At 37.3% G+C, this 144,179-nt stretch overlaps 10 protein-coding genes and 3 long non-coding RNA genes across 22 annotated transcripts in view; 5 read left to right on the forward strand and 8 right to left on the reverse strand.

The window, feature by feature from the left end:
* Positions 1-729: 729 nt before the first annotated feature.
* LOC124298041 (guided entry of tail-anchored proteins factor 1-like) lies at positions 730-3,551 on the forward strand. The gene is made up of 5 exons (XM_046749598.1): positions 730-867; positions 942-1,014; positions 1,677-1,842; positions 3,053-3,120; positions 3,196-3,551. Exons 2-5 carry the CDS (start codon positions 943-945, stop codon positions 3,370-3,372), a joined length of 483 nt encoding a protein of 160 aa, XP_046605554.1. The 5' UTR covers positions 730-867; position 942; the 3' UTR covers positions 3,373-3,551.
* Positions 3,552-4,694: 1,143 nt separating this feature from the next.
* On the reverse strand, positions 4,695-19,984 carry LOC124298029 (coiled-coil domain-containing protein 6). 2 transcript variants are annotated; one of them, XM_046749584.1, is made up of 6 exons: positions 19,315-19,982; positions 16,359-16,899; positions 13,582-13,717; positions 12,137-12,264; positions 9,477-9,586; positions 4,695-8,960 (listed from the first exon to the last, which is right to left on the reverse strand). In XM_046749584.1, exons 1-6 carry the CDS (start codon positions 19,534-19,536, stop codon positions 8,808-8,810), a joined length of 1,290 nt encoding a protein of 429 aa, XP_046605540.1. In that variant the 5' UTR covers positions 19,537-19,982; the 3' UTR covers positions 4,695-8,807. The 2 variants fall into 2 exon arrangements, with proteins under 2 accessions (XP_046605540.1, XP_046605541.1); XM_046749585.1 differs by lacking the exon at positions 4,695-8,960 and adding an exon at positions 9,128-9,311 and having other exon boundaries at positions 19,315-19,984.
* Positions 19,985-22,789: 2,805 nt separating this feature from the next.
* LOC124298048 (uncharacterized) lies at positions 22,790-25,056 on the reverse strand. Its single transcript, XR_006906716.1, has 3 exons — positions 25,045-25,056; positions 24,997-24,998; positions 22,790-23,281 (listed from the first exon to the last, which is right to left on the reverse strand). It is a non-coding gene; the product is annotated as an uncharacterized LOC124298048 (long non-coding RNA).
* Positions 25,057-27,030: 1,974 nt separating this feature from the next.
* Positions 27,031-76,678, reverse strand: LOC124298021 (alpha-aminoadipic semialdehyde synthase, mitochondrial). Of its 4 annotated transcripts, none has more exons than XM_046749562.1 (11): positions 75,164-76,678; positions 60,708-60,868; positions 58,883-59,365; positions 56,871-57,096; positions 45,884-46,211; positions 40,551-40,914; positions 40,147-40,469; positions 35,853-36,102; positions 29,481-29,744; positions 29,006-29,387; positions 27,031-28,417 (listed from the first exon to the last, which is right to left on the reverse strand). In XM_046749562.1, exons 2-11 carry the CDS (start codon positions 60,801-60,803, stop codon positions 28,302-28,304), a joined length of 2,832 nt encoding a protein of 943 aa, XP_046605518.1. In that variant the 5' UTR covers positions 60,804-60,868; positions 75,164-76,678; the 3' UTR covers positions 27,031-28,301. The 4 variants fall into 4 exon arrangements, with proteins under 4 accessions (XP_046605518.1, XP_046605517.1, XP_046605519.1 ...); XM_046749561.1 differs by lacking the exon at positions 75,164-76,678 and adding an exon at positions 64,140-64,445; XM_046749563.1 differs by lacking the exon at positions 75,164-76,678 and adding an exon at positions 60,951-61,700 and having other exon boundaries at positions 60,708-60,867.
* On the reverse strand, positions 70,912-72,014 carry LOC124297789 (uncharacterized). The gene is made up of 2 exons (XM_046749102.1): positions 71,636-72,014; positions 70,912-71,570 (listed from the first exon to the last, which is right to left on the reverse strand). Exons 1-2 carry the CDS (start codon positions 72,012-72,014, stop codon positions 70,912-70,914), a joined length of 1,038 nt encoding a protein of 345 aa, XP_046605058.1.
* Positions 76,679-77,924: 1,246 nt separating the features above from the next.
* Positions 77,925-86,535, reverse strand: LOC124298027 (general transcription factor IIF subunit 1). Of its 4 annotated transcripts, XM_046749578.1 has the most exons (8): positions 86,443-86,529; positions 85,992-86,049; positions 84,997-85,043; positions 84,371-84,742; positions 83,276-83,604; positions 82,515-82,807; positions 78,449-78,792; positions 77,925-78,197 (listed from the first exon to the last, which is right to left on the reverse strand). In XM_046749578.1, the coding sequence occupies exons 2-8, from the start codon at positions 86,013-86,015 to the stop codon at positions 77,984-77,986; spliced, it is 1,623 nt and encodes a 540-aa protein (XP_046605534.1). In that variant the 5' UTR covers positions 86,016-86,049; positions 86,443-86,529; the 3' UTR covers positions 77,925-77,983. The 4 variants fall into 4 exon arrangements, with proteins under 4 accessions (XP_046605534.1, XP_046605535.1, XP_046605536.1 ...); XM_046749579.1 differs by lacking the exons at positions 85,992-86,049; positions 86,443-86,529 and adding an exon at positions 85,874-85,977; XM_046749580.1 differs by lacking the exons at positions 85,992-86,049; positions 86,443-86,529 and adding an exon at positions 85,710-85,826.
* Positions 86,536-94,237: 7,702 nt separating this feature from the next.
* On the forward strand, positions 94,238-106,597 carry LOC124298019 (protein suppressor of sable). Its single transcript, XM_046749558.1, has 8 exons — positions 94,238-95,262; positions 98,318-98,705; positions 99,059-99,278; positions 99,434-99,786; positions 100,450-100,672; positions 101,453-101,781; positions 101,869-102,100; positions 102,571-106,597. Exons 1-8 carry the CDS (start codon positions 95,219-95,221, stop codon positions 104,586-104,588), a joined length of 3,807 nt encoding a protein of 1,268 aa, XP_046605514.1. The 5' UTR covers positions 94,238-95,218; the 3' UTR covers positions 104,589-106,597.
* A 195-nt stretch (positions 106,598-106,792) lies between these two features.
* On the reverse strand, positions 106,793-108,257 carry LOC124298043 (U6 snRNA-associated Sm-like protein LSm8). The gene is made up of 4 exons (XM_046749601.1): positions 107,995-108,257; positions 107,880-107,920; positions 106,985-107,112; positions 106,793-106,906 (listed from the first exon to the last, which is right to left on the reverse strand). The coding sequence occupies exons 1-4, from the start codon at positions 108,023-108,025 to the stop codon at positions 106,816-106,818; spliced, it is 291 nt and encodes a 96-aa protein (XP_046605557.1). The 5' UTR covers positions 108,026-108,257; the 3' UTR covers positions 106,793-106,815.
* Positions 108,258-110,618: 2,361 nt separating this feature from the next.
* LOC124298034 (F-actin-capping protein subunit beta) lies at positions 110,619-114,178 on the reverse strand. Its single transcript, XM_046749592.1, has 4 exons — positions 113,914-114,178; positions 112,977-113,188; positions 112,513-112,885; positions 110,619-111,755 (listed from the first exon to the last, which is right to left on the reverse strand). The coding sequence occupies exons 1-4, from the start codon at positions 113,914-113,916 to the stop codon at positions 111,522-111,524; spliced, it is 822 nt and encodes a 273-aa protein (XP_046605548.1). The 5' UTR covers positions 113,917-114,178; the 3' UTR covers positions 110,619-111,521.
* Positions 114,179-115,737: 1,559 nt separating this feature from the next.
* LOC124298044 (uncharacterized) lies at positions 115,738-117,106 on the forward strand. Its single transcript, XR_006906712.1, has 3 exons — positions 115,738-115,779; positions 115,889-116,063; positions 116,147-117,106. It is a non-coding gene; the product is annotated as an uncharacterized LOC124298044 (long non-coding RNA).
* A 748-nt stretch (positions 117,107-117,854) lies between these two features.
* Positions 117,855-121,040, forward strand: LOC124298038 (uncharacterized). Its single transcript, XM_046749596.1, has 3 exons — positions 117,855-118,516; positions 119,910-120,277; positions 120,689-121,040. The coding sequence occupies exons 1-3, from the start codon at positions 118,411-118,413 to the stop codon at positions 120,920-120,922; spliced, it is 708 nt and encodes a 235-aa protein (XP_046605552.1). The 5' UTR covers positions 117,855-118,410; the 3' UTR covers positions 120,923-121,040.
* A 147-nt stretch (positions 121,041-121,187) lies between these two features.
* The window catches only part of LOC124298036 (transcription factor A, mitochondrial), a 35,710-nt gene continuing 12,718 nt past the window's right edge, over positions 121,188-144,179 (reverse strand). The window contains exons 5-6 of one of the 3 annotated variants that reach the window (XR_006906709.1): positions 123,996-124,136; positions 121,188-121,410 (exon numbers count right to left, since the gene is read on the reverse strand). The gene's annotated coding sequence lies outside the window, so the exon portion shown is untranslated. Of the gene's footprint in view, positions 121,411-121,753; positions 124,137-144,179 lie in introns of those variants that run through there. The other 2 variants (XR_006906710.1, XR_006906708.1) reach the window with 2 other exon arrangements.
* Positions 124,132-125,949, forward strand: LOC124298045 (uncharacterized). Its single transcript, XR_006906713.1, has 2 exons — positions 124,132-125,362; positions 125,615-125,949. It is a non-coding gene; the product is annotated as an uncharacterized LOC124298045 (long non-coding RNA).

Here is a 144,179-nt window from a genome sequence, read left to right on the forward strand (position 1 = left end):
CATCCAGCCGCTGGGTTGGCACAATCGGCACCAGGGGGAGTTCACTCAATGCTTTTAGATGGGACCGAATTTTGGCAGGCTGCAGGAGTACACTGTACCAACACAATATTGGAAAATTCGCAGTTACTTTATTTCTATAGTTATTTCTTGCTAGAGTATAGTAACATGTCAGCATTACTTAGGATGTTAAGAGCGCCCTCTACCGAGTAATGTGATTGGAGAAAATTTAAGCGCAGAAGTTTAAATGAAAGAGAATATGATTTTAAAAATTGCAGTTGTAAATAGTTAAATAGCAAGAAAAGTCAGCTCCAAAAATAAATAATTTTAAATAAAAATAACAAATCAATAATAAATAGTAAATGACAAATAATGCTCGAAATCACAAAAAAATTCAAGATAACCAATGTTTACACATGTAATCGCAGTAACATAGGATACAAGAATGGCGGAATATTATTTTCCGGCTGCACATGTGCACATTATTATTATTAGCAGTTCTACCACTGTAAAATATTCACTTCTAGTAGAATTTTGTTTTCGTAACTTGTCGCGCCTTACTCCTACAGCCTGCCAAAATTGCTTGGAGTGGGGGTAAAGAGTGAACTCCCCCTGATCGGCACAATCCTCTGAGGGAGTAAGGGTGGGGGTATTTAGGGGATTTTTAGGGGGAAATAGAAATCGCCTAGGGGGAAGCTACGTGAACCATCTGGCAACACTGGTTTCAAAACACCTCTTTGCTGGCTGTCTTTAGTGGCCTTTGGCTACCGTCAGTCACCGATACAATCAATGATAACCTCAATGCACGTATTAATCCGTGGGAATGAAATCTCACGACACGATAACTGATGAGTACTAATAGAATCTAAAGTTAGCGAAATTCAACAATTAATAACTGAAATTCAGATTGTATTTCGATAAATTGATATTAATTATATTTCAAGGATGAATTATCTTTTTATTATTTCTACGGCTAGTTGCGTTTTGGAACTCGTTATTCCAGCAATAGCTAAATTTGTGAGTTCACTTTTAATACCTTAGGTAATTGTTAATTGCAAATGGCTTTCCAAATTTTTTTTACACATGTAACATATAATGAATCAGTATTGAGTCAGGATTCACATATTCCTAATTTGTCAGTTAGGTTTTGCCACCAATGGTATTTACTTCGAGTATAGTTTTTTGTTTGCTTTTGCTAGTATAGATTTATTTACACATAGCGTAATGAAAGAATACTTTACATCTATTCAAATATTGAAAGAATAATAAGCATTTTTCTTCTCCCAACATCCGTGATAACCCATTTATAAATGAGGAATCTATCTCTCCTTTCACATTCATAATAGATGTACTTCAAAATTATTGTAAATTCAATATAAATGGGAAATTTACCACTAAAGAAGAAACTTATGCTCACACAAATAAGACCTTGAACATAAACATGCATTCTTAGTGTTGCGAGTACATCAAACTGCATTTTGTACATTGAGTACATCAAACGCAGTAATATAAGGCTGTTGATTTTCTCATTAACTCACCAAGCCAGTTTTAATACAGTATTGCGTGGAATTGTGTATCTATTTTCATTGTGTGTGGTGAATATAATTAGTCACTTCATACTTCCAACTTTGATGAGGATCCTTTCGGCGACAATATTCAAACAATAATTTTACTCTCAGCTCACAGATTGTATAACTAAAGAAGCTGAATCAGATCGACCGCTACACAGAGATTTAATTGAGCTCAATCGTCAAATGGAACAAATTTCAATGGTTGATGAATTTGCCAAGTATGCAAGGCTTCAGCGTCAGTGTAATAAGTTGGAAGCCAAATTATCCACCAGAGGTATGACTGAATCCACATCATGAATTTCGCACATCAAATATCTTGTTGAAGTTATGTTTGTCAGTTTTTGCGCACTATTCCCATTGGTAAACACAACTTATTCAGATTACAATATAGACATAGGCAAATGCAATGCTGGATAAAATATCTATTTCAAATTTATTTTGATTAAAAGAAATATCACGACACTGAACCTAGTTGAGTTACATTACAACTATTGCTTATAGCATATGAAACCACAGGATTATTCAAGGAACAAGGAATCAATGCTGGCGATGCTCTGTAGTTCTCGCTTTCATTATCGTCATTATGATAATATCTTGAAGTAGTTATTTCTTAGGGGTGTGCGAGTACTGAAATTCTTCGGGTTGGGTCGGGTAAAATGGATTACTTTTGGGTACTCGGAAATGTCAGATTACCTGAAAATTTCGGGTACCGGGAATCTCGAGTTACCCAAAAATCTCAGGTTATCCAAAAATCCCAAATTCGTCGAAAATCTGAAGGACAATTTCATAGCCGTCTGGAATTATGAGTTCTGGAGGATCTATTCTCATAAAATCAAACTATAGGCTCACCGAAAAATGTACTCTCCAATTCTTACACATCTGCTTCATTAGCACATCATTGTGAAATAATTTTATTATCGGCCAGCAGGGGTGTACGGGTACTGAAATTCTCTGTAAAATCGGATCTGGTAAAATGGATTAATTTCGGGTCAGGTACCCAAAAATTTTGGGATTGCTAGAAAACCCAACCTAATGTAAACCTGACCCGAACCTGAGTTCTAGTACCTGATTTTTTGGATACCCGCACACCCCTATTATTTATTATACTAGGTGACTCAGGACCATATCACCCTATGGGCTACCTATGTTTTCCAGATGAAAATCTCATGCTAAAACGTTTCTTACTTTCGTAGGGAAACTTGTTTGTTAATTACAGCTGTTTGAAATTGTCAAATCTAGTAGCATCTTATGACCCAGTACAGCTGCTAAGCGCATGACAATCTTTCAGCCCTGTTCTCAGCCCTCATCAGATGCTAGTGGATTGATTGACTGATTCCAACTGGCTGTAATTAAAAAACGATGAATTTCCTATCAGAAATAAAATCGTTTCAGTTACACATTTTCACCAAGAATACATGGATAGTCTATAGGGTCATAGTTTTGGGTCATCTTGTATACGATTACATTATATGTATATTTTTCAGTCCAGGCATTGACGATGTCGAGAATGAAGCTGAGACTATTTATTACATACACCATAAGAATATTGAATGCAAGTACTTAATGAAATTTGTAAATGAAGCAATCTCTATTAATACCTGCAATACTGATTGGTCAATATTTTCAGGGTATCATTGTTGCAATTTTGTTGTACCTTTACCGCTTGGAACCTATTGCTGTTCTACCAAAAGATGCATTATGGCCCCTACAAAATATCCTCAGTTGGCCGTGCCCCCTTGAAAATTCTGTTTCATTAACAATGTGGTTAGTGATATCAAGACTGGCAATTTCAAGCTTAAAATAGTTCCAGATTACACAAATTGTACCGGAGTTGGATCATAAAATGTAATCTTTGTTACCAATATTACCACCGACTACGTTACCTTATCCAATATTACATAGCATAATACTGTGACTACTGTGGTCATTTCTATGCATTTTTCATATACATCTATCTTTTTGAAATAAAGAAGTTATTCTGTACTACTTTGAATGCATGCATTGTAAAGCAATATACTTTTCCCAATTCTAAAAAGTTTTTCTGACTTTGCAAAAATGTTTGCTGAAATACATGAAATAATTCTAAAAAAAAAAAAAAACTAACGAAAGTTATGATATAAAAACAATTTGATATGAAGAAATTCACTGTTATTAAACAAAATCTCGTATGGTTTTTACAGAAAATAGTGACAATTTTTTAGTTTGTATCATTTACTTTGCGCTAGTTGTAGATCTTTCAGAAGCAATTTAATTCAACAATTTAATCAAGTTTGTAACATAATATTGTTATCTCACTTTTTGAAAAACATTCAAACGGGCCAGTGGTTGATTCAAGTTGCTGATCTTTGTAAATTTCATACATTATTTAGCTAGGATTATCTCTTACAATTAGTGATATTTAAGAATCTCAGTAATCGGAAAGCGTAACGTGCAGGACTCTGGGTTTTGGTAACAGAATTCTATTTATCGATCTCAGTATTTTGCAGTGCAGACAAATCTGTTAAGAACGCATCAATAGCAAAAAGATTGTGTATTTCATGGAAACATGAGGCAGAATACATAAATTTCACTGGCAATGAAACTACATTTTCATTAAATAATAATAATAATAATAATAATAATAATAATAATAATAATAATAATAATAAGTAATGTTTCTCGTATCATGATGGAAAGAAGATCCCTGTAAATATTGTATCGTTTAATTGTGAAAATGCAATAATAATGCACCATATAATACTGTATTGCATCAAATTGATAATGCACGTGAACACATGAATGTGCTATACGCCTATGCAATAACAGTACAACTAAAATTGTATTAAGACGATTGTAAGTGAAAATTTTGATAAAATAAAATGTTTTTTTCTTTTCTTTTTTGATTCATAAGTTTTTGGATTTTTTAGAACAATGGTTCGGTCCATTGATCAGAGTCATAGTTATGTATAGGTCTAATACCATATAACAATCCTTAACGTGTGCAAATAATGTTAGTTAGTATAAAAAAATCTATCAACTAATTTTATGTTTCAGATATACATTACAGGACCTGTGGTTATTATAATAATAGTAATAGTAATAATAAGTGGGCAACACCCCTCATGGACAAATTTTTTTCAAATAGGAACGAAATAAATAAGAGATTGTGTCTCGCCATACATTCAAGAACACAAACTTAGCTTATTTCACTAATGTAAATCGAATAGAAAGTTATTATATTATCCAACAATCTTGTTCATTGTTCAGACGACACACCAAGTTTAGCAGCAAAAAAAATTATTTTTTTACAGATCTAAATTCCAAAATTCAGTTATTTTTTCTCTCGATTATCTTTCCTCTACTTTAAAAAGTGCGAATGAACTCTGTTACTTTTACAATATTAGATATCAATGATCATCAAAGCGACATCTCAAATAGCGTATTACTATTAATATTATTATTATTATTATTATTGTTATTATCATCATCATCAAAATTGACCAAGATAGTGGTGAAGCTAATTCTAACGCTTGTACTGGGACAGCCAAAATCGATTTGAATACGAGCAAAGATAATTTTGGCGGATTCTCTAATGCATGATTTACCTAATAAAGTTGACACTTTTGACTTGCAAGATAACCCTAAAGCAGAATTTCAGGTGAATGACAATTGAGATAACGTTTTTCATTGACCTTATTTCTTAAATAATGATACATATTAGTAAATTATCTTCAAGTGCAAGTTCATCCAGTTGATCGAGACCTATTACATAGTAGTTATATTAAATAACGAGTCATTACCAAGGTATTAATATATTATACGTATGTTTAGCGAGTGTTGCATATGTCGACCGTGAACTGCTGATATCTTCTATTTAGGCAGTGAGTTGAATTTATTTCAACACTTTGGAAAAAATAAAAAATTACGAATCTAAGACTTGGAGGCAATTTGCAAATTAGTTTCAGGACTATAGAAATAGCGCCGACAATTACGATGACGACGATGATATAATATTAATCTGAAAACGATAAAGGTATGAAAAGATTATCTATTTCGTCAAAATATGATTAATCCACCTAACATTATAAAGAAATAGTGTTATTCGTAGCTGCTAAGTAACATTCAATAATCACAGTTCAACAAATAAGAGATACTGGCAGTTCGAAGGCCGTATCTATTAGTATATATCTATCAGAGATTCATCCTGAACCCTTGATTCAGGTGAATTGCTGGTTTACTGCCAAAGTACCTGCTCCCAGGCTAAGCATTAATAGTTATTGTATGCACAAGAATAAACATTCTGTTAATTAAAGGTTCTTGCATAGAGGCATTACTAAATATTGAAGAAAGTTAAAAATAGACAGATGTACTAGTTCGAAGCAAATTTTTAATTATTGAAAGCAAAAATTGACAGTAAACCAACCAGATAACAATCCTTATATTCATACAACATCAATTATTTAACCCCTATCGATTACATTTAGGCATGTTGAATACACGAAAGAAAAAAATATATGTATGATCTGATGTTAAAAACTTCAAAACATTTATTGTTATATCTGAAATACGTGGCAGGTATGATTATAGTATATTATGAAGAGTGCGGTGCAAAATGTTTTTGTTTTAGGTGTGAGTGAAGAAAAAAATTGAATAATAATTAGTTGAGCCTTGGGTAAATAATGGAAATCTCACACTCTTCATTAATTCCAATATCCCTAGGCGTTATATATCATGTCATGTAAGGGTCAGTATTTTTTGTCAATATCCGATATTGGGTGTTCTAGTTATAAACGAAGTAATAGACCTTTCCAACCAACAATATTTCACACAGTGTATAGGTTATTTATGAAGATTACAAGACTTTGTCTCCTACTCTCCATTTAAAACAAATGTTCATTCAATTGTAAATTATGTATAAGTAGTTTATGGAAGGCGCAAGCATTGCATGGGTTTTTCATTTTTATGACTTACAGTTTTTTCATGCAGTTCTTCTTGAAATAAAATAAAGTTGACAAATGCAGCTAAATTTGAAATAATTGAAATTGATTATTAAAAAACTATATTATTGTTCATTTTTAGCAGCAAGTGTTATTTGAATTCATTGGAATTTCGTTATGCACTGTTTTGAAATCAAATGCATCGCATGTTTCTGATTTCTGATTCGTGAATTAGTTTTTTTTCTATTACATAGACTGCAGGCTCGTTTGGAAGTTGTATTAATCACATCAAGATATGACATAGATTGCAAAGAAAAAGAGCCACTTTTATAACAATAATAGATGTCTCTATTCAATAGCACTAGTAATAATAATAGTTAATTAACTATCACTGAGCAAAAAACGATCGAGAAATAGACGTTAATTTAAAAAATATAAATACTGATTCGTATCATGTTGTAAAATAATCTAAGCAGTTGAATGAGGCCATAATTGTACAAGATACTCTAGTCCCATTTTGTATCGCAGAAGTCCAGTAGATGAAAGTAAAGATGATTGAAGGACAACATACACATTCCACAAATTCGTTTGTAAGAGCAGACACTGATAAAAACCAGATCTATCTGCTTAAACAGAATGATGGAGAACTCTTGTGATGATGCTCTTCTAGAGGTAGTGCTAAACTTTACAGAGGCAGCGCAAATGATAGAACCTGACTCTATCTCTGAGCCAGAAGCCATTCTTCCTCAACTAAATAACAAGGACTTCATCGGGATATTCTGAAGAGAGCCATCAATCCTATTAAGATTACTAAACATCCTTGTGAAAAAAAAAAATTACTTGGAATCAAAAAGTTGGATGTCAGATGATTATAAAGGAGGATCCTATTGTGATAAACTACGAGAAAATTAGCCAAGCGAACATTTGATCAAAATATTATCATTTCTGGTGTCAGATCTAAAGACATCATGACAAGACCTGAGAAAATGTACACCACTCCAATAAGAAAGAATTGATTACGCACATGTGTTATGCTTCCGGTAACTTTTAAGAAACAGATCGGAGGGATGATTTCTAATGAGGAAACACAAGTCGAAGAAAAGAAACACGTAGTAGATTTTGAGCTTAATATAGATCAGTATCTATCAATCTTTGAAAGAGATTTCACTTATGTTTCATCAGTTCTCAAGACAAACAAAGATGTCATAAGGTTTAAAGGAGATAGTTGAAGAACTATTAGCTGAAACTGAGAACGTACATATTGTAATTGCTAATATGTGAGATAGTGTAAGCATTTCATTACACTACGGATAAAAGAAGATCCTTCCTTACATAAGATTCACGCTCAGCTCAATAAAGCATCGGAAGTCATAATAGAAAACATCATCCAAAGTGAGCAACCATAACTGTAACAGTTCAATAAGATGCCTTCCTAGGCCATGTTTCGAAGTATCCGTCAGTCAGTGATCGACAATTAGTTTACAGACCATTTAGTTTATGAGCCCATACACACGTCACATAGCTCGTATAGAAAGATTTTGAGACTACTATTAAGGTCAGTTTCATATGAAGAGTAGTAAAAAAAAACATTTGGTGATACAACTCCTGAGAAGCTTATGTAGCAACCGTAAAGTCAACATTTGACAAAATATGAGAAAGAAGTTGAATTGCAAGAGTTTTGTTAATATTAGCTAATTAGAAAGACAAAATATGTTCTTAGAGTTTGAGAGTATTATAAAATAATTCGTACATTCTTATGAAAAGGAAAATACGCAACAGATTTAAAAACTATAAACGAAATTGTCGAATGTGAATTCTTCCCGTATTCAATAATGATGTGTGTGACTTAGTAAAAACATGATCGAAGTAAAACTTTTCAATCCGAAATACGAGACTTTTGCGACATGATCTTTCAAAAAAATTTCAATATATCAATAAAAACTCATGTTACTGATCACCTACATTTGGTGATATTTTGAGCTTGAGATACACATACTTGCTAATTTGTGCTGTGATTTAGCTATTGAAAAAAAATTGTAATGATATCAATAACTTGAAGATTCTACCTTTCCTTTTACGATTTTAAAAACATTTTCGTACCTCTTCCAATGATTTACACTAATTCAACTGAAAGACATGACGTTCACATGAGTTTTTGTAAAGAATTGTAATACCTTGTTTTTAAGATCTGTTGTTCATCCGCTTATTTCCCATGTACCGTACAACATTCAAAAATTGAAAAAAAAAAATACAATGCTGAGCTGTGCACGTTCCCTAACATATAAAAATGAATAACCGGTTTGGTATATTAGGATTGTTCAAATTATGCTTTAGAGATATCCATCGGCGAGCCAGCAGATGTGTTTGTTGCTGGACACGGAATTGGAGTGCCACCAGTGTTTATAATTGTTGGCGGTATTGCTGGTTTTACGAAACGATCTGATGTGCGTCTACCAGTTGGTGCAACAATATGACCCTAGAATTCATTATCCACTTATTTATATGTCATTCACTTCTAATGACTTATTTTAAAAATTCATCTGGAAACATAAGCCCGACTATGCTGAACAGTACATTATTGAAATGGAGGAACGATCTTCGCTATTTGTTCAAAGTTTTTCAGAGGTTTATTTACAGTTCAGAAACAACACAATATTCAAACGAGGTATTAAAAAATAAATATAAATTAAAATACTGAATATGAAAAAGAAATATACTCAAATGTCATTAATATTATGAAAATATTGCAACCATATCGGTTTAACCTGGAAGCTGCAAATTGAGTCATTTTTGTCCATGCAATGAAACATATTCTTTGCATTTCCCTCTGGAAATTGTGAAAGACAAATATATGATTTTATCCCTCAGTAAATAATTCAAATTATAAGTTAAAAATTTTTCAGATTTATTTGAGTAACGACCCAGTGTGCAGTTTGTTTTATGAAAAACATATTGTGTAATTTAGGGTCAATTCCGATAAAATTTCACTTACCCCAGATGGTGGAGATGAACTGGCAAATGGCAATACAGTGGGCTGGCCACAAGCGTAACATCGATTTGCATTGAAACTGTCACGTGAGGTTGATCCCACTATATTGATACCTACAAAGTTTGTATTGTGAGAAAAAACAAATTGAAATTAAATGATCACCAGGACTTGACAAAAAGTCTGATGTCATGGGATAATGCAAGATTAATCATGAAATGCAACTACAGTGCACTCTCTCGATAGTACTGCTACGGTACAAGAGGGGAAGTGATTTTCTGCGAATCTGAGCCCCCCTATCAGTCACCCACGACCGTGCAAGACGTTGCGTTGCTGCGTGGCACTATTGAGAATTGTGCTTAACAGAAAAGCTTGGGCTAGGTAGTGGGGGACAGCAACCGAGCCTGAAAGCGAGGAAGCAGCACCATAAAGAATCTGCACTGTGATGAGACAAAAATTGGCTTGATTTTCAATTTAATAGAATAATGAAGGGGTGTTTCAAGGAATCAATGTGGCAACAACATTCGAAATGATTTAGTAATATCTGAAATCACACTGAAGTCAGTAGTAATCATTGGTAGTTATGAGAAAACTGAAATTGATAATGAAAAAAAAATATAGGACCCTTGTTCAAGACAACCTATTGCAAAACATTAACACCTGAATCAAGCTGCGTGATGAAGTAACCAAAGGTTAGTAAAACTTTTGAGTTTTCCTCCACATTTATTGGTAACATAGTTTGCTCGCAGCGCACTCTCGAAATAGAAAAGCAAAGAATTTTCTATTGCTTGTTATTATTATAATTAATGGTACCATTCTTACTAGCACTGAAGTATAATAATACTGGAACACTTCCCGTAACGCAGCATTGCCCGGGAGAGTGCCGCCGCAAAGAATAGAAAATTGGGAGGATTCTATCTTTTACAGATACTTGTTTTTGATTGGCATAGAAATAGATAGAGTAGGGGGGGGGGGGGGATTCCATCTCTCTTTCACTAATGGGGAGCATATTACTGTCTTTGTTCAACCTTTACGGCATATACGTGATAGTGGGGATACACTGGGGACACGTTTTTTGTACACGGTGCACGTTTCAGTACTATTATACTTCAGTGCTTACTAGTCAATTTTATCTTGAACATTTATTTTTGTTACTGTGGTAAAAGAATGTCATAAGTTCTCAAATAAGAAAGTGAAAGGGGAAACTTGTGTCAGCCGACTGTTAGAAATCATGAGAAATCATTTAATCGAAGTAAAATTTATTCGTCAAGCAATCTCGGATCATCACTCCATAAAATGTAAGTAATCATGAAATATGAAATCATAGTGTTACTTTTTTCGCAGTGAATCACCCCTAGGGAATAATGATGCCGAAAGAAGATTTAACCGGCTTAAAGATAAATGGGCCTCACCATCTGAATAAAAAGTTGAGAGGGAACAAAAAAAAACCGTTTGAAACATCTTTAGGAATGTTATTTACGCCAATGATAGTGAACACAATGAAACAATATCCTTACGATGTAAAGAAATGAATCTGAGAAAATTTGAATAACGCAAGCTAAGTTATGAACAATTTGGCAAAAAGTTTTATTATTAGAATGTTCGAAATGCTTGAACTCCATAGACTTGATCCGATTCTAATGTTTTAGGTTCATTTTGCTCACTGACTGGATTTCCTTAAATTGTCTAAAAAACATTCAAGAGATCTTACATTACACTATATTTATACCGCGCAACGGTAACTGGTGACATATATCTATCCTGCCATACTTGTACAAATTTATTTTTTACACCTGCTGGGAAAGTTTGGTATTCAAAGACCGTGGAGTGTGAGTAGAGTCCCAGTTTCGAACAGTGCGGTGTGACGATACTCATGCATCCATGAAATGCTTAATTTTGAATGCTAGTATTTTCTTTGGCAAATGCGCACTTTTAATAATTCAATTTTATATACTTTATTGTTGATCATAGGTTACCTAACCACAATTTTCTCTGTTGTCAGTGTCTCCTTCGATACTTCACTAATTAAGCTTTCCTTTAGAGATGTCGCAAAAAATAGTGTGTGTCATACATGCCAATAGGCGATACCTGACTTATGTGATTATAGCAATTGTTGTGGCTTGTACTGAAAACTTCGTATGACGGAAATTGCTCGCTTTTCACACTCGTAACAGAATATACTATTTATCCACTCTGGAAATGACTGGTGTAAATTTTTTTCAGGAAATCTTTGGAGATCTTTACAGTGACGAAAGTAAGCCCAGACATGAGAATCAGATTAAAAATACCTGTTCTATTTTCACGTGGATTAAGGATTCTATTACGTAGTAGGAATGTTGTTTTATTTGTATTCACTATCATTAACACAATAATATTGCTGAAGCTTTTTAAACTTATTTTTCGTTTTTTGGCTAAATTTGACACAGGAGGTAGGGTTTATTGATCCAGAACTGTTAGTGGTTAACAATGATGTACTCTGAATTTCTGTGGTTGATTAAAGTGTTCCAATAGCAAACAAAATTATAGATCAATGCTATATTCAACCATAAATTCGCTATTTTCTACACTTGAATAGATAATTAGGTTCCATTCCAGGAATCAAACTTGACCGATCGGAATTTCAGGTACATTTACGGGGAATTAGATTTTTTTTTTTTAACTTTTACCTGGGCTCAGAGGTCGAGAAGAGCTTGGTGAAGGATTGTAGGGAATTGGACTAGAAACTGTGCGATTCCTGATGTTTCCTCCAGACATCACTATCTCATTATAATGTCGTTCTTCTTCCATCTCAAGACTGTAATAAATAAAACATGTAATTTCTTTTTACGGGATTTCGATTTTTTCTCTTGGCCTCAGAAATGATTTTTCAGCTCATAATTATATTTTTTAGTGCGAAAGTGGTATTTAAAGGAACAGAATGAATTAAAAAAGGTAATTTTGAATAAATAGATAGATAACAGTCTTTTTATCTTGAGTTTTTGAAAAATCTTCTTTATACTTATGAGCAATTAATGACTCGTCACTTGAGCACAATGTTGAACTTGTTGCCAAGTGGTATACAGACAATGAACTACGTATACCAGTATAAACATTAGTGTATCGAAAAAAAAATAATATACTCAGATTTGATGTTTCATGAAGGTGCAACAATTCGGAGAGTACTGCAGTATTTGTTTTTTGTAAGCTTTACCAAAGAATCGAATAAGTCAAATTTGGAGAAGGTAGGAAACTATACAATACCGAAGCAAAATGACAGCAGTGTGAATGGTTGCATTTCAGAGCTAATGACATTGACCTTCAAGATATGTATATAAATTTCACTTTCCTCACGATAATGCGAGATTTTTCATCTGTAAAAATATTTAAATGGATTTTGCACCATAATCTACATGACCTGGAGTTCTGAAAATATACAAATGTGTTCCTCATTTAATATCCAATAAAAACCTGAAATTTTGATTGTGGAGAAACAATGGGTACATGTAAAACATAAGGAAATCTTATTTATTAAGGAAATCTTGTTTATTTATTAACTTTAAAATGAACTCTATGTGGACCCTCTATGATAAATAGGTCCAGCAATGTAAGTGTTTACTGATCACCATGCACGGCCATTCTGCAGATTTCTTTAAGTGTTCGTTAGCCACCTATATTTTCACTCAAGCCATTGGCCAGTTAGGAACAATTTTTCTTAGGCTGTTTTTTACCCACTTAGGAGTGAGTAAATTCTAAAAAAAATTGAAGTAAGGAGTTTGAGGTTTATTTTTGATATTCCGATAGTCAGAATAATAAAATATTTTAGGGGCCTGAGGCCACGTTCATGCACCACTCTCAAGATACGGAGGAAGGAAAAAGCACGAGTCGAAGAATTTGTCCTAGGTGACCAACGGAGGGTTTAATTCACGACTGCATGTAATTACGAAAATAGGGCAATTCTCTCTGTTTAAAGACACGAACTTTCATAGAATTAGGAAACAGAACCGTTTCGAGGGTGTGAGGTTTGACGTAGAATTACACATATGTAGCTCTATGAGTGTTTGCTTTGAATTTCATAAGCACATGAATCTATAAAATATTCAATGGCATCGACTACAATAAATCAAATATTTACCTTGACTCTGACTCAGAAAGATGTCTGCACAGCGCTTCACGTCTTTCAACTTCCAACTGCAGTTTCCTCTGAAGCCTTAAATTCTCTTCGCGAACTTGTTTTTCTTCATTCACATAACGCTTCATCTTTTCAGTATCTGTTGGTTAAGAATGTGGACATGAGTATCACGAATTCTATTGACACGTAAGAGTGTATAATAATTTCTTTTTGAAAAGTGAAAGTAGTGATGGCGAATTTTAAAAAGTCACTAACTGTGGGTGTGCTATTGCACGTGAGAAAAAAGAGAACATTATGTAACATTGTTTTACAATCATTTTTACAGAGTGCAAACTATACCTTGAAATTAACCCTTATAACTACACCCCTCCTGCGTATAATCTTTTGTCGTATAGCGTCTCAGATATGAGACACCTTTTTTGAATCAGTTAATCAAGATTTATATTCAATTTTTGACTTCTAAAATGATGTTAATGTTGTATAAGGGATTAAAATGATTTTGCAAATATAGTCAGTGCTATAAATAAAGTGTTGTAAATGCCTGATTTTACAGATTAAATGGAATTGTGGAAAGGTCATGGGGATTAGAAAAGTGGAACTCTTGATCTTGGGTGTTCAGGATCGCTAAAAATGAATCCGACGTCAAAATGTAAAAATTCAAGATGGCAGATCTAATATGGCGGACTGAATACATAAAAATTGATTCTCTTAGCTTATATTAGATCTGCCATTTTGAAATTTGAAAATTTCTCAGATTCGACCCTATTTTTGAAATGAGTGACCTTAAGAATTTTTATACAGGGTGAGTTTTTTACCTTGAGACATCGAAATATCTCAAGAAATACGCATTGTACCAAGAAATGTTCATAACAAAAACTGTTCGATATTGAGAAGGAAAACTAACCCCGTAAAATTCAACCCCCCACTCCAGCCCCTAAGGGCGTGAGGGGCAGTAATTTCGAAATCTTAAATGGAAACCCCTAATTTTTATTTCAGATTCATATTTTTCATGTGGAACTCACAAGTTTTATTGAAAATTTTTTTTCGATCCAATACAGATGGCGCTGTAATTGCAAAAAATCAAATTTTTCATTATTCCAAGACATGCGCTTTAAATTGAAGATGAGGAAGTATGTGTTGAACGTTTTCAGGGATACAATTCGAAAACTATTGGTTTGCTTGTTTTAAGTGATCTTTTACATCAAGTACTCAAAATGGTGACCTTCCACTTCAATGCATTTGTTGATCCGCGCTTTGAATATTTGTACACAACTGAGAAGTGTCTCCGGTGTTATTTGCGCAAAAGCATTTCTGATGCGCTGAATCATGTTCTCACGAGTCTTTGGCACTTCTTGATAAACTTCACTCTTCTTCAATTCTTCGTACTTCTGCATCTTTGATTTAATGCGCATGTCTTGGAATAATGAAAAATTTGATTTTTTGCAATTACAGCGACGTCTGTATTGGATCGAAACAAAAATTTCCAATAAAACTTGTATATTTTCGTATGAAAAATTTGAATCTGCAATAAAAAATAGGGATTTTCATTTAAGATGTCGAAGTTACTGTCCCTCAGACTGTGAGGAAAAATGTATTCTTCAAAGGGATAACACTGGTGTCACTCCGGGGTTGCTGGAGACCCCACATCAAAAATTATAGTGCAGATACGGATTTAAGGATTTAAATAACTTGAAATATTGTTGGGATACTGTTTAACTATTATATTTCATGGTCAATTAGTTGATATTAAAAAAAAAAATCCGAAAACAAAGAAAAATACTGGAAAAAGGATCATTCTACTCAAAAAATCATTACTAAATGAATTTTCAATATTTTCAGCTGAAAATTGACTGAGTAACTCAAGAGACAGGCACTTACATCAAAAAATATGGAGATACTGCACCACGAGAAAAAGGTGCTTATTTGAGTAAGTGAAGTTGAATTTTTGGAAAAAGAATGAATTAACGATATTTATTATATTTCATGACTTATCCCAGATCAAATTAGATTATGACCTGTGATATAGAACAGTGAACATGCCGGGGGATCATTTAGACGTTGGTGTGCAGTATAAGGTTTAACAGGCTGGCAATAAGCTACTTCAAATTCGACGTCTGGAACTTGTTTTTGACCTATTGCAGTAAAATATTCAGTTTTTACTAATTTTTTTCTATAAGGTCCAAATAATATCAAGGAGCTTCACATAAGTAAATTCAAAAACTGTGCTCCTTTAATTCTCAGCAAAATTTGAAATTATATTTTGAAAATTTAATATTGTGAAAAACGATTATATATTGAATTTGAACAATGACTGACTGAGAGCAAATCCACATTTTGGGAAATTATGTAGTACTCTTTTTAGGAAACTTTTTTTTATCGATTGCGTTATCTGTGTACGGGATCTAAAAATGACTGATTAAGGAATTTTAATAAGAGTGAAAAATTGATGCAATATGAGCAATTGTATCAAATTTTTGGTAATATGGTTTATTTTACTTCATCTTGTACCACAGCAAAGGCACACTGAAAAAAATGGTGAAGCTCTCTATTATTTTTCAAGATTTAAAAAACGTTCAACAAGATAAAAATACTTTCATTGATCCCACCTGTTCGATTTTGAAATTTAATATTAAATGCTTTCAGAATTCTCAAAAAATACGAAAAAAATAAGGAAAGTGACTCGCTATCAGCTGTAATATTAAAGCTTTAAAGTTAACTGTGAATACCTTATTAATGTAAGCAAGAGAGCTTTCATGCAAAAGCAAAAATGAGCCACTTACGTTCTTGCTGTGATATTAGAAGCGTGTGTCTTAGTCTAGCAACTTCACTTCTCAAAGTTTGAATATGTGTACTCAAGTTGGTAGCAGTGTCACCGTTGTTGATATCCCTAGGTGAAGTTGGGTCCGATACAGGCTGATCTAATTTAATTTGTAGCATTCTCTTTTCGGCTTCAAGCTTGTCCATTCGTTTCCATAATTTGTTAACTAAGGCTTCTTGTTCCTGTTCCAATGTATTTTCCAATTCAACTTTTTCCCTACGCAGTTGTTCCAAATTACTCTGCTTGGCCAGAGTTTCAGCTTCAAGTTTTTCTATTTTACGCATTAGTTTGTTCACCAGGCATTCTTGCTCTTGTTCCAATGTTTGCTCAAGACGGCACTTTTCTTGGCGCAGCTGATTCAACTTCCGAGACAGATCGTTTGTCAGACATTCTTCTTCCTGCTCATAGTGATGGGCCAATGTTTCTTTCTCCTTCTTCAAGGCCTGTATCTTCTTCAATAATGTATTGCTAATAAATTCTTCCTCTTGTTCAGCTTTGGCTTGCTAAAATCACAAAGACCCATTATGGTCAGAATTAATCGTATTTCAAGAACTTGTGATGGTGGGTAGCGACAGTTTTGCTCAAATAAAATTCCCTAACTGACTTTTCTTATAAGAAAATTCAGAATTCCCTGATCTTTTTCCATAAAACTTTGGTAATGTTGGGTGGCTTTGATGACTAAAGGCTCTAGAAATTTTCACCTTCAGTATACAAATTTTAATTCGAAAACACATAGTATTGCTTTGTTCCACAGAAATGATTAAAATTAAACAATGCCATTTCCAAAAGTTAGCTTAGCTGAATTTAGGGAGCATAGTTGAAGTTTGAAAATATTAAAAAAAAAAAAAAAATTACGTCGTTCTACTTAAATATAACAATCCAAGCGGAGACAGACAGAATCTGTTGTCGCAGCAATCCCAGACACAGGTAGGCCATGGTTATCAAAATCAAACAACATCAATGTGCACTGACAATGATGACTTATAGGTTTCCTAAGTACGGAAAATAATAAACATGCTGAAAATATCCATTCTATAAACTTGATAAGCCTGAGAGGCTCACAATTAGGCTCAAATTCCGACTATGACGAAAAAAGAAAAAGAAAAAAGATGGATAACGATAGGCCAGTACAACTCATTACCAGTCAGCTGAGACTTAAATTTTTAGAAAAAAAACAACAATAAATACAAACTTCAGAAAAACTGATAAACAAGGAAAATGAATCATCCTATTAATTCTGAAAAAACTGCTCAACATGGAATATTTTGTTAAGTTTGAACATGGAATCGTGATGCGAAAAACCTAGATCACCTATCTAGACCTTTACTACCCAAACGATGACTTACTTTAGCCAAACGTTTTATAATTCGGAGAACGAATAGAAAAAAAAAAAAAAAGAATCTATTAGTCAAATAAAGCAAGGCACGTTTTGGATAAGGGAGCGTTTGAGAAATAAAGGCGCAGATAAGAAAGTTTCTACTGTATTTTCCTAACTTTTGTCACTCTCTGTCTTCGCTGTCGACTGAAGATTTATAGGGACAGCTAGTCATGGGTATTTTTTGGCCTATAAGAATAGTTGTATATATAGTACAAATTTCACTGGCTCTCTTATGAGGCTTAAAATGTTAACAGAGTCAGTAAGGGTAGGAAATTTCTGTACCGAAGCTTCCCTCACCGTTCCTCACCCACATGTGCCAAGCTTCAAAATAACCCATTTAGCTCGCTGTCTTTAGCAATCTTCAGTCAGCGTCTCCATTGAATAACATCCTAGCAAAAGGGTGAGATTTATAAAATTCGCAATTTATCTTTAGGCTTGATAAAACACAATATGTTCAATTATATTACTACTATTGCTAAATTGTTCGTGGCATTGGTGAAGCATGATATTGAAAATGGAAATGTATCGAATTTGTAAAATATAATTGCTTTAGAAACTTTACCATAATGTTAACAATTCTTCAACATATTGTATTAGTCCACAGATGTAGAATTTGAAAAAATTCCATGTTACACGATAATAATAAAAATTATCTTGCACTGTCAACTTTACAGCCAACAGTTATGGGTCTTCTTCTAGAAATTACAGCACTGTATATTATTTAATGAAAGAGTAATCCTTCAGCTGAGAGATTATAGTTTTCTTGGACAACCTCAATTTCTACACTTTCATTTTTTACACATTAATACTGATACCTATAATATTACCTAGTACCTATTTTACTGGGTGACAATGATTTTACAAACAATAGTCAGCGATATTCCAAGAGAAAAAAATGAAAGTTTTGTATTAAGTAATATACATAGAATGTATGAAGCGGTGCCACGAAACAAAATTTTTAATGCAATATTTTTTAATGAGATTGATAGTATATTGTATAAGAATGAGTTTATTTCTTGTATACTCAAAATTCCAGTCTTATATTTGAAATTCCAAGGTTCATATGCTTTTTGGAATCTAAAAGATTGGTGTAAGAAATTCCCCGAGTATTCCCGGTTTTCCAGGATTTCCCTGTACGTACGAACCCTGAATACCCTGACTTTTCCCTGCTGTAAGAAATTCCGCGTTTTCCCAGTTTTTCCTATACATACAAACCTGGCCAACATAGGATAGAAGAGTATCAAAGTGAACGGAATTGGTAAGAGAAGACAGGTAAGTATTAAGTATCTATGTATGTATAAGCATATAAGAATAATGGAATCACGGTCACTTCGTAGTGTACTTAGAAAGATCCAGATGACAAGACAAGTAGTTTCAGAATAAGAAAAATACAAATTGATATGGCTTGCGGAAATTTTCACTGGAGGTACATCGAAGGGACCAAATTTGAGAATAAGTGTGCGAATTACGACTTAGTATAAATGCGATGAATTTGTGTCCGATAACTGCAATCGGTGTCATTGAGAGCAAAGAAACTCACAATGATGACAGACGCTTGCCGGAGTCCACGATTCTCCTCCTGCAGCGCCTTTACTCTCAGCTTGTAAGTTTCAAGCTCAACTTTCAGGACGCGATTATGTTGTTGAAGGGACTCTATCCTTTTTTGAAGTTGTTCCCGCGTTACTGGTGATGGGGGCATCATTATCGGCCCACCATCAATCGAGCTGCTGTCGCTCTCGGATGCGCTGTCGCGGTCAGCCATTTTTCCCAGACAATGGTAAGACCGTGTATATTATAGCAGGTAGCAGGTATCTAACATGTCCCGGGTAGGCAAAACTGGTTATATATTAACCGAAATAACGTTTTACGCGTCGCACTATCCTAACACTTCATTATTTTTCAAATAAAACAACGATATTCAAGAGTCTTTCTGACGCGTAAGCATGTGCTACTGTGAAGGACAGATCAGCTGTTGCCTTCTTTTTCTCCTTCCTTCGTATTGGCTATGCGGAACTGAGACCGGTACCCATGTGCCAATGTCGAAACTTTCTGGGTCAAACCAAACCTTCTCTAGTTAACAAAGGATTAGTTCAATCCCACAGTCAACGTTTTTCGCTAGGCACTAACACTACAATGAAAAAAAGTTAAACACACAACCGGCGTAAATGGCGTTCCGGAATATTTCAAGTGATTGATCTACTTATGGAGGAATGAGACGTTGACTAAAGATTGCTAAAGACAGCCAACTAAATGGGACATTTTGAAACTTACGGGAACTCGGTGAGGCAAAGTGAGGAGAGCTTCGGTACAGAAATTTCCTACCGTTACCGACTCAATTAAGACGATACTATGTTCAAACCTTACCGATGGCGTATTGATATTATTGTCAAAATCCACTGATGTGAAAATACTGTAGTCAGCACAATTTCCTATACAATGCCGAACAAAAATAATCAGGAAAGGTTTTGTCCACGGGTTTTGTCGCACGCAACGTTGGTGCTAAAACTTATTCCTCGTGCTTGATTATAACATCCGATCGGAACGATCGTATGTTTACTGATTATTATGATTATATGCCACTCCTATCAACTAACCCAACTTAAGGTTGAGGTCCCATGCAAGGTCCCTAGATTATGCCTGGTGTAAACATACACTTTAAGTGGGGGGTCTTAAAGTCAGTATGTCCATGTCTGTTTGGGATAAATTGTGTACTCAGCTACACACAGTACTTTGATGACAAAAATTTATTTTGAGTTGGTAAGCCTGCAGCTGTATTGGGTTTAAAATGAGAACTGGTGGCACTTGAAAGTTAGAAAGCCTTGTAGCGATCAAACGGGGTAACGAGAAGAACTTAAGAACTGTCACTTAGTGTTTATAACCTCAGTAATACAATATATGAAGCAATATAATGCAATGTTCTCCGTAATTTTATTCATTATTAATAATCACCGATCTATATTTCATTTTCCATTTTTTGAATAGCTTATAATCAATACATCTCTCATCTGTAATTCGAAACGCATTTTGTTTGTTGCAAACCCTGGTGATACTTCAACATGGATTATATTTTCATATCAATTATTATTATTATAAATGTAATAATGTAATAAATGTAATAAATATGTACCAAACTTGGTTACGGCAAAATGCCGACCGAATAAAAGAACAAAGAACGCGTTTAAACCATAGACTTACAAAGACAGACTGAGCTGGACTGAGCGCTCTTATGAGCCACTTGAAGCAAAAATTTAAAGGACAGAAATATGCCAGGAGCACTGCTTTCTCTCTCTGACGATATTTGTGGCGGGGATCGAGGCGGTAGAGGAGAATGAGGCGAAATTATGCGCCTATATCTATAGCTGTTCCACTTCCACTGCTCCGTTGTCTCCCACCATGACGCCGATTGAAAAGAGAGAGCAGTACTCCCGGTATATCTCTGTCCTTTATATGTAATTGTCAGTGTCTCTTATAGGAGCGCTTAGTCTATAAGTCTATGGTTCAAACCACGCGAGATTTCAATATATCTGTCATGTCGGTAGGGTTGGCACCAGCCCCTCGACATACGCTGCTAAAAGTGGATCACAAAATGTCCCTTGATTCTGCCGCCAATTTCCACCACTAGTGGCGCTAGTAGTTACCTGACGAGCTTGCGCGCAGTCAGCGAGGGCAGCGAGCGTGTCAGAAGTCTACTAATAGCGCAACGTAGAAGAACTAAAAAACGGGGATAAGACGCGTACAATTTTTTAGTATACGAGCAGTGGTGAGTGTCAGGGGGCTGGTTGGCACTACTTCTCGCTGAAAATTGAGCTTAAAGTGAGATTTAGAAAATCTTTAAAGACGTGTTGACACGGTGCTAGAAATCGGTCCGAGTTCTCGGATACAGGTTTACTAACTTAAATTTCACCATCATTTTGCGCTCGGAGGAATCTAGACTGCGCTGCGCTGCGGTCGAAACCGTGAAGTTGAACGGTAATTATTTACATGCTACCAACAGTGCAGAATCTTAAATAGATAAGCGATTGAATACTGTATCATATGAGATAACGAATGAGAAAAAAAAATTGAAAAAAGTGCTCGCTATTGCTTTAATAGTTGATATATTTTCATTTTGTATTTGATATTTACCTTTGAAATTCACACATGCGTGATGCAAACTCTGCAATCATCTGCAATTGGCTGCCTGAATTCGAACAGGAGTGAATGCAGCAACTAGTACGGAATAATGTGACGCGATCCATTTTTTCATTCGCGTTTTCGATCCACGATTTACGTCCGAGTTTGCTGTATACACGATACGAGTTCTGGTAACATTTTCTCGGTCAGAGAAATCGGTCCGATTTCTAGCACCGTGTAAACACGTCTTAAGTGGGAGGCGCACTTTAAGATCCCCACTTAAAGCGTATGTGTAGACCAGGCATAAGGGAGGTCAAAACACGCGTGGGCAACAAATTTCGTGAGAATTTGCCAAAGGTTTCGCATGGCAATGGATGCTTTCCATTTAGAGCACAATATGACACGGTGTAAACATTTCTGGTCTATTCCTTTGCCCGGATTGACCGCTTACAATGGAAATTTGTACACTGTGACACTGTGTTCTAAATGGAAAGCATCCGGTGTGGTTCTGATTCCTGACCACGGTCTTACATACAGGTCTGGAAACGAAGCCAATTTTCTACAGAGCGGCGTGGTTCTCTTGTTGTTCGTAGTTTTTAGTGTTTGAAATAGCCATATCGCGGCGCTGCTATCTAGGGATATACGTAGGGTAGGGATGAAAATGTGCCACCGAAATTATATTTGAAATGAAGCATATAACCTAAAATCAGCGCATGCGTCATACTCACGGTCTTACATACGCGTGAAACGCTATTGAGTTTTAAAAAAAAAGGTGGTTAAACCATGTGCGGTACCACGGTGTGAAAAATTATCGAAATTGGTTAACTAATAAAAACAACACCGTTTCTTCAAACAACATACGTTTATTTCATTTATTACCTTCGTAGATTTGATATTCGTACATACACATGAAATTTATATTTTCTTTTCCTTCAAATCAACGAGATTGATATAGATAATTTGTTTACATTTTTTTCTAATATTTAAGTTATAGCCCCGCTTGGGGTTTAATCAAACTTGGTGGTTTATTCGGTTAGGTCACCGCCTGAATTAATTCAAACGCAAGCAATGCAAGTATTCCATAATTTGATAAGTAAACCATAAATTTTAATCATGACGGCTGAAAATAGGAAACGGAGATGATACTCTTTGCCTCCAGTCTCCATACATATATCATCCATAATAATTATATCATACTAATATTTATATTAACTACTTTCATTCATAACGATTCATTACTTGCAATAACAATAATAATATTATTATTAGGTTGGCGCTGCATTGCGCACGCGTCGATTATCCATCCCTCGATCACAACGCCGGCCTGGCGGCCACAAAGTGAGATAAATAACCGGCCGTGAAATGAACCACCCCCACTACCTTCGTTGCCAGACCTGTATGTAAGACCGTGTTCCTGACCTGTCACAATGATTAACCTCAAAATATATACGTGCTTCTATTTATTTCGTGAACGTCAGGACACTAAGGGCGCAACTCGTTAATGGTTAACCTCAAAAAATTCAGCAAGATTGGTCAAAACTGGTTAATGCGGTAATGTAAGTTTGATATTAAAATTTTTTATAAAATGTTTTGGGCGAACGCGCATAGAACATTTTTGCCCACGTTATAGTGAGAAAAACTGGAACGCGCGTGTCTTGACCTGTCTAATCTAGGGACCTTAGTCCCATGTGCACACCGAAAACGGGTCACGTAAAGGTGGAACGGTGAATTTCCCTTGAGTTGCGCTCCGTGTGTTCTGTTTTATTCTTACACCATGCGTATGGATGTTCCACATTCCGTGAAATTTTTCCGATCTGGGCAGATTATGCTCTAATGTATACGTGGTCGCAGTTTTCACCGAGAACAATAAATAAAAAGAATAAGGAAAATACAAATACATATTTTTAAAAGAACATTTTTTTGCTTGCAACAAATTTCTTAAAATACAATAGCAAGCTTTAATACACGTTTCAACAGAGGTTACGTATTCTATGTATTTGGTTCAGAAGCTAGTACTGTAAAAGACAGGAGTAAAAGTCGTTCCGTTCCAATGCTTATTTTTCCGATGTCCTATCATTTGCTTTTCTCAAAAATTCTACAATGGATTTTGGTTTGATTTGTATTTATTTCAATTCATCGTGCCTTTGTACTTGAAATATGATGCAAATAAAATTACATTTTCGAAAATAAAAGAAAATTAAAAGTACATTTACACGGTCCGTTCCTTACATGGGACAGGTGAGGAAAAGAGCATCGGAGCGAAATTGACAATCAGAAGACAAAAGTGCGGATACCGCGGACAATTTATCGTTTTCGAGGAAAATTTATCGTTCAGTCTTTCCATAATCTGTGTTTCGTGTAAACATAGGTCGTCACCCTGAGGCTGAGATTTCATAGGTAACAAAAAGTAGCAGCAGCAGCAGCAATGCACTGAAAGTGACTAGCACTTCCGGCGCAAGTTTTTTCTGCTTGAAGCTCATTCATCCGAACAGCAGAGCAGCAAACGCAAGACATTTTATGAGCAGCGCTGCTGCTGCGTGACATCACTAGACAGATATTAGTAACATCTATTGAATTATTAAGTTGTTGCTGCATTTTATTGCCCATGAAATCCCAGCTTAAGATCGAGAACCTTGTAAGCAGAAGGTATCAAACAACCGTCTATGTATTCGAAATATCGCTATATGAAATATAAGAATAAAAGTTATTAATGAGAATCTAAACCCATATTACGAAATCCTGGAACTACAGAAAGCTATAATATTATCACATTAGCATTATAATTAACTTACACCATTATATTAGCACCATAATTGACTGACACCCACTATATACAAACGTTATACATATAATACTTAACAATACCATCTTGCGACATGGAATTTAGAGCCGCATTATAGGCAACCTCTGCTACACCATATAGCCTTGGAGATAAAATAAGACTGTAATACAATTGACATGTAACCGATATAATATAGAATTATATGCATTATTGCAATAATCTATAAAATCAGTGACTGCGGAGCCTCTAAAACCATGAATACAAACCATCCAGTATAAATTATAAAATCCTTTCCGAAACACCGTATTGTATGCAACATGTACAAACATCTAGAGGCAATGTAGATCTCTGATGTGGAACAATATGGAATGCTACCGGAAGAGCATATCAAGACTATGATAGTTGAAACCACTGAAGGTAAGCGAACTCACCGGATGATTCCGTAGGGTGAAGCAATTGAATATCAATCCAAAAGTATAATGATGAATACATTATCGTAATAGCATTGAAACTTCGGTTACCTTTGGGTTCGATCTCGTCGCTACTCTCAAGTCGAGGAATGGAGGAAGGAATAAGCATTGATGTGATGAAGGTTTATGATTAAATCTATAAATGCTTTATTGGAATAGTGACAACTTTAAATATATAGTTGAATGAAGTGGATTGTTTAAATGTTGCAATTGGAATGGATTTGATGGAGAGTGGAACAGAAGTGTATTTATCGAACGTTGCAGCAGAAGGATCTTTGGTAGAGGGTGGAATAGAAGTTGATTGGTCGAACGTTGAAATACAAATCGTACAAGTGGACGAAAGGTGTGGGAATCCAGAATAGTGGGAATAGATCTAGCATAGTAAGAGCGATAGCAAGTAATGTGAGAATGGATAGAAATAGGGCAGGATGGAGAATATAGTGGTATTATGAGGAATGTGGAAGAGTTAACCGGTAGAGGTGGTCGAAGAAGATGAGGACGTGTGGCGGAAGGCCGGACGTAACAATACGTTGCAAAGTTTCGCCATGACTCAAGGGACGAGCTTAAGCTTGATGACTCGTTGGTCAACAATGGAAGTCTCGTCCGCCTCGGTCCCCTTCGCGGCAAAGCTCGACATTGGCGCTCCCTTCGTAGCCTCGTGGATTTTCTCAGTTCGCGATGATAGCTCCACACTCGCCCTCCGTCCTCCAGGGTTCCCGCATTGGTGTCGCCAGATGAAGGGGATGAATTCGCTGCCGAGCCTCCACTTGTTTCGCATTGATTCGAAACAAAATTAAATAAAAATTCTGAAATATTTTATTCACTAGACTGTAAAGTGTTCCCTCTGGGAGTTTCGGCAGCGTGACCCTCGTCCTAGTTATCTTTTTCTACTCTATCTGCAGATTTCCCTTATTGTGTATCCCGCCTGGGGTTCAGGGAGCCGTTTGTAGCGTTCATCGAAATGGCCACATTACAGGGTAATTGATAAATGGCATGGATAAGCTCGCGAATTAGGGAATAGGTGTATGAAGCACAAGGTGCTAAGATGGGCACTCAGAGTGAAACGGGAGACGGAAGAGGAGAAACTCACAAGTGCAGCGCACTACGATACCGAGCAGCTTTTACGCCCCCGTGTACCTGTTTAAAAATTTCATTTGATTTAGAATAATTTCTCAAGTCGCATGTTATCAAGCAAATATTTTTATTCTTATAACAACCAGTTTCACCCCTATAAGTAAAAGTCACGTAGAAATAGGTAGTAGTCTCCAATATTATATGACATTAATGGTCACATAGCGAGTACCAAGAACTGAGGTAAGAAACGCTGAGCTAAGTACCAGTAGCTCAACCTGAAAATCTCTCTTTTGTTCAGACGTATTTTTCATCAATAATTATGACAAACCACTTACACCAGAGTGCCAAATTAAAATAGAGTAATTAGTATACTGGATGAATGTACGTGTGAAAGTTACATTAAGATATCTTTTATCAATATTTCAATTATATAAATGATAAGACTGACAACGGTTGGATTAACCAGGTCTCGTTTCAGCAGAAAGAGTTGACTCAGAGGTTCAGTTTCAGGTCAATCTTACACCTCATTGGCTAATTAATGCGTGCATTAATACGCAAAGTTGCAACCGTGGGCTCTTAGAGCCTCAGGCTCAAAAAGCCGTGTCTTTCATCTGTGAAGATGCGAGATGCGTGGACGTCAACCCGAATTTGTCCTTCCGAGCAGAGTAGTGTTGAAAAATGTTAATTGTGACCTGCTTAAGTCTCTTTAATAATATTATAATAACGATTTGATCTACAAGAATTATGGGAAATCGTTACTATGCTATGGGCTAAACTAAAAACAAGAGAGTTGCTCTCAGGGCAGAACTTGATTTGATTTTGGAAATTGGAATAATCACAAGGCGTTTATTCTCAAAATGAGCAGAATTAGTACAGAACAGAAAAGTTGAAACGAAGGTGATTAGTCCCCCTACTAATGTCTGTCCATGTACATACGACAATGTTGTGTTCCATGGACACAGGTCTTTAGAGCATTTGCTGAATAAATTTTATGAAAGTTACATGTAATGCTAACATTCAATGAAATATCATTCATATAATATAATGTTGTACTTAGGTAAAGGGATTTAGGTAGAAATAAGAATTACACAGGTTAGGTGTTTCGTATATTGAAGCCACGTGTGGATCCGTACTCTACTCGGCCAAGATGATGGACTGAGCTGTGTATGCCGTACTTCCGAAGATCATCGCTTGGGCGGGATTTCATTGCCGTAAGGTGCGTTCACGTAATGTATAGATAGAATATTAAATTTTGAGTGAATGCCGTTTGAACACCACCGGATATGATATCAGCGTTATTGAACACCAAATAAACCGAAAGCTGTATTGAACACTAGATTAATTGAACACAGACCGATTAGATACAGAGATTCATCGGACACAGCCCGATTGGACCCCAGAATTTTTGGACACAGTCCGATCGGATATAAAGAATTAAAATAATTTCAGATAGTCTGGTTGGACACACACTGATTAATCAAACATTGCATAAACGCACTGAGAAATTAAATATATGTTCAAGCCCTCGGTTGAAATTAAAATCTGTTGGATGTGGAAACATAACGCTGAAGTCCTATTTTCAGACCTATTGCGAAAGACGTGAGCTCCGTCTTCGGTGTTCACTTATTGTTAGTATATCCAGTTAGCAACGCTATGAAGATTTCTCACGCCATGAAATGGGGTAGTAAGTAACTGATGCTGCAGTGGTGAAAAAAAAATTCTGTGTACATCCCTCAATCTTAAATCACGAATCCCATCAATTTTAATCTAAATATGTACTGCTATATATGTATACTCTAGCGATTTCGATTTTCGGAATCGATGTAAAAATCGGACCTTGGGGTTACTTTTACGCATCTGACAAATTTTTGTTCCGATCGAGTGCTCAAATATTTATTTAATTCCTTTCTTAATTTTAAAATCGAAATCGCTGGTGTCCGATCAAACTATATCAAATAATTTTTGGCGTCTATTCAAGCTGCTTCCGATCAGTCTGTATCCAACAATGTTGTTACCCTATCACATGGTATCCAAACGAGCCTTTCTCCTCAATTATAAATTGACTGATGAACACTCTATCATAAAACTTTACAGCCATTTCGATGTTTCAAAAGACTCCAAACCCTCAGCTCTCAGCCTGTTGAGCATAGGGCGATAGATGTCTGGTGTGAACGGAAGAATGACTCCTCTCTGCTGTATTTCACCTGTAATGTCAAATATATAGGGATCAGAAGTAAACACATGCACTCTCTTTTATACCCACAGGGGGCATACAAATCGGATGAAAAAATAAAAGGGGGCCAAAGGTAAGTCGTTGCTGGAAGTTCGTTACTTTTTCAATAGCATTCAAGCATTGCATTTCCAGACAATGCTGGCATCCGAAAATGAAGTACTGAAAGTTTCACTATTTCTTGCACGCGGTGTTTCAAATCTTTATACGAAACAATGACATTACCAAAATGTGAAAATTCAAACTGTAATCCCAGTGATAATTGACAAAAAATCATTAAAATTTTCAGGGCATAATAAAGGAATTCTTTTTTTTTTGCATGAATCCAAACCAAATTATACCTATACAATATTAGATTTCGTATTAAAGTGATTGAAAATATTTATAATGAATATTCGTGAAACAAAAGTTATAAAGCATTAATTACTAGTTGGCGAGATGTTTTCTATAAATAACTTGATAACTACACCTATGCCAATATTGGTTTATCACTTATTATTAGCACTTGGTCAGCCAGTGGAGGGTTGACGAATTATAATACATTTTCAACCAATTGCATTACCATCGATGATCATTTTCGTCGCTATCCCAGCTAGATACCCAACAGCAGAAGCCATTGCAGAATGTCCTTGCGGATTTCCATAAGCCACTAGATTTATTCCTTTCTCCTCTCTCTTATTGTCTGGCCATATGATACCTACGTCGTGTCGAAGGATAATCAAATCCCGCTCATTCTCTTCTAGGCGAAGTTTTTTCGATAAATAATTACAGAGTGTATCAAGTGGAGTATTCAATTTAAGAACTAAATCTTCCTTCAAAAGTCCCAAATCCTCTATTGCCTGCATGCGATCCTCCGAACCAACTCTATCAGCGAGTTTTGTCTTCAAATTTTCATAGAAAATGTTATCGTTTGACAAGCCCAGTAGATTGCAAATCAGTGTACGCTGGTACAATCAAAACAGGTAATAAGATATATAAGATTGTCAATTTTCGCAGATGATATGTTCACCGTAAGATGTGATTGCAGCATAACTTACCCAAGTGATATCTGGTCCATTAGGGTGTAAAATCGGATGCGGATTTGGATCTATTAGACCCAGCAGCTGCATTCCTTGTATGGTATCTGAATATCCTTTGAAACGTAGCGTACCCCGTAAAATTGTTGTCGCATGATTAATTCCATAAAGTTCCTTGTATATAGTACTATCGCGATTTGGGAAACCCTCTAGAGAAAAACCAGGAAGGAAATTCAGACCTTGCACGGACGACATGAGGTCTCCACCTCCGGAGATCTCCACTACCTGTTGATCATTTATTCATGCCTTACTTTGCAAAGGTTAAGCTACGGGGAGGAACGCTCTACAATGGTCCCAAATCCCAAATCTTCGGACAAAAATAGAAGGTACTGTGTAATCGCTACAAAATTTGGTGCCCGGGGGTTTTCAAGGGCGCTGAACCCAAATCTGAAGTCAAATTTTCACAAAACAAGATGGCGGGCCAAAAATGGCGGAAAATTGTCTTCAAAATTCAATTAATCTTCACGAAATCTGGTACTCAGGGGCTTTCGAGGTCGCTGAACACGAATATATTTTGAAAGAACAGAAGAACATGCTAATATATGTATGTAGGATATAGTAGATAGGCCAATTATCGAAATAAACAAGATAACTTCGAGTATATTCACTCATTTAATGAAAAATTACATTAAACACAAACTGTTAATAAACAAACCTATTTTTTAAGTTGGGAAAATTAGTCGCTATCTGTAGTCGCAGCAAAACTATCGTCATCACTATCGCTATAGTCGCTACTTAAAACGTCTTCATTATTGTGAACACTATTGTGACTTTAACAATGCAACTGCTTCGCGGGATAAGGATTTGGTTGCCTTACGTAAACTGGAAATGACAGGGTCCGATGAAACCAAAAGCCGCGAGAAAACATCTTCCATATTGTCCTTCCTACTACATTTTCTGGAAAAATCTTGTCGGAATGATTTTATGTATTTATTGCAAGCTTCCTGGGCTTCTTCTGACATCTGTCCTATTGGCAGCATCGAAAATTGTAGCATTTTGGCCCCGTGAATTAACAGTTTGTGTACAGTAGTGGGCATGTGGTACCAACGATATAATAGCACGAATCTACGGGCTGTAGCAAGAGCGTATTCTTCAAACTTCTGTACATTTATCTCAAAACCGCACGATATCACTTGTAAGATTATGTGAAATCTTTTTATTAGGTCCTCATCTAGTCCCGTAATAGATGCAGAAACGCTTGAATTTTGAGAAAAACGACGAGCGGTATTCCCGTCGTTTGTGCTACCGAAACCTTGTTTTGTCTGATCAATTAACAGGCCCAATTTTTCCCGGAAACCTTCTTGTATATTTTTTTTTACGATCTTCGATGCTTTTCTTATTCGAGGACCACGTTTCAGTTTCTAATTTGTGCGAAATATGTAAAAGGCACTCAAAAAACCGAATCCAGGCGTGCAGGGAAGATATTCCGTACTGTAAATGATCTTCGTTTATCTTTTTCTTCAACATTTTGTCGATGTCGTTAAACTCTTTTGATGTACTGCCGCAGAGATAGCATCGTTGAGAAGATGTAGTAGATGTGATTGAGTTACAAACTTTTCCATCGGCCATTGTTAACGCTAATTTGTAGATCACATTAATTTCTTTTCCATTAACAATCATACGAAAAGTTAGGAGCTGATTTATTTGTTCTTTGATACCGTTTACTTCAGTCTGCGTTCCTTCCACAGTCTCTTTTAAGAACTTGAATTTTATCGGTTTACAAAATCGAGGGGATGAGGGTTGCGAATTTTGCCAAATAATTATGTCTTTGTTGTTTACCTCATCAACAAACATGAGCTGCAGTGGCACAAGCGAAATAAAAAAAATGGTCGCATCCGATTCACCTCTATCGTCATTGATAAATTTTTGTTTAAAAGTGCTTTGCCCGGATGTCCCGTCCCATCCCCAATTACAAATTAAATTCATTTCAGAAATTTTGTCGGATGAGAGGCAAGTCAAAACGTCTTCTTGCACTGACAATATGCGGCTCGCTGTGTGATCCAACAGTGCTTGAAGCTTCACTTCTGCCCTACTTCCAGTTATGGTTATATCATCTTTAGGCGGATAACATTTTTTTTTGGCCTGCAGCACACATTTGTAAGATGGATATATTTTCGAGTTAAGTTCTAGCGTCCCGGAACGTATTCCCTGATACATATGTTTTGACATATGATACTCAATCATTAGAGACAGAGCAGTATCATCGGAATAACAATCTGCTGAAACAGTACGTAAAGATTGCCTGCATTTCGAAGCTCTAGTAGGACTACCCACGGTGACCTCTTGGATTACCTTTGCGGCATCCAATTTTCCTTCAGCTCGAAGATTCATCTGAGTGGCAAGGGCAAGCTCTTAGGTACTGGACTGGTTACGTATATTTCCGATTTTTCTTCGTTTCGTCCGTTCGCCCGAGTTCTCAAAGCTTTTCGTAGGGCGATCACGAACGCGAACTGCAGGTGATTCTTCTTTTTCTATAGAGTTCCCGACCTCATAATTCCCGAAGACGACGAATGTGCTCAACCAATCCGTATTTTTTTGAAGAAACACAGCCTCGGTCCTCCTAGCTTGTTACCACTTTGTTCGCATGGAATACAATAATTGACGAATCGTTTATTTCTCAGTCTTTGATAACGTGTACAAGCAGCATAGTTTTTGAGACAAATGATTCTCGATGACTTCATGAGCTTCCTTTGCATTTTCGATCAAATGCTTCTTAACTAAGCGAAATATTTCCTCGCGAGTATGGCGAACTTCACTGTGTGTCTGCGAGCCTAGAAAAAAAGAATTCAATGATGCGATAACGATATATAATTTTAGAGAGTTAATAATAATACTACAACGCTGTAAAAAATAGAATAATAATATTGTAAACAACAATTTTCAGCAACAAATTTGGCGGAAATAATCTCTTGACTTCGTGCCAGTCGTGCGCCGCGCGCTGTGCCGCGCCGCCGCCGAGCCTGAGGTCAATTCCCACGTCCATTTATAAAAAAAATCACCAAAACGGAAAAGGCAGTCGCAGGCAGCTAATCTTTGGTTACGTAATACTCAAGAGTCTAAAGAATGATATAAAACCCATCCAGTTACTTAATTATGTTTAATTATTAACTTTTACTCTACGTAAACATAATTTTTTTTCGTCGCGGGCCCGTGAATACACAGTAGATGTTTACATTTTTTGTTGCTTGGTGTGGGGTTCATATGAAAACCTGTACCGATATAGAAAATATACTCACTTCCAGGAGATTCCATTTTGTAGAATTGAAATAGCTGAATTCTACTCGAAGTTAATAAACTTTTAACATAGCCGAAGTTTTAGAGCGTAGCGCACAACCGACGCTACCTACTCGCGCGCTCCGTTACGAATGAGATCCCAACGGCTAAACGCAACATTTGCTATTTCCCGACCTTTGAAAGGGACGCTAGTAATACTCCTCTACCTGACCCAATACTTAGAATTCCTTAAATAGAAACTTCATTTTTCGATTTTTGTCTAGCGATTTGGGATTTAGGACCACTGTGCGCTCTGTACGTACACAATTGAGTGCAAGTTCACTATCTATTACACAATGAGATTATAGCAAGTGTCGAATGCACGTTTTATGACAATTCTTCACAGTATACATAACGTGAATCTCTTTTGAAGCGTACCGTTCCAAATGACGCGGTCCACTTGTATCACCACATACTCAATTTTTACGTGAGCTGAACGGGGCGGGCGAATGCTGCCAACTCGATAATATCGATGGCGTGTGTTGATACACGGAAAGGTTAGAATTAATTCCGGGACGCAATCAATACAAAAGAGATCGTGGAGATCTCACGATCCGTGATTAACGATCGGTATAACCGAACTAACAACATTTATTATAATAACTGACAACTGTTATTGCGGAATGCATGGATTTTGTGGAGAGTGTACTCTAGCAGAATAGAAAATCAGGCAAATGAACAGCATGTGAGTAAAACGATGTCTAATGAAATAAATTTTTTGCCCTCCGTAAGCGTAAAATGGGATTTTACAGTCCGTTTTACACACCGGTATGTTTAAAATGAAAAAGGGCTTAAATTTCCTGAATTGTTGTCACTCGTACTCATAGTTGAGGTTAGGTTGATTCTGAGAATTATTGGTTTAGTTTATCACCAAGAGCTGGCGCGGCAATCGTGTTTTGAAGTTACTTATTTGCTCAAAACACAATGCCGATTAAATTCGGGATAAAATAAAAGCTGAGCTTTGGGACGCATAATTAACAATTATAATTTTCAGTTTAAAAATTCAAAAATCAACAATTAATTGGTAAAGGTTGATTGAATTCAATTATACATTTGTGAATCACATAACCGAATTCAGTTCATTTTTTGTTTAGTTAAGAACCTTTCTGTAGTAAAACAGAAAATTCATATTCCCATTACTTTTAATGAAATTATATAAGTAAATATATTTATATAATGCGAGCATGTTTTACGCGTTTTCCATGCATTTTTTCCATGGACAAAGTACTTGTTTATATGTCCGACATTTGAGTGAGTCTGCGAATGCGTATACCCGGAGTACTGTAAAGACTACTTTTAAGTCGTAGGCGAGAAGGCTACATACCCAGGAGACCGAACTTGACTGTTCTGACTGGGGGTAGACCTGTATATGGCAGCCGACTGGCAGCGCTGCTAAGCAAGATGTACCAGCGCCGACCGATAATGCGCAGTCGAATAATTCATTACCCATCACATCCTTGACTGAGAATATGTATATAAAGACTGATAGCCCTGGGTTATTTTTCGTAACAGTTTGCCGGGTCAGCCGGGTATAGAGGTATTAGCAGTTTCCCGTATGATCAACCAACCAACTGACCACGCCGGTAAAAGAAGTTCTTCATAACCAATGCTTCGGACTGCTGTGTATTCTAATGACAATGTCTCTTCAAGACTGATTTTTTGAAATGATAGATTTTTACTGTGATCGCTCTAACAATGCTCGATGTCTTTTCTAATACATCTCCTTGCATTGTGCAGTACGTATTCAATTTATTGCTTCGCACTTATTCGACGACAACCAATTATGGAAGTTTCGACAAATGACACCATGTTTCTTTGTATGCTACCAGGCTGGGCCAAGAACGTTGAAAGGATTTGTCGATCAACTATGCTTTATGCTGTAGAATTACATTTTTTGTCGATCTATTTCCTTGAATGAATTTGAAACTGTTCGTAATTTAAATTTAATTGATAAATCCCGACTTTATTATGTTTGTTTCACTCTTGTGACAATTTGTAATTTTAACGTGTAAAACTTCAAAATGTAGGTAGGTTCAATTTATCATTGTATCGAATTTCGTTTTCAATTCTAAATTGATTTAATAATCAACGTGCTGGCTCGATTGTTGTTAAACTAATTCCTCACTGTACCGTAGCGAATTGACTTGTAATAAAATTTATTTCATCAGACACCATTTCACTCACATGCTGTTATCACTTGCCTGATTTTCTGTTCCATTACAGTATACTCTCTACAAAATTGATTCGTTCCGCAATAACAATTGCCGCTTACAGGGCAACCTCTCAAAAGAGGCGCTCACGGGCTGTGAGGGGATCACGTTTCTTAGAATCTCAGTTCCCGCACTCTGACTACAAATGCTCGTTCTCGAGAATTAGTTCTCGACCCTCTCAATAGTACCGCTCGAAAAAGTGTAACTTTCGTACTTTTGTGTTCCATTTACTTACATACGAGCATGGATTAAGGGAAGTGGTACTAGTGGGAGATTGTAATGTATTTTAATAATTGTAATTGGTTCAATTGTTTAAAATCTCTCCGCACTTTAACACACGCAACATGTCGCATTTGCTTTCCGGGTTTGACTCACGTAAAAGTTGAGCATTCGTTGGTGTTAGTGCGGTGTATCCCTTAGAAAGGCACGCTTTAAGAGAGATTCACAGTATATATAAAAAGTTTATATACACCAAAACTGAATTATTTGTAGAATCTGGCAGTTCAGAATAATAATGGACCTTAGAAAATAGTAACTAGAAACTCTTTCAAAGTCTCTGTAACTATGCGTGGTCTTATCCATTCAAATGGCAGTACTATTCGTGGGAGCCTTGTTTTGAAAATCTCTCCATGGCGTAACTTGATTGACGTTTCTGGAAACAGGATGTTTGAAAAAAGCACCGAAAAGCTGATGAAATTTCACCAAAAAAACGTACTATGATAGTTGATACGAAACGGAGAAATTTGAAGAGTAATTGCCTTTTCGTTGTACTTATTGCTAACCATTTTACTAATTAAACATCAAGTACATAGGTATGTAAAGATAAGAACATAGATGTAATGAAATTGACCTGTCCTTGGTGAAGATATTTTGCCGGTGAAAGAGTGTTCAGTAATGCACCACGCGGTGACCAACTGAATTTATATCTCAATGGATTCGAGGAACATTCTGGAGCAGGCAGTCCTCCACACCATGAAACAAAAGATTCAATTTTCCCCCCAGCTTGGCGAGCGTCATCGATACATTCCATTGCCAATAGGTGATCGATCCCTGGGTCAAGACCCACCTCGTTCAATATTGTCACACCTTTGGATTCTGCACTGCATTGAAATAATCACGATTAAACAATTGAAAGCAATTTGTAAGCTTACCTTTCTCTTATTTGTTACCTACAGGTATGCGTCTTTTCTTTCATACATGATACAATGCGAGTCTGCTGAGTAAAATGCTTCAATAGATCAATTTAAAATTGAAAATGGAAAATGCTTTTAAAAACATCATTTAAATATTTAAAATGTTAAATGCGAAATGCCATTTAAATTTTGAATGCCTGTTTTAAATGAAACCATTTTAAATATTACCCAGCAGTGCTTATAGTAAACTTTTCTCATACAGTAACACGGGTACAACACTCGAATCGCCACAGTTAGCACAAATCAACTCGTGTAATTCGAATCGTCTACTTCGCGAGGCCCTCACAATACTTATGAAATCACAATAATTATGGAAGTTGTATCTTTGCGAAAAGAGTATTATTTATATTAGACTTTGAGTTTTCGAATTCTAAAACGGAGTCATAATTCTTTCTTCGACTGACAGATCAAATTACTGTTTCTTTGAAGCGCCATTAGGCTCTTTGTTCTTCTGTATGTTATAGGCAGTAAGGATCATCCCTTTATGAGAGAAAGACGTGTAAGCCCAATTTTTTTTTCGAAATATATCATATCACGTAACTAATGGTATAAGGACGTATCTGGAGAAAGGGCGTATAATTTTGTTTTATGCGGCATTCGCTACAAAAATACTGTAAACGTTCATCTACACTAAGAGCCGAAAAAATAGATAAAGATAGAAGGTCTTGTATTTGGTGGATACGCTTTTTCAATTATTGGTAAAGTCAAGCTTGAAAAAACGCGCGTGCTAAACTCAGGAAGCAAGATAGATTGACTTCACCAGGGTCACAGGTGTCTGGAAGATTATTATAATTATTGCACATTACACATAGTGGAGAGCGCAAATCAATGTTACAGTGTATACGGACAAGCTGAAAGAAGGTCCTATGACGGGCTGAAACGCGAGGGACGTGAACAGCCAGAAGGGCCATTAGATCCGAACAATCTACGTAACCAGTGACAAGTTTAATCAAAAAAGAAACGGAGGCAACATTGCGCCGAGTTAAAGGGCGGGAGGGGGGGGGGATCCCAAAATGCGCGCACAAGCCAGCGTCGTTGACACTACGACGGGAATAAACAGAGTCCTTCCTGAACACTAGGTATTTCAGGAAGTTCCTCTGGACACCTTCAACTACCTTAATGTCGCGCGCGAGCATGGGATACTGGATAAGCGAGCCGTATTCAAGCTTAGAGCGAACAAACGAGTAATACAGCGTTTGCACGATTAACGGGTATTTAAAAGCTCTGAAGGTCCTGATCAGGAATCTCAGAATTTTAGTCGAATGGAAACCATAGCCGAGATATGGTGAGCCAACAGAAATTTAGAATCAAAGGTAATGCCTAAGTCAGAGGTCACACTAACTCTGACAAAGGCAATACTGCCTATACGGTAGCTAAAGGAGACTGTGGTATCAGTGTGCGAGAATGATAAAATCTTGTACTTACTAATGTTTAGTGGTAAGCGATTGCACTGACACCAAGACGATATATAATCTAGATCACCCTGAAGGGCTACGCAGTCAGCTGGATAGTGGATAACGAGGTAGAGTTTTAAGGTCATCGGCATACAGAAGAGCCTCACAGCTTAACGATGATATAACGTCATTGATAAAAATGTTAAAAAGCAAACGATCCAGATTTGATCAGACCGATGACCACAAAGCTCAACCATGTGACACCGATCCATTAAGTAGGACTCTAGAAGCTTAACAAGACAATTATGCAAACCACACACCGTGAGCTTATCTAGCAAGATCACATGGTCAATTTTGTCAAAAGCCTTGGAAAAATCTTTTTGCGGCCAAGCGCTGTGCATACCGTGTTTCTGAAAAGTGCAATATCGGTGGTAGTAGTAGCCCGACCTGGCATGAACCCGTGTTGTAACAGGGTGATAAAAAGCGCATACATAGAGGCTTAGCAAAAACCTGCGAACAGCACGAGCCTCGAAACAGGGAATCTGATCAGTGCCCGCTGGAAGTTTTGTCTTGAGCGCCCGAAGAGGAGGTAGCATATCCGCATCATGGATTTCTAGACATGCCCGCCCGACAAGGCGAAACAAGATACGCTACAAAAGTAATCGGCAAACGCATTGATTATCATGATTGACTCCGCGATGCGACATGGTGCATGGGATCCGAGAACGTCCCTTGAGCCTGTTAATGTAGGACCAAAATGCGGCTGGGTACTTAGAGATTAAATTCTCGCGCAAAGAAATGTCGGCTGAGTGAGCTGTACCACGAAGAGTCTTGAACGTCGAACATAGGGCCTTGAACTACGAAAAAAGATCCGGAGATCCAAAACGTAAAGTATTTAAGAACGCACCGTGTTCTTCAATTTAAGACAGCTGATCATCTCATGGGTGTGCCACTCAGGAAAGCTCGTATCTCTACTTACGGACGCACGCTTAGAGACGGAGGCTTCGACAGCTGAGTATAGAACTGAGTAAAAGTATTTACAAGCTACATTCACCTCACTAAAAGTACGGAGACAGAACCAGTCAAGTTTAGAAAACGAGTCATACATACGCACAGTGGTCCAAAAGCCCGAATTCCTGGTCAAAACTAATAACTCAAATATTTCTCAGTGAAAATTGCTAGTATTACTATACCTATAGTTTTCTGGCTTGCTGGTTTCGAAAATGAATGCAAAAATGCGAAATTAAAAATGGCGGCCCCGAAATGGCGGATATTTTTTACAAAAAATGGTACCAATTTTTAGAAATTCATAGTACGAATGTTTTTTGGGTCGCTGATAAAAAAAAAATGCAAAATTAAAAATGGCGGACGTTAAATGGCAGATGTTTTTCGCGAAAAATGATACCAATTCGCTGAAATTCATACTAGTAATGTTTTTGGGGTCGCCGATTCCGAAAACGAATGAAAAAATGCGAAATTAAAAATGGTGGACCGAAAATGGCGGGAATATTTCGTGAAAAATGGTACAACTTTGTTAAAAGTGATATTTTGTAAATTAATTTCTTTAATTCATACAGATTTTTTTCTTATAAAACAAAATAACATAATTTTTAAAGATACATACTAATCGCTATCTGAATTCTCATCATTGACGTCGTTTTGATGAATGACGTTGTTTGCGTCGCCCCGCTACACTAATCCCACGAGGCGGGCCACGAGGCTCCGACCGAGTCGACAAAACACTGCTTCAAAGAATGCGTATTTTTGACCAATGGAGCAAAAAAGAGCAGGCGATGCCAACGGTTTCACATTCTCTGTACTTTTTCACACTAGGAATGGTTGAGATCTCCGCAGGATCTCTGGGGATCATAACTAATTCTCTACAGATAGTAATGCAATTCAATGAAATAGGTTATTTTGCAGCACTCGTATTGCATCATTAATATCATCGCCATAAATTCCGAAACTTGGTTCATTCACAAAATTTATGTAATTCACTTACCTTGAGGAATAATATCCATTTTGGTTGACTCGATTTTGATGAAAATTGAAAAAACTACAGCCTTTATTTTCGCGCGCTCGAAAGCGTGCACACACCACAGTCCCGCGCGAGTCTCGACAACGCAATGGTCACTTTCGAGGGTTTACCACAGGCCATGGAATGAATATGAACATCTGCCCTTTTGGATTTCAAAGCTCTAATGCTATCTATTGACAAATATTTGAAGCTTTACCTCGGATGATAACTTTCGGTTTTGGGGGTTTTGGCCAAGAATTCGGGCTTTTGGACCACTGTGCGTCGCAACAAAATAGTCAACGATGCGATGTTGACGTTCTTTTAACTAACAACGTTATTCTTGACTAAGCAATCCGTTTATTTACCGTTTTTAGTCCCTCGATCAAGGCAGCCATATAATAAATAATTAATTATTATATCGCATTATATGGATTAGTCTATGCATATATAACAAATTATCAAGCTTGTGCTTTACGGGATGATTGCTATCTACTTTTGAATTGAGGTTATTACAGTCCACTGACAGATGTGAATACTCACTCTTGATGCAGGGCTCTGACTTGATCATTGAGGTAACTTGCTGTTACCATGTGTGTTCTCGTATCAATACAAGTTTTTGCAATTACATGATGTAGAGAGTATGGCAGCAGAGATACCACCACATCTGCCATATCAATTAACTCTCTTAATGTGTCAGGTCTTTCTAAGACGTTGAGGAACACTGATTCGACACCCGGGTATCTGTTTGCCAAAGCATCAGCTTCATCCTTAAATTGCGAGCCAACAATAATTCCTATACGTTTGTCCCTGTGAAGATATTCAACCAATGGTGGAGATACGTATCCAGCACCCAATACAAGTACCTAATTCAAACCATTCGAACATATGATTGATTTTTCAATTGTATATTTGAAATAACAAGTTGCTCAATTTTTTAGTACTACCTTCTTATCCTGTGTTTCCCCACATTCTGTTTTGTGCCGACTACGAACGTTCACCTGTCTCAATTCTTGGATATATTCAAAGTTGGGAGTCAATTGACCATTAGATGCAATTATTGCCCCATACACAGCTGGGCTAAAGTTGTGTTCTTCGAGTGGTTTCCTTGCATCGGATTGGATAATGTCAGGTACATACGGGTACAACAAGTCTCCAAAAAAGTCTGTTGACTCCCTTGGCAGCTGAGTAGGCATATTATCTATGGAGCAAACCAAGACTCCAGGTCCTTTGAACGATTTCGTATCTTTATTGCGATCAGCGTCGTACAAACAGAAAGGCGTGTCTATGGTCGTACATTCATTCATGAATCTGTTGATAAAAATTTTGTTTAGTCTTGTATTGAATATAATATTGCTCAAAGCATAATGATTTTGGAAATTCGTATTCAGACCATTGTTTATAGATTTCATGACTTTGGCTGTCTTATTACTGCGAAAAACTCGTAGGCTGATGCATAGAAATAAATTCTAACTTCATTTATAGAATAAGTTATGAATATCCCTCAATATTACACTAAGAGTCCGTTTTTTACAAACTCGATTTTGTCAAAACATGTCACCAACGCGTAAAGTTAGCGTGCGATAGGTGAACACAGCCATGAATAACACGTCATGTGGTACAAATGGGGATTTCAGTATACGTATGTTCGACTACGCAATATTACAACTCCAGAACAAGGAAATTAACTTTTCTACTATAATTGGGAAAACCATTTACCTCAAAACTACATCTCGTCCGGGGAGTGTCTACATTGAAAATGGATAAAAACGGAGTAAAAAATTAATTTTACGTTTTAGAATTAAAATCTTCTGAAACTCGCCCTATAACTCGTTGTCTGTCAAAATGCATATCCTGCAAAGTGAATCAATAGTCTACGTGAAATATTCATCGGCAATGAATATTGCTCAGAACCGAGAAACACGAAAGTGTTTCACGTCAGGTACATAATAGATAAATAATTCACATGCGAGACGCAGTCTCTTTACTGCAAAGAGAAGCCTTTTGCTTATGCGGGGAAAATATTATCATATATTTCTCCTCTTTTGCGATTAAGTGCGACATTCCACAATTTTATTTAGAACATGGGTTTCAAGAGCTTTCGTTTGAGCTCTATTTCAAAACAATCAGTGAACGGAGAGCTGAGATGTATAATTTGTACTATTTCCAACTTAGACGAAATCATCAGTTCTATCAAAAATTTGCGCCGTTTGGCTTTTATTATTAAACTGGATATATGATATACCGTTGGACGTTGTATGACTATAAAGATAGTTTAATACAATTTTTGTGCGTATAAAAATGGTATAGAAAATCGGTTGAACCATACAAAACATACGTGGAGATGAAAATAAGTAAGTATACCGATCTATCTATAATCTATAACTAGAATCACGTGGTACTGTATACGATCACGGTCGTGTATAGAGGTCTGGGCACTCCGTCCAAAAACCTGTGCCTTTAACTGAGGCCGACATTTCCAAATTTCTCCACGTCGCTAGTGACGGAGGGGCATGCGCGCATTACCGCCCCGCCACGGTCTATATCGCTCTGTCTCTGTCATACACGTGCCCCCGAGATTGCAGCGCTCCGCGCTTTTGCGGCCAATGTGGGAAACATGTGCCTCAGATAGAGGCACACTGTGAGGTATACCAAATATATGGGAGTTCCCAGACCTTTATATACGACCGTGTTTACGATTCACTTTTGTAAAAAATCCACAACAATACGACAAAAATGAGCGTGAGGCTACACGGCTCCCGATTGACTGACGCTGTAACTGACGACACAGAGTAGGTCAGCGGTATATTACCCATGCGCGGACCATGTTGTTTATACGTGATCCAAATCTTTCTTTCGTTCGTATAATTAGAGTTTTTACGAAATTATGACCAGCATTGGTTTCTGAAAAGCAACCTTAAACAATTTACGAAAAGTTGGTATGGGTATGGTGGCAGATTTATTTCGTAAAAATGAAAATTTCACTGGAGCTGAAGCACCCGAAGTGACAGTCGCAGAAAAGTCGTGTTTCATATCACTCGTATGTTTCAGTATATCATATTAGTCTAAATTTATAAGATTTACTCGTGGCTCCTCTTTCATAAATATGTGTAAAACTGTAACTGACGACACAGAGTAGGTCAGCGGTATATTACCCATGCACGGACCATGTTGTTTATACGTGATCCAAATCTTTCTTTCGTTCGTATAATTAGAGTTTTTACGAAATTATGACCAGCATTGGTTTCTGAAAAGCAACCTTAAACAATTTACGAAAAGTTGGTATGGGTATGGTGGCAGATTTATTTCGTAAAAATGAAAATTTCACTGGAGCTGAAGCACCCGAAGTAACAGTCGCAGAAAAGTCATGTTTCATATCACTCGTATGTTTCATTATATCATATTAGTCTAAATTTATAAGATTTACTCGTGGCTCCTCTTTCATAAATATGTGTAATTCATTGGGATTCTGAAGAATTGTTTCACGTAAAGTTTTCATAAGTGCATTATAACCTCAAAATGAATGTCAACCGCAGTGTGCTCTATTTATTTTGTATTTTTTTTTCTGTATACTTCTTTACACCGAGCACAGTAAACAGAAATTATTAACTTATTGTTTTCAATAAGCACCTACGTTATCCATTTATATCATCTAGCAGATATAACTTCTGTATACTCAGGTCTACTTGAGAAAGGTATGGGGACGCGGCGATTGAGTATGTCCAGGTTCGTCGTTTGAGCTCAACATGCACTGTAAAAGCTCATGTACCTCGACCTGGCTCAGCGACTGGCAAAAGCAAGTATTACGTTCAGCTAAGTAATTCCGCCAATTTCTGATCATTCTGTTGGATGAGAGTTTGACATATTCGAATCTCGTGCGCTTGTGAGCGCCATTGACAGAGAGGCGTCAGTGCGAGGAACAAACGAGAGGCGCGCTGGTGGGCCTGGTCAAGTACAAAAGATACACAGAGAGAGAGTCTGTTCCGTTTTTTATGTATCACGTGGAAAAGAACACGTTCGTTTATTTCTTTCAATTAATAAAAACTTGTTTATCGTATCGAATCTACCTGCAGTGAGACAATTAATATTATCCACTTCCTACTCCTAAAAATAACAACACATTCAGTCATGATTGTGGTGCCCTAGACTCCGCTGAGTGTTCGACATCGGTGGCCACCGTACACTCCAAATACACTAGGACCTCGATAATTGCAACCGCGTGGGACCGGAAACGCTTCACACTTGCAGAAATCGAAGGTGTGCAAGCCCCGCCCATGCTTACAATGCGCACATAGGCCGTGTTCGTAAGTTGACTGCCAGTACTAAAAATTCCCTAGGACAGAGACAGAGCTGTTCATGAACTCAGCAGCACAAAAGAGATGAAAGATTGCTGACAGTACTGTCAGTCAATTTTCGAACATGGCGATAGTCGCTAACAGTGCCGTACTAAGTTCGAGTGTCACGATAAGCGCCTTCTTGCATATATATATATATATATATATATATATATATATATATATATTGTGACGGGACGCCTGGCTGGCGTACCGACACCTGGGGTTCAGCGCGTGCCCCCTAATATTTTGCTTGGTAAACCCAAGCCAAATCTAACCGTCCACTGGATAACCCCGCCACACACCGGGAACCCAATCAAATCACACGATTTACCGTACCCCTTAATCAGGGAACGCAACCAATCTCTATCCCCGAAAACGGCGTAACTAGACAATAAGAGTATATAAGACGAGCGCAAACGCGAATCTAGTAATCTATTACCTATTGAGCAACCGCCAGGATAGATTATCGAAGACTTCCACGAGAAGACCCATACTTCCCACATCCACGAGGAGCCGGACACCAAGGACCCACGATCAGGAGACGTGGAGTACCCGTGCAAGGAATCCTCAACACCACTTCCCATCAAAGGAGGGCATTCAGCGTACTAATAAATCCTATTTGTTTTCAATAAAATAAACTCCTTAGGTACCAGGGAGCCGTGTCTGAGTGAAGAACAGCATTGCGTCTGACCTCATAGCTCAGATACGGTGATCGTCTCACAATCTCCCGACCCGTAGGTAGGACACCTGAACCCGTAGAGAGTCACGGTCATAGCGACTGAAAGTCTTAATACAGGTGAAGGTACATTTGCGTAGAATCCCCTTGCCTTTAACTACCACGCTAGTAATATCCAGTCTTGCCATACGCAAACTGAATCACTATCAAAGTCCTTCTGACTACTGTGCTATCACTCACGTAATATTCTGTTTCAGTACTATCTAAACGAATAATTACAATATCAAAATCAACTTTCAGCGACGATTCCTCATTATCAAATACCGTCCCTCTGACGACCAGGCTATCACATAAATAATATTGAGTCTACCCATAGGTAAACCGAACTACCATCCAAGTCCTTCCGACTACCGTACTAGCACACGAATAATATTCTGTCTTAGTTCACACTAAACAAATCATTATCCATCACCAAAACCGACTAGTCAACGATCCAGAATAATCAAATACCGTCCCTCTGACCAACACGCTATCACGCAATTAATAGTCAGTCTTGCCGCAGGCAAACTTCATGAATATCAGAGCAAATAAGGAAGAACTATCCCTTCCTAAATTATCGAAAATCTCTTAGAGATTACCAGAAGAATAAGTTCACAACCTTTCATCCTGTCTCTTATCCCGCCTCACGGGAACAAAACATTGACGTATCATTGCTATATTTCCTTTCCCGAAATAAATAATTTCGCATCACGAGTCAACCTCTCAGAGCGATCTATCTGTGCGTGCTTCACACTCACAGATCAAGTTTGACCCGCAACCGTTTACACGGCCTATGATGATGGGTCTATTCCACTCGTGCCTGTGCACATGAGGGTGAGAAAACAAATTCTGAGGCTATCTCGAAAAACCAAGTTGGAGTGGTCAAACTATTCGGGCTGTTCCAGGAGTTAATCACACAATTAACAAGAAGTTGAGGTAAACATGAGAAATATTCAGATATAGCTGTATATATCAGAAATTTTTTTTACGGGATATGTGGTCATATTCACTGACGTATGATCTGATACGACTATACATATAGAAACATACATGTGTATACATGACCATACATGGTCAGGCATGGCTAATTTTTTGTATATGATCAGATGTGCTCGATCCATATATGATCATATGTGATTATTTTTTCCCGGGAAAAATAAATGAATCCATAAAATAAGTACAGTTTTGCAAATAGACTGAATTAAATACCACTTTTAATCCTTCTTACTCAATACTTCCACCAGGATCAGCAGATATATCACATATAGCTAACATTCGATGCGGCAATGCTGGAGCCCCTACACTGGTGGGCAACCAAGGCGTATGGGCTGGTCTTAGGAGATTCTTTGCATCGGGTATAGTTATCAATTTTGGAGAGTCAAGAGCCCAATAAATCCCATTAATAATCACAGATGCATATGGAGCAATCTTTTTACTGAACGTAGATATGTATTGTTCTGGAAATTTATCATATTCCTGTGGATCAAACCCGCCGCCTTCCTTGCGCTCCAAGTGATGTCGTCTCCTGACTTCACAGGCATATATTTTGTTTATATCTGAAAGAAAAAAATGTATCAACGATGTATTCTACATTGGACGTTTTATTTCAAATCTATCGAAAGAACGCAATTCTATTTCTAGCCTCTTCCGGTTTCTTCGGCCTTTTTTACAATTCAAGTAGAGTACTGATAGGATCTCATTCGATGTTTTAAAAATATGTACCAAATGAATTTCTCTCTGAATCCATTATTTTAATTATGTTTTCACCTCTTATCGTTTTTCTAAAGGGTATAACACTTGACAATATGTTTGATATCAAAAAGTATTTATTACAAAAATTAAAAATATTGCATTTCGCCATCCAAATGTCAGGGCAAATTTTTTCTCGGTATTCTCACTTTTGGAATAACTAAGTGATAGCAATTCGTGCCGATAAGTGGTGGCCTCTGTGTTAAATATCTCAACTGGGCGAACCAGTTCAGCGGCTAGCTAAGACTGCCCCTCTAGTCTTCATGTTATAAGTTTAAGTCTTTACGGACGCTAGTCAACCACGCTTTGTATAAAATTCGAATTCAACTAATAAAATACCGTGTAAAGAACTCCCTTGTGTTATCCACAAGATTCCCAAGTTACTGCGATATCAACACTCACGTACTATAGTCAATTGTAAAAAAATTTCATAACACAGTCAACTCAAAAGGGTCCCTGTTCTCTCTCGCAAACCTCATCGTAAAGCGTTATAAAATCTCTTTCGTAAGGCTAATTCTTGCTTCAAAGTCTATCGTTTCCCAAATCATGGACTCCCATGGAGCTTCTGACAGGTTTCGAATGAATTCGCCAAAAGTTTTGCTCGAATGACCCTCAAATTATCTCAATCGAAGTATAGAAATTTCATTTCACAACAGTAACGATATGCTTATTTTTTAAAATATCATCACAAAACTATCCGAATACAAACTATGAAATAAAACAGCGTTCAATATAAGGTTATATCGTTGAATCAATAACAGTTGTAACAGTACAGTAACTTGCATGGAAGAGTTTTTCCAGTTTTGAGCTATCGGATGATCATATTAGCGAAAGCTATCTCTTATAATCAGTATTATACCTTCTTTGATACTAAAGATACTCTAAAAATTTTACAATTGTATAAGCATTGAAACTGACAAGTAATGTTTTAGAATAGGCGTCAGCCTTGTACCGCGAACGGTTGATCCTGCGGCGGATCTTCCATAGAGATATTGTAGATAGAGCAGGTGAGATATAGGTGTCTTTGTAAGCATACCTAAAACTTCTTTGGTGATTGCGGAAGTATCACTTTTTTCATGCAATACAAGTTGCCATTTTGATGACTATACGTAGTCAATCCACTGGACTATAATAATACTGGAGCGCTCACTACGGCGACGGGGGTTCCGGTGAGAAAGATAGCTCATTGTCAGACGTGAAGTGCTCTCTTTCTACTAGCTACGGCACATAAGCGGGACAGTCTAAACAAAAATGTAATGTTACTAATTTACAAAAGAAAACACGTGCAAAAAGGGCACTGATCTCCAGTGCACAAGCTTTTTGAAAGACTGTATCGGTGCAAGAGAGACGGTACTTCACGTCCAAGTTGTCTCCCTTTCCGAAAAGCCAGCCGTGAACCGAACCATACAGTGAGTGTTCCAGTATTATTATAGTTCAGTGAGTCAATCACATTTTATAATATGCGCGGCAAGGAAGGGGGGTGGGATGACGAGACTCGGTTATCTCTCTCTATCACGCTCTACTCTACCCTATCTCGTTCTCTCACTCTCTGCCTCTCTCTCCTTATCCCATCGAAATCGTACGTCGTTCTTATGCGATGTCGTTCATCTGCTAATTTCCATATGCGTATATGGGGGCTTTCGTTCATGCCAGGAATCGTTCTCAGAACCTTTGTCCCTAGACTATATACAATCGGCCATTTTATTGGTCCGTCTTCGATCTAGCATGGGACGTAATTCGTTCAATTTCACTCCAACTTTCGCTCCGATCCCACTGCGGGTCCAGGCGCAACTGACTCCCAATTTGCTTGATCGCCCCGGCCCTCCCTCTTTTCCTTGATATCCGACGCTAATATAGCCCACAGCAAATACCGCCAAAACATGAATGTAGAAATTCCAAATTATCTCGACGCCTAGGTACGGAATGAAACTGCACTGCCTTCAAGAAGCAATCAATATTTTATTTTCCTAAGCGTACAAACAGCCGAGATATGCCTCTTAGTTTTCATCAGCAGCATCAATATTATTTTACTTTTTGAACAATATGTATAACATATTACCCATAGGTTTGATATTCTCGATGTGTAAACGACTGTTCTTCTAGACACGAAACGGTGACGCATGTCAAGTAGTCAGAAAGAAATAGAAAGCACCCCGCGATTTTTTGTCTCTATTTATTCGCAATGTGACATTCCACAAGCTTTCCTGCTCTGTTTATAATAATTCTATGGGACCTTTACGTAAACGGCTCGACGGGAAGAGTGCTTAGGCGAAGATGGCTGCGGTATATAATTCTTGGCTCCTTTAAAATCGATTTAAATTCAAGTAACACAATTAAAAATTACATCTAGTCGATCAAAATATCGGGAAATAGTGTATTTCACACTGTGATCTGTAGAAAGTTTCCTAGTTCAATTGCGAATCCAGTCTTGCAGTTTGTGCGCATGCGCAAGTATCATGGCGTGTGTACCAGGCGGCTAACGCCGCGAAATTGGTAAGTAAAGAGACGGAATCTAATCAGGTTTGTAAAGTTAGCACCGTAAGTGAAAATAACGGTTGCAAACTACGTTAGATTATTTCGCGGGGTACGTGTACGAAGAATTACACTCGATTTCGTTTGTGCGTTCGTTCATTTTTGAGAAAAATAAAAACGAAAGAAGGATGCTGAATTTCAGCACTACAATTTCAAATACCATATTACATATTTAGTTTTGCAAATTTCAGAGATCGTATCATGCCAATCGTTTGCGCGATGTTTGCGCGATCAGCACCCAATTTTGTTTATAATGAAATCATAAAGATACGTTAAAAAAATTATTATTTCTAAATCGACCATAGTAGGCACGAGAGTTACATACTGCGCAGGCGTCACTGGCGCATGGCGGGCCGATTCCGCCCGTTTCACTTTCTGAACCTGACCTAATTGTGAAAATTATAACGAATAATAAAGATAGTGCTTTCCAATTACTTGGGAATAATTTAGATCTTTTAGTAGGTTTGCGCGTCGCTTAAATATGAATCACATCACAACGCGCAACGATTCGACTGCTCGTCTTTGCATTTTATTAAAACCTTTTTATTAACTCGCTTTCTAGTCTGTTTGTCTGTTCGGTACAAATTTTGCAATCGATTTTAAACTAACTTCCTGATGAGCTAGAAACTAGAAATTTTAAATATATCCCAGAACTGGATGACAATGCAACATTATTTGTTGGTATGGAAAAATTTGAGAAAAAAAAAATTCGAATTGTTCGGACGCGGACTCGAACCCTGATTGTTCGATTCTTTTTCCACTTTACCCCGTTTTTTAAACGGACTAAGAGTATAAAATAATGTTGTCCTAGCTCTATACAAATTTATAACGGCATACAGATTTAAAACGAAAATCGTGAGGCGCATACAATAGATAATAATAAGGAGTGTAGGAGTTCATAATTTTTCATTAATCCTCGAAGTTTTCTACAAGATTCTATAAAAAAAAATTGAATCTATTTCTAATCTGTAATGTTAATTGTTGGATGGATGAATGTTTGTCGCACCTGTACCTCCCGCGCCTGCACGCGCCGTGTTTGCAAGGAAGAAGCTATGGTGTGATCGCGTGGCGAGAGGTGGCGCTGAGAAAAAAAAAGTTTTTTTCCAGGCCCGTGTATCTCCTGTGTGTGTATACGTTTGTCGTAGTCTCGTGATGTGTTCTTGTCAATAAAATTAAACTTTTTTAAATCTATAAACATCAGCGTTTCAATTAATTCTCAGATCGATGAAACTATTCCCTCTGGTACCCCACAAATCTCAACAGGTTATGGGCCCAATAGTCTTGAGAGGAAAGGAATATTTCAGTGTTCAATTGTGAATTAATACGTTGGCGTTGGTTCGGCAACAGGTCGGTGGCATCACGAGGCACGTGGCAACTAATTTTTTTTTAGTTTTTCCGAGGGCGATAACCGGGTTATTTGTTGGATCGGATATAGCGTGTGCGGTAGAGACTGTGAAAAATGTTGGACATAATATCGGCGAAACATATTGAAAAACTGGACGGAACAAATTCGAGATGGTGGCTAATTTGTTTAGGGCAGCGCGGGTACACATCGTGATTGAACGGCACGGAAGTGTTAGCGGCGGATGCTACGCCGACGGTAAAGAACACGTGGGAGAAAAAGGATGCGAAGGCGAAAGTACTAATCTCGACGACTCTTGGAAGTTCGCAGTTAATTTCATTGATAACCTATAAAACAGCCAAAAAAATGTGGGACGCGCTGTGTAGTCAATGTGAATAAAAGTCGGCGTCAAGCAAGTTGCTTCTGTTAAATAAATTTCATACGTATCGAATGGAATCGAGTGACACGGTGGTGCAGCATGAGTCAAAAGTAAAGAACATGGTGCTGCAGTTAAATAAGGTCGGTGAAACTATGTCCGATGCGATCGTGATGGCAAAAATTCGTTCTGGGTTGCCACCAACGCAGACAACATAAAAATCGTAAAGCGATCCTCAAGAATTCTTTTCAAAGATCGCCTTTAGAATTATGAAAAAGATACCTTCAATATATCCGAATGAGGAAGTTTACTATAAGAATTAAAAGGATATCATTTTCTAGAAGCTCCTAAATGAGAAATCTTATACATATTTTTTAGGAGATATCTTTCAATACTCCGAATTTTATATCAGAAAGTCGTCTTCTTGAAGACGTTAAGAATATGAATTTAGTTCTCGCGAACCATATATGTCGGTGCACGATATTCTGGACGCACTTTCTCGCGCTGTGATGTTTATTAATAATGAAGAACATTTGGATTATATTTAGTCTAAGCGTATTTGTTAGTATTTAGATTAGTCATAGACCCGTAGCCTGATGAGTGGCATAAAGGAGGGTGCGAGACGAATACTCTGAGAGGCAGAGCCTTTTGTCGAACGTAGCCACAGTCCTAGAAGATGCTGTTTTCAAGTGGCAGTTGCATTAGAACAGAGCTAGAGATCGGTAAAGCAATGCAGAACCATATTGAGAGAATTCTAGAGGCAGGGTGGATTCGCTGTCGCATTTCCTAGTACGCGATGGCTAATTATTAGTGAAATAGAGACAGACTATATTGGAGATAGAGACATTGTTAGTGATTCAAGACTATGATTTGTGTTATTATTATTAGTGATTAGGTTGATTAAATTAAGTGTGAACAAGGCTTCAGCAAGAGTAACCAGGGACTCCCCTGGGCCACGTTCCCCTACATATATATTAGAGTGTTTAAAAAAAATCGACTATTTTTAACAGCCCCATTTTATACACAGTTTTGAACAAAAACAGTCCAAGGCATTTTCGTTTGACGCAGAAATAAGAAAATTGCACGGATTTTACAAACTCGCCCTCCTCAGAACGAAATTTAAAAAAAAAAATCTTTTACAAGAATAAGACAGGGATAGATACAGAAAAATAAAAATATACAACTTAAAAATAGCTTACATAAGAAGCAATTCACCAAGTGAATGCGACTTAACTTGTCAGAAAAGGTATGCAAGTATATATGTAAGTATATATCACCTGGTATGCGAGAATTTTTATTTTTTTTTGTATGATAAAACTTGATGTGGACATGACGATAAAAACAGATTCACAAAATAAAATTTAATAATCAATGCTACACTACGGTTATATATGTTGAAAATAAAATTTGAATGTTGGTTGGGCGGACATGCCGCCAGAGCGCGCGTCTCGCGCGAGACGAGAAAGAATGACTGATGTAACTCTACTGTGATTTCGTGTCACACGCTTTTTCTGGGTGTACGTGTGCACGCTTGAGCCTTAATTTTTTTTTTTTTTGCTCTCTCACTGGCTTCTTCCGGTTTTGACACAAGAGTTTAACATGAATACATGTATCAAGCGAATAATCCGCTGTAATATCTGGAATAACAAATATTATTCTGAATAAAACTGATTAAAACAACAGGTTATGGGCCCAGGAGCGCCATTCAAATAATATTTTCGTGCGAAGAGTTCTTTTTCTTGTTTCAATTCAAGCGATAAAAATCGTCAAGCGTCTTGAGGTTACCCAGCCTCGTGCAACAGTGCAAACCAAAAAACCCAAGATGAACAAGGAAAGTGATCTCTCGGGAATCGAGAAGCTTAAAGGGCTCGAAAATTGGAACATTTGGAAATTTCAAGTGCGAGTTCTCATTCTCGCAAGCGGAGCTCTCGAGGTTACCACCGGGGAAGCAGCAAAACCGGAGCCAACTCAAGGCATGGTCGGAGATGTCTTGACTGCGTTCACGAAAAAACTCAAGGAGTGGCAAAAGCTCCACAGTTTGACACAAAAAACGATAGTCACAACGGTGAATCAGCAATGTTTGATTCATATAATACATTGTCAGTCCGCACGACAAATGTGGGAAAAATTGCACGAAATTTACGAGAGCAAATGCGAAACCTGGAAGCATATGTTAGAACAGCAATGGTATTCTCTCGGTCGAGATGCCGCTGAAGATATTTCAACGCATATTGCAAAGATTCAAGATCTCGCGTGTAGATTAAGCGCACTTGGAGAACCGGTGTCGGAGAGTAGAAAAAAACAAAAATTCTAATGACTCTTCCACCGTCCTATCAGTTTCTTGTGACAGTATGGGAGTCAACGGTGCCGGCTGAGCGTACCTTGTCGAACCTGACAGCAAGACTCACAATGGAAGAAATTCGTGCCGGTGGGAGCGAGAGTCTAGAGAATAATGCTTTCTCGATGAAAACCAAGAACAAACAAGCTTCGAAGGGCAAAAGGCCAGGAAAATGCTTCAAGTGCGGGAAGACCGGACACTGGAAGAACGAATGTCGTTCGAAAAAAGAAAACGAGTCGAAATCAGATAAAAATAATAAAGAGCAAGAAAACCGAGGCAGCGCTATCATCGGTGACATGGTCACAGCGTCCGCACTGCACGTCGGAGGGTCTTCGGAGGAATTGTTTCTCGACTTCGGTGCGAGTCAGCACATGTCCTCGGCTTCCACTGGTTCGTCAATTATAAAAAATTGGTTTCGCCAATACCGGTGAGAGTTGGCAACGGAAATATAATTTTTGCTCTCGGAACCGGCGAAATTGACATTCTCTCGTATAACGGAAAAAAGTGGAACGAAACCGTTTGGCTCCTGTACTTTACGTGCCGAAGTTGAAGTTCAATCTCTTTTCAATGTCATCGGCTCTCGACAAAGGAGTCAAACTCGAGTCGGACAACGAGAGGTGTGAGCTACGCCAGCGAGGGACTACAGTCGCAGTGGGGGATCGGCATCAAGATCTTTACAAGATGAAGTTTAAACCCTTCCAAGGAACGACTTCGAGGGAATATAATTCAATGGAAAAACAAGCTCACATCAGCAAGAGTGAGTCGTTGAAAATTTGGCACGACAGTCTCACACATCAAAATATTCCACACGTGCAAAAATTTCTTAAGCGATGGAAGATTGAGACCGAGGCTGATAAAAATTGGTGCAGCGAAGATTGCGTCTTGGGTAAGATGAGCAAAAAACCCTTCGAGAAAAGTCAGTCGCAGGCAAAGGAGCCGGATGAGTTGATTCATGCAGACCTATGCGGACTGATGGAACACATATGAATTGGCAAATCCAGGTATTTTCTGCTCATTAAGGATGATTTCTCTCATTACAAATTTTTTTTTTTTTGTCTGAAAAATAAATCCGAGGTAAAAATGCACTTCGAAGGTTTAGTCAAGAGAGCAGAGACACAGTTGGGAAAAAGGATAAAAACCCTGAGGACCGATAACGGGTTGGAGTTCATCAATAAAGAGATGAAGTAAATCATGTGGAATAATGGCATAAAACATGAGACGAGTGTGCCCTACACACCCGAGCAAAACGGGACAATCGAGCGCGAGAATAGAACCATCGTGGAGGCAGCTCGCAGTATGCGCTACTCAAAATCAATGGATCTCACGCTCTGGGCGGAGGCAGTTCACGCGGCAAATTACGTGTTAAATCGAACTGGCACGAGCAGCGTCAAAGGCAAGACGCCCTACGAGCTCTGGTTCGGACAACCGGTGAAAAATATAAATTTCAAGGTATTCGGCACGGAAGTGTATAACCATGTGCTGAAACCGAGAAGGAAAAAGTGGAGCGCTAAAGCCAAGCGGGGAGTTTTTGTCAGGTATGACGAATGTACCAAAGGCTATCGGTTGTGGTTTCCGGATCAGACAAAAGTCGAAATTTTTCGAGACGTCAAGTTTCTTGCTGAAGATGGTGTGCTTGCCGAGGGCGAAAAATCTCTCGAGAAGCACAGTGTGACAGAAACGCATGTACTCGAGGATGACGAAAGCGTAGAAAACTCCGAGGAAAGTAACGACGAGGAATCTCGAGACTCAGAGGGAGATAGCGATGAAGAACGAGAAGATCAGCGTGAACCAACACCAGAGCGTCAAGAGCCTACCGATATCAATGCTCAAAATAACGTCGAGGAAAATCGTGAGCAAGTCAGGCCACAACTTCGTAACAGGCAAACCCTGCAGGGGCCAACTAGATTCGGATACTGCAAATTTGACGTGGATAATGTTTTTCTTGCGGAGAGTCAGGAACCAAAAACATACGAAGAAGCGCTTAAAGATGAGAATTGTGAATCTTGGAAAGACGCAATGGAGACTGAGATGGATTCCCTGCGGAAAAATAAAACCTGGGATTTGGTAAAACCTCCTGCAAATAAGAAAATTCTCCCGAATCGCTGCATCTACAGGTACAAACCGGCGGCGAATGGTCAAAACGGAAGATGCAAGGCGAAATTGGTCGTCAAGGGGTTCTCTCAGATTCCCGGAATTGATTACGAAGAGACATTCAGTCCCGTCGTAAAATTCGGGTCGATTCGGTCGGTTCTAGCCGTTGCTGCAACATCAGAGATGCAGTTGGTGCAATTTGATGTCAAAACGGCCTTTTTAAACGGCGATCTCACCGAGGACATTTACATGGCCCAGCTGAAGGGTTACGAAGACGGCACACAGAAGGTCTGTAAACTTTGAAAGGCCCTGTACGGCTTAAAACAAGCGGCCAGGTGTTGGAACCAGAAATTTGTGGATTGTTTAAAAAAATTTGAGTTGCAGGCAACCTCGGCGGATCCTTGCGTTTTCACATTTCATAAAAATGGCGGCACGTTAATACTCGCGATATATATCGACGATGGTCTCGATGCCTCGACGTGCAAGACAGCAATCGACAAACTATTGCACCATTTGGCAAAAACATGAATTAGGGGAATATAATTCCGAGAAATGAGTTACCCCCACCCGCGGACCGAATTCTGACTGAAAATTGAGACCAAAACACAATTTCCACGGGCGGACTTATTCAGAGGTTCGGCCCCGATTCTGCGGTGTGCGACGATGCGTGACGATTCGTGAAGTAGGGGGGGGGGGGGGGGGGGGGGGCAAGTCTCGAGCGAAGATTAGGGGAAGCGGACTTATTTGGAAAGGGCTTATTCAGAGGTTGCACTGTATTTCAGAAAAGGATCAGAAATATTTCAAATGTAATGAGAAATCACCGAAATTTTCGAAACTTTTCATAAATCTGTCAATTGCAACGTAAAATTTTGAATATTTCCGAAATGCTTCGAAAATGTCTCAACTGAAACATAACATTCGAATATTTCGGAAATATTCTGAAGACATGCTTAGTAGAAAAAATTTCACATTTTTCAACAATATTTGAAACATTGAACGATCAAATATGCCGTTTCCGATATTTCTGAAGTATTTTAGACATACTTCAGTTTTCATTAATTTGGAAAACTTCAGTGAAAACCATATTCTTATAATACATTACCCATTTAAGATGCTGTGCTGAGAGAGTAAAATCTTTTACAATAATCAGTTATTTTATTACTGCTAAATTTCATCATTGCTTCGGCAGACATTATGCAGAGAAAATTTATCGGTTAGGTTCAAATCTGGTTTAATTACTAATACGAAGTATCACAGCAGACTTCAAATATGGATTTTAATTGATATCCAGAACCAAAGATAGGTTACGATAACCTAAAAATCCTGCTGTTACACTTCAAGGACACGTTTTTTTATTTCGGATATCAACCACCCGCACGAGTAGAAATATATCAGAAATATTTCAAATATGTTTTCCGCATCGTTCCAAATATGCGTCATATATGTGTCTCTGTCTGTATTTATAATTCAGAAAATATTCATGGAAAATATTTCGGAGTTCTTGCATTAGAATATATAACATATTTCAAATGAGATGTTTCTGATATATTTCTCACATATGTCAGCTACGTTTTACTTGTATTACGAACGTAAACATATTTCTAACATATTTCTGAAATGTTACAATGGGATTTTTAACATATTTCAAATAAAACATTTCTGAAATATTTTGTGCCGTATGTTTCTTGAAAAAATCCTACCGATATACCTGATTTATGATTGTCTTATTTCATGAAGCTAATCAATAACTTCGCTATAAATGTGAAAAAATCTCGAGCAATTCTCACCGCCATGTTCCGCAACTTTTCTCAACATTTCTGGAGGGACGTATTCGTGCGGCAATTCTTGAAATACTTCCTGACCTCCTTGACTAACATTTCCACTTCCTGTGAACACGAAAGTTAAGGGCCCAATGGATTTTGGCATCGCGCCCAAAGCCACTTCGTATCCAGCATCTCTGATTGCCTGACGAGCCATTGACGAATTTCTATAATTATGAGCAGGCCCAATATGCTGTGAACGAAAACAATTTGCATTTTATACTAAAATCTAATAGCACCTGAATTCACCATGCTTCATTGTACGTTTGTATAATATGTGACAATATTTTGTAGGATTATACATTAATTATATTCGGTTCGGCGAAAATGGTGCAGTACTGTTTTGTTCAAACTTCAATATGTAAAATATTTTACTCAAATTCAATACTTTCTTTGGGTGATATATGCCCACAAAATTTCCGCAGTCACCTAGGGGCCGTCTCTAAACACAGAAGGTTATTTACCAGGATTTTTTACCTTCCCCCCTCGCTGCCTCAGATTGTTACTTAAAATTTTTTTCTCCAAATGATTCCGTAGAACACAACATATGATGGATAATTCACTGTCTGTATTCTCGGAATGAAGTTCAAATATTGATTGATGAACGATTTCAGTGACTGGTATCAGGAAGATGCTTCAATATCGGCAGAAAACTAACGTTGTCAATTTTCAATTACATTTTCAATTCGATTTCACGTTTAATTTCTCCCAACTTTTGCAATTTACATAAAAATCGATTACTAATGAATTTGTAATGGTTGATTAAAATAATCGATCCTTCATTACTGTTATAATTTATACAGATATATAAATATATATATATACAATATATATATATATTCTATTAAACTATATAGAATATAAATCTATATAGAATTCTATTAAACGATAGTTCCATCGTTACGATAAATACGTATTTTCAGAATGAGGAATAGATAAAATTGAATTGAATTACAATGGTAATTAGTAATTAATTTCTTTCATTCCCTTTTTTGACAGTCATTTGTACTCAATTTTATTATAATTACCTCTAGAGAGGTAATTCTTGATTGGTTTTTTCTCAATCATATACGATCAACATAATCTTAGTAATCGGTAATTAAAGTATTGCACATGCGTGCTTAGAGTACTAGCGAATATGCTACTTATTTATTGAGACTTGAAAATACTTGCGTAAGAAATTGCCCGACCCCTTGTCTCCTCCCATTTTCTAAAAACCTTACGTAATTTATGGATAGCCCCTTATGTGCTGACATTATAAGTTTATCATTACATTACATATCATTACAATCTTCGTTGAAATGAATTAAAAGAATTAATAATGATGCAATTAATAGATTTCGAAGGTAACTGCAATGATAAACGAAACAGAGTCAGTCGAGTCCTTATAGAAAAATATCCTATAAAACAAATACAACAATAAAAACCTAAAAACGGCAAGAAGCTTCCTCTCAGTAATCTTTCGAAAAATTCGAAAATTCTATTTCTCATCACTACCCATATGAATCTGACACTCAACTTTCGAGAGTACAAAAACAAAAAAATCATGATTGTTAGCGGGCAAGTTTCGATTAATTCTGTAAACGTGTAAATTTTCTAAAGAACTGTATATCATTGAAACATAATTTCTACGAAAAACTGTAATATTTTCTTATCAACCACATTTTATTCTTACAAAAACTGCAGCAGTTTAGGAAATAGTGCAATAGAATTACGTAAAAATATTTCTGAATTTTTTCACGCAGCGAATTATTTCAGTGTTGATTCTATCATGAATTTTGACACGTCAAAACTTCAGGTTTTTTTTCGAACGAATCTTCAAAAAGTACTTATTCCAATAAAAGGAGGATTTCTTGGAAAAATAGTGTAAAATGGGAGAAGATATAATTCATTAAATTTCGTGAGCATGTCAGAATTTTTACACTAGGTTCCAGGGAAACCTCTATCTAAGATAAAGATGCATTTGATTATATTCTTGCCATAAACGGAGTATGATGTCCCAAGGCTAACAATCTCAGTCCAAGTCCATGCAAAATGTTGACCATCCCAGCAACTCCTGCATATTTTCCAAAAGCGACAACTCTTTGACCCGTATCATCTGTTAACTTTTCGAAGTCCAGTAACCGAATGTTTTTCTCTAAGATGGCATCTAGAAGAGGCATATTGCTCTCCTGTGCTTTTATAGTATGAGAAAAACAACAGTAAGTCTTATTTGGTATTAGCTGATCGACGGGGACTTGTTTTACGCCAAAAATAACGGACGCTGAACTGATGTCTTCCTGCAAAGAAGCACCGGCCGCTAGATAGGATTGCATTGGATACGCCCGCCTGTTGCTCGGCTGCACAATAACTTTGACTCCAGCTCTCGTTAATCGCCGCACATTTGACGGCGCCAATGGTGCTCGACGTTCCCATACTGACTGATCCTCCCTTCTTATGGCTATTATTTTTCCCTTCAAGCTCTAGAATATCACACAAAATTGGTAATTTGAATGTAATTAACAGAACTAAAAAAGTAGATATGTCATAAAAATAATATAATCAATAAATAATATGAAATACTTGAGTACGTTATGTGCTATTTTACATAATGCAACTACAGTTTAATTTAATATATTATAATAGACCTTTAGGAAACACAGGACGTCTAGCAATATCTAGACTTTATACGAGGTTCTAGTGCTATTGTTAAAAAATCAGAAAATACGCGAATTGTTGTTTTAATAACTGAGAATATTTAGAGGTACCGTAATATATAGCTCATTGTCAGTCGTGTTCACCGTCAATCATATTTCGGAGCAGATGATCCTATACTCTGTCCGCCGAGAGACTGACCTACTTACGAAGCCAAACGCGTCCAGTTTGGTCAGATCCCGCCCAAAACTCTGCCAATTTACCCGGACCAGGTAAACGAACAAGGTCACACAACAAGGACAAGAGAACTCAGGCATTCAAACCTAACGGTTAATTTAAAACCTAGGAATTGATTCCAAACCTGACAGTTCATTTCATACCATTTTAAACCATCGAGCGTCAGTCGTTGCAACGTTGTGAGTCAGTCCGGACGTGTGAAATTTGAATTGTGATTTTGTTATTCTGGTTGATCAATACATATGATGGCAGAAAATATGGACGAGGAAGTAGAAAAAAATTTATTCGAGTTATAATGAGACCACGATGTTCATATAATTTCACTTATTAGTCCTTTTACAGAGCGTGGACTTTTGATGCAGAGCACAAATGTATGAAATTATAGGTACGATATTGAAGGAGCTCCGCTATCCCAGCCCGACCCCCACTCGACCTGAACCTGCGCGATGCTAGGTCGGTGTCTTGCCGGACAGAGTATAAACTTGTTCAAGGTAACTATTAGCGTACGTTTTCGACGTATCTTAGCTAAGTTATCTTCAGGTCAACTTTTAATCGTTTCGGTAAGTTATGTAAAAACAGACATCTTAAAGGCAACTTTTAGACACTCGTGTTTACTGGGGAGTGGTTCCATTCGGGTGATCCGAGCCTGACAAGCGACTGCCAGGGTCACCTATAAGATGATGGCAGAGTTCAAAAAACGCGGACAGAACAAAAATCATTTCATTGCATGAGGATACTAGCGAGTGTCACGAGCAGGGTAGTAACATAAGATGTACAAACAACAATAAAGTAATGACGCGAATCTATATCGTGAATTCATAAAAATGATCAGCATTATACCGATATTTTACAGACCAGCGCTGCTCAACGTTTTAGCATACTTTATAATATTTATTGTAAAACAAACGAAGTATGATAATGTGGAGTACTTACACTAGAGTAACGAGAGTTATGTATCACATTGCTGCTTGGAAGGTGGGTAGGAAAATTTAAGCCGCATCGTAATTTCGTAGATCTCAAAACTTCCATCTCACTTTATTGAAGTGAGACCCCGCTGATAATTGACGTTCCAACGAATTGATGAGCAATTGTTACTGTTAATAACATAAGAATTGTGTTAGATTTCAAAATGAACAGCATGTGTGTATAGTAAGATACTGCGTGTGGAAGCACTGTCTGTTTTTTTCCAACCAGCGCCGTGCCTAGGGGTGGGGCAAAGGAGCAGCCGCCCCAGGCGCCGTGCTGTGAAGGCGGCATTCGGGTAAAATTTTTTTCATAAAATCAAAACATACGGTACGTATAATAAACTTGAAAATGATTCTCCTTGCGTATTTGTCATGGTTTCATTTGTCATTATGCCACCAGCATAACAGAAATTGGTGTGAAAATGACAATATTAAATGTATTGCAGCATGCGCCACATACTACTTCAGTGTCTCACCCTGCACATTCAGCATGGATCCCGCACGCACGACGACGAACGCGTGACAAACCACCGAGTCCATCATCTATTATTTGATAATTTTCATTTAACCCGTTATGTACAGACCCCCAAATAAAATCATAAAAAACACACAGGGTGGGTGCCACCCCATATTTATAAAACGTTAAATTTTCAATATTTTTTGCTCAATATTTAATTACATACTCTCAATATACCACAATTCAAAATTAAATTGTTTCCATAAGGCTAACATAACAAAATCGTATGATACATTTTAAAGTTGGAAGTGATCGACTTTGATGAAACTGTGAAAACTTAGAAATATATTCAATGAAATGAAAATATGCAAAAATTTCTATTTTTCCTCAGCAATAGTGTAACATGAGCCACTTATTTGGCGTCGGATGGTTCACACCCCAGATGTCCACAACAGGTTAGAGTCTATAGTCAATTCTGAAACAGTACCCCAAATTTTTTTCAGATTTTTTATACATCCGGTTAATTATTTATAAATATTGAGAGTGATTTTGAAAGGGACCTTTTTTAAAATTCTCTAAAAGTTCTAAAAAATTCTATTTTCTTTTCGAAACATGCCAAGACTGGGCCTGTGATAGGCCTATTAAAAAAAAATGTAAATACTCACTATGTTTTTGATAAGAATTCCCAAAAATTCTTGATATTTCGTTTTTTCACTTAGAACATTTCTAGACCGGTTTGATTGTGAAGTTGATGAAAAAAAGCTGAATAGACCAAAAAAAATAAACAAAAATCACTCCATATTGGAACTGGAATAGAAATATTCTAAGTGAGAAATAGAAGTTTTCAGCATTTTTTAGTAATTTACAGACTGTTTTAACAATCTTATAGTTGACCAAAAAAATCGAAAGCTCTGAAAAAAAAATAGAAAAAAAATCAGCCCATCATGGACCCGATCTTGAAATATTTGGAAAAGAAAATACAGTTTTTGAGGATTTTTTGAACATTCTAAATAAGGTCATTGTCAAGATCATTCTAGATACTTATAAATAATTAACCAGTTGAATAAAAAATCTGAAAGAATTGAGGGTAGTATTTCAGAGTTGAGACAATTCCATAAAAAATCAAAAATGATGAGGGTCAGACGTTAGTTGGGTTTGCATGGAATTCTCAATACATACGTATATTTGTATTCATAAAAGCGGTTTCTCTAAGCCTACCCCAGAGGCCCCAAGAGCTAGGCACGGCACTGTTTCCAACACCTGTTGGGAAGTTCGATTTCCCCATTTCCGAACAGTGCGGTAAAACAACGTTGATTCTGTGTTGGACAATATAATAGTACGTTATGTGACAATCGCGGGAAGTAAGCGATACTTGCACGAGTGCGACGTTTACCGCCCAAGCGAAGCGAGGATGGCAAGAAGCACGAGTGGAGGGTCACTTGCCCGCACGAGTTATGTATACCATTTTTTTACACAAGTTGTGGTAAGGCCGCGATAAGATCTGATAAAAGTGGTATTGGTACACAGAGAAAAGCTAATGTGAACTTTTGCAATCGATGTTAGTAATCCGAGCATCGCCTTCGCTCCTTAGCGCCGTGTTTGTATACATCGATTATAATCTGGTAAATACACAGTGAGCAGGAGTATGTTATTCATACAGCACCGAAACATCGTGTTTGTATACATCGATTATAATCTGGTAAGTACACAGTGAGCAGGAGTATGTTATTAAAATTCTAGAGATCTCTGTAAAGGTAATATTCACTCACCGCCCCATACAGCACCGAAATGTTGCTACAACGTTGCAGCAACGTAACTTTGCAATATTGGCAATGTTGTAGCAATGTATCTATGTCCGCGTCTATTGCATAACATCTGCAATGTTTCTGCAATATTGCCAAAATTCCTGCAATATTGCAAAATTCCCGCGCCAATATTGCGATTTTTTTGACCCATACGTTATCGAAGGTCACTTTTAAATAAATGATACAATCTAGATAGAAACTTTTATTTTGACTTAGAATATATTTTTGGTATTGTTTTATACAGGTATTAATAGCAATTAATAACAGTTATATAATGTGCTTAAAAATATTCAATGATACATATATATTAGACCGGTCCAAAAAAAATTCTTTCTATCCAAATTAATTCTTTTCAAAGAATACGGAAAATCCGTTTGGATAAAGAAATCGGAATAGATCGTATTGAAATTCTCAATCCATTTCTATTCTTTTCCGATTGTTGGGGTGGATCTCGCTTTTTAGACGGAAAACACGAAAATTGACGTTATGATCAATGCAGATAAGCGGGACAAGCGGTAGACAAATACATGACAAATTCTGAATATACTATCAACCGAAGACAGAAATTTCGTAGTCTTTCGCAGCATATATACACGTAATTATTGTATACTTACTTGCCAAGAAAACAGCCATGATGTGAACAATCACTGCCGGAACAAACCTTATATCACGCCATACACTTCGTTACGATTCACTAAAAACGCTGAACCACGCGCAAACCGGTGACGTGCAGGTCAACGCACGTGGACGAAATTTATAGGTGATTCATTTTCGCACACGCGAAATATGAAAGAAAAAAGTCCCATATATACAGTTATGCGCATATATGTATATATGTATAATGCACGCACAATAATTAAATACACACGTGCAGATAATTTCTTGGCTTTATACACGTATGTGAAGATGGGATTTATATAATAATAATATATATAATAATGCTGATATAAAAATTATCATATATACATATTGCAAACTTATATTGCAGAAACATTGCGTAACATTCCGTTTGCAAAGATCTTACAGCAACATTGCAATGCAATGCAATGAAAATGAGATTTGCAATGTGATGAGACATTGCTGCAATCTTGCGTGCTGTCTGGGCACACGTTTCGCAGGCACGGTAAAACGAACTTACCGCACGCTGTGTCAAAACTGGGTTCACGTACAGATGAGCGATCTCTGACTCTTATGATTACAACCGTTGACTGAAGATTGCTAAACATAGCTCGCCATGGGTGTTCTTGCGAAATAACCGAGTACAATGTATGTCAACATAGTGGTCAGCACATCTTACTGAAATGTAATAATACTGGAGCGATTACTACGGTGGCGGGGGTTCTAAAGAGAGAAATAGCATCGAAAGGAAGTGTTGTCTCCTTCTATTAGCTACTGCGCATGCGTGGGAGAGTTTAAGTAAAAATGTTATCTCACAGATTTACAAAAGAAAACGCGTGCGAAAGGGGTAAATAATCTCTGATGTACAAGGTTTTGGAAGTCTCTACGAGCCCCCTGACACTGGCCTGCTTTTCCTATACGATAAATGCAAACGCGTTTTGTCTCGAAATCTGAAGTTCTTGAAATCGCCACCAGCAGCGCTGGCTGTTCTGTGTGAATCTTCTTGGCCTCCCCTTAAACACTCCGACCGCTCCGATTATTGTGTTCATCGTGCTGTTATTGTTGTGACGTGTGAAATTTATTATTTAAATTGAGTGAAAATTGTAAAATATATAAAACTGTTTTATGCAATCACGATGGCTTGGCATTCCCGTGCAAAGACCATGCGCATGAAATAATATATCAATTAATCCAACTTTACGTATCTAAAAGGATGCAGCAGTACTGCACACGCATGAATACAGAGCAACAAAAAGACAAGCAATTGTACAAAAAGACAGCTAAATTCTGCAAAACATGAACGTACACATGTAACATACATGTACATTTTGTATTATATTCATTATTCTATTTATTATATTCATGCGAAAATAAATGAATATTTTCACTCTTGCATATGGATGTTTTTTGTCGTCTATGTAAGTACCTTATTACATTCCTAGTACCTATTTTCTAAGTCAACTTAGAATATTCTCATTTGTTGAAGGACTATTGCTGAATACTTAAAATTGGTTATTGAATAATGGTTTTCATAAAGTTATCTACAATATTTTCATTATTCTCTTATTTCATATTGATTTTACAAAAAGTTATCTACAATATTTTTATTATTGTTTTATTTCATATTTATTAAACAAAAAATTATCTACAATAGTCTTATATTCATGTAAAATATTCGAGACGACGGTGCTACATATATCTATATATGAGAAGTTCTTACAGAACAGCTAGCGCCACAGTGCAGCAAGCACATTTCGCGTGCCACTTTTACCTACCAGTGTCAGGGGGCTGGTCTATAATATACAGATCAGTACTCTCCGTACACTCTTTCCTATAGAAAGTAATCGCGCGGGGGAAGGGGGGGGCGGCGGCGTACGTTCCAGTTGTATTATAATTCTGCGATATCATCTAACGGCTTTCCCAGTCTCCCGAGCCGTTATCATGATGTTCAGTCCAGGAATATAAACTTTATGATCATAATATTATCTCTATGATTCTCACTCGTGCTATTGCAACACTCGCCCGCCTTCGGCTCATACAGCGAACTCCGCAAGCGTATGCGAGTGAACGTTGCAAACTTCAAACTTGTCGGAAATCGCCCATATGGGTCGTTTTATTTATCACATTTCGGAAACGAAAGGTTTGAAAGAAGTTGCCAATTGGCTGATTTTTAAATATTGACCAATTATATGTTTGTCAGTGCTTTCGTTTTCAGAACGTTTTTGGAATTATTTTTATATGGAGTTTATAACACAAAATCAACGTACAACGAACACTTGTTCGAAGAACTAGATCAACATCCGTATGTCCATCAGTAAAATGTTAACCTTCCGGCTAACTTGTTTTCCGTCCGAAACTAAATTCGAGTTCAATTCAATACAAATTTTGTGATAATGATTGGCGATGCAGCTAACGTAAGAAAATGGGATGCTTCGCATCTTTATTTTGGATGCGTTCCAATATTAACTTGCAGCGCTAAAAACTCTCTATGACAGAGGCAGAGCTGCTCAAGAACTCGGGAGCACAAAAAAGATAAGAGATTGTTGTTGACAGTACTGGGAGCTAATATCGGAATGCATCCTCCATGTGTGTTTATTTGCTCTACAGAAAGTGAAAAAGCAATTGAGTATTATAATAACTTTCTAATTGTCCGTTCGAGTGAAAAGATTATGTTCGGCCAAATCCAGTAATTTTCGAAGACAGGGACAAGGATTATGAAACATTAAATTCCTTTCTGTATATTTATAATCAAAAAGAAAAGAGTAGGTTGGTGCGAAGAAGGAAAGGTACTGTTTTGATCTCTACACTCATTGAAACTCATGACATTTTGTAGTGCAATTAAAATATTGCGCCTTATTGCAGCAACCGGCGTTACATCTCTCATTTCATGTTGCGGTATCCTACAACGGCCATCCCAAACGCTGTCAAGACGAATGATATTCGACGTAGTCAAACAAATAATATTAAACGTTTGGGATGACTATTAATACGATACTCAACCTGATCATGAGCTGTAACTCCGATTGCTTGAATAAGGCACACATATCGTTCCGCGTCTGGCCGGGTTTTCACGAGCAGTAAAATGCAGCTACAATATTTTTCAGCCGAGTTTCCGACTAATAGAAATGCCAATAAAACAACGAAGCGCTACCTGATTCGTGCTAAATGTAAATTACCTATTGTATTGATATTCATACTGTTTAAGAACTAGGCAGTAAAATACTAAGGTTTTATTTTGCTGTCCATAAAAATCCAGACTCTGGAGAAACTCATAGCATATTATATTTCGATAGTTTCTTTACTGTTCATTACTGTTCAAATATGAAGAATTTCATATTTCAATGCCTATTTCTCTTTCACTGTAATGAAATACAAACATAGAGCTATTATAGATAAAGTGAGCAACGTATGAGCGCCCGTGCAAGTGTAAAGGAAACGGACACTGATAAATATACTAACTGGATACAAGCTCGCCACCATATTGATGTCCCCGACAGAAACCACAGCAATGACTGGCAGACAACTTCGCTACTACATAGGACGAGGTGTTAAACAAATCATTGCGCATAGGAGTCGAAAACTATGGTTCAATCGGCTACGGCAGTAACACCAATACAAATAATGGACCAAAACACCAACTGTAAGAAATCTTTAAGGTAGCATTTTATGACATTGCATATTGTAATATTAATAACAATAATTTGATATGAAATAAAATTACTGGACTATAAATAAAAACAAGAATAAATTATGTGAAATATAAATGATCAAATATTTGTCATTTATTTAAAAGAGAATAGTATCTGTAGAAACTAAAATTGACTAGATATGTACAAATTCTACATTTCATTCAATCGAGTGTACATTCCTTCCATGTCCTTACAAATTAGAACCAATGCAGTCATGATCATGTTCAGTTCAGGATTATAGTTTATGATCTTCTTTGTGATCTTCCCATTGTATACGGCTTTTTAATGTTCAGTCTGTATAATTCATATAGTATGAGGTTTGAAATAATAGGTGGGCAGTATATTTTGCTTGTTATTTTATGCACCAAACGCAAATAAAAAAAAAGAAATGTTAACTATTACAGCTTTTATATCGACACTGTACATCAGTGTTATTCACGAGAAAAACATACAGTAATATTTGGTAAAAGGAGTACGTCAATTATGGAAATAATACAATTAATCTAGTCTAAATACGAGATTAACAAGCAAAAACTTACATTAATGTTTGACAAAAGGAGCACGTGAATTATCAAAATGGTAGAATTAGTTTAGTTAAAATAGTAGTAAATAGTGTAGGTAGTATTCTTAGTTTTAGTATTGTAACGAATTGAATCACAATTGTACTTATTGATGTGCCCAAACGATTTGTCGACTTAGAAAACGGCGAACACTTAAGCCAGTTACAGAAATTGCATGATTTTTGATCAGTGCATAGAGACGAAATTCTATATATGCTATAAGAATTTGTGTGATAAGCATATAAACATGATGTGAAAATTCTTCTAAACTTTGCTTCTGTGCATGTAAATAATCGAATACATATTTAGATCCCAACTACCAATACAATATTTTCTTCCGCAATATTGCAAAGGTAAGATAGTAGTACATGGCTAATAACAAACAATTGTTTATTATACGTACTTTTATAAGGAACTTCGTCCTCATCCGAATTTTCATGTGCCTCACTCGTTTCTTGTCGGAAAACTCTAAAAACGCTACCTTTCCGTAATCTTGTAAAATTCCTCCATCATTTGAAGTAATCGCTGGCGAAATGCTCAAAGTTAAAAACAACTGTTTTCACAGGCACCCAATCTGGTTTTCCCATATTTTCTGCTAAACTAATAACAATCGAGGTGTGATCTTAACTTCTAAGCAATTCTTTTCAAAATATTTACCTGTTAACTGTTATTACTTTATGTGTTGTCAGCTTCTTCCAACATTCGCACCTCCCCATTATCAATTATTTTTACCAACCATTATTTCCGTATATTTTAATCGCATATACATTTAATGTCTAATATTCACGTTTCAAACTAAATAATACGAACAATCCTTATTTTTTGGGGTAGGTTAACGTAAGCAACGTAGTACGCTGGCTGACTGCCAGGTATCGCAATAGTCGAATCTCACCTTCTTTTGGAACACGGTCTTACACACAGGCCTGAAAACTCGGCTATTTTTAAGCGGTGGAGATTGAATGGTAGAGTGTATGGAGGGCACGATCTTATATACAAGGGCCGGATTCTGAACATCAAGCTAGTTCGCGTTCGCTTTGTGGAAACGGAAATTTGGAGTGTGATGTCAATCTTTTCTTTCCTGAATAGTGTATGGCTCAGAAACTTGCGGTCTGTGCCATCTAGTGGCTAATAATTCGTTCTCTATCTGCTCGTGGTAATTGCCCACCCACTAGCACCCCGTGTATTTTCTATTATCTTTTTGCCTGTGGTGCCGGTTTCTAACGTAACCTCGCGTTGAGCACGCAATATATAACAGACTACTTATTCGAAAAATAACTCTAAAATAAGAAGTATACAGTATACTCAATACCCAACCTTTTGAGAAGGAATAAGAGGTTATGTATGATTAATTCAAACAAACGTCAGAACTAACATCTATTTTTCTCTCCTTTCTTAGCTATCGCCCTCTATCGACAACATGTGCCTCTTCGTAATAATATTTAACATCGATAAGCTTTGTACGGACCGTGATGTTCATTAACCATCGACTGTAATAATACTATGGAGAGCGGAAAACTATAGAACTCACTAACTCGAATTCACTTGATCATGGAGACTAGAGTACAGGAGTCCAATCTCTAAGGCGGAGAGACAGAAAAAGCGTCCACGAAACGCCGAGATTTAATAGTGCACGGTTTTATCACCAGCGTCGCTCCGGACGTTCTGATCCTATAAATACAGTAATACAGTGATATAGTGACCAAAATTATAATAAACGTAAATATGTGCGGCATCATGGAGCCACTATATTTAATATACATATAGCTATCGGTCCAGAGTGACGACAGCGCTGCCGTAGCGGAACCCTTATTTCTCATGATTTCGTGGACGCATCTTCAATACAGAGATTAGACTCCTGTACTCTAGTCTCCACACTGATATATAGATACACAGTCTCCATGTCTGAACGCAATGCTAGCCAAATGGTCGGTGAAAGTGATGAACGATCCGCGGATTGTAACTACCTGGCGGCGCTACCACTGTGGTCTCCGTCAGCGCGGTGATTTTGAATCGTCGATCCTCAGGTATTTATCCTATTCGTAACCAGGCGCTGGTATCGCTTGCGGATACATCTCGAACTACAAGATCTTTCATCACTTTCACGAACCACTTTTCGACGATTCCGCCATATGCGTTCGGACTCTTTTACTCTAGTCTCCATAGTCCCCAAGTGTACCATAGAGCACATAAAATAGAGTACGCATCCCGTGAGCAGTTTTGAAACAGTTTTCTGAAGGACAGAAAATTAATACATTACGATACACGTACGCAAAGTAGGTGATTTCCGCACGAGCGGTGTTTGTCACCCGAGCGCAGCGAGAGCGACAAAACAGCGATTGTGGGTACACCTGCGCAGCACACGAGTGTCGTATACTATTTTTCCTATTAAGTTGCGCAAAATTCGACTTGTATAATTATTATGAAGGGTTGTGATGTACAGAGTAGCGGCGCAGGGACGGGGGGACGGGGGGGGCGGGGTCGGGGGGCAAAGCCCCCGATTATCAAAAAGTAAATTAAAAAATTAATATATTGTTTTGTGTATTGTTTATTGATAATAATAGATTTGCTGTGGTATTTACACTGTGTTTATCTTATTACGATACATTCTTCTGTGCTTTATCATATATCAATATCATACACATAGGTGCGTGCTCTAATACCACCAGGTAGGAGAAGGCCCAGATAAGTGCTCTAACACTTGTGTCCTGGAGTACCTTCTCGCCAGCAACTTAATAATATATTACCTAAAACTATGAAAGTATATACATATACTGTATATATAACCCTATAATATTAAATAGATCTTCTTATTTATCTGTTGTTATTGCATCTTTCTATTTTTTTATTACTTTTTGTTCATTTATTCATTTATTTTTTATTTTTTAATATTCTTACTGGTTACTACATGTTTGGTGATGGTCACATTTATTTTTAGGTCTTCTAAATAGCGTAGATTCTGCTCCATTATGTGGGAATTGTTTCGCATTTGCCGTAGTCTGTGCGCGATCTCACCTTATTGGCTAATTGTTCATACACAGGACACTTATTTACTTCGCTCGCAGCATGGTGTAAGTCGTATTTCGTTCGACCTCTTACAGTTCGCGCACTGTTTATTCTTGTCGTTCTTACAGTCCCTTGTGTCGTGATCTTCTCCACAGGAGCTACAGGCCCTCTCATTTTGACACTTACTTCCCATGTGATTAAAACCACCGCATTTAAAACACCTGTTTATATCCAAGTCTTCAAATACTCTGCACTTTTCCCATCTGACAGAAATCCTCTTGTCCAGAATTATTCTTGTAAACACTGCTGGAGCAACTTCCGCATATGCAGTGCTCGTCTCTATCTTCGGCCAGTACTTGATGTATGTGATTTTGAAATCCTCTTCCTTATCGATAAAGTGATTCTGATTCCTGATAGTTAGTTCAAGATCTTCTGCGTTATCTTCATCGCTAATACCCACGATTTTTATTTTTAGCTTTTGTAGATGCTGTTGGATTACACTGTATTGGGGGCCTACCTTATCCTCTAAGGCTTTTTTGAGTACTTCAACATCTTCCGTATGCTCACAGCTTATCACTACCTGTCCTTTTCTTGCGTTGCTTATTTTTTTAACCCATATTCCCAGCTTTGCCGAGTGCACATTGGATGTTATTTTATCCCTTGTTCTCTTTCCTTCTTCGTGATGCTTCGGTTTTACCACTATCGCCGGTATGTTCCTCGATAATCTGCTTGTTTGCGTTCCAATTTTGAGCGCACTCGCGTACGAGGATGGGGCCCTGTCTCCTGTTTCAGCATCTCTTCAAGCTCTCTCACTTTGTTGATCACCAACTGGTTCTTGCTATACATTTCTCTTACTAGTTTCCGCAGAATGACATTTTCCCTCCATACTGCGCTTTTTTCGTCTACTTTGCCATCCTCTCCCACAACAACACTCTCATTCGGCTCGTACATAACCTTTTTTTCCGCGCAGCACTGTAATTTGCTCTTATCTCCCGCGGTTCCCGCTCTTTTTGCACAGCTGTTGTGGAACGGAGTTCCACATTCTTCACATTCTAAATACTTCGTTTTTACTCCAGCCTCACAGTAACCACAAACGTTTTTGTCACTACCCCCAGGGTCCGGGACTCCTCCGTTCGCGGCCATTGCCGTATTATATGGGTATTACTTGTTAAATGTAAATTAACTGTATAAAAAACTGTATAATTGTATTACATTTTTTTTTAATTCATTTTCACACGTTATGCGATAAATATTATATTGGCCAATCATCACGACATCTAAAAAAACGTAATGCAAATCATAAGTATGACATGAAAACGGATGATCCGGATAGATCGGCTTTAGCCCAACACTCATTGGTTGAAGGGCACAGGTTTGATTTTGAAAATGTAAAGATTACTGACAAGGAAACAAACTGATAAAAGAGGCGAATCAAAGAAATGATTCATATTTCTAAAAACAACACAATCAAGAAAAAAACCGACATTCAAAATCTCAGTCACCTCTATTCGGACATCATATAAATTTTCAACAGGAACTATATGTAGACAATTAGGCCAACATACCAACAAACATGTAAACATTTATATAACTTCCAAAGATAGTTTTTAAAATAAACTACAGGCATATATTTACAATAAAGTATAGGCAGGTGAGTAGTTACTTCCTTCTCGAACATCATGTAATAAAAATCGCAAACGTTTAGGAATGTCGCTATATGGAAGTTTTGAACAATTTAGTTTTTCACATTAGTTTCAATAACAAGGTTAAACAATAAACAGTGGCATTTATGTAAATTAGTAAATTTGTAAACACTAAAAATTCTCATGTAAAAATTATGATTTATTTTACATTAAAGAAACCTGGAGATGATAGGCGGGGTCCTACCGAAACGTCATTTTGAAAAAACATAACTGATTGCTATAATTGCATCATTTCATCCCTGACCATTACCCAACTAAATTGAATCTGTAGAATATATACTCGGTAACGAACATCAATATCAATCTCATTGTCAGTTATATATTTAAACGAACTTTGTACAGTGTTCATTATTATCACATCTCACTTGACAGTGTTCTGTCGAAAGAGCGTATGCGAAGCGACTGATAACTTTCGCGTACTTCATCCGTATTAAAGAAATGCAGAACGTAGAACGCACGTTTCGACAGGTCTACCAAAGAAGACAAAGACGACGGGATATGAACAAACCGGCGCTCGAGTCGAGGCGTTCGCACGAGTGAATGTATGTACACATTCTAATACATTCCCGCACACTTAGCTACATTCCCGCAAGCTTAGATACATTCCCGCTCGCTCTTCTCAGCGTACGGGAAAGTGGCACTTTGCGAATGCAAATGCGTGCGTAAAACTGAACTTTGCGCATGATAATAGGAAAAATAATTTTTCCGTCCGCATTGTCGCTCTTTCCATGGAGTGGGGGCCACGAGAGGGGTAGCTGCGCCCGCCTGCCTAGCTATTTCATAGAGCTCGTGACCCCCACTGCATGGGCAGAGCGACAGAGGGGACGGGAGAATCTTCTATCTGTTAGAGAACTGCTTCAAAGCCGCTCGCAGCACGCTTACTTTATATTATATATCTCTATGGTATGTACTACGTACTTCATGAACGGCGCTATCCCTCTCTTGATTATTAATTAATGCGTGAAAATTAGTTTCCCAATAATTCAACATTTTCAATTGATTTTCGAAATCATTTCAAGGCGATATACAGTATGAACAATGAAATCGGTCAATTTACTTGCTTAGTTTATCTTAATTTATACGCTTAGTTGATTTTCATCAATTTTTAATTATTGATTGTTTTCCAAACTACGAAAATAATTTCCAAACGATTGGGAACATTAGTTTTAAAATTGGTTTCAATAGTCTGTCAGATATACGATCATTACGTCAACTGAATAGCCAATCATCGTCGTATGATTCGTATAGAATTGAACTCGTATTTTGTTTCGGATCGGTAACAAATTAGCCGGAAAGGAAAAGCGTTGATGAACATCAATGTTTGTACAATATTTTCGGACATATTTAATCCGAACCCGGTGTCTGAATTGCTGCCCATCACCCCCAGATTTTGAGTTACATATGGGGTATTTCACACTACTTACGTATCAAAAAATTTTGTAAGATTCGAGATCAACTAATTGATATTCCAAGCAGAAGTACTCAAAATGTGGGGATGACGGAGCAATTCCAACCCAGATTCGGATTCAGGACGTCGGAAAATATATAGGTCTCGTGGTCTAGTCCGCCAGATACGTGTTTTTTGTGTGTCATAACCCCCGTTCTCCACCAGCGCAGCAGTTTTTGTTTATCCTGTCCGATCTGTTCCATTTTGAATATTTTCAGATTTTTTAGTTTACTCGTTTCGGAAATGTTTTTTTTTAACCCGTACATCATGGAAGATTAAAGTCAGACAAAAACATTTAACATAGAAAAGTTAAACTTTTTGATGCTATCAAAATCTGAGGGCTGTAAAGCGATTCTGACACCGGATTCGGATTCAGCACATACAAAAACATGTAGGAAAGGTGGTCTGATCTGCCGGACAACACACTTTCTTTGTATGGCTGTGTTATTTTCGCGCCACGTAAAAAATGTGATTGTACGTAGCAAAAATGAGATTCACGGACGAAAAAATATGTCTAAAATCACATTTGATGGGGGTGCTCTGGTCGATTTCAAAGCTGACTTATATATTTCCGAATATCAAAGTTCACGTATCTTCAAAGCCAATAAGGGCTTAACAGCCTCATTCTATACACAATTCTGAACAAAAATACTCCGAAGCATTTTCATTTGAGGCAGAAACAAAGAAATGCAGGTATTCTATGAAATCGCAATAGTAAATTCGTAGAATTGATTCCATTTCTTTATTTCTACGTCAAATGAAAATGTGTTGGAGTATTTTTGCTCGGAATTGTGTATAGAATGGGGCTGTTAACCTCTTTTTGTCGTCTGAGATACGTGGACCTCGATATCTGGAAATATTGTATACCTCAACGTCAAAATCAACCAGGGCATCCGCATAAGAGGTTGATCTTGAATTTCGAAGTTCTCCCACATAAATGACATGGTAAATGTGGAATGTTTTCAAAATTTGTTACCACTTAGCCGTATGTAATGATATGGAGTGCTATTTATCAGAGATATCCTTTTGCAAACATTGTTTTTTTCTCTAAACGTGGATCAAGTTTTTCAGGAGGGAGGGAAACAAATGTTGTGCTTGAACGAATCACCCCACTGTATTGATATATGACGACCAACACTTACACGAAAAATATCACTGCAGCCGTTTGAAGAAGAACACTATACACTGGTTGGGCTTACTTGTCAGACTGCATATGCGAAATAACCAACTTAGATATCACACTTGCTCTGAGGTTATGGGTCAATGATGGTTACAAAATTAATGATAACCTCAGCGTCATCACAAGTGATATATTTTTCGGCCCCTACCAGCAGCCATGACCCCGGTTTATATCTTTGTATCAAACTGCGAGTCATTGTTATCTTACATAATATATTATTAAATAATTTATTGTTCCAAGTTATTGATAATTATTTTAAACTAAGAGTACACTCACACAATCAACTTACATTCTGTTTTCAGCAAACCAGTGTAACTATCCTTACCAGTGAATGTAAATAACTGTACATGTAGTGATGAGGCCAAGAAATGCTTGAAATAATAAAAAGAAATTATTCAAACGTCATGCACAAGTAAACTTCATTCAAAAAACACAACTCGTATAAAAACTAGAATTTGTAAAAAAAAATGTCCTCAATTTTAATGGATGCTAAAGAATTGTTACCAAATGCGTCGCCCCGGTCACCCAAGCACAGTTTCATCACACTCAATGACACATTATCCGATTTTTTTTTTCACGGAACAATTGCAGAATTTAAAGCATGTAAACTCCTTAGTGTTTATAAAAACGTGTTAATAACGACTCATAATCACCCGCTATATAGGTGTGTATAATATACAGGATCTCCCAAAAGTTCCCGGACGGCTGAATAACTTAAAAACTTTGAATCCTACGAACAATGTTAGGCACTAAGGTTGTAGAATTTTTCTCTAGCTATGCAGTTGTGACTCTAAAACCATCTCAAGGTCGAACATTCGGCCTAGACCAACAACACCAATATTCTTGAAAGTCCTACAGTGGTCAGAGATACCAAAGCAAAGTCCATTAACCCAGGTAGCATTCTATCGCAAGTTCACGTAATGGCATTACCTGGACGCATGCATTAACTGTCGGCAGCCACTATCTATCTGTTTCAACAGTTGTAGGAAGAGTTGAATATGCGCGCTTCTCAAAGCAGCCGGGTGCAGATTTGTGGCAGATGACATGCTGTGCCGCAAAAAAAAGAACGTCTCCTTAAACCAAGCCCCTACACACCATGTACAGAAGTTCCAATTGACGTGCAATCAACTACTTTCTATGTACTTTGTTCTCATTCGCAACTGTTCACCATGGCGCTATGTTAATATACTAGAAATGATGCATCAATTCACCTTATATACGAATCACAATATAGTTTCTACATTCGTGAAAAAAATACATGGAAAACCATCGGATCGCCATCTGTACGTGGGAACTCGAAGTAAGCAGTGAGCAGACCCGTAAGTGTCTGTCGTACAAAAGCAGTGCAGCAGGATACGACTATCGTGCCCAATTCTGTCGGAAATTCGATCCACGCTGCAGTAGCATGCAATAATCATGTCAAATTCTGACGCAGAGTGTTGCCAAATACGATATTGCATAATCGGATACTACAAAAAATGCTACTTGGGAACTCGTATATGGATTGGGATAGCAACCCCCCTTACAATAAGATACTGCACAATAGACCTAATTGCCATAGTCGCTAACATTTGGCAGGAAAACGGAAAGGAAAATCTGGTGGTAAACTAGGCCGATTTTCCATATGCTAGGGATGCTCCAACAGCAGAAGTCAAAGGATTGGTCGCATACTGCAGAGAGAGAACATGGACACTCTTGGGTGGATGCGATAGTAATGCTCACCAGACCTGTGGGATAATGTAGAAATCAACGAAAGGGGTAGACCTCTACTGGAGTATTTGTCAATGACAACAATAATCTTTATCAAAAGAGCAAATGAACCTACTTTTTATTCTATATTAGATCTAACTCTGTGAATTTAAATGAAACCATCAGATGGTGGCGTCTCGTGAGAACCCTCACTCTCGAATCATGCACAAATAAAATTTCAGTAAATCCACATTTGATGATAGTATGGCTCATAATATCACTTTTAATATCGTATTGCACTAAATAAAACAATAATTTAAAACGTGCAGTGATTTATATGTGAATCATGTTAACTGGTATGAAAACAACGTCCTCGAGTTGCCGCCGTTAACCGACAGGTGGCGCTGCCGTCGTTTCGCCATGATATCCAAGAGGCGTATAGGTGACCAGAGTAGTCTGGTGTTTCCATTTCAAATTTTCAAGTTAATCTCGAAATGGCCCTGACTTTCGACCTTGACCTCACGGTGACCTATACCGCTGAACATATAACGCTGACCTCTCCAATTTTCATGAGTAATATTATGCTTTAGCCGGCACAATTCACATCCTTAGTCTAAACCTAGCGTTCGACCTTGAGAGCTCAAAATTTACAGTGCCTGATGTCATATCTGATCATAGACTTTTGCTCTTTTTATTTCCGGGATCAACAATGTGGGTCCCATTTGAGAAAATCGACTTGACCTTGAAGGTCATTGTCAAGGTCAAATCCAAAGTCACGACAATAGCCAGGGAAAAATCCTCCAACCTTAGTAACTGACGTTTTTTTCACTGACTCAAAGTTTTCAAGTTATTCAGCCATTCTGGAACTTTTGAGACACCCTGTGTATACATCTGTACATACATGCACAATTTTGAAGTACAAGCATTTTATTATAACGAGAAGTGTGAATGTTTGACTAATTTTATCCCCGAAAAATACAATAGCAAATTTGTGGTATGTATTATTAAAATGTGCAACAATGCATTTAAACGAATTAAGGTGACATTGCAATTTATTCAAATACAGTAGCTAACTAGATGTTCTGTTTGGACATCAATTATGTTGTGCCTTAATTGACAGATACATTTTATTTTTAATAGTTTGTTTAACAGGATTTATTTTCTTCAATATCTGTGTCATGACGTTAACCAATTGCTCTGAGGTCAAACCCGTTTTCTTGGACTTGAATTTCTGTAGAAGCTCAGTGGTTGTCATTGGTTTGCGCATCAGATAACGTCTGACAGCATCCTCCGTTATACCAGACTCACTGTAAGTAATTACGAATTACATGTATGTGTATCTTATATGATTAAATTCATAAGTTTCATCTGTCGTTTTTTGGAATTAGAAGAGAAAAATTTTTAAATATTATTTATCGGAAATTGAATAGAGAATTTGAACTTTATTCTACATGATGTGAACTGTAATAATACGATTTTATAAACTTTTGGTCTTTTGTGATACCTTTTCAATTTTCATATACCTTCTTTATTCTAAGCGTTAAATGGAACAACTTACCTGGCTCCCGGAAAGTATGATGTCACTGGGGCAGAGTTGAAATTATCTAATTTGATTTTTTTCGACTGTGACAGATCTGGTGAGCCTGATTGTTTTCGTTTAAAACAATCAGCTGAGACTCCAGGAAGGACAGGAGTCACAGACCTTGAACTCTGTGCACTATTTGGTTTTTTACTGTCTTTTTCTCTAGGTATGTCAGAGTCGGATCCAGAATCACTTGAGAAGTCACTTGATGAATCTTTTCCAATTCCAGATTTTTTTACGTCTTTTTTTTTTGATTGCTTCTTTTTTTTCTTCTTATCTTTTTTTTTATCGGACTCCTTATTGAGTTTGTTGTCTTTTTCCTAATAGAAAAAAATCATATTTTTTTCTCTGCACTTGGAAGCATATGTACATTTTTTTTTTATGGTCAACTTTTCTCACATATCAATTTACTTTCAAAACACCTTTAGACACATAAATATACCCTGGATTAATTGTTTTAATTAACCAAGACCAATGATTCAGAAGCAAGATGAGATATGAAGAAACATTCAATACAATATCTTTAGGGTTTGAAGGAGCAACGAATTTGTCTGTATCTCATTTGTTGCAAGTTGAGACACTAATAACAGGTGGGATTCACCTTAGGTTTTTTTGTTAATAGAATGGTATATTTATTCCCAAAGAATATGAAATTGCAACAGATTTTGCTTCAAAAAGTGCTGGCATACATATTAGACTGGGCCAAAAAAAACGAAGAATTTTTTTTTTTAATGGTACTGTAAAAACATTGTTCATGACGACAAATAAAAATTATCCTGCAATTTTGAGCCCTTAATATTAATATTAAGGGGTGTATCGTTACAGCTATTGATTTTTTAACAGTTACCGCATTTTTTTACCCAAAATCCGTCAATTATCAATCTGAAAAATTTTATCAATCCATATTTTTGAAGGAAATTAAATTTCCTACAAAAAAGCTCTCCTAAATTGACGTAGATCAAGCCGTTTCCTCGTAATCGTGCCTTAAACATTGAGTTGTTTTTTCAAATTTTTGTTTGAATTTTTGATTTTTGTAATTACCAGAAAAATCAATATTTTCATAGATCAAACCATTATTTTTGTGCGAAATTTGATGCTCTACAAAAAAGGTCTCTTAACATTTTTCATGAAATTCACTCGTTTAAAAGTTATTCGACATTGAAATTGTATTCAAAAGTAATTTCAATGTCGAATAACTTTTAAAGGAGTGAATTTCATGAAAAATGTTAAGAGACCTTTTTTGTAGAGCATCAAATTTCCCACAAAAATAATGGTTTGATCTATGAAAATATTGATTTTTCTGGTAATTACAAAAATCAAAAATTCAAACAAAAATTTGAACAAACAAGTCAATGTTTAAGGCACGATTACGAGGAAACGGCTTGATCTACGTCAATTTAGTAGAAGAGCTTTTTTGTAGGAAATTTAATTTCCTTCAAAAATATGGATTGACAAAATTTTTCAGCTTGATAATTGACGGATTTTGGGTAAAAAAATGCGGTAACTGTTAAAAAATCAATAGCTGTAACGATACACCCCTTAATATTAATATTAAGGGCTCAAACTTTCGGGATAATTTTTATTTGTCGTCATGAACAATGTTTTTACAATACCATTAAAAAAAAAATTCTTCGTTTTTTTTAGCCCAGTCTAATACATATGGCCCAAACTTAATGGGTTATGAGATATGAGCCAGACAAAGTGATACAGAGAAGGCCCCCTTGAGAATGCGGTAACTCCTCGATACCATAGAAAATCTTATGTTCCCAAGTATTAATACCAAAAAGGGTCAACTTATCTTTTTACACGAAATCACAGTGATTGGATGAAGAGCAACTCTACCCTGTTTGTTGAGCGAATGACGCAGGTTTGCACGAGTTTAGGTGGGGTGGAAGGTAGATGGAAGTAGTGAGTAAAGACGGCGCCATGCCTAGCTCTCGGGGCGCCTGGAGCAGGCTGAGGGAAACCGCTTTTTTCAATACAAATATACGTATATGTCGAGAATTCCATGCGAACCTAACTAACGTCTGACCCTCACCGTTTTTGATTTTTTCTGTTATTGTCTCAACTCTGAAACATTACCCTCAATTCTTTCAGATTTTTTATTCAACTGGTTAATTATTTATAAATATTTAGTGATTTTGACAAAGACCTTATTTAGAATTTTCAAAAAATTCTCAAAACTGTATTTTCTTTTCCAAATATTTCAAGACCGGGCCCATGATGGGCCAATTATTTTTTCAATTTTTTTTTTCCACACTTTTGATGTTTTTCAGCAATTAGAATATTGTTAGAACGGTCTGAAAATTACTGAAAAATGCTCAAAACATCTATTTCTCACTTAGAACATTTCTATTCCAGTTCCATTATGGGGTGATTTTTTTCTATTTTTTTTGGTATGTTCAATTTTTTTTTTATCAACTTCCTAATGAAACTGTTCTAGATATGCTGTAAGTGAAAAATAGAAGTACCGAGAATTTTTATCAAAAACATTCTTTAAATTTTTTTTTTTTAATCGGCCTATCACAGGCCTGGCTTGGTATGTTTCGAAAAAAATACAATTTTTTAGAACTTGTGGAGAATTTTAAAAAAGGTCCTTTTCTAAATCACTTTCAATATTTATAAATAATAACCATTTGAATAAAAAATCTGAATAGAATCTAAAAAAATTCGAGGTACTGTTCAGAATTGACTATAGATTCTAACCTGTTGTGGACATCTGGGGTGTGAACCACCCCATGCCAAATAAATGGCTCATATTACGCTATTTCTGAGGAAAAATGGAAATTTTCGCATATTTTCATTTCGTGGAATATATTTTTAAGATTTCACAGTTTTATCAAAGTCAAGCACTTCCAACTTTAAAATATACTACATGATTTTGTTATGTTCGCCCAATGGAAAAAAATTTAATTTTGAAGTGTTGTATGTTGAGAGTTTGTAGTTAAATATTAAGCAAAAAATATTGAAAATAACGTTTTATAAATATTATGGGGTGGCACCCGCCCTGCGTGCCTTTTGTGATTTTATTTGGGGGTGTGTACACAACAGGTTAAATGAAAATTAACAAATAATAAATGATCGACTCGGTGGTTTGTCACGCGTTTGTGGTCGTGCGCGCGGGACCTATGCTGAATGTGCGGGGTGAGACACTGAAGTAGTAAGTGGTGCATGTTGCCACACATTTAACATTGTCATTTCCACACCAAATTCTGTTACGCTGGTGACAGCAAAACCATGACAAATACGCAAGGATAACCATTCTCAAGTTTATTATACATACCATATTTTTTGATTTTATGAAAAACAAATTCACCCGAATGCCACCTCCACGGCACGGCGCCTGGGGCGGCTGATCCTTTGTCCCACCTCTAGGCACGGCGCTGGGTAAAGATATGATTTCGAAATGAACAAAAATGAATTGAACGAAAAAGTATACAAATGCATCAGTTGGCCCAATATAAAAATATGTAGAAGTTAATTTCACAATCCAACATAAAGTTTGTTTCTATGGAAAAGGTTTTTGAAATCAAGTTTTCGCTTTTTTTTTTTTTAATCAATTACCAATTAATCAAAAAAGAAGAAAAGAAACTAGTTTTCCTCCATCAAATCACTGCGATTTCGTGTAAAATATGAATCTGACCCCCTTTTGGACTTCAATTCGTGGGTACTGGAGTTTTTCTATGGTACCGATGTATTACTGGTACTATGATGAGGTTCCCCCATTGCACTTTGATTGGTTCATATCTTATAATCCATGAAATTTGGGTTATATGTAATCCAGCACTTTGTAATGCAGAATTTAATACATTTTAAGATTCAAGGAGAAAAAAATTAGAATTCCATTAAAAAAATAACGAAGTTGAGTTTTACCTATCTGTTGGTGGCACCACTTGTAATAAATGTGATTCTGCCACATTCCTTTCTCTTTCGAACCATAAAGACTTTTGTACTGACCATTTCTTCATATCTCCACTTGCCTCTGAGATATTGACCTAGGGTGATTAAGATAAAACCCCCCTGTATGATTATTTCGTTTTACCTTCTCATCTTTGTCTTTGTTGTCCTCATCATCATCTTTGTCATCTTCTCCATCCTTCTTTTCCTCCTCATTCTCCTCCCCTTGACTATCCTCATCTGAAGCAAGAAGCTTTCGTAGAGCATCTTCTTCAGCCACAGATTTTATTTCCTTTTGTTGTTCCAATTCTGATTCAGAATCTGAAGAGTCAGATATATAATCACACTCTCTCCCCTCTTCATCTCCATCGTCACTTTCTTCAAATGCTTCGTCATCCGACCCCTTCTTCTTCTTTTTCTTCTTTTTTTGTGCTTCCTCTACAACAAAAAGTATGGTTCACTCCAAATTCAATTGACCATACCAACATCATCTGTAATTGCGTTCAAGCCAGTGAAAGAAAAGATTAATGTTGAAACAGTGTAGTAATTAAAACTCGAAGTCTACTTCTGAATAAAATACATAAAGTAATCTATTAGCACGATTATGTAATAATTTATTGCATCTCACCTATATGAGTAGTTGTCTGAAGAAAAACAAAGTCTCTTATGAGATCTATGAGTCAAGTATGTTGGCTGGAGAAGTTGAAATTCATGAGTAATATTGCAATATTCTGCTATTTGAAACTGAATTTACATAATCATCTCATATAACAAGTTGTAGAATTACTTTCACGCCTGCCTGCTCAGGCCCAAAACTTATCACGCAGCTCCTTCCAAAATTTGCAGTTCTTTGTAATTCTTCAGTCAACATATCAATGAAGAACTATCAAATGTAAGTAAACTGACCCTTAGCTTTTTTTTTCTTTTTTTTATCATCCTCTTCTTCTTCAGAATTCTTTTTCTCCTTGTCTTCGTCAGAACTCGAATCATCATCGTCACTATCCATCCATTCATCCATTTCTGATATTTTCAATTCCTTTTCTTTTTTACCAAGTTTTTTTCCTTTACCACCTTCAGATAATTCTGGATCATCTTCGGCGCCTTCGTCGTCGTTTCGCATTCTCTTTCGCATCATTAATGAAAAGTAATTAATGACTCTATTCCGCCTACTAAACTCTTGCTCAGCTTCTTCAGCACTCAAAGCTTTATATCTTTGTATTGGCTGGAAATTATACCTATAATTTGAATGAGCTAATTTTTCTCACGAAATTGAACAAAAATTGAGATGTGACAGTAAAAATTTTTTTCACCTAGTTTAGTGCTTCTGCAACTAATACCATATGCGCAATTACCAAGTTTTTAACGTCTATCATGGTAAACGTAATATTTATAATCGAGAATATTTATTCACTAGTTATATATAGTAAGGACACCGAAATAATGTTGATGGTATCAGAGACAGCAAATAGCTGATAATTTGTGTCGTTAACAACCATTATTAATTTCCTTAGAAATAATCTTCATAGAAGAAAAATACCTCTTGCATTGATAATGTTATTGAGACACTCTCTTGTAACGATATTGCTAAACACTAGCTGCTAGCTTGAGTGAAAATGCTTATGTTTAGTCTCTAAGGTCTAAATTTTTTATGATGAATAAGAATTCTCGACCTCGTATATAATCTATTATAGAATCTTGGTGATCGGTCAATTAAGTAAACGTATTTTTACAATATTTAATGTCTGATTACTTCTAGTATTATTATTTATTTTATAAAAAAAATTTTTTTGTTGTTCTTGACAGTTAAATAAATAAATCGTTCTGAGGAGGGCCCATATCCGGGTCGAAACGTTAACTAAAAATATGTTTACTTAATTGACCGATCACCAAGATTCTATAATAGATAGACTAAATTTTTTATACAGTAGGTTGAAAATTTCACTGAAAAACTAAGAATAAGCTATCAATTTTTTTACGAATTTATATACTTTGTGAACTTACCATTCATGCAAAGGAAATGCTTCAATGGCACCATCGGGTGCATGAGTGAAAACATAGTATGCTGCATTCTCACTGACTCCACCCTCTCGAATTCCTTTGAACTTCTTGCCTGTTTTACCTCCTGATTTAAGAATCCAAGGCTGATCTTCTGGTTTGTATTTTCTACTTGTTATTCCAAACTTTTTTCGCCTTGCTTCTTCTCTTGCGTCGCGACCAAACTCGGATCCTGCTCCAAACTTTGGCATCTCCTCATCCATTCCTTTATACTCTTTCATGTTATTTTCACGCTCCATCTTGACTTGCGACCATTTTGAAAAGTCAACATTGAGTGTTGCATTAAATCGCATGACATTGTGCTTTTTTTTACTGTTCCTGTGGCAAAAAGGATCGAAATACTGATTAATACAAATCTGTAATAGGATCTTTCATGATGGTATGGGGTACATACTTCTAATGTAGCAAAATGTAAGATACAAAATTGTGTAACACAAAGTTCACAATATTGGAACATTAAGTATTTGTTTATTTTAAATTTGATAATGTATAATCAGTCACAGGCTGAAGTCAAAATTAGAGTATAATTAATGTCACTCAGGCAAACTTAGTAAAGGAAACAATAGACTTACTTTGGAACTCTGATGCTGTATTCTTGTACCGAAGGTACTGCGCCAGGCTGGACACGAAGGATCAAAGAGTATTAGTAAAATGATCAAGTACTGCACATATTGCAAAATTAAAATTCATAAATCCAACATTTTTTAAATTTATGGTATATGTACTGATCCTTGGATTGATTCAAACACATTCCAGGCCACCAAGGTAGACTATTATTACTTGTTTAACGTGCAAAACAAACTCTAATGCACATTTTTTCACCTACATACATGCAAGAACCGCGATGCAGGCAATAAGACTGTGCCGCTTCATAGAGACAAAATACGGCTCATGAACGCAAGGAAAATAAACAAGACGGGGTAAATAAATAAGGCAGAATTAATAGGCAAGGAGTTGCAATGCGACAATGAATAGAATACAAAATAAAACAGGAACTTATTCCTCCATGGGAATACATCCCTGAGGTGATATTACGGAAAGTAATTTTAGAGAATTAATATATTTCTAAAATCAAATGTATCAGAAGGGAGATGTCGGGATGACTACAGCTGCGAAGCCAGACACTGGGAAAAATGAACACACGGCTTGTAATAACTGTCATGAAAAATAACTCGAATCCATTTCAACAGTGGACTGAAATGTTTCAGAATTAATCTAAGGGTCTGTATATGGCAATCAATACAAAACCAAACATATGAAGTATATGATTACCATGACTACATACCTACAATTATAATTGTGGAGTGACTTACGAAATTCTAAATATTATTATACAATTACGAAATTCTGTTGTCGAATTACTTCTAGCGCGAACAACATTCCATTAGCCTTACATTTCAGTATAACTGTACCAAATATCGCTACATATATTGCAGTGGTTATGCATACCATACCATCTTACAATATTAGTACATTGGGTACTGAAATTCATACGATAGTAATTCTAAGAAAAACTTATTGTGATTTCAAATTAATGTTTCGTAAAGATTGTAATGGTAATGAATACCTTCGTCACAGCTGTTGAACTCATTGTTGATTAGTAAGATCGTGAAATAAGTGATTACCAGCAGGGGGAGTTCACTCAATGCTTTTAGATGGGACCGAATTTTGGCAGGCTGCAGGAGTACACTGTACCAACACAATATTGAAAAATTCGCAGTTACTATATTTCTATAGTTATTTCTTGCTAGAGTATAGTAACATGTCAGCATTACTTAGGATGTTAAGAGCGCCCTCTACCGAGTAATGTGATTATGTAATCGCAGTAACATAGGATACAAGAATGGTGGAATATTATTTTCCGGCTGCACATGTGCACATTATTATTATTAGCAGTTCTACCACTCTAAAATATTCACTTCTAGTAGAATTTTGTTTTCGTAACTTGTCGCGCCTTACTCCTGCAGCCTGCCAAAATTGCTTGGAGTGGGGGTAAAGAGTGAACTCCCCCTGATTACCAGACCGCATAGTCAAGTCATTCCACTACTGAGCGTATAGAAGGAGGGATATCCTGGAGTTACAAGAAGTGAGCCGGTTTTGGCTGCAATTAGTGGTGGCGCTGTGAAACATAGTTGCCCAACTGACTATAATTTAAGATACAATGAGTGTAACTGTGTAACTGAACATTCAATTTCATCACTCAACTTGGTATCAATTAGTGCTGCGTCGGTTATTTTATATACCCTTATTTGCATCCAGACTTTGACCATATTTTGAAAATTATATGCTTTAAGCCTTACTACGACGTCATGGCACTCCACGATGATTTCCGGATGCTAGACACTAGATTCAAACGCGCAAGTATGTACAGCTAGACGCACAGTCAATAATTCTGACTTCTGGGTGACCATGTACCAATTAAGCATCAAAATGCAATGGATCGTGGACATTCAATTGCGCTTTTCGGATTAAACCGGAAAACCGAAATATTAAGGGTTAAGGTGCCGTTGTCTTGTCTTGTGAATATACATTTCGTGACGTCATAAGCACTTACCACGCTTTTGGAAGTTCAGCGTTAAGCTAAGCTCATTAATTTAATTGGCCTGTTCCGTTGGACCCGACCAATAATGATAATTTCTATGTTATTGTAAACTTGCGGACAATGAATCTGAGACAGCTAATTTTTGACACCAAAAAGTTATGTTGGCAACACAGAAAAACCTACAACGCCATAGTGGGCCGAGCGCGAAACAAACTGAATCTCAATATACATAACATAACCCATGACCCTTGAATCTAACCCTGGAATACCGCGGGGATAATGACTTATTGGATTGACACCATAGACTTATAAAAGATAGACTGAGCGCTCTTATGAACCGCTTGAAGCAAACATTTAAAGGACAGAAATATACCGGGAGTACTCCTTTCTCTCTTTGACGATATTTGTGGCGGGGATCGAGGCGGTAGAGGAGAATGAAGCGAAATTATGCGCCTATATGTATAGCTGTTCCATTTCCACTACGCCCTTGTCTCCCGGTATGAAACCGATTGAAAAGAGAGAGCAGTACTCCCGACATATCTCTATCCTTTATATGAAGGCTTCAGTACCTCATATAGGAGCGCTCAGTCTATCTTTATAAGTCTATGACAGCCCCCTGACATACGCTGCTAAAAGTGGTTCGCAAAATGTTCCTTGATTCTGCCGCCAATTTCCACCACTAGTGACGCTAGTAGTTACCTGATGAGCTTGCGCGCGGTCAGCGAGGGCAGCGAGCGTTTGAGAAGTCTACTAGCGCCACGTAGAGGACCTAAAAAACGGGGACAAGACGCGTACAATTTTTTAGTTTACGAACAGTGGCGAGTGTCAGGGGGCTAGTCTATGATTGACACGTATTCTACGGTTAATTTCCACAGTCGTGGGTTATATTACGTTTATTGAGATTGAGATTGAGTTTGTTTCACGCTCGGCGGACTATGGCGCTGTACGTTTTCTGTGCTGCCAGCTTGATTGTCCAGTGTGAAAAATTAGCCGTCTTAGATTCATTGTCCACCAGTGTACATCATAAACGAGTTTCTGTCACTTCAAAATATCCTCATCGAGCTGTGCCATATTGACGAAAAGCTTACTGATAGAATAGGTTTTCCCGGATTACTTGTATGCTTTTATGCGTCTCAGCTCCCTGTGGGCAGTGAAAGAAATTCTAAAATCGTAGAAGCCGTGAATATTCAACAATGCGATGATACCAATCAGCCATGTTTGATATAACGTGTTTTTATTTATTTCATCATTATTTATAATAATCATTGTCAACACAGAAATTAGCAATGTCTGAATTAGAGACGTACACCTTTATTCAAGTTACGATTTAAAAAATTTCCGAGTCAGATTCGTACTCCCGTTCTCGCTCAGGTTAACGAGGATATTTCTCCGCTCTGATGTCACGAAATATATATATGACGCGATACGTCAGCGGCACCTGGACAGATGGAATTACCTTACCTTTAGCGGAACGTTGGAACTCGAAAAATCGATGAGTGGCGCTCGTGGCGCTGTTAATGAGGGTTTTTGGAAATAACTGATTTTAAATAATATGATTATTTAACTTCAATTAGGTTTATTCAGATAATTTGAATTACACCGACAATTTGACGTTCAATATAATAGAATGGAAAAGAATACTGAATTTCGGTAATAAATTGGGCAGAGTAACATGGTAGGGAATTAAGAAGCTATAGGATTTTACTGCACTACTGTACCGAGAAGAAGTAGCGAATCAGGAGGTAAAAACCAAGAGATTAAATTAACGCTGGGTGCTCGTATTTATACAGATTGGTAGCAGTAGGGGTTAGAATCATTCTCTTCAAGCCTTGCCCGCCAACAGCTCCATATACGTAGCCCCTCATTAACAACCGAATAAGTTGATTCTGTTTTTAATCGTTTGTAGGTGGTTTGTAGGTGTTTGTAAGTGATTTCCCGCCATTTTTAAGTCAACAGTTCAATTGTTATTGATAAAAAAAATTTGACTGGGGAATTCGCGTGATGCTAGCCCCTCATAGTTACAATTTGCGATCGAATTCAGCTCTGCTTGCACGGAATCGTTTATAGGACGTGTGTAGGTGATTGTAAGTGATTTTCCGTCGTTTGTAAATCAATAATTCAGTCGTTATTAATATGGCAAATTTGACAAGGGAGTTCGCGAACGTCAGCCCCTGACAACACCTGCAATTCGAGATCGAATTGAGTGCTGTTCGTGCGCAATGATTTGTAGGTGGATTTTGGGTGTTAATAAGCACTTCTCCGACCTTTAATAATATCCCAATTGTCTGTATAACTTAGAACAAAAAACTCCCCCCCCCCTCCACTGCTCCTCGAAAGCTAAAAAAAAAAAACTAAAACGACTGTAGCCAGACCCCAGTTACGAGAGTTTGTGTAATCTTAGCGCATCCAACTTTCCACAGCTGCTCATTAACTGAAAATTGCATCAAAATTCTATTTCACAGGAGGCAATCGTTTCTCTCTCATTTATAGGTGTTGTATAACGCAATCCAGATGTTTGATAGTCGATTGTTGATTCGCAAAAATTAAAACAATAGTAATAAGGTATTAATCCCCAGAGTTTGTCCAGGGGGTTATTGCGGTTCTCAGATGAGCGTAGTCAATTTTCACATTTTCATCTCACGAGAATTCGCTCACCCAAATATGGAATTGCCGAGTGAAAATGTGAAATCACTAGGACATTTCCGGTTACTGATCTCACATTTTCACGACGCCATTATAGTTTATTTTTGAACGGAGGGGCGAGGGGGGAGCAGAGTTTTTTTTGTTCCAAGTTTCAACTGATAATTGCGAGATTATTGAAGGTTGAAAAAATGCTTATAAACACCTACGATCTACCTACAAATGATTCAGCACAAGCCGAACTCAATTCAATCGTGAATTGCAGGTGTAAGGGGCTGACGTCACTCAAATTCCTTAGCCGAATTTGTTTTATTAATGACCACTGAATTATTGGTTTAGAAACATCGGGAAATCACTTAAAATTACCTGCAAATGACCTACAAACGATTGCGCACAGGCAGAACTAAATTCCATCGTGAATTGCTAGTGTAAGGGGCTGATGTCACGCGAACTCCCTAGACGAATTTGTTTTATTAACCCTTTCGGTACGGACGCATTCTACGTCGCGCCGTCCCCGCTGACCGAGCAGTCGCGGCAAGCGTCCGTACTTGCTGAAGAACTGCAAGCGCCCGTCAGACGCACAATACCACGCTATCTTACGCAGAGCGAGTGCAGTCGCTCATAAAAAAAAATGCTTAAAAAATTATAACATAATGTTGGGTTACCATGGACACCGTTCGTACATAACGAGCGTCAAATGTTGGGTTACCATGGTCACCGCTCGTACAGAGCGAGCGTCAGGCGTTGAGTGACTATAGTCACCGTTCGGATAGAGCGAGCGTCGGGCGTTGGGTGACTATAGTCACCGATCGGGCCGAAAGGGTTAGTAACGACTGAACTATTGACTTACAAATAACGGAAAATCACTGAAAAATGCCTACAAACCACCTACAAACGATTAAAAAAAGAATCAACTTATTCGGTTGTTAATGAGGGGCTAAGAATGTGGAGATTGCATGGGATGGCACCCTCGGGGTATTGTTTTGATGCATGCAAGACGCCGCGGAGCTTGTGGCAGTCGTCCACATTTACGGACTCGCTTACTGGGCTTACAAACCTAATTGAGTCGGCAAACTTAGAAAATCTCCTTACCGGCACTCCTCGTACCATCCCTCGTCAAGGTTCACCTCGCTTCAGAATGCTCCATTTTAGCTAGCTGTCTTTAGCAATCTTCAATGAAAAATTACACCGAAATCAGTAAAATATGGAAAATGAGAGCATGTCGCATGATATTTTCATACATTGCTAAGTGCGAATAAGAGCCTTGTAAGGAAAATAGAAGAAGTAGATCACTGTTTTACCTCCATCCCCACTAGCAGATATTAACTGATGAAAGACACAGGTTATTTTAAGGGAACCCGGTGGTCTAGAAATTTCAAAAAATCGATTTTTTTTTTTCGACATTTCGAAAGTATAGTATCTTAAGAATATACTGTGAAATTTTCATGCGGAAATTCCCAATTTTATAGCTTCTACAGCCCATTCCAGGTAGAGAGCGGTCCGTGCGCTCCTAACGGGTTCAGCACTCGGAGCGCGGCAGCTGTCCCGACCCTTCTCCGTATTTTACCTTTACATTTGTAACCGTTACCTTTACATTTGTTAAGGAATACAAACGTTCCGAAGGGATCCTCTATGGTGCCGGAATCGCGGATTAACTGTAAGTATTCAAAATTTGCTCAATTTTTGAAAATATCTGTACCTCAAACTTTAAACTCATTTATCTCGAAACGACTTTTTTCGGCACGGCGGGGGTGAAAATAAAAAAACTATTCAACCGAATGACTTGAAATTTGGATATGTTGTTCACAACATGTATAGCTATCGTCGGAACTAGAATCATAATTTTATTTAAATAATTTCCTATTGTTTACACTAAAAAACTAGTGAAAAAAAACCCGATTTTACGAACTTTTTTTTTCAACGCCCGCCATTTTGTCAATTTTCAATTTTTTCGATTTGTTCTAGTTCCGACCATAACTGCACTCTTTCTGATCAAGAATGTCTTTGAATTTTTTGTTTCAGATGAGTAGAAGTCTCGATATCACCTACGGTCCGGATCCGATTTTTCGAGAGGGTCATTTTTAGCGGCATTTTTATAATAATAAATATTGTTTTTAAAGGAAAAAAAAATTTTTTTGTATGATTAATAAACGTAGCAATAAGCTCGAAAAGTTATAACATCGTTTTTTTTATTTTTAATAGCAAACAAAAAATCGTGAAAATAGGTGTCATTTTCGTGCGCTAGACCACCGGGTCCCCTTAATGTAACTTTTCCGGATACTGCCATAAAAATACAAAGCGCTGTCGAAATTCGAATAGATTTCATACCTATATTGGTCACCGTCAAGTCAGTCGATCCAAGATGCTTTTGATGTGAAAAATCGACAGAAGCTTTTATTCGAATACCAGCAATTCTTTCCACGGTCCTTCGTAAATTTGAGATAGATATTTAGTGAAATTTAGGTGCGGTAGGCTTTTCGACTACCATTTGGATACGGTGATGTTAGAGAAAAGAACTATGAGAAACGTGCTTCGGTAAATTGTAAGAAGAAAAGAGCAAGGGCAGATTGATTGAGGAAACAAACGCTTATTATTTTTACATACACTATACAGCATACACAAGACAGGAATTAGCCGTAAGATGAAAGAAGTTGTTTGGTTCCATAGCTGTAAATCAAAGTTGATGAGATGGTCAACCATTATTAAGTACAAGTAACGGTTGTAGACAGTTTGAGAATTTTCGGAAAATTGCAACATGGAGTATAGTTTGTTCCAAATGTTCAAAATACTGAAAAAAAAAAGAAAAAAAATCATCCTATCCTTGGACGAGGTCAAAATATTCGGAAAAAATAGGAATTTTGACATTTTTAAAACAGACCGGTTTTGAGATTATTCCAAATAATTATGAAATATTACGGTTGCGGGAAAATATTTGAAAAAATTCAGTAGTGCAGGTTTTCAGGTCGGAGAAGCGGATAAAAAACGGTGGGCAAAAATTATTGATTGAGTTGACGTGGAAAGCCCCATATATGTTATTATTAACTAAACATCGTTTAATTACCGCAACCAAAAATGTACTGCCAATCTCATTGATCTCCTACATTCATAACGATTTTTCTTAATTCAAATTCACTGCTGCAAAATCGTCCTGATTTTCAAATGTCAAGAATTCGAAAATATCATATTTTTTGTTTGGTAAGGAATTCTAAATTGAATATCTTGCGTGCATTTGTATTCATGTCATTGAAAGACGTAGAGTCACCTAAAGTCGCGACATACATATCGAGTAATTTTCAAAAAATTAAAATGGTTCTATTATCAATTTTTTCTGCATGTGTCGGTTCCGGTGGTTGCCAAAAATTTCTAAAGGTGTAACTTGCAGAAACCGATAAATTTTAAGTATGCACTTTGGATTCGCAGTAGAATAGGTATAAGAAAAAATAAAAAGTTGAAAATTTCGATTTTTGACATTGGCACACTACTGAAAGTTTTTTGAATCATCAGTTTGCTGTGGTCAATTTCAAAACCTATCGATTTTCGGTACACCTGGAGTGGAGCAGAATTCGTAAAAGCCAGAAAAAATTTTAAAATGCTCTCAAGACGCAACTTTTCTGAAAAAATATCTGAAACCCGTGAAATTCAATGAATTTCGCCGAGATCTTCTACCTCGTTTTTTGCATATCAATCCGAAGTCAGGATCCCGAGAAGATTGAGAACACCCGGAAAACACGGTTTCCGGGGTCAGGATTAGCAGGAGTAACTGCAATGATTGTAAGAGACCTAAAGTCGAGCAATCTTACTTTATCTTCATAACAACTGATATGCAATAAGGTTGGACCAAATTCTAGACAGGTCATTTTTCATATACTGATCCAGGTTATACCTTTGACGCATGCGAGAAAGGGAGTAGCGTGTATACATGTAGTACGTATACATAAGGGCTACACAAATTGTATGCATGTGTGAACCAATTACGTGCCAATTACATGTGCAAAAATGTTAATACATAAAATCTCAGTATAACAGCGTCTGAAGGTTAAATCTAGCACAAGCCTAGATTCGTAATATTACTATAAAAAAAGAGAGAGGACAGAAAGAATGAAATATTGGGGACAGGTGACTCACTCCTCCCCTTGAATAGCTGATCAAATATTCTTGGGCGGATAAACGGAATGTATTATTTGTAAATAGGTATGTTTTCGTACAGTATGTAGCTTATCCACAAGAAATATCTGATTTGGTGGACAATGTTTTTAGGTTGGTTGATACATATACAGGGCATCTCTGATGGAAGGATGGATTCCGAGCCACGCGCATACCGCCAGCGCCACACATGCGCTTTCGGTTGCAGCGTTTGTCCGTTACACTCGGCTCACCTAGAAGTTGTGCGTGTGTGGCGCTGGCGGTCGTGTTGGCGGTGCGCGCGTGGCTCGGCGTTTGGCCTTTCAGCAGAGTTTCTCTGTATATTTGACAGCGATTTCCGTTCAAGGTGCAGATACGGAATTCTCCCCGCCGAAGGCGTGGCCGTGCACCACGTGACGGCGTGGCACGTCATCATGCGCTGTGATTGGCTGGTTGAGGTCGATCGACTCGACTTTCGCCTTCCCGGCCGCTCTACACGGAACGTCCGTTCAGAATAGTTCCAGATGTGGCCATGTTTAGTTAATCTTTGAAGTTTCGCTTATCAATTGATATTTACACAATATTTATAACATCTTCTACATCCTGACGAATTGAACATTTCTCGCTATTTGCCAAAAATAATTCACTATAATTGACTGCAGCAAAAAGACACGAAAAAATATAAATAAACGTACACAGGGACTCTGAAAAAAAATTAACGAGAACAGCAAAATACTCAGAAATACACACGTACGCGAGCTCAAGCCACGCTAAGCCAAGCAAGCCAAGCCAAGCCCCGAGAATACGATCCGCTACACACTATCTTTTCGTCATGTTTTCTTAAATTTATTAACCATGAGTATTGCGATACTTAATATATCGGTCGAGCAATAATAAGGAAAGCAACAACGTATACCGACAAATAAATCTGAACGCGGCAGATCTTGACAGGTTTCACTAAAAACGTTCAGTAGAAAACTCGGTACACGGTCACGTATATGATTATATCTGAGCTTTTCACTGGGAGCCTTTTTATCGCGTTTCTATACTTGGCCTGGTTCGTACGTCGTATTCGCATTTGCCACGGCGCCACGTCAGCTAGAATGACGCTGGCTGGCTTATTAGAGCTGCGAGACGCAATTTCTGAAAATACAGTGAACAATTTCATCCAAAGTGAAAATACTTACGATTTTGGACCATCATTGCCTCAAATATAATTCAAATATCGAAATTATCAATTGAGTTGGAAAAATCGAGGAAAATATTAATAATAAATCAGACGAACGCACAAACCGTTGATGGCATTCGTTATTTTTGGCTATCGGGATATTTGATAACGAAACAGTCAAGGAGAAAGAAAACAGCGAAAAAACTACACATTTGCCCCTAAATGGTAGAATTTAGGCGCGCAACGTACAAAAATCAATCACCGTTCATCGATTAGTGCAGTCAGTATATTGATTTCATCCAACAAAATCAATAAGCAAACAATGGCACTAGAGAGTGTTTCCGCGGCCGAGACCCAAATCGAAAGGTTTGCTCCATTTTATACCATAAAAATCACTACAAGAAAAGACAGACAATTACAACAAAAAAACAACGACATGCATCTATAAACGTAAATTTTATACGTATCATTCATGCCACATACAATACAATACAATCGTACACACGTACATGGTAAAGTTAAAAGTCGCCTTTAATATTTCGTATAAAGTTACATTTTCATCGCTTTTGACTCCACTGAGTTGAATGTGACCTTGTTTTGTCGGTTTACTCATTCTCATTACTGTTATTCCTATCAGTCCTGATATTGGCTTTTTCTATCGTTTCGTTTCACCGTTGTAACATACAGGAAGGTCAAACGGTACTTCATATTAATTTTCAACGTCAGTCCAAAATCTTGTGAAATACACTTTAACGACGATGTTTCGGTATCCTTTGTTCGTAATTACAACATAGTATACATTTCGAACCGGAATGTCGTGAAGCCTCTCATTTTATATCTATTTATATTTTTCTTTCAGGAATTTTTCAATAGGTTCAAGGTTTCAACGATGCAATTTAATCTTATGTAACACTTGTATCTCCCGATAGTAAAATCACTGCGTTACGTAATAATTTTACATTCTTGTCAAGCAACAGAAAAAGCCAATACGATTCTAACATATGATACATGTTTCTGTATATTGTTTGTTACAAAAATTACACCCATCAGCTGCCGGAGCAGTAGGGGATAGTTTGAAACGTCCGATACTTTACACATTCTTGTACGTGTATACGTATGTACGTCAGTACACTTTCGCTCATAAGCTCACTTGCTCGCCTCTGCGCGATACACACCACGCACGCACGCACATAGACACACACACACACGCACACACACACCCGTGAACAAAACGAATTGATGGACAGGTGCCGATGACGTCATGTTTCTTCACGACCAACAGTTTCAACGATGTTTATAAAATAATGCTGCAATGATGACTATGCTGCAAATGTGGTATTATTGATGTATGCTAATGATTGATGATGACTCAATTGTGTGGTAAGGTAACTCCAACTCCAATCTATTCTTTTCTAGAAGACAGAAAAAAATTAAATACTCGATCTCTTTGTGCAAGCATATCGTATACACGGTATACATAATAGAGTGCTACAAAGTTTTATTATAAGTTTCTATCAGTTTACCACTTTTTAAATTATCATTTACCATTTCTGAAAAAAATAGAGCATAGCATGCGAGCCTATTTGGAATATGTGACTCACGCCGAAAGTGCAAAGATTTGACGTACAACTTCATTCGTACTTTAAATTCTCAAATATTTCTTTTGCTTATCGAATTTGGCAAAAATTCGTTAAATTTAAAGAAAAAAAAAAACAAAAAAATTTGACAATTGAATTGAATTCCTCAATGACTTCTGGTGTGAGGTAATTATAAATATAGTAGTTTATTTGTTCACGAATTAAATATTTTCAATCTTGCGGTAAACTTGGAAGATTTCGGAAATATCACTATCAATATAGTAGATTATTTGTTCTCGAATTAAATATTTTGAATTGTGTGCTGAAGTTGGAAAATTTGGGAAATATCACTATCAATATAGTAGATTACTTGTTCTCAAATTAAATGTTCAGAATGTTGTGGTAAAATTGGAAAATTTCGGAAATATCACGTTATTAATCTGTAACAGAACATTATATTTATTCATTATGCTGTCAGGGGTAAAATTTGTCTGTTTCGTGTACATAGTGTAGATGCCGCGGGTTATTGTTAATTTCCTAATTTCGCCTAACTGTTAATTTCAATGCATGCTGTACGGTTACTAACAAAGCGGCGGAGGGGGGGGGCATAGTTTTCCGACTGACTAATGTTTTCTGCGTGGTTCATATCGCGGCTTCCATACGGTCGATCCTTCAGACGTTCGAAGGCCGCTTCGTGAATACGGTAGCTTCACTCATTTCAGCGTGAAACAATAACTTTCCTGAATCGTCGGTAGTTTAAACTTTTCGAATATTCTTAGTCTGTTTCTTACATTTCTTATTTGAATTTGATTTAATCGTACCCGTCTACTGGAAATTTCGCTTTTTTGGTTCAATCAAATTATGAGCTGGTACTTAGCCCTATGTAATTTTTATACTTGATATTACGACATTTTTAGATTTACAGCAGCAAATGTCAATCAGTAATAATTACTCACCTTCTGAAACTGGAGGTTTCAGGTTCTCTCAATTCCTGATAATAAATCTGCTACCAAGAAGACCAACTAATCTTCAAATAGTGTCAACTATTACAATTTCATGCAGCACCACAGCCAAATATGACACCTCGATAATTTGAACAAGTTATTTTAATGTTAGCTCGAATCACTTGTAAGCGAAGATCTAATGTGGTTTTTATCATAAAAACTGCAAGGATGAGAAATTCTTCAATATGTTGCCATGAATGAAGAATTTTAATGCCAGCTTCTTAGGAGGGACACCTCTATTTTGAATGCTATCAACACAATTTTCTCCCTTCTAGCAAATGTATTTCAATTTTAATTTGCTGGGCTCAAAGTGAATTGGCAATCATGGCATGCCTTTATTCTGAAATCCATAATAGTACATGAGAAAATTTTTAAAAAATGATATACGTAAAAATCACTAACATGTAATGATAGATCTGTGATAATTCCAGTCCAAAGTACTTAATTGTGATTTCAATAATGACAAACAAGGCCTGAACCAGTAAGGTTGTGTGATACCAAATCACCTCATGCAAGAATAAGAGAGTCAGCAATCTTTTCTGTTGACATCAATTCTTAAATGAGACATGTACGGTAGGGATACTTTACCAATGTCTCTAAGAAGGTCTCAAACATTAGCAACATCAAGGTACCACAACTGGACTAGCTCTAACAACGCAATTGCGAACACATTTGCACACATGACGTTTCGGCTTCATAATAGCAAACATTAATACACATATAATAACACATTCATACTCATCATGATCTGTTTCAAGCCACTGTAAAATAGCAGCTGGTATTTTGAACTGAGGAAAAATAAATCAAATGTTATAAGCATGTTTATTTTTATTCATTTAGCAACAATGATGAAGATTTGGAAGATGGAGAGATCCCGTCTGACGAAGATGACGAGCCGATTCCACCTCCGGTTATACCTAAGCCTGGTATTGAACAACCTAAGCCTATTGCAAAGCAAGAGCCTCCCAAGAATAAAATTTTTGATGCCAAGTTTAACAAAAATAAAAAGCCACTTGTGCAAGCAGGAAGTAAACTTGATAGATTCAATAAGTATAAAAATCCATCTGAGGACTGGGCAGGTGATGTTGAGAAAGCAATACGAGCTGCATTAGAGGAAGATAAAGCTAAGAGTCAAGATAATAAAAGTAAAAATAAAAATAATCGTAATAAAGGTAGCAGAAAAAGGAGTCGTGAAGACAGGGAGGAAGACCGTAGTAAAGAACAAAAGGTAATGCGCCATACCAAATTTCTGTAAGATACTTTAGAATATTATCATTCATAATCATTTGCCTATAAATGCCTATAAATAATAGGTATTTCCTTCCGAGAGCAAATTGTTTGGCGCACTTTTGATGAGGGAATATTACTGATTATTTGCAATCTGAAACTTAAGTCACGTAGCTCTTTCAAGATCCATGGAATTTCATTTTTTCTGATTTTATGTATTGTCACAACTAGGCGATTTCAAAATGATAATGATGAAAATACAGAAATATGACAGATGTCTTTAATTTGAATTTTGTATCCAAAGATTTTTTTGACATGTACAAAATTTTTATTCATATGATTTTTTGCGATCAGAGGAGAAAACCAAGTGATGAAGAAGATGGTAATGAAGATGATGACGAGATGCTGTTTGTCAGAGGTGCTTCACCAATCAGAAAAGACTCCCGGGAACACAGTTCTCCTGCAAGACGTCTAAACAATGACTATGAGAGTTACGAGAGTGGGTCTGATTACGAAGATCGTTCCGGATTCAATCGACATCGAGATAATGAAAACAAGCGTGGTGGGCGCGGAGGTTTGTACAAAATATGATGAAAGAGTTTTTCAGAAGTCTGTTTCTTAATTCTAATTCATTCAGAACGTATTAATTTATACATTTTTCTTCACTAGATGTTATACTTTTAAATGATCGAGTGCATAAATTTTTACGGTGATCAATTTAATTTACAGGTCGTAGGGGTGGGAAAAATGATAGAGGAGGCAAAAATAAAGGGCGAGGCCACATGCGGAATGATCGAAACAACCGTAGAAATCAGAACAACGATCATATCCAGGACCCGGACTCTGTTTGTGTGTACTTCATGCAAGGAAAATGTCACCGTGGGGATGACTGTCCATTTTCTCACAATGCTCTTCCTCCACGTAAAATGGAACTTTGTAAATTCTACCTTATGGATTGTTGTGCCAAGAGAGACAAGTGCCTCTATATGCATCATGATTTTCCATGTAAATTTTTCCACACTGGATTAAATTGCACAAATGGAGAAAATTGCAAATTTTCTCACAGTCCACTTAATGAACAGGTAAGGGTTACAACGTTCAAGTGTATTATGAATCGATCCTTTAATCACGTTTAACAATAAGCTTGATTTGTGGCTGAAACCTTGAAATTGATATATTTACCTCTGGTTTATCAGCATTACTCCAATACAAATAGGTAAAATTATGAAAATAAAATTGATGAAATAAACTAGTCAATATTTCATCTTTGAACTTGACAAACTTGGATTGTAGAGTTTTGTTTGTTATTACATTACTCTCGTTTTGAATGAATATTTTAGCACACTTAATATTATTAACTGGTAATGTAACAACTATAAAGCAAAACCTTTTGTATAAATTTAAAAGTAATTCTCAAACTGAAGAAATCAGTAGCAAATTTTCAGGAAACTCGCACTCTTGTAAAATTAGGAGTTTGAAATTGTATTGCGCTATCCAGTTTAAAAGAATCGCAAAGTGTTAAGTAGTTATCTCTGGCGATACCTTCAACTTTATCATGAAGTAGAATTTATGCACGATTTCAATAAATTCCACCATAATTAATAAATGTCAACCTGATAAAAAACTCCACTTGGGACAGAAATAGTGATTTCTTCATCGATTTTAATTTGCATCATAAACGAAGAATTTTTTTTAAAGCATTTTGTATTACTTCCATTTTATTGAATATCCACTTATTTCCGCAGGTCAAAAATATTTTACTAAAACACTTGGAAACAGCACCGAAAGAGATTTTGGGAGACTTTCCAAGGCTCACTAGGGAAGGAGCATTGATGATGATCAATAGTACTGCCAAAGCTCAAGGACAAGTGAATCAGAATCTTGCAAACCAGAAAATCCCCAGTCTCTTTGAACTGAATGTCCCAGTACCAAATGCCACTCACGGTGGAGAAACAAAAGACGATGAAGGTGAGGAATAAAGATTTGTGTACTTGGGCTTTGTGAAATACTCCAAATTGCAACATTGTATATAAATGTGCACATTTTTATAATATCCGTAAGAGTTTATGAAACAGGTACATTAGAGTGTTTAAAAAAAACCGACTATTTTTTTTTTTTTTAGAAAACTGAGAATCGCCACCTTAAATATCAATATTAAGAGCTCATATTTTACCGAGGTCATTTTTGAGGGACACTCGGAAGATTTTTCAATGTTCTTCGAAAAACAAAAAAATAGTCGGTTTTTTTGAAACACTCTAATGTACATAACCATACATATGCATCGTCCTCAAAGACTATGCTTACACCCAAAAAGTGAAGATATTCGCGAGAGCCTGAAAAGATCCTAAAGCATTGAACTTTGATGAGACTTCAATTTTGATTTCCTCTTTTGGAAATTGCTCTTGAATTGCACAGCCACACCAGTTTCTTCGCTGGCGATTGGAGTCACTTCGATGAGTAATGAGTAATCACGCAATCAAGTGAATACATTTTAAAACACATTTTTGTGACCTTTAGATAAACGTTACTCTAAATTATCAAACTGGTGAAAACAGATATGACTTGAAGTATTGTTTGTACAACTTAAAATGACATTACTTTATTCTCACGAAACTTCGCAACTTTCTGGTGAACAATTAGATCTGTAACTTAGTTTACTACTTTCACTCCTAATCTTGCATCATGTAACGACATTTATTCTCGAACACAAATTCAGCATTTTTAATATTTTTTTATTCTTATTCATAGCTGAGAATACAGGTACCCAGCCAAAGAGTGGAGTAAAAGAAAGAAAATCACCAGGAAAAAAAACTAGATGGGGCTCTGATGAGGATCGCGTACCTTATGAACAAATTATGCTGCTTCAGTCTGCAAACCAACTTGGCCTTCAATTACCCAATGCTGCTCTGGGCTTGGCTGTTCAACAACAACTGCAACACCAGCTATTATTGCAGCAGCGAATTGCTAGCATGGGATTTTACAATGAATCGACTGGCGATGATATTGAAAAAGAGCAAGATGTCAAAGAAAAAGAAGACTTTACAAAAGATGTTGAGGAGGATGAAATTGCTGCTCAGGTAAACATGTCTATTATTATGACAAGAAGATTTTTTTCTCACAGACTTTTGCAATCTTCTGATACGCTGCAAATCTCATTCATGCAGGCAAAAAAAGTTGAAGATGAAGCAACGTTTGAAGCGCCAAAAGATGTGGACCTCAGGCAACTTTTATTGCAGCCTGCAAAGCTGTCTACTGTGAGCATAGCCGAAGAAGCAGCGAACCTAAATACAAAAGTTGATGAGGAAAGTGACAGGGATGAAGAAACTCAGCTGATTATAGAAATTCCTGTCGAGGAAGAAGATAATAGAGATAGAAGTAGTGAAAAATTGAAACAAGGTAGGCATATTGTTTATTTTTTCTCTTTGTTGAGTTTTATTTTTATGCCAACGACGAGAAATCTGATGCAAAACACACTTTTCGTGTACTTGGATTGTAAAATTTTATTTACCGTCTGAAAGAATAAAAAAAGTGGATGGATCAGTGATTATTTCACACTTTGTTCACTTATTTTGGATGCATTCTTTTACATTGCCAGCAGAAAATCACGCTGTCTTGATTGCTGTTTCATCAATTTTTATTCCATATGGCAAAATTAATATGAAATTCCGCACACAATTTTTTCCATGCATCAATTATCATTGGTGGAAAAAAAAATTGAATACTCAATGGATGGTTTCAGATATTTCTTCAGATGTCAGCCTACAAAAGATAATACTAATCTGTCCAATTATTTAAAGTACTAACGAATAAATGCAGTATACAGGGCATTGTAAATTGTTTTCATGATTATTATTCACTTATTACAGAGCAGCAAATGTCCACCCAATCTTCAAGTGTATCTTTAGCATCAGGCATCTCCAACGAGGATGGCGAAATTCCATCGCACTTACCAAAACGAGCGCAAGAACTATTTCTAAGAATTCAACAGCTGCAACGAGCTGCTCAAGACAGTTTCAAAAACATGGATGATGATCACATCAAAGATAATTTGGAGAATCAACAAGGTGATTGGTACTCTGATGATGAAGACGACGACGATGATGATGGAGGTAACTTGACAATCGTTCTGAAAGACACACAAAAGGATGACAACGAAGTTGATGCTGACGGCAAGTCAAGTGGGCATAAAGATACATCGTCCTCCTCTATAGTCGAAACTTTAGCTGTACCTCAACCTGCGGCTATTGTAGATAAACTTGGCGACTTGAGCAAAATTGATATCAGCGCTGAAGTTTCAAAATTACTGTCAACTATTAAAGCTCACAGCTCAACAACGAATAGCAAAGTTAGGAATAGTCTACCAAAGACGGACCAGCCCGTTGAAAATGTGGCAAAGACTGATTTGGAGCCTGTTGAGAGACCTTTGGCTCCAAAAAAAGTCAAGATTGAGTATCCTACCGAGTATAACCATCAGGGAAAGAGTAAAATCGACGTGTACACTGGTGTTTTACCCGCGTTCGACCAAGGTTCGGAAACATCTAGTATGTCCGTCCGTTTGAAAACGATAGTAGAAGACGGAATCCCAAGCCCCAACTCTTCACCTAATATGAACATGAATAATACTTCCACTCCCATTTCGAGAGATCCAAGAATGTCTAGGGATCCACGTCAACGACGAGAGGATCATAAGCTACACAGTCCGCCACCAACGGCGAGATCAGAGCTGAAGAAAGAATCAAAACCATTGAGGATAGAGAATAGTATCTACAGTTCAGGAATAACAAGCATGGATACTCACTTGGATACAGATTTAAGAGCTAAAAGTGATCAGGATCACAGAAGAAAAGATATGGACTTGAGACAACGATACCCTTCAGACTTTGGAGACACGGATTTGAGAATAGTAACAGCGACGTCAACCAGATCAGACATTGATCTGAGACAAATGCTCAGCCTCCCTTTCAAACCTGCACCATCACATGTTCCTTGTACAGAAATAGATGCGAGTATATCTTCGCATCCTCCCATGCCGTTCAAAGTATACGTAGTAGATATACCAAGACCTTACTATACAGGTCTGAAATTGACTAGAAACGACCCGCAGGTCAAAAATGACCCTAGACTGCGAAAAATATTTCGCATCACTGACGCAGACCTCGCCGACTCGCCGATGTCCCCGCCACCTGTTAAACCAGACACACCAAAGTCTCCACCACAAGTTCGGGCAGATCCACGTAGAAAAGCCTTAGAAAATGCAGCTTTACCAACTTCTAGCAGTGCTATACCTTCCATGTCCGCAAATTCTCAGCCACCACCCATAGATAATGTGAAGGCGATTAATTCTCAAGGCATACCCATGGCCTTGGGCGGTAATGCGCCAATGATGGGAAATATGGGACCAATGAATATGATGGGAAATATTGGAGCGAATGGGCCAATGATGGGAAATATGCCAAACATGGGACCAATGCCGGGTATGACCAACGTACCGCCAATGGGAAACATGGGGCCGAATGGCGCACATATGGGGCCTGCAAATCAGATGAATTTTGATCCCCGATTTAACGCCCAGCGTAACAGTGGGGCTGGTTTGTTGGGCCCTGCACCTACTATGGGGGGATTCGGACATGACGGGCCAAATTACGAAGGACCAAATTATGAGGGACCGAATTTTTCACCTAGTAATTTCAACAACTTCGGACCTAACGATAACATGATGGGCTTTGGTCCCAATGGACCTCCACCTCCTAACTTTGGGGGTAATGGAGGGGACTGGAACGCAGGCAATCAAAATCAGAATAATCGGCGAGGGTCGGGTCGGATACGCAGACGAAATCGTAACAGAAGTAATAATAACAGTAGTAATAGAAGATCTCCGCCGTGAATTGTAGAATTGTATGCATACAGTGAGACTTGTAGCATCACATGTTAAAAGTGGTTAATAATGATGCCAACATGACAAGTAATATATGAGGCAGCTAAAATGAGCATGTGACCTAATTGAGTAAATTGGCTCTTGCTCGTATAAGTTAGCAACGAGATACTTCATCACATTAAATTTGATAGACGACCGAGTAATCCCTGGGTACTGAGTATCCAGAAATCAATATTAAAGCTGGTACAGATTTGACAACATCAGTCAAAAAATTGCGAATCAAGTGTTATAATAATTGACCAGATTGTGCATCATCTGTATTCCGTTTTAAAGTTGTGTGCTTTAAGTATATTTCATTTACCTAGTAGTTATTCGATATTATATTTATCGATTGAAATAACTTTGCATTAAAAATAATCAGTACAGAATTTTTCCTTAGTTTTACTTCTTATTTTATATTTGAAGATGTGTAGCTTATCAAATCGCCATAATTCATTATGAAGGAAAATTATCTTCAAGTGGCTTGACTTGACATATTGTTTTCCCCTAAAATGCAGACCTATTCAATACAATCCTGAAACACATACTTTTTTGTATTACCCCTGTTATCGCCTCAACAACTTCAATTGAATTTAATTCACTTGTATTCCCCAAGCTCTCTTTGTAACCTGTTTTAAGTATCCACTATAAGACATCTTCCACAATTTACTATCATGTACTATTATTTACACAAGATGTAATATTTTGTTGCTATACATCAATTTTTCTTAGTTTTATTTTTCTTAAATTTATTACCACTGTGGAGAACATTCACGTCGCAATTGTAAAAATAGTTTTGGCAAAATGATTTCAAACTAGATATGTCAATTGATTCATACTAATCATGGAATCTGGTACGAAGTTTGAAATACAGAAATTAATATGTATCAATATGTTTAAGTTTCAATTCTGATTATTAAGACGGGCATCGGACAATATATACCAACGATTTTCTGTATACTGGTACATCACTTAATAACCATACAAATGAAATGATGTGAATTGATTAATGATTTCAATAATTACCGATTCATCATGGATAACAAATTAGACAGAATGATGATTGAAGCTTGTACATAGAGTTTCTAGTTCGAATTAGTTGGAGGAAAAAATACTAATTATGAAATTCATGACACAACTCCTTAATGATTGAATTTAAATTACTTACTACATGTGTATTACTTACCGATACTTGGTATTATGTATTCCCGTGTTATTTTTGTACGTCTTCCAACTGTACATACATACTTTACTAAGTTATCATCAGCTCAGACTCTATTATTGCATAATATTTACTTGATTGTTAAATTCAACTTTAATATTATTAATTTAAGATATATGTTAAAAAAATTTATAGAAGTATCATGTAATAAATCAATGATGCAACCTCAGCAAATACTAAATTTCTTATTGTTTGTTCATTGCAAACACATTTCGCTAAAACGAGAAAATTGAAATTTAGTGAATATATAAAATTAATATGGTGATTTTGAACTGAAAAATTATTATTATTCATTCACCTAAGAAATCATATTAGCAATCATATTTAAATATACATATTGTAATGACTCCCAGTGATATGTGAATAGTGTATATTTCCTGAATCAAATTTGATGAAACTTAATTATTCTACGTAGAATTATCAGTGCTACAATTTATTTAAAACGTTTGTATCTATGCAGATATAGTAATATAACATAGTTTTTCGGCTACAAGCATTATTCATTTTTCCATCGCAAATAATATTACCATGCAATCGAAAATAAATTAATATCGTTATCTATAGAATAATATGCCTATAATTAACTTTAATACAAGTGTTTTATAATTTATGTAAAGTATTAGTGGGTAATATTACAAAATCGAGACTTGAAATAATCAGCAGTATCTTATTAACCTACCGTTTTATTCATATTTTTATTTGATCCAACAGTGCTGCCGGTGTTATAACTACAGTTTCAACGACTTAATCATGTTAGGGCACTGAGAAAAATTGAGTTGTTTTTTCTTTGTTTCCATTTTGATATCAAAAATAAATAACCTGTTTCAATTCAATTCAGGCACATTTCCTTAAAGTTAAAAGTGCATTGAAAAAAAAACCAAATATGTTGTAAGAACACGATTGCCAATTAGTAAAATGTGGAATAAAGTAAGGAGTATTCAGAAAAACGCTGTTTAAAATTTTTTTAAATTTATTTTAATGCGCTACAGAGCTAAGTGGTTCAGCTCGGATCGCTGAAAGATCAATTCTTGCATCCATCTCATCGTCTAGCTCACCAACAATTGCTCTGTAAATACAGGAATATTGGTTTACATGAATTACTGACATTCTTGAAAATGTACATTATTTTATTGTGTGTACATACACGTTATCTCCTCTGATAATATGAAGACCTAATACAACTTGTTCGACACCTTGCGTCACGCTGTACACACGCTCATGTGATTCATCGAGAATCAAATTGATTGTCTGATCAAATCCTTTCAATGTACCCTGAAACATAAACATAGTTCAGAATATTCGATGATGTTAATGAATAGGAGTAATAGAATGGATAAATAATAAAGATTTTTATTATTATCGACGCCTGCGCATCATTGATGTGAAAATGCTACACTCAGTACAATGCTACATCCAATGTTGACTACAAATAGCCAAAAAAAAGTTTTGACGTCATATTTGAAGAAATGTATTCCTGTAATTATATTACCACTTATTGCAAGGATACACTTCTTGGTATTATTCTTGTATGAAACAACAAAGGTTTGGGATGTTTTGGTTAGACATTGCATGTAGTACTGCGCTGACTGTGGCACTTTCATATCAGTGTTTTGTACGCTGTGATCATAACCAAAGTAAATGACATTTAATGTTGTCAATCAAGATTAATTATAGCATTCTCCTAAGACTGATTAATGTACAAGAGTTATACAATTAGTCAATTATTTTTCGTCCTACAAAAGGCTAGATTCACAGTGCCTAGGCAGCTGAGAACGACTGTGTAGACAACAGCGTGGTTGGCAGCCAGTAAATTTTCATAGCTTTACATGAACACACTTTTTGGTATAAAGCATCTCCATCAGATGGTGCAGTGAAATCCAACTTTTTATGTTATTTCCCAGAGCAAGTTGGGCTTCGTCATACTCTTGTCAGATTTAATAAATTACGATATTCTGTTGCTATCGGTTCGCGACTGCGTCTCCACAGCGATTCGTTTCACAGAAAAAAATCTTTTAGAAGCGAGATCATATTATACTCACGATAAAGTTCCTACCGTCGGAAGTTATTATTGAAACAGTATCTAGTAAACATTGAGGAAACATAACCTTTATGTAATTAAATTATAAATACAACTTCGGGTAGGAAAAAGGATACGGTTTACGTAACTTTCAAGTCCTGAGGCCATTGTTGGTAAGGGTAGAGCAGGTTGGCCAATGTAATCAGTAGAAGCAAAATACTTCAACAAATCGTTTTGTTTGTTTGTATTATAGCGTTTTCCACTTCACCAGTTTTCGCTGCAACGACGCCATCAGTCTAATCGCAGAGTTGCCAAATAAATAGCACCGCAAGTCACCAAAAGGAAGCGCACAGCTAACCTAATGTCTTAAGGTGGGATTTCATGGGCTGCAAAAATTGCAGCGGTAGCAGCGATCCCATAGTAATCCACTGAAAGTTACTGGCGCTTTCGGCGTAAGTTTTTGCTGTTTAAGGTGCCGCTGACCTGGATCTAAAAGTTGTAATCGATCGAAGTGTCCTCTGCGTAAGTTTCCTCGGTTCCAAACCATTCGAAGGTGGTACTCTCCACCGGGGAGTAGCGCAGCACAATATTAGACAAAACGCGGTCGGTAAAAGACCTGAATCTGAGTCGGTAACCATACCAACAGGATTGACCCGAATTTTGCATGCAAATGATGACGTCATGTGTGTAGCGATTGCATCACGACCAAACTGTTTATTTTGATAGTTTTACGGTGAATATAACAAATTTAATTTATTGTTCCGTGAAATAACCTTGAATATGGGACATTCTTTGACGAATCGGACAGATTTAGATAAAAATCGACTGACACAATTTTGATGTGGCTTAAAATTTTTTCACGGGTTCTATATCGAAAAAATAGGGATACGTATTCCAGGATTTTTTATTTCACATATATCGTAAAATAGAGGGGATCGAAAGTTTGATAATTTGGTATTTTTTGGCTTGGAAGACTCACTTTCAAAAATTCATAACGCCGGTTCTGTTTGAGCTGAAAAGTTCGTTTTTTCAACCCAAAGCTAATAAAATGAATTTTAATGCAACAATTCTTTCATTTACGATTATAGATAGACAACTATAAATCAACGTTCAGCGTCTGGTCTTTCGTTTCGATGAAAGAGAACTGAAGTTGTTTTTTAATCCCTTCCTAATAATTGCGTTCGTTAAACAGTTTCGCGACGAAGAATTTTTGATTTTCTGAAACCTAACGAAGATCAAAACTCGTTTAAAAAGAGTTCGAATTTTTTTTGTTCGTTAGGAAACACTTTCAAAAGAAACTGTTACATTCATCCGGACTGGAAATCTGAATTTACGATTTTATATGAATTTTCAATTATTATATTCAAATTACTGGCACTAAAACAGTGCCACACTGAGAAAAATTCATTTCTTACAGTAACTAGAAAAATTGAGTAAATCAGGTATCATTAAAAAAACTGTTTCAATATTGTTGGAATTACGAAAAACGAGGTACACGTAACCATTGTACGCTGTTGTCGGTTTACTCTACTTTTTTAGTTAAATAAGGCTTTAGCGTCAATTTATTGTTGCACAAGCATTAAATTTTCCTAACAGTTAATAGAAAGTATAGCAACAGTGATCGTAATGAAAAAGAATAGTAACGGATACTAGAAAACTAATTTTCATTTTCTACCTAGAACTATATTTTCCGATTGTGTTAGAAAATGAAAATAGTCAAGGACTGAGCGGTAACCGGAATTAAAAATTTCAGTGCGGTGAAACAATAGTGTTTTTCGATACTAGTGCTCGAAGGTGGCAATGCCCGCACAAGCGTGAAGGCGCAGCACGGGCCCGTAGACGAGTTGAAGGGCGAGTGTGGCGCATTCACGCGAGATAGGCATTCCCAACTTTCGCACTAGTATCGAACTCTATCTTTTGCTACACCTGTAGTGGAAAGTCCGACATACACGATTATTTTTACACGAAACCACGGCACGATGTCTTTTCAGTGACGATGCAGCGATGTCGAGCACGGCAAAGAGTGACAAACTATTCCGTCGGTGGCGCTAGTGCAGCTGTTTGCAAAATGCGCAACTGTGGATAAAAGCGCGACCGTCTTTTTCGCACACCGCTAGCAATGTGCGAAGGTTAATCTTATACCGCCGGCAATGTGCGAAGGTTTTCTTTCTCACATCCCTAGCAATGCGCGAAAGTTTTTCCCGCACACGTGTATAAAAGACTACTTTCGGTGCTTATAAATGGTGCATAAAAATGGACTTTCCATGCAGGTGTTGCAAAAACTATTATAACAGATAGCGCAACAATTAATCTTGAATTTTCTTACACCGGATGAAGGTATTTTTTGGTGCGCTTGTTTTTTCGAAAAAACGATAACAAACACCGCAAATAAGCCAGAACCGTTACTGAAAATCTCGTCGATAGCAACAAATTTGACGACTCTCAGCGCTACTCGTACTCGGGCTCGGCCGCTATAAATCTGTGGCTCGCGCATGAATTTTTTTTCAATTTACTTGGAGCACTACTCTACTGAGGCTAGTGATAAGTTTTTTACAGCAATAATTGATTCATCACAACATTCGCAGTCCTTGATCTACTAGACCATACGAAATTGAGTATAATAGTCCTTCAATCGCAACATTCTAGAATATTAAATTCAAGCGATTTGGTACTATTATTACATTATCAGAATCGCTGAAGAAAAAATCTTGATTTGTTTCCTATGATAAAGTTCAAGTGTGATTTTAGTAATAATTCGAAGTGAAGGGAAATAATAATTATTATTGGGCGATATATTTTTTTTCATTTACCATTCACTTTAACGATATCTATTAGCCACGCAAATACGTATTCACGCATTAACATCAGCCAGGAAACTTTTATTGCAGTATATAACATATTTCATCATTTGCAAATAGGTGGTTAAAGTATTTTAAGGATGTTACCACGTGACCAATTTAAGAGTTTCTATGAGAAGCTCATTCTTTTGTGAAACTTTGAATCGAATTGGAATTTATGTAGAATGATCGTGTGATTTTCGGAAAGTGCGCTCTGGTAAGCTAGTGCTGAATAAGTATCTTGCAGATTTTTCATTTAATTACACCGCGAGGCAGGTTTTGAGATTATATTTTACAAATTATTCGATAATCAATTCATATAATAATTTATTGGTCCTAGCTGACCAGAGTGTACTTTCTCAAAACGATCACATCACAACGAATTGTAAATCGAACCGACGTTACGACACCACGTGCAAAACACTTTAAGGATGGTTCACTTTGCAGACCGTAGTAAAGTAGCAGACTCACATGTTTGCTCATTTTACAAATTCGTGACATCACTTCAATTCTTTGGAATAAATTATAATTGCAAATTGAATATCAAATTAATTCGCATTATGTGTCAAACTGAAATGAGGTTGCTGGCGAATTCAACAAATCAAAAGGGGATAATAAAAATTATTTCGAAGTTAGTCAACCATGTGACAAAAACAAAGGATCTATGTATGTTTGAGAACAAACAAATCAACTGCTAAAACCGTTGAGATGAAAATTTTCGATTGCAAAAAAAGATAACAACTTGACGCGACATTGGCCATTGCAGCTTGTTATTATGTTTTTCTTTCCTAATCACAATCGTAATAGCCCTCGTACAGCTCGATAGATCAATTATTCGCATTCCTTTTTTGCAATGCTGCAGCTAAATCTTGCTTAAGTGCAGCCTGTTGTCTTTGATCCGCCAGTAATTGGACCGATCTTAAACCGTTCACTATATCTTTTGTTTTGCTAAAATATATCTCGTTCAGCGTATTTCGAATTTTATTTTCCATATCCTCTACCATTCGACCAATGTTGGCAATATGAGGTGATGTCTCGCTTAGTGCCGCATCCTGTTCGACCTGAATAAACAAAAACATAAAAATTAGATTGATTTATTTGGTCATCCGATTACATGACCTTAATCGAACAAATTGCAGAATATTGCGAAGTTAGAATAGATTTAGACATTAACAACAGAAATATTCAGATCTTTTTGATGTCAGAAAAGTTTTTGGGAACAGTATATTTCAAATGTGAATGTTTTTAAAAAGTACTGAATTTTATAAAGTTAGCTTCATAGTAGATAGTACCCATCGTAACATAATTTTACTGTTTTACGTCATTTAATTATGTATGGAATATTTCGTGGTAGACTTTTGTAATCTTACGAGTATTCCGATAAAATTTTGAACATCATTTTAGCAACTACAAAGGGAACCTCTTGCACACGAGAAGCTACATCTTATAATTGCCCTGTGAAGTGGCACAAGAATGGTGGTATAATATAAACTAGATCACTACAAATTAATAAATTTTAGGCCGATAACAAGTAAAAATTATTGTGTACTGATATTTGATTTTTAGGAACGAACCTATGCATTGTTCATTAAAGTAACAACAAACTACGTGAAATAATGCATAGTTTTTTAACGTTATACTGTTTTTGTGTGCAGTCTTTTTTTTTTACGAAGTTCGTTGCCTGACACCAATAACGCGACACAGCATGGAAAGAATCTCATTTTCCTGAACAGTAGTTTACTATGAAAGATGTTCAGCATTAGTGAAATGGACTAGGTCGGATAATCGCCAGACTTGCATAGAAATATGTTTGGTCACCTGTCTAGTTAAACTTCCACCAAGATTCATAGTTCCAGAACCATGTTTGTTTGTCTGTAACCAGAGCATGGCTGTAGATGTTAATTTGTAGTGGGCAGTTCTGCCCGTAGATTTCTCTTGTACTTCAACAACGTGTATCGAATCCCAGCAGCCTTTTATCTTCTTTGAACCATCACCTGCCTTTTTTATTAATATTACTCCTGCAAAACCATGATCCAGGTCCCATAAATAAACCGACGATACACCACCTTCGAAGTATAATTCTCGATATTGGTCAAATGCATGATTGGCATCTATCTCCAATTTCCTTAGCCTTTCAGAAGGCATCGATCCATCTTCCAAAGGTGGATCATACGTGTTGCTCCATGGTGACCTGTAATAAAGATTGCTCAATACTTTGATTCCCAGAACTTGAATAATTATTCATTAACAATATTACACAAATACAGATATATGTTTCTCACCTGTATGAATCTCCATCTCGATTATAGTCACATAAAAGGTAATCTTTACCAGATTCTTTATCCTTGGCTATTTTTAAAGGCTGGTCAACGGAGGACAATAAGTCTTCACACAAAGTTGGTACAAGGTCAATCAAATCACTGAGATTTTTTTCAATTTGCTGGGGGGGTAAGCGTCTCATGAGATCCAACGCACAATCCATTTGTTGTTCCGACTTTCAAGTCATGAAAATATAAAATTTGGTAAGACATTAATAGTAAGAAAAGAGCATTTATCTCAAAATTTTTATGCAAGGGGACCCAGGACTATCCCCCACAGGCTACCAATGTGTTCCTCGTACAAATCTGCAATTGAAACTTTCTTACTTTTGATCTGAAATATTTCACTTGCAGCTTACAGCTATGTAAAGTTGACCAATGGATTAATCGATTTGAAAGTTCTGTAATTCACAAACGACAAATTTCGCATGAGGAATTAAAAGCCCTTCAGTCTCAGTTTTCACAAGGAATACATTGGTAGTCTATGGGGCGATGGTCGTAGTTCACCCTGCGTACACACATGTAAGAACCAACTTTAATTTTCGCATAAGGAAATTTTTTTTTTCTTGTTCGGAATATATAGATATGAGACCTTGAATTGAAACACATTTCGTGTCCTGACATGGTAGTACTCTTAGCATATGTATTTACAATCTTGTACAAGAATTCCGATTATTCGATGGGCCATTTTGAATTGCAAGATTTAAAAGTATAGGTTATGTTTGTAATTCGAACTAATGTATTGTGTTCCATGTTGCGAGAATGTTGAATTTCGTGTCTAGCAGTCTCAGATGATCAACGTAATAATTTGTTTGTGATCCATAACCGGACAATAATATAACAGAGCTACGGTCGTATCTAACATATACACAAATAAATACGACAGACTAAAATGACTCACCATGGTGAATGCCAGCGGTACACCCAAAACCAATGCAATATAAATCCTGAATTCACAATTCGTTTACGTGAAATAGAGTAACACTTATTGGAATGTCACGAAATGATAATTAGCAATGACTAATATCGTTGATTGTTAAATTTGTCGACTCTGTTGAAGCAACAAAAAGAGTGACATTTGAAGGGTGTGTCAGTAGCCTGTACCAAAGTCTTCTTCTTCCCTTTATATGGTTAACGGTTCCGCCTGAGTACCACGGTTTGCTGCATCTCACTCCCAGGTAGCATTTCATGCGCCGTCAGATCATGCAAGATCTTGATCGGCAGCGCCATACGGCAGAATAATGCATGATTGGTGTATGGCGACGCAAAACAAGCGAGCAAACAGCAAAGCTGTAAGGGACTGTCTAACAGCGCTTGCTGCAGCATTCATGCGACGTCTGCCGGAATTCTGTTCTTCGTACTTCGCAACCTTCCCGCACGTGCGCGCAGGATGCTTATACCCTATATATTACATACAATAATAGCGGGAACCGGGGAAGCTTGGGCATCCCAGTAAAACGTGTAAAGATATTGTCGACGACATTTTATCAGCCGTAAGACGTATACGCGGTGCTGGAAGGAAAACAAAAAGAAACACAATACTTCATTTCACAGAGTAAGTGTCGTTTCAAATTATCTTTCAAAATTAATGCACATATGGAGACCTGCATGTCGGGTTCAAACGTTGACATATAATAAAATATTACCTATATTAGCTCACTTTTTAAGTTAAATTTTTGGCCATTGCTATTACTTTTACGTACGAAAGTGATATTTCGTCAAATTTCAAGTCCCGTAATTCTCAAAGATTTGTATTTGTTGCCTCTACTATAACTATATATGCAATATTATTAATAATTTCTGTAGCTTGTCTATATAGGTACATGCCTGAATCATGATTAGGCTGAAACGAAACCCCTTTAGTCAACTCACACAAAGGCAACGGCGTAATCGTTTAAATGACCGTAGAATGGCGAGGCATGCCGATGCTAATCCTTATTTATGTTGCAATATCGTCAATAATGATAGTTCTGAGGAAATATCTTTGAATAATGGAAACGTCGTAGCATCTATTTTACCAAATGACAGTCCTCCTCACGAACCGCAAAGTTCGGTTACTTGGAATAACTTAGCTCACGAGGCGAAAGATAATTCTTCCGAATATGAGTGTTCAGATTCAGATGCTATCTGTGAAGACGATAGTAACAGTCAGTCTATGGGTGAAGAAGGCAGTATTCGATTAAAAAATTGCTTTCGAACACAGTTAGCTGATTGTTTTATTGAGAATAACATCAACAATGTTCAGGCGAACTCAATACTTACAGTTCTCAGATCACATCGCTGTTTGGCCTCTCTTCCACAAGATGTAAGAACATTGATTGGGACTTGCAATCGTCGCATTGAATTGATTGATGTTGAACCCGGAAAATATTGGCATGTAGGTTTTGTTGCTGGAATTTTAAAAGAACTGTCGAAACACACATATGCCATACCTAATATCTTAGAAATCGATGTTAGTACTGATGGAGCTGCTGGTGCAAAAGACGGTTCAACTCAGTATTGGCCTATCCAGTTCCGAATAATAAATATTCCTGATAGCTCTATACTTATCGCAGGTGTCTATTATGGGAAGGGTAAGCCAAAAGACCCGAACAATTTCTTTAAAATGTTCACAAATGAAGTCCAAGAGGTTTTCGCCAGCGGTGGTATCCATTTCAAGAATCATTTAGTAAAAATAAAATTCAGATGCTTCATAGCTGATGCTCCGGGTTGATACCTTGGAGGTATTTAAGAGTTTGAAGAAGATCCTGAAAGACAACGATCTCTAGTAAGCATTATAGTTTTATCATATCACCCGATAGTGTATTTTTTCTCGGGTGGTAACTAATTTCAGTGATATTTATTGCAAGTTTAAAAACGAGTGATATGGATTTCAGAGACACTATCTTATTAACGTTGGTGGTGTCACAGCTAGAGATGCTCTCAACCAATTTCTGAAGGAAGCCATGACGGATAGCCTGACACAAAAATTCTCTTGGACTGGAAAGTCTGTTTCAGATAAAGAGAATCTCCGACCGTTATTTAATACCTGTATCGGAAAGGTATTTTTTGGTGTGTATGACTAAGATTATCGTTATTGACTAATAATACGTTACCCTATATTCAATGCAAGGTTTCGATGATTGTTTACGCAGATGCTTTACGTGAGTGTTGAACAATACCACAGCCACATGATCGTACAGAATTTGCGAGACTGATGCAAGAGGCAATTCGGGGCGCACGAAAAAGATTGCAGGATGCAAAACGACGTGCCATTCGCTCTGTCCATGTGGAGGGTCGCAGACAAAAATATATGGCTGAAATGGCTCATCGTTACGAGGTTGAACACTCAGGACAATGACACTGCGTAATAAGAGACCCACAATTTGCCTATTATAGATCCTACGTGTATTCAAACATACGTACCTATGTACTTTGTTTGACTAAGAAATATTTTAGTACGTATAGCTGTGATGTTAGTTTTTATGTTTATGCTCAAGCATAGTATTTATAATTGGTACTGCGGCTGTGATATCCACAAGTGACATGTAACTATATGTTTTCCAATGAAACATTATACCTATATCAACAAATGCGGCGGGTTTGTACTAACATAGCTAACATTTAGATACTGTAGACGCTTTTGGTATCTGGTATAAATTTTAGTCTTCTGACATTTATATAAAGTATTAATTTTTATTTTTTGATTTCAAACACTTCATTATTATCTACTGTTCTACTCATTTGATATCAGTTTATCAATACTATTATAAACTGTAGTTAATAATTTTAAGCTACAACGTATAAAAATGTAACTAAAGACATATTTATATTAATAACTGTACAACAGTAGAAGAGACCCTCTTTTCTAGTCTTGTTGTAGACATAGATTTGTGAGTCAGTGTTTTTCTTGTTCATTTTTGCTCGCGAGTAACTGTAACACGTTTATGACTAATTATCTTTAAGTAAAAGTAAAAAATATGCAGACTTATATTATACCTATATATGTATATGGGTGTAATATATCATATATTTTACTATAGCCGCATATTAATAATATAAAATATAAATATTAATATAATTATATAGTATAACGATTATAGTCAACGAATGACCTGCCATGTTCTGTCATTTTGAACTTTATATTTGAAATAAATGAGAAAATCTTGCAATATACATATAGTTTTCTTCTTTTTTTTTTTTTGCCGATGAGAACCTGTGCATCCTGCTCTTCGTGAATGCCGGCAGACCCTTCGAGAATCATGCATGATCTGCAGCAAGCTTCTGTCGAAAGCACACATGCGCACGTCTTCCTACAACTGCGGAAACAGGCAGATAGTGGTCTGCCGCCAGAGCCATGCACGCGCCACGTGACGACCATAACGTGAACTTGCGACAGAATGCTACCTCTCCTTCCTACTACTCCGTGGATAGTACAAATGTTTTATTCTTACGGTGGGTTCACATAGGCGTGGTGTCGCGGAGCGCGGTCGAATTGTAACCAATGAAAATGCATGAAATCTAGAGGAAGAAAACAACACTCAAGCAGTGCTCGGTTTTCACTGCTTTTGGCTCACTTCCAATGCGTATTTTACAAATTTACGGAGTATTTTTATAGCACGGAGATTTATAGGTTACGATCTACGATCATTGCTCTTCTTTGTTTACATTACATAGCGAAAATTTCACTTTTTTGCGTAAGAGGCGCTAAAGCGTCGTATTCAGACAGTTCTTCTTACGTTACCTTAAATTTGGGAACAAGATTTATCGCAGAGTGTTGTCGCTTTCCGCTCCTTCCTACTACTTCGTGTCTGCAACAGTACGTCATTGTGAACCCACCCTTAGGCTGACAATGGGCGGGCATGCTTAGAAATGCTTCAGTACGAAGTTACAGTTTAGATACTGAATGATTCTACGAAAGCGTTGTCAGTTGGCGTTGTAAACCATATCACAGATTCCTTACCCTCCAACTTCCTATCGAAGCGGTTATGGTTACGGTCACGGACAATGTAAACCGTCTTTTACGGTTATGTGCTGGCACCCATAGTTTTTTTTTTTGGTGTGTGTGGGCGAATTTTCACAGATAATCGGGGGTTATTAAAGGATGGACAATTGCTAGTCAACACTAAACGACCAACGAACGATTCCGCACAAGCGGAACTCAATTCGAATCCAAAATATCATGAGGATCTGACGTTACTCGAATTCCCTAACCGAATTTGATTTATTAATAACGAATAAACAATTGACTATCAAACATCGAGAACTCATTATAAAACACCATCAAACGATCAACAACCGGTTAAAAACAGATCAACTTCTTTGGGTGTGAATGACCGGCAAAGCATATGGAGCTCTTGCTCCATTTTATAAACTTCACGACTTCTAATAGAGCTTTTACTTCGTGGATTGAATAAACATGGCAGACGCGATTGCTAGACGAGAGGCTCGGCGTAAACGAATTTTGGAAAATTCAGAGACTCGATTGCAAAGAATTACTAGTGGACAGCGTATCGGACACGAAGGTGAAAATAATTATTTCGTAATCTTTTAATGATTATCAGTGGACGTATGTACGATGAATATTACATAAAATGTTTACTAATATTTCTGTAACCTAACTGCAAATTTATTGGTCAGGCTGCATTATTCGAGGCCAGAAAGAAATTGAATCGTTTTTACATGATGTCAAATAGAGGAACGATCGATTCTAAAAGTTTCCTTGTGTTTGATTTATGTTTGTGACTGTACATTTAAAAATTATCAAAAGATCCAAGTCTTGTATCTTTTCCTTGTGTTTGATTTATGTTTGTGACAGTACATTTAAAAATTATCAAAAGATCCAAGTCTTGTATATTTTTAATGCTAACTAAAGGGTAATAAGAGTTCACATTGTTCAAATTTTATAAAAAGTAATTGAAAGTTTTTAATATCGTCGGTAAAACTATGTTGCGTAGTAGCTTTGGAATTGTGTAATGAATTGTAATTATTTTGGTTTTTACCTAAGAGTTTAGTTATTTGTGGTCTAAGACCAATTATTCTTATATTAACAATAATAGTACAATTTATTTGATAGAACTAACAAGTCTCGTGCCACAAATGGTGTGGCATGTAAATAAATTTAAATAGAGATATATACTTTGGCGTACCGGTTAATAAGCCTCCAGCGTACTTTTATAAGCAAAGAAACATGCTTGTGGTGTGCACATGAACAGAATTATCATCCAAGTTTTTTCAGCATCCACATAGGTGGTGCTGAGGAGTGTATACATACACAAATATCACATATACTAGTATAAGGTGGCGACAGCCCAGAAAAACTGAGAATAGTCCGAAAATTTTGTCTATTGGGAAAAGTTAGGGAATTATGATGGACCATAGGGATAAACGTACTATTTTGATAAATTGTTTTCAAACTTGGACTATGCTTCTTAAATTCAGCCAATATAATTCTCTGAAATCGTATCGTTCAGTTTCTAATTATTTGTGTGAAATGAAGCAATACTATGTGGTTTTAAATCCATATTTATATATTAAAGGTACACAATTTCTGGAGCTTTTGGTCACTAAAGTGGCTTTAAGTTTCATGGACAAAGGTCAGGGAATTTTATTTGAGCATAATTGTAACCACTCTGTAGTAACGTGTTTGAAAGGTTTGCTAGAGGCCCATAGAATGAAGATTTTCATTACCAATAACAGTTCCGTGAGACCAGTAATGAAATTTTTTATTTTCAAGTGAGCATTTTTTTTACAACATGAAATATGAAGCATGAATCGAATCAATATGATTTAAATTGAAATATTGCTATGTTGATTTATAAAACTTTATATAAATTTCAACTGTTTAGACTTTAGTCTACGTAATAAAGAATCTTGAGAAATTCGAACTCACCATCACCATTGCAATATGTTTTTCAGATGTTCATCCTGACCTAACCCAACCAAAGAATGACGATTTGGTCAAAACTTATTTAGAACATCAAGATTACGTAACCCTAACAGAATCATTGCCAAATAATTTACATAGGCGTGAGGGTTCATCTATGGATGATATTCCTGCTTTGATGAACCATATTGTACAGAATGAGACACAGAACAATACTGTTACAAACAAAGTTACGAATGTACCAAACAATGATAATAAGAATGCTTCTATCAAAAAAGTATTTCAATCTGCCGATGCAGGTGTGTTATTCAGTGTATTTGGAAACAAATGGACGCTCGTACTCCTTGCAGCGCTCGTAAATATTTTATATCTTTTGCAACTGCAACGTTTCTGTGGCAAGGTAAGATTATAATTGTAAGTAGTCCCTTATTTCTCTATCCACCATATGAATTATATTAATGCATAACGTGAATGTACTCGTAATCACCTAGTAATTGCTCACTCTTCACAACTTTGCCAAAGACGACACCTATTTCCTCACTGGGAATTTGATCAACCCTTACAGCACAAAAATTGAAAACCAAAGATTTTACTACTATATGTTTGCATAATTATGACTTCCATTTGAAGACTGTATCAAAATTGGGTTTTGAAGTTTTCATTCGTATATATCCTAAAAGAGAATGTTTTTTCAACTGGAATGTTTCTATTTGTGAAAAATCAGAAAATGACCAACGAAGGAATAAAATTTTAAACTACGGTTAGAAAAATTTACGATCTATTATTGTCTATATTACTCTTCATTTTGCAGGATATTCTTGTACCATTCTTTACACTGGTGTTGGTAAGACTGCATCTATTTGAAAATAAAGCAGAAATGCAGGGTGGAAACATGTTATCTGCGGTTCTAATATTGTGTAGCGTGGATCCTAAACTCGTTCGTAATCTCAGATGGGTCATGAGGATATGTAGAAAAGTTGTAGAAGAATTTTCAATCTATATCTTCAGCTTTATCGTCCTGCACAATGTGGCTTCATTGTATTAGCACGACATTGATATAACAGTTCTAACAATTGATTCATCAAATAATGAGCTACTGCAATATACAATAAATCTTTTTTACTTGGCAACGAAACGTCGCCTGAAAATTGGATGTCAAATAATGAAACACTGTCCTTCTATAAATTAATTATAATATATATACTCATAATAAATTTTCTTTTTTTTGAAAACCTACCTCTGTATTCGAAGATTCCATCAAGGCGAATTGATTTCCAGAAAATAGAAAAGGGACAAGGAGTGTTTTTTTCCCCTTTTTAATGGGAAGTGATGCTCAAAAACGTATTTCGACTCCTTGGTCACAGCTATATTTCATTTAATCTTAATGTCCGGATTACAAATATTTGCTTAAGGAGCATCTACATTTCAATCTTTACGAAATATGACGATAATCATGATTAATAATGATCCTTCCAAACGAATCACTTTAGATGATTGCAGTGAAATATTAGTTTCACCCAGTATAATGTATCCCTACAAACAGTCAAAAAACGAAATTGGTAAATAAATTTTGCAGTATACATAATAAGTTTTGCGTGCAGCATATGAAAACTAGTTTGCTAATTAAATGAAGTACTAAAAATTATGTCGATGCACAAACAAAACAGAGTATATGAGTTATATTATTATTTATTTCTGTAATTGAATAATACACACACACACACACACACACACACACACACACACATACATACATACATACATATATAAGGGAGAGTGAGGCAAAATGGGCCCCTCAACAACGTTTAACGTTGGAACGATTTTGGCAACACAATTCGTTTTGTCTTTGGCCTAAAAATACATTTCAAGCATTATCGATATTTTTTGCATTTGATTGTACAGGCAGCCCATTTTGCTCGCCTCTCCCCTATACAAATTGTTCTTAAGATGTGGAGGAGGTTCACTAGTTTAGTCGCTGCAGGGAATAGAGAGGAATGGTTTGAAGTGCAGTTAGTCTTCCTCACTGGCCATAGTATGCCCGGCAGAACCTACAAGCTAACGCATTTGGTTACGTTAATATTAATTACTCACAAGTGATACAGCTAAGGGATTCAGATTTTATATGCGAATTTTTGGATAGGTTTTCTGTAGTTTTATATTTATTAATTCAACTTTCTTCTTTTTAAATAATTATTTTTATTTAAAAACGCGATTTTTTGTGTCTTCTGTAAAAGCTCGTATAAGAATTTAATTTTCTTGTTTCATTATGGGTGAACAGCGGAGACCAACAGTTCAAGTACATATACTTCTAGTCGTGGAGAAAATATTTTTAAAAATGCGTTTTTCTCTACATTTTTATGGACCTTCCTCAGGATAATTGATACTAATATGTAAGTAAGTTACTTGGTTTATGTACATTTTAATTTTGAATCATTTTAAGGATTAACAAAACTTTTAACCTTTGAAACAAGTTACAAGGGTCTAGTTACTTAGAATTTATATAAATAGTCGGTCGATGGAACTTGTTTAAGGCAGTATTCTACTTTACATCTTTGAAAAAAACGCTATTTTTGTGAATTGTTTCTGAGAATACTATTGAAGATATGGATGTAGGGTGTGAAATGCTTAATAAATACACTCTGGAAGTACATAAAAAAACTTTTTTCATTTATTTTATACATTTTTTATACATGTAAAGTATGGTCAAAACCAACACCTCAAAAAGTAGGTAACGTTGCCGTGGTCGTAAAATCTTGCCGACGGATGGTCTGAATCAAAAAAATCAGATAGTTTTATGTTCAGTATGACTCCAGGAACCGATCTAACTAGAATATTTTATGTATGTGCAAAATCAACAAAATGACGGCTAAAATACGAAAGAAAAAAAAAATTGCGTTTTTTTTGCGTCTTTTCTTGCAATAAAAATATAGTTACAATTAAAATTTCAAGTTGATTGTAGTTAGGTCCGTTGATACAAACATATAGAATATGTGTTCAAAATTTCATAAGGATCGGTCCAATAGTTTTTGAGTTTTCACGACCACGATACTTGAAAACGTTGTTTCGAGAAAAACGCGTTTAAAGTTTTTGTAAGTGACAAGTCGTAGAAATAATGATCTTATGCTCAATCAGCGATACCTGGGCCATATAATACGCCTTCAACTTGTTCCAGGTGAGTATGGTCATCTAATTTAGCCTGCTTTTTTTGAGTTCTGTTGTCCTTAGAAGCCTCAATCGAGCGGCGGTTCTCTCGAACGATGCGCTGTTGGTCGCGCATATTGTCAAACTGCACGGTGGTTTGGCCGATTTTTATGCCCATAATTTCCATTATTTTCAAAACTGGGCTGAATCTTTCTAAAATTTTGAGCTAACATTCTTGAATATATTTACTTGCGAAAAAAGTAAAAAAAAATTTTTTCACAATTGTAAAGTAGAATACTGCCTTAACAGAAAGTGTATATTTTCCAGATACAACATTTACTCAAATGTCTAGTTACTTATTAGTTAAGATTAACAGGGCATCAACTATATTATTTACAGAAGAGTATTTGAAAAAAAAGCTATGCTCATTGTCAAGGTTGGGAATATCTTAGAATGAAGCTGTATATAATATGTAACTTAATTACATCCGGAGAATGGTAGAAAAACTGTATGAATTAGAAAAAAAATTGCAACCGACCAAGTTAATATACATTAAACAGACATATTACTGACATACTCTTTGAGTCAAACATAGTAAAATCTTTTATTATTCTGACACTACCCCATGTGCACACGTACAAGTGAATTTCGCGGGAAGAATTGTCGAAGAGGAGAGACTACTTTTCGAATGTTTTGTAACGAAATGATTCCTTATTCAAAATTGTTGTGGGTGAAATAGCAGTGGCAGATCACAGTTAAATTGAAAGTAACGAAAGAAATTGTTATAACATATTCCGTGACAGCTGGTCAGGCTTGTTCACACACTCACGTCACGTGGCTGTCACGGAAATGACTGATAGCATTTCGGTTGTTTAACGATTCACGGCACTTAGATACCACTAGAATTTATTCCACCCACAACAAAACAGCAGCGTGAATAGGATAATTGCAACTCCATTGTTAGTTAAGCTCTATACCTATACTGATATTTTGTGTCTGAGCCTTCGCTTGACCCATATGAAATTATCTTCTGCCATGGACTTATGGACGGAGCCTCTCCCAGCGGGGCTGAAGCGAAAGACGGAAGGGGCATCAGCGCCGTCAGCCATATTGATGAGCTAAATAGATATGGATATACATATACAGCTAAATAGATATACATATGAATACCACGGATATATATAAGCGTTTACGGCTTGCCTTTGACCAGCCCCCTGACACACGCTGCTAAAAGTGGTTCGCAAGATGTCCCTCGATTCTGCCGCCAATTTCCACCACTAGCGAGCGAACGTGTCACAAGTCTACTAGCGCCACGTAGAGGAACTAAAAAACGGGGACAAAACGCGTACAATTTTTTAAGTATGCGAGCAGTGGCGAGTGTCAGGGACCTGCCTTTGACGGATCGTTGTTGTTATTGTATAGGTTAGGTCAGAAGGTAGCCAATAATTTTCCACAACGATATTTTTAATTGAATAATGAGTGAGAATAATATACAACATGCCTTATTGTGTAGCTCCTAAGTGCAAAAACAGATCTTTTACAAAACCCAAAAATCAATGTGAGATTGAAGTAGAGAATAAGACTACATTTCATCTTTAAGTATAAGTAACGCTTCTGGAACTGTAAATAATGTCAATGCTGTAATACCGAGTAATGTACTTAATTCTATATTCATTCAAGTTTTCCGAAGAATATTGAGAGGCGTAGGATATGGATTGATAAGATGGGGTTGACGAACGTAAGTATGCTAAAGTATGCTTATTTGGGCATTTCTCCACTAAATGGAAAATCGCTGTCATAAGCTAAATTTATGAAATAAATCTTAAAATTTCTCAGTTTGTTGTATCAATACCGACATAGAATTAGGTATTCTTGGCACGCCATAGCTTATTTAGGAATTTAATAATGGAATATTCGAATAAATGAACCTCAGACGTCTCAAAACACAGTCCCCTGGTACGTCCCTTTTCCAGAATTACAAATCTTGTTACAAATATTTATTTTTGTGCCGTTGATAATTGAATAAAAAATATCCAAATACATTAACAAAAATAGTTAGCATCTTTATACATCACAATTATATTTTTACAATAGAATTTTAATTAAAATATCCATGTGTGAATGCTGTCCTCAAATTATTAAAACAGTCCCTTGTTAAAACTTTAAAACCGCGCTGAAGTCATATTTAGTTTTGGCGCGAAGTATTTAGATTGCGAAACGGAACGCAATCGGTGTGAAGTTTGTTCGGTTGTGTCGCTAGCGGGCAGCCATCATTTTGTTTGGTGCTACTACTGCGTCTTCTGGTGAACCACGCGTCTCGGCCATTAGTAAAAACATTCCCCTGGTAAGCCTTTTTTTTACTATTTTAAGAGTTTTGATAACGATAATTTGTTTAAAATAATTGATCATTTAGTATGTAGCCACGTCTGTTGCGTTTATCTGAATGTTTTTAAATGATATTGTTTTATTAAGTATTCATGTAAAAATTACAGTCCCCTGTCATTTCATAGCACAGGGGAGTGTTCCTACCACAAGGGACTGTTCATACTACTGTTTTCTTAGGTTTTGACCACTAAAAGTAACGTTTCTTTCCTAGGTATTATCTCAAAATGCCACCGAAAAAGAAGTCACCCAGAACAAGAGAAGAAATACTTGAACAAAAACGTATAGCTGAGCGTTTGAGATATCAACGACTTAAATATGACCCTCAAAAAAAAGAAGAATTGAAAGATAAAGAAAGGCAGAAGTATCAACAGAAAAAAGAAAAAGGTAAAAGAAAATTAGTTAAAGATATGAGTCGTCGTGAGCATAAGGCTGTAAAAAAGGTTTGCAAGAGCATTGTTCTAAGTATCGTGTAAAAAAAAAAAAGTCATGCAACTAACAGTAACTTTTATGAAAATTTGTGATAAGAAGGGCCACAAGTTTAGAATGGACGAAAATGATATTTCTGATGGCAGTTTTGATCAAATATTGCAGAAGTTACCAGATACAGATCTAAGTCTAAAAGGGAGAACATTATTTTATTATTTTCCTGTATCTGTACCAGTCTTTCAGAAGAATTAATTAATTTAAATATTTTTCCCTAAAGTACAATGTTAAGACTGATTTGTTTGTAAGGTGTTGTACAATTAATGTTAATTATTTTAGTTACTTTAAAAGTATTATGTCGACCTAAAATATCGGTTGTGATAATTAATTAGCAGTAGTAATGTTTCTTTGTTTATTATTTTTTATATTTTTTGGTTCTGTGTTAAAAAGCAGGATACCGTATTTTTCATTATTATAAAGACTGACTTTAGTGTCATAGTTTAAAAGTTTAGAAGTTTTAGTCAAGAAGTTGTCTTAGTTTAACAGTATTTTTAAGACTTAATTGTTTTGTGAAGTTTAACGCAACTGTTATTGGGCTTAAGAAAAGTCACTATAATAAGTAAGATTTGTTATAATACTGTTGATTTGATTCAAAAAATTACATATTTTAAGAATGGTAAAGAAAAATAAAGAGTTTCATTACTTAAACAAAAATACTAATTATTTTTATCCATAAAACATTCTCCTGGATGGTTACAACAGTCCCCTGTCACGGTTTTGCGAAAAATCGTCCATAACTCAAAAACCAAGAGAAAAATGTGTGGGCTTTTTTAAGATATATATTTAATTTACTATTGCCCTTAATTTTATTGACAAACATTCTCAACATTTAATGAAATTACTTCAGGACAGTCTTGTATGGACGAATATCCAAATAGCAGAGAAACGCCCATTTATGTTCATGTCACTTTTCACCGGAATCATTCGATCGAACGTCTGCCTTCAAAGTTAGGCTGAAAGATGATGCTATTCCAAATGTGAGTTCAATTCATAGTTTTTTAATACAAATATATTTCAGCATGTGACTATAAATCATATATTTATGTAGGTTTGCATCCAGAAGAATGCTGTCTTGCAAGACACATGCAGCGTTGATAAAAAACAAGATTGCTCTGAAGCCACAGAAAGTTTTCTCTCAGATGGGGTCAAATCAACCAATTGAGTTATTTGAACTATACGGTTGATTTGATTGAAAATGTGATAGGTCGAAAAAATATTCAACTGATGCGATAGCTTACAATGGCAACCGCGGCCAGGCGGAGCCGATCAGATCCCGTGCCAATTCCGCGCTGTACCGCAACAGTGGGCGTTGGCGTTCAATTCGAATCATCGAGATTCTACTGTATTGAAATCCGAGCAATTCGCAAGCTTAAAATTTATTCCGAAATTGATTCAGTCTGGTATTTTTTTCAAAAGCGACAAAGAATAATCGAATTGAGGAGACCTGTATCGTCTTAACACTGCTATCGAGGTCAGAGGCCGACTACATAGCAATATCATACTTTTTCTTTCAATCCGGGTTGTTTTGTGTCTTTTGATGGATAATGCCGATATCATTTCAAGACAAGTGGCTTTCGGAACCAGAATTCAAGGATTGGTTATTACGAGCTCCAGGGAATGATCGTCATAGTGCTAAATGTGCTTTGTGCCCTGGAAGTCTTATAAATGTACGCACAATGGGAAGAACGGCTCTTGTTAGTCACATGACGAAATCCAACAAGCATATACCGAAAGCTGCTGCTATGAAAAAATCCATAGATCTGCAAGCTTTTTTCCCCTCCAGTACTACCCGGGCAAGCTCTTCGCATCATACAGGCCCTACAGTGGCTGTGGGAGAAATACCTACACCACACCACGATGTCTCCATTATTGCTAAGCAACAACAAAGAGAAAAGCTATCTGGTGTATGGGACAGTAATGAATCACGACTCACTACGTAATTCATAAAAAAAGTGGCATTGTTCAAATATATGTTCAATGAGGTGGATGAAGTACAGCAACTAGAACTGAGTGAAACGAAAATTTCGTATTTAATTGTGTACGGTCTCGGTCCTTTCTTCAAGGTTCAACTGGATGATATTGCTAAATCTTTTGATTATTACGTATTTGGATTTGATGAGAGGATTTGATGAGATAAGATTGCGCAAAAGCAACAAATGGATGTCATTTTCAAATTTTGGGACTAAGCGAAAAACGAAGTAAGTACAAGATATCTGACGTCTGTATTCCTCGAACACACGACATCTGAGGAATTGTTGAAGGTATTTAAGGAAGCAATACAAAGTTATGACTTCAAGAAGATTTTACAGTTGTCGATGGATGGCCCAAACGTCAACTTCAAATACCTGCGACTTTTCAAAGAAGATATCAAAAATGAGAAAGATGATCCAGAGCTACTTGATATCGATTCCTGTGCAATACACACAACACATTGTGCGGTTAAGGCTGGCGTGCGTGGTACAGGTTGAGAGCTTATTGACTTTTTGAGAGCCATGTACAACCTTTTCAAAAATGTTCCTTCTCGACGAGGTGATTACATTCGAATCACTGAAGTAGCATAGCAAGGGGGGTTCTGAGTACAAACACCTTCTTTACCGACCGAGCCGCTCCGCGCATCCCAGGCGCAAACCCTTGAAGGTTACCCCCACTCTCGTCAGATAAAACGTGCTCTGCCGTACCGACTTGAGGTCAAAAAACGTGCAACCTCACCGTGTACCGGTTGACGGTAAATATCGCACTGCTTTATCGACAATTCTTATCGATCGAAGGTCAAAATCGTTTACCGTGTATCGTTGACGGTAAGAATCGCACTGCTTTAACGACAATTTTTATCGGTCGAAGGTCAAACTCCTGCTCCTTTGCCGACAATCTTACCGACCGAAGGTCAAAGTCTGTAGTGCTCGCCTGCCAGCGGTAGAGGGCGCAGCGGGGGCGTGAACTTTCTTACCGACCTGGATATCGGTTACCCGTCCCGCATTATTTTTGTTGAAATATAGATAGACAATAAAGCTGTACTAAAGTTACTAGGGATTTCTCGCTGTATCTAGTCCCTAGAGACTTTTGTAAGGTGGTACCTAACAACCTTTCTGTAAGACTCGCTCTCCTTTTTCTTTCGAATGGGTAACGCGCACGGTCGCAACAAAATTAATACACGTGGTTTCTCAAAAGATATATTGTATTACAGACATATAAATGTGTTGAATAAAACAAATATAACCTGATTCTAAAACACCTAGCCTCGTTAAACATAATCCCAACAATTTTCCCACGAAAGGACTGTTGATGTGTAACGTCAACCATCTCCTATTATTTTCCCACGGTAGGACTGCTGATGTGTAACGTCAACCACCCCACATTCCTTTTCCACGTTATCAACCACGCGACATTCCAAAATTAATGGTTCTAAGAATTGTTTTTCACTCACTCGGATGCCGGTTTGATATCAACCACGTGACATTCTTTTTGGCTTGTAACTGTCATGTGAACTTTACGATGAATTTTGAACGGGTTCAGTCAAGACCAGCGTGCAAGGTCGACCGATAGCTGTGGTACATTCAGAGACAAGGATCTGCGGTGTCGGGTTACTATCGCTCTAAGAATGCTAAAAGGTGCGCGGGAATACACAACTATACGTACAGCTGCCCTATAAAAAGGACGCTCATCACTACAAATGATCATCAAGTCTCAACTTGTCAAGTATACGTGAGTAAAAAGCTCAAGATGGAATCCGCGAAGTGTTTGAGATTGATCGATATTATGGAATCGGCGTGCAAAATCTTGGACAAATCATCATCAACGGCAGAGATTCAGAAATGGATAAAATTCGGAAGTCAAAATATTCGGCTTCTGAACAAAATTTTGCGAATGGCTTCATCGATTGGAGAAAAGATGAGAATTATCACAACGCTCGGACTCTTGAAAGCGCTCGCGGAAAAATTCAAACGTCTTCAGAAAACGGGTGGAGGTACGCGGAAAGTAAGAAGAACCGATCGAGTTCACTGGGAAGATTTGGAATCAGCTTTCGAGGGGAGAATTCAAACTGGATCCATCGTCAATTTGAAGCATAAAGATGTGGAGAGATTTCTAGAAGACGCAAAGGTACTAGCTGTGACAAAACTAAAAAACGCTTTGAAGAAAGACAGGAGCTTGAAAGCCAACGTTATCCTGGCTTGTAAATTTGAAGTTAGAGAAGATGATCGCACGGTGGAAGAGATCAAATTTTTTAATACGAGAAATGAAATCATCCTCCAGACAACGGATATCAACGAATGGTTCATCGAAAACGCGACGGAGCATTTGTTGAAAAAGGTGGAAGATTTCCAGGAAAAGGATTCAGGCTGGTCGTTACTTGAAATTATAAATCTTACCGTCAACATTAACAAGTACGTGCCACTACGAGGCGGTGTCTTTACATACACACCACTACCCAAAGATATTCAAGATAAGAAGGCTGTTGTCAACATTCGTAACAGCGACTCATATTGCTTCCGTTGATCGGTCACCGCAGCTCTGTTCCCAGCCGACAACAACCATCCTAACGCGACCAGCTCGTACCCGCATTTCAGCCCAGTGCTACGGTATGATGGTATAAAGTTTCCTATGTCTTTAGATCAAAATTTGTAAATATCGGGGGCGGTGAAGTGGTATATTAAACTATCCGTGTCGGTATACATTTCAGTAGTGTGTTTAATCCCCTGTATGATGCACCAAATAAGTTTTCAAATAATCTTAACTCAGTATTACTTGGTGATCTAAAGCTTCCGACTAAGTTAGATATAGTAGGGTATATAAAAAAATTACCAAGCAAGTGGACAACAGGCACTGATGGCATACTTTGCGCCATTGTTAAAGATTGTTCAAAAAGCTTTGCATACCCACTTTACCTAATGATATCTCAATGTATCTTTACTGGAACATTCCCGGATAAGTCAAAAATGGCCAAAGTATGCCCTGTCTATAAGTCCGGTGATAAATCAGACGTAAACAATTACAGACCTATCTCGATCATTCCTACTTTTGCAAAAGTTTTCGAAATGTATGTTTATGATCTACTTTTGTCGTACTTTAATAAGGTTATTTCGACTAACCAACATGGCTTCTTTACTAAGAGATCCACATTGACAAATTTGCTACCTTATACTCAATACCTTTATAATTCCATCTCTGAAAACTAGCAAGTAGATGTTATTGAAACAGACTTTTCTAAAGCATTTGATAAGGTTGATATTATTCTACTGATTAAAGCATTAGTAAACCTTGGACTACCTGAGAGGCTACTTAATTTATTGATATCATATTTGACTGAGCGACATAACTTAGTACTTTTTAATGGCTATTGGTCCAGATCATATACTTCCTCCTCGGGAGTACCACAAGGTTCAAATCTTGGACCACTGCTATTCTTAATATTTATTAATCCAATAAGTGACGTAGTATCTTGCTTCATTGATCTGTTTGCGGACGACGCGAAATACTATTTATCTATTAGATCACTAGATGACTGTATATTTTTGCAAAGTAATTTTGATACAGTCACAACTTGGTGTCAGGACAATAGACTTTGCTTAAATGAAAGTAAATGTAAAGTTGTTACTTATAGTAAATCTAGACAACCCATATATTTTCCATACACAATAAACGGAATCTTAGTAAACAGATCTGAAACAACGAAGGACTTAGGTGTGATCTTTGATTCAAGGCTCACTTTCACTGAACACTACTCAGCTACAGCACGCTCGGCCTTAAAAGCGTTAGGCTCTGTCATCCGTATAACAAAGAACTTCAAAAATATTAATACAGTCAGAGTGTTATATGAGACACTGGTTCGCCCTAAATTAGAGTATGCAGCCCTTGCTTGGTCTCCTACGTACAGGAAACATATTAATGATTTAGAAAAAGTCCGACGTAGGATCTTAAAATATTTTGCGTGGAAGAAGTACGGTAACTATCCGTGTCACGGTGCTGACTATATGGAATTATGTATAGATGCAAATGTACTAACACTGGAAGAGAGGAGGAATATTTCAGCTGTATTGTTTATAATAAATTTATTTAAGGATCGCATTCACTGTCCAAGATTCCTGGAAATGATACCTTTACATACCCCTGTACGTACAACCAAAACACCGCAGTTATTTTATCTACCTTCTGCGCGTACTAACTTCATCCAGTCATCTCCACTACATAGATTGTTAGTTATTTGTAATTATCTACATCAAAATAGTGATCAGGTTGACATAACAAACTCGTACAACTCCATCAGTAGCAGTGTCCTTTGCACCATATTTGTCAATTTACGTGGTAACTTAGACTAGTCAACGACGCTAGTAATAAGATGAGAATAGTCAATCAATTATAATGAAAAATTAATTAGCTCTATTAAATTTATCTTAAAATACTTTAATTTAGTTAATTTAGTGAAACCTAGTATTAATCTCAAATATTTTGTAAAATCTCTCTATTTGCTATACATTGTAAATATAACAATCAGTGACCCTGTTATTGGCCAATAGGCTGTTGGGTCTGTATAAATAAAATAAAATAAAAAAAAATTTTGTCGGTTGCCAAATTTCCGATTAATATAATTATAATGGAAATTGTGAATAAAGGATTTTGAAAGATCTAAAATGGAGAAGCCTACATACATTGGTTTGTTGACTTTGACTCTTGTTTTTAGGCATTTCAACTATTATATTTTTATTGAAGATTGTACAGCTGTGGAAATTTGTTTTGGCTATAGTAGCTCTAGCACCGTACCTTCCACCCCATTTCGTGATCAATCTAACATCTCTGTATTTCCGAACGTTCTCCATTGTCTTACCAAAAAACAGCGTTGTTCATTGATTTATAAAAATTTTTCTCGAATTCAATGTTTGATTTTTTTCTCAAATCTGTATTTGAATCTATGTATTTTTTAAGCCACGCTGTTTGTCTGAACTTAAGAACTCGATGAATTTTGACAAATTTTAAACCTAACTCTAAACATTGTTTTAAAACGCGATAATGAATAACGTAGTTTTGCTTGGTAAGTAATTTCACCGTCAATTTAGGTTCCAATGCTCTAATCAGAAAATGCGAATCGTAACCTGACAGATTATGGAATATCACCAGGATAGTATGTGAGTTCTGATCTGAAAGTGAGTCAAACATCTATCATATAACCAAGTACGACCATTACGGAAAATTTTGTTAAGAAGCCGAATATTTTGAATTCCGACTTTTATCCATTTTTGAATTTCTGCTGTTGATGATGATTTGCCCAACGCGCGAGGCTGTCCGTGTGCGTGGAGCGGTACGCACCAGAACAATTACATGAATCGAGATAACGACATTCGGTGAACATGGGGACCACCCTACGATATCGCATTTTTACGTTTGCAAAACATAAACACAAGGATTCATTACATAAGACTGCAAGTCCTGGACCAGCTCATTGGCAGTCAAACTCGAATGGTGTAAAGTGTCTTGTGCCTTCGAATCAGTGTTGCCACTCTATTACAATTGTAACAGATCTATTACCTTTGTATAGGATTTAGTACGCTAGTACGCCGATAGTCGATCTATTACGTTTGAAAAAGTAGATCGCGCCAGTAGATGGCGCTGATGGTAAAATTCATCTTGAGCTTACTTTTTCTGCCGTGCAGGCACATGTGACATGAGCGCTTCTTTAGCAACGATTGACCAATCCTCGCTCGTAAACAGTGAGTGCGCCGAGCCGAGCCGCCGACGGCGCGGACGACAAACGACAAACGAACGACGAATTGACACAAGTGACTTATTCTTTGGTGTGTTTTCCTGAATATTGAAACCAATTCAAAATTAAAACTAATCAACTAATGTCGAGATTTTCGCGATCGGCGCATTAAGATTATTCGAGATGGTCAAAGTGTGAGGAGTGAACTCGGGGCTTTACCGCCGAGCCGCCGACGACAAACGACAAACGAACGACAAAGTGACAATTGACTTTTACTCTTTGTTGTGTTTTTGCGAATGCTAGAACTAATATCGAGATCTTCGATATGACTTTGGTCAAAGTGTGAGGACTGTGACTGTGAGGGTAGCGAGTGCGGAAACAAACTCTCATCCGAGTCGGTATTAAACGAATGTCCAAAGATGAGACGGTAAGTAACATTTTTCATTAGTATATAGAATATTTGACTTGATTTTCTGCTCGTTTTTATAAAAAAAATACCCGTCAACATTTTTCCCAGATTCCTCGTTCCTCGACGAAAGATAGACGATGTTGATTCATCGGATATTGAGAAGGCTGGTCCTTCGAATCCTCCCATATCGTCAATTAATCAGCTGTCTGTTGTGCCAGTAAGTAAGTGTGTATGATATTGAGTAAAAAAAAGGGTTATCGGACTTTTCGAATAGTCGCGCGCCTGCGTGCGCACTCGATGCAACGCCATCATTAACTATGTTCCCATGCGTGGCCGAGAGAGGCGTTATGCGAGAACGCGGCCGGAAGGCGAGTCAGTCGTCTAACATCAGCTATCGAGTATAACACGTTTTCGTGCATTATTAAAATAATAAAACCTTATCTTTCGTTTGTACATGCTTGATGGTGTCTATCGTTATTTATATCCGAAAACATCCTGCTCCCTTAAACCTCGAGACATTCGACACTGCAATAAACGAGTCGTTTATCTCAATATATGACTTGATTTTTTTTCTATAAAAATATATTGTCATCATAAAATAAAAAGTATCATGAAAATTTTGCTCAATCCATTATGACCGTTTTGTGTGTCCTATTCGCTTACAAAAATGTGTCCTATTCGCCCTACAAAAATACTGCTGTTTCGATCCAAAACTTATCGATGATGATTTTAGCAGGTATGCCGATGCCGAAAAGAATTCTGATTGTTCAGAAAGTACGACAACTGATATTGACACTACAACTGGTCTAGCTGAAGATTCCTATGCATCAGATCATTATGTCGAAGAACCCTCCAAGAAAAAACGTAAATCGTACCAACAAAGATTCAAGGACAGCTGGCAACACGGTTTTCCATGGTTGGAAAAAAAAATCGGACAAATCGTTCTGCACGGCGTGTCTCAAAACGATTAATGGTGGGTTCACTCACCTAAAACGACATGAGGTTACTGATTTTCATACAGAAAATATGCGAAAAGCTGAGAGGACGGTCAAGATTAGTGAGCATTTTAACGACAAAAAAAAACAACAGGAGAAACTGGTTAAATCGGCTGAATTGAAGCTCACGATGTTTTTGCACGAACACAATTTGCCGTTCCTCTTAATGGATCATTTGTCGAAGCTGGTTGCGTCTGTATGCCCGGATTCGAAAATAGCAAAAGCGATAAAATGCTGCCGAACAAAAGCTACGAACTTAACAAAAGACGTGATCGCCAAGGAACAGATATCAGTCATTTCGGAAAAGTTAAAAAATTGTGTTTTTTCGATAATAATCGACGAAACTACCGATATCAACACAGAAAAATCACTTGCTATCGTAGTGAGATTTTACGATAATGACGAATGCAAGGATAGATTTTTGGGGCTGATAAAAGTACAATCCTGCACTGCGAATGATATCTTTACCGCAATCTGCAATTTTTTCAAAGCGAAGAACATTCCGGTGACAAATATGATAGGTTTGGCGGCTGACAACGCATCTGTAATGATGGGAAATATCAACGGAGTACAAGCCCGCTTCAAAGCAATAATACCACATCTGTTCGTCCTTGGATGCGTTTGTCATTCATTTCATCTGTGCTCTTCAGCTGCAGCTAAAAAGTTGCCAAGAAGTTTAGAAGATTTGATACGAGCAGTCTATTCTTACTTCTCTCGCACAGCAGCAATCGATCTGGAAGATTACAAGAGTTTCAGATATTCGTAGAACTGAAACCTCGCAAACTGTTGCACCCGAGTGCAACGCGGTGGTTGTCTCTTCAAGTAAGTGCGTTACATCGGTTGTGTTCAGGAGTGTGCATGTAATTTTGCATTGTCTCGACTGCTTATTTGTTTACTTCTGTACTTTCTCAATCTCAAACTTGGCATTTTTTTCTTCAATCCAGGCTGCTGTTGATCGGGTGTTACAGAATTGGGAAGCTTTGATCCTTTTTTTCACGCACGAGTGCTTCGAAGATGACTTTCAGAACAAGCGCTCCGTAGTTTCCGCGCTCCAGGTCTGCTACCTGGTGAAACTCGACTTCCAGGACTCGCAATCCGTAGTTTTGGCTGACCATGTCCTTGAGATGGTGACCTTTGACCTTTATGAGTAATTTTCTGTGGTTCCAACGCTCCAGGTCTGCTACCTGGAGAAACTCGACTTCCAGGACAAGCGCTCCGTATTTTCTGCGCTTCAGGTCGGCTACCTGGTGAAACTCGACCTCAAGGACTCGCAATCCGTAGTTTTGGCTGTCCATGTCCTAGAGCTGGTGACTTGTGAACTTTGTGAAAAATTTTCTGTGGTTCCTACGCTCCAGGTCCGCTACCTGGTGAAACTCGACTTGCAGGACAAGCGGTCCATGGTTTCCACGCTCCAGGTACGCTACCTGGTGAAAGTAGTCTTACAGAACAAGCGCTCCGTAGTTTCCGCGCTCCAGGTCTGCTATCTGGTGAAACTCGACTTCCAGGACAAGCGCTTCGTATTTTCTGCGCTTCAGGTCGGCTACCTGGTGAAACTCGACCTCAAGGACTCGCAATCCGTAGTTTTGGCTGTCCATATCTTGAGCTGGTCACTTTTGACCATTATGAGTAATTTTCTGTGGTTCCTACGCTCCAGGTTCGCTACCTGGTGAAACTCGACTTCCAGGACATACGCTCCGTATTTTCTGCGCTTCAGGTTGGCTACCTGGTGAAACTCGACCTCCATGACTCGCGATGCGTAGTTTTGGCTGTCCATTAGGGTGCTTTTTCCAACTCAATAATTCATGAAAATTCCATACTTCCTCACCTTAAAAGCCCAATATCTCAATAAATATCGATGTTAGCAATTTGGTTTTCTGGAACTTTTTTGTAGGAAATTAAATTTCCTACAAATTTGTTGAATATTTTTTTTTTGTAGCTCTTGTTATTTACGAGATACGGGCAAAAAGACAAGAATTTCATGAAAAAATTGGGTTTGGGTGGCCCGTACGACTTCGCCGGTGTGAGTTACGACTTCACCGCAATGAGCACTTTTGTAGAGCATTTCATTCCGAAGAAAACCTACTGTCGTCCTAGACTACACAATAGAATGCCTCTGAACTGTAGATGTTTTAAAGAAAAAAATTGAAGTTTACGTGTATTTTAAGCGGGAAATCTTTACATGCCTTGGGCGAGCACTTAATATTAATATTAAGGGCTCAATCTTTCAGGGAATTTTTTTTGTTGTATTTCCAACAAAATTTCACGATGGGACCGAAAAAAAAAAAAAATAGTCCAAAAAAAAAGCACCCTACTGTCCATGTCCTTAAGCTGTTGACTTTTGACGTTTATGAGTAATTTTCTGTGGTTCCTACGCTCCAGGTCTGCTACCTGGTGAAACTCGACTTTCAGAACATGCGCTCCGTAGTTCCTGCGCGCCAGGTCCGCTACCTGGTGAAACTCGACTTGCAGGACAAGCGCTCCGTAGTTTCCGCGCTCCAGGTCCGCAACCTGCAGAAACTCGACTTCCAGGACAAGTGCTCCATGGTTTTTGCGCTTCAGGTCCTCAACCTGGTGAAACTTGACTTCTTGGACTAGCGAACTAATATTTATTACCCATTGAACAATCCTCAAGCAGCGAGGGCGTGAGGTATCTGGTAAATCTCGCATCATCTGGTAAAATACTGACAATGAATAAGCGAGCGCAGCGAGCGCACGAGCACACAGACCAGCTATACTAGGTATCTGGTTTTATAGCTAATTTATAATTTAATTACAAATCAAACTCTCATTTTTCCCAATGCGTAATCATTTATCGCTGAGTGTTTTTGTTTGCCTCCAATATGCGAAGAATTTTTCAAACTTTTTATTAATCGATCTGGAGAGAGACTTTTTTAAGATAAGCTTTTTAAAGGCCACACTAATGATAAATGATATTTTTGTTGAACTATTTTTGAAAACATTTTTCGCAAATTTTTGTAGCTATGATATGGCAACGATTGTAAAATTTATTTATAATCATAAGTTATGAAAAAGACTTTGATCTCTGCAAGAAATGTGCAATAAAAAAATTGACAAGTAATTATAGTGTACACTTTGATATAAACATAAACGCGTACTTCTGTCCTATTTCAAAATATTGATTGATCCATTAGCTAATCCTATTCTTGTTACAGACTATTGTAAGGCTACTGTTCTGCACATGTTCTCGAAAAAAAAATTTGAGAATTTTGGGTCCCCATAGGCACCATAAATGATTTTGCATACATGTACGCTTCTGACCAAGGAAGTTCCTACATTCACCACTAGTCAACTCTGTCGTCGATTATCAAAGATGGTGGCGACTATGGTTGATTCTTGACTCCTGTGTATAAGTTACGGAGTAGTGGGAAGGAGGTAACATTCAGCTAGCGCTCTGCACAAATGTTGGTCCAGTTTTTGCACTGATTACTATACCGACTGGATAGTGAACCCTGACATTTGAAGCCTGAAGATGCCGCACGACGGGCTATTAGCCTCAGTGAAACGGTTCAACGAAACAAATTACCAGGCCTGGAAATATCGTATCAACAAAGTGCTGAAAGCCACGGGAGTTTTCGACGTCGTCGACGGTTCGAGGACGAAACCGGAAAACGCGGAAGGCGTGAACGAGGGTCGAATGAAAACGGGGCTTCAGGACGATGCGAAGGCAGCGGCGATAATTACGGCAGCGCTAGAGGACGAACATGTTGAATGCGTGTTAGTGTGTGACACGTCGAATGAAGTGTGGGACACGTTAAGTCTGCGTCGGACGTCGGGACGCTCGAAGAAGGATTCTTCGCGTACAAGATGGCGTCGATGGACACCAGGGCCGGACTTAGGGGGGGGGGGGGGGGGGCAACCAGGGCTACAGCCCCGGGGCCTCCACGAAAGAGGGGCCCCCACAATTGAGACTTCGAAAAAAAAATTTTCAAATTCCAACTAGTATATAAACACTAGTAAAAATTTTTTTAAGCTGTTTTCGCTTTTAGAAATTTTTCTTTCGCTGTTTTACCTTGCAAGTGGCAAGTGTGAGTTTTGTTTCTTTTTATTGTAACCTTCAAAAGCCCTTTGCCTGTTCGTGGCTATCTAGAATAAAATAAAAGTTGCCAATTCGATAAGGAATTGATAGAGTATATTCTGCGGAGTTTGGCAGCCTATTCCCCGTATTTGCGTGTCGATACAGCGATACCCGTTTCCCCCGTTTTTTGTCTGTACGATCCGTCGTAGCCTCGACAAGTGTCCGCTGAGTGGCGTGCTTGTAGCAGGGAATCCCGGAGTTTTATACATTCACGTGTGTCCAAGAAGCTACGAACTTGCGAAAATTGTCCAACATATGTAAATTCTTTCGAATTTGTACGGACAGACGTAAGTATTTTCATCTTTATCTTGTAATCTAAAATACAAACTGAATGTGATAGTTGATTGTGCAATACGAAAAGAAAAGTTGTTTTTCTCAACATTTAAATATACGAAATATATGTAAAGAACAAGAACATAAAAAACGGTTACGGAGAGGTTATGATTTATTGTTTATCATGCGTTTGTTTGGTTCTGCGTAAGTTAATTATTTAATCGTTTAGGCGACTGGAATATCATGATCAAATGCCAATATTTAAAAGGTAAATTAACGCTTGCTCATTCAATTTTGTTGTTTGAAAGATTGCATGCTTATGAAACTGTACGTTCGAGATTTGGATTTCTCAATCACATCGACAAGATGGATGCTGAAAATCTGCACGCTGCAGCAGAGGCATTGGTAAAGGTTTATCAGGATGATTTAGAACCTAGCCTTGGTAATGAGTTGGTTCAATTTGTATCTTTGATCGACTCATACAAAAAGGACTATGGAAAAGACCAATCTCCGGAACTATTTTACTACCAAATTCTCGAAGATCAAAATTTCAGAGCTACATTCCCAAACTTTGAAATTGCACTGAGAATGTATTTGGTTTTGATGGTATCAAATTGCACGGGAGAGCGCTCATTTTCAAAAATGAAAATTATAAAAAGTAGGCTTCGAACCACGATGGGACAAAATCGTCTATCAAAGCTTTCTCTCCTGAGTATTGAAAGTGATCTACTCCGGGAACTGGATTTCAGCGAAATCATCAACGATTTTTCGGCAAAAAAAGCTCGGAAGATTCCGTTCGTTAACGCTAGAATTTAATTTCAGATAATTCTCGTTTCCGATTATATTTATATGTTTGTTAAATAATAAAATAATCTATCCTTGGTTCCACAACAAATTATTCATTGAAAAGCTCAACGGAAAAAAATTGTCCACTTTATTTGGAAAATAATTTGGGGCCAGGGGGCCTCCACTCCTTTGTTGCCCCGAAGCCTCTCGACCTCTAAATCCGGCCCTGAAGAACGATGCTGAAGGCAAAGGATCTTCCTACTTATCTGTGGGCAGAAGCAACGGCAGCAGCTGTTTACACGATCAACAGAACGGGACAATCACGAGTCGGCGGAAGCCGCACCCCGTATGAGCAGTGGACAAAGAAAAAACTGGACCTTCGTCGGATGCGAGTCTTTGGCTCGGATGCCTATGCACATGTGCCGAAACAGAAAACCACGAAGTTTGACGTACGAGCGCAGAAGCTCGTTCTAGTCGGCTATGATAGCGTTACGTCAAACTATCGTCTGTACGACCCATCAAAAAGGTACGTATCTATCTCGAGACACGGAATTTTTAACGAGAAAACGCACGGAATGGTTTCAGAAACGACCGGCTCAGAAGGCGAGTTCACTCTGCCGTCGTGGAGTGATGAAGAAGCTGAGGAACGAGAGAACGAAAACGGTAACGGAGCTGTCGCCGGTAACGCAGACGCCGGCGATGCGGCCGCCGTAAACGCGAGGGCAGTGCAAGCTGGTCCAGAAGAAGAAGAGAACGAGCAGCAAGCAGCAGCTATGCGGAGAAAAATACGAAATCGAGAGTCCATTCGCCCTCCAGTAATATACGCGTTGTGTCTCGCGGAGTACAACGTACCAGCAATGCGTCAAGAGGCCATTTTCGGTCCGCAAGCTGCCGAATGGGCGGAAGCGATCGACGATGAGCTCAAAGCTTATCGAACGAATGGAACGTGGGAAATAGCTCCGCGCGCTCTCGGCGAGAAGACCATAGACTCAAAATGGGTCTTTAAAATTCTGCGGCACACAGATGGAAACATGTCGAAATTCAAAGCGCGGTTATTCGCTAGGGGCTTCAAACAGAGAGAAGGGATCGACTTCTCGGAGACGTTTTCGCCAGTTGTCCGATACGACTCTCTCCGAGTTCTACTTGCAATCATAACACAGAACGGTCTGGAGACCGTTCAGTTCGATGTACGAACGGCATTCTTGCACGGCGTGCTTGACGAGGATATCTGGATGGAGTTACCTACGGGACTCAAGATCAGCGAGGAAGCCGGCGGTCGAAAGAGTGTAGTCTGCCTGCTCAAGAAATCGTTATACGGGTTGAAGCAAGTGCCGCGTTGTTGGAACCTTAAGTTCACAGGGTTTTTAAAACGGTTTAATTTGAGAGAAACAGACGCGGGCAGATGCGTTTTTTACGGGGTATATGAGGGAAACGAGGTATCTCGCGCTTTTTATCGATGACAAAATTGTAGCATCAAAGTCCATCGACGTAATCGAGAGCATAATTGCAGCGTTAAGCGAAGCATTCGAGATAACGTGTGGTGACTGTAGTAGTTTCGTCGGGATGCAAATATGTCGAGATCAAAATTGAAAACTATGTTTGTTCATCAAACGGCATACGCGAGAAAAGTAATCGAACAATTTGGAATGAGTCAAGCGAAAGGAATGTCAGTACCGGCGGATCCTCATACGATTCTGTATCCAGTCGAATCAAAGAAAAACGAGAAGGAAAACGTTCCTTATCGTGAAGCCGTGGGATTCTTAATGTTTTTGGCCGTAGTTACACGTCCAGATATTGCGTATTCAGTGAACGCGGTCATTAAGTTCATAAATAACCATAACCAAAGTCATTGGCAAGCAGTCAAACGAATTACATCGTATCTAGTCGAAACAATAGATGTAGGTATCGAGTACCAAGCGAGTGAGTCAAAAATCGAGCTGGTAGGGTTCTTCGACGCAGATTTCGCGAGCGACGTCGAAACACGAAGATCGACAACGGGGTACGCGTTTTGTCTTGCGAATGGTATCGTTACATGGTCGTCTTAGACACAAAAGCTTGTTTCTGTTCTGCTTGTTTCACTGAGCACGACGGAGTTGGAATATGTAGCAGCAGCAACCGCGACACGAGAGGCTGTATGGCTTCGTACATTACTACATGGTATAGGGTTTAGATGTGAAAAACCGACAATGTTGTGCGTAGACAACCAGAGCGTGATCCGTCTAGTCAGAAATCCCGAATTTCATAAAAGGACGAAGCACATTGATATAAAATATCACTATGTTCGCGAAAAGTCAGAGAGCAACGCGATCGACGCTGTGTACGTACCTACGGAGGCGCAGTTAGCCGATATTTTTACGAAAACACTCCCGAAAAAAAAAATTTATCGGGTCAAGTACAAATCTCGGGATTATTATCAAACGCTCGGACGGCGGAAGTGTTAAGACAGTCCATCGCATGCGAGGCGCGCATGTTCGAGCCCAACCTTCATGTAATATTCTCTCTATGTGGGGGCAGAGGAGTCTGGCGCGCAACGAAGCGAGTCAGTCGTCAGCGAATGCTACTGTGTGAGGCATCGCGTGACCAATATTAAAATAAAAAAGTTCTATTGTATTGTACATCGTTTACGCCACTTTATTCACCATACTCCCATTCCTTTCTGTCGAAGCAAGCTAGTTTGTGAACAAAAAGCCTCAACATAAAGACTGCGGTGGTGCAGTCAAATTTCAAACGAGCGCAACGCGTGGACTACGTTTAAAGATTTTTATCGTGGGTGACATGTGCGACGTGTTGAGAAAGTGAGTTTATCCAACTCGTATCTCCCGCGCCTGCGTGCGCTGTAAGGGAGGTGCAGTGTGTGTAGTTGACGAGAGGAGCGCTGGTGTGCACGGATGTGCGTAGAGCGTTTTAGTCTTCCGGAGAAGGAGAGCGAGTATCCACGTCGTTTGCTTATGTATCAATAAAGTTTATTATCGAGTTTCATCCAAACATTATCGTCAACTAATTAATACGGAAACCTTTTCCTTCTCATCCGAAATATCCCAACACGACAATCGCGTAATTCCATCCTGCTCGTACGCTGGCCATACGTATGAAATAAACAGAAGGTTTATATTTGTAATGAGTGCTCGCAAATTCTGCGGACTATAATGGACATGCCGAAATTTTGTCATGAGTTTACCTACGATATCGTTGTAAAAAACATTCACGATTCTGTCATCACCGTTTCTCATATGATTTTTAAAAAAGCTGTTGCTGAAGAAAAGAAAGAAGTCAGTAAAAAACGCGATGGTGTAAGATCGATTGAATTGACGGTTTCTGGTTATGGAACGTGAAAAAAACGTGGCTTTACTTCGTTATTTGGAGTTTCTTCAATCATCGGTTACCATACTGGAAAAGTTCTGAATATCGTCGTGAAAAGTTTATTTTGTAAGACTAGGGGCTACGCCCCTGCGCGCTTCGCGCCTCACTATTTCCTTATATAGTGTCTGTTAGGCAGGTGAATTTATTTGTGCTGATTTGATGACAGGTCCGCAACTGTTGATCGGTTGTTTCCAATCAACCCGACATTGCTATTGACTCCATATGCAGGTCTACTCAGATTGTTTTCGTAAACGAATCCACTCACATGTACAAAACCCCCGATGCCATGTATCCCCAATTGCATTTGGCGACTTATTTTGCTATAGTTATTATTTTCCCCATAGTAGAAGAAATTCATAGCTTTGCTATAAGTAGAATTTCTATGGCTTCAGACAAATTAAAAACTCGTTATGATCTTCGAGCCAGGGATATAAAATTTAATCCCGGAGATTCTGTCTGGCTCTTTCAACCTCGAAGACAGAAAGGACGATGTCCGAAACTACAAAGAGACTGGGAAGGCCCTTACTTAGTGGTTAACCGGATCAAGGATTTACAGGATATAACTCTCCTCGAGTTCTGTTTCATTACTTCTACTGACATGTTTGCCAGTATGATTTATTTGAAACGATACTCAGTCTCACCTCTGCTTGTCGATCTTGAGTTCCGTATACACAATACGCC

The sequence above is a fragment of the Neodiprion virginianus genome, chromosome 2 (genome assembly GCF_021901495.1).
Source record: "Neodiprion virginianus isolate iyNeoVirg1 chromosome 2, iyNeoVirg1.1, whole genome shotgun sequence".
Taxonomy (NCBI): Eukaryota; Metazoa; Arthropoda; class Insecta; order Hymenoptera; family Diprionidae; genus Neodiprion; species Neodiprion virginianus.

Coding starts and splice junctions, on each gene's coding strand:
- LOC124298021 (XM_046749562.1), bottom strand. CDS start 60,803: ATGGAAGTTTTGAGATCTACGAAATTACGATGCGGCTTAAATTTTCCT. Junction 36,103..40,146: donor GTCAGAGCCCTGCATCAAGA/GTGAGTATTCAC, acceptor ATTTCAATGCAG/TGCAGAATCCAAAGGTGTGA. Junction 29,745..35,852: donor AATATCTTCACCAAGGACAG/GTCAATTTCATT, acceptor AATGATCAACAG/GTAGTGGAGATCTCCGGAGG.
- LOC124298041 (XM_046749598.1), top strand. CDS start 943: ATGAATTATCTTTTTATTATTTCTACGGCTAGTTGCGTTTTGGAACTC. Junction 1,015..1,676: donor TTCCAGCAATAGCTAAATTT/GTGAGTTCACTT, acceptor TTTTACTCTCAG/CTCACAGATTGTATAACTAA. Junction 3,121..3,195: donor ACACCATAAGAATATTGAAT/GCAAGTACTTAA, acceptor CAATATTTTCAG/GGTATCATTGTTGCAATTTT.
- LOC124298043 (XM_046749601.1), bottom strand. CDS start 108,025: ATGGCCTCAGGACTTGAAAGTTACGTAAACC. Junction 107,921..107,994: donor ACTTGAAAGTTACGTAAACC/GTATCCTTTTTC, acceptor AATGTTTACTAG/ATACTGTTTCAATAATAACT. Junction 106,907..106,984: donor ATTATCAGAGGAGATAACGT/GTATGTACACAC, acceptor CTGTATTTACAG/AGCAATTGTTGGTGAGCTAG.
- LOC124298027 (XM_046749578.1), bottom strand. CDS start 86,015: ATGAGTTCAACAGCTGTGACGAAG. Junction 82,808..83,275: donor AAAGAAAAAAAAAGCTAAGG/GTCAGTTTACTT, acceptor TTTTTGTTGTAG/AGGAAGCACAAAAAAAGAAG. Junction 78,793..82,514: donor ACAAAGACAAAGATGAGAAG/GTAAAACGAAAT, acceptor TTTTTCTATTAG/GAAAAAGACAACAAACTCAA.
- LOC124297789 (XM_046749102.1), bottom strand. CDS start 72,014: ATGGCCGCGAACGGAGGAGTCCCGGACCCTGGGGGTAGTGACAAAAAC. Junction 71,571..71,635: donor GGAGACAGGGCCCCATCCTC/GTACGCGAGTGC, acceptor TACCGGCGATAG/TGGTAAAACCGAAGCATCAC.
- LOC124298038 (XM_046749596.1), top strand. CDS start 118,411: ATGGCAGACGCGATTGCTAGACGAGAGGCTCGGCGTAAACGAATTTTG. Junction 118,517..119,909: donor ACAGCGTATCGGACACGAAG/GTGAAAATAATT, acceptor TATGTTTTTCAG/ATGTTCATCCTGACCTAACC. Junction 120,278..120,688: donor TGCAACGTTTCTGTGGCAAG/GTAAGATTATAA, acceptor TTCATTTTGCAG/GATATTCTTGTACCATTCTT.
- LOC124298034 (XM_046749592.1), bottom strand. Junction 112,886..112,976: donor CGAGATGGAGATTCATACAG/GTGAGAAACATA, acceptor TCTTTATTACAG/GTCACCATGGAGCAACACGT. Junction 111,756..112,512: donor GTGGAAGTTTAACTAGACAG/GTGACCAAACAT, acceptor TTGTTTATTCAG/GTCGAACAGGATGCGGCACT.
- LOC124298019 (XM_046749558.1), top strand. CDS start 95,219: ATGGCACTAGAGAGTGTTTCCGCGGCCGAGACCCAAATCGAAAG. Junction 95,263..98,317: donor GCCGAGACCCAAATCGAAAG/GTTTGCTCCATT, acceptor TTATTCATTTAG/CAACAATGATGAAGATTTGG. Junction 99,787..100,449: donor ACAGTCCACTTAATGAACAG/GTAAGGGTTACA, acceptor TTATTTCCGCAG/GTCAAAAATATTTTACTAAA.
- LOC124298029 (XM_046749584.1), bottom strand. CDS start 19,536: ATGGCTGACCGCGACAGCGCATCCGAGAGCGACAGCAGCTCGATTGAT. Junction 9,587..12,136: donor TTCTCGACCTCTGAGCCCAG/GTAAAAGTTAAA, acceptor CAAACTTTGTAG/GTATCAATATAGTGGGATCA. Junction 8,961..9,476: donor GTTCATCTCCACCATCTGGG/GTAAGTGAAATT, acceptor AATGAATTCTAG/GGTCATATTGTTGCACCAAC.